Source organism: Anticarsia gemmatalis, chromosome 10 (assembly GCF_050436995.1).
Source record: "Anticarsia gemmatalis isolate Benzon Research Colony breed Stoneville strain chromosome 10, ilAntGemm2 primary, whole genome shotgun sequence".
Classification (NCBI taxonomy): domain Eukaryota; kingdom Metazoa; phylum Arthropoda; class Insecta; order Lepidoptera; family Erebidae; genus Anticarsia; species Anticarsia gemmatalis.
Window position 1 is genome coordinate 8277633 of NC_134754.1, and position 140914 is coordinate 8418546.

The 140914-nt window shown below is 32.5% G+C and overlaps 9 protein-coding genes across 9 annotated transcripts; 5 read left to right on the forward strand and 4 right to left on the reverse strand.

Moving 5' to 3' along the window:
* Positions 1–3727: 3727 nt before the first annotated feature.
* On the reverse strand, positions 3728–6755 carry LOC142975952 (uncharacterized). The gene is made up of 5 exons (XM_076119116.1): positions 6635–6755; positions 5532–5757; positions 4788–4972; positions 4315–4473; positions 3728–4025 (listed from the first exon to the last, which is right to left on the reverse strand). Exons 1-5 carry the CDS (start codon positions 6696–6698, stop codon positions 3850–3852), a joined length of 810 nt encoding a protein of 269 aa, XP_075975231.1. The 5' UTR covers positions 6699–6755; the 3' UTR covers positions 3728–3849.
* A 6891-nt stretch (positions 6756–13646) lies between these two features.
* On the forward strand, positions 13647–17472 carry LOC142976080 (uncharacterized). The gene is made up of 5 exons (XM_076119296.1): positions 13647–13803; positions 14189–14411; positions 14733–14899; positions 15836–15988; positions 17089–17472. Exons 1-5 carry the CDS (start codon positions 13749–13751, stop codon positions 17262–17264), a joined length of 774 nt encoding a protein of 257 aa, XP_075975411.1. The 5' UTR covers positions 13647–13748; the 3' UTR covers positions 17265–17472.
* Positions 17473–19402: 1930 nt separating this feature from the next.
* Positions 19403–21562, forward strand: LOC142975998 (uncharacterized). Its single transcript, XM_076119175.1, has 5 exons — positions 19403–19519; positions 19871–20096; positions 20531–20682; positions 20881–21042; positions 21338–21562. Exons 1-5 carry the CDS (start codon positions 19453–19455, stop codon positions 21508–21510), a joined length of 780 nt encoding a protein of 259 aa, XP_075975290.1. The 5' UTR covers positions 19403–19452; the 3' UTR covers positions 21511–21562.
* Positions 21563–22801: 1239 nt separating this feature from the next.
* Positions 22802–27331, reverse strand: LOC142975960 (uncharacterized). The gene is made up of 5 exons (XM_076119123.1): positions 27213–27331; positions 26678–26903; positions 24822–24973; positions 23384–23545; positions 22802–23040 (listed from the first exon to the last, which is right to left on the reverse strand). Exons 1-5 carry the CDS (start codon positions 27277–27279, stop codon positions 22862–22864), a joined length of 786 nt encoding a protein of 261 aa, XP_075975238.1. The 5' UTR covers positions 27280–27331; the 3' UTR covers positions 22802–22861.
* A 2537-nt stretch (positions 27332–29868) lies between these two features.
* On the reverse strand, positions 29869–32663 carry LOC142976217 (uncharacterized). Its single transcript, XM_076119497.1, has 5 exons — positions 32482–32663; positions 31980–32205; positions 31302–31453; positions 30741–30902; positions 29869–30054 (listed from the first exon to the last, which is right to left on the reverse strand). Exons 1-5 carry the CDS (start codon positions 32546–32548, stop codon positions 29876–29878), a joined length of 786 nt encoding a protein of 261 aa, XP_075975612.1. The 5' UTR covers positions 32549–32663; the 3' UTR covers positions 29869–29875.
* Positions 32664–39833: 7170 nt separating this feature from the next.
* LOC142976100 (circadian clock-controlled protein daywake-like) lies at positions 39834–58890 on the forward strand. The gene is made up of 5 exons (XM_076119329.1): positions 39834–40183; positions 49458–49677; positions 54450–54580; positions 56690–56845; positions 57260–58890. Exons 1-5 carry the CDS (start codon positions 40096–40098, stop codon positions 57424–57426), a joined length of 762 nt encoding a protein of 253 aa, XP_075975444.1. The 5' UTR covers positions 39834–40095; the 3' UTR covers positions 57427–58890.
* Positions 58891–64881: 5991 nt separating this feature from the next.
* LOC142976213 (circadian clock-controlled protein daywake-like) lies at positions 64882–75206 on the forward strand. The gene is made up of 5 exons (XM_076119490.1): positions 64882–65042; positions 68007–68226; positions 73168–73298; positions 74126–74281; positions 74976–75206. The coding sequence occupies exons 1-5, from the start codon at positions 64961–64963 to the stop codon at positions 75140–75142; spliced, it is 756 nt and encodes a 251-aa protein (XP_075975605.1). The 5' UTR covers positions 64882–64960; the 3' UTR covers positions 75143–75206.
* Positions 75207–94718: 19512 nt separating this feature from the next.
* Positions 94719–120312, forward strand: prom (prominin). The gene is made up of 18 exons (XM_076119059.1): positions 94719–95823; positions 97659–97714; positions 106118–106341; positions 109140–109327; positions 112204–112299; positions 113348–113550; positions 113810–113945; positions 114175–114345; positions 114692–114791; positions 115020–115101; positions 115701–115864; positions 116138–116359; positions 116669–116784; positions 117591–117781; positions 118712–118870; positions 119387–119526; positions 119647–119703; positions 120005–120312. Exons 1-18 carry the CDS (start codon positions 94827–94829, stop codon positions 120039–120041), a joined length of 3339 nt encoding a protein of 1112 aa, XP_075975174.1. The 5' UTR covers positions 94719–94826; the 3' UTR covers positions 120042–120312.
* Positions 97887–101597, reverse strand: LOC142975976 (circadian clock-controlled protein daywake-like). The gene is made up of 5 exons (XM_076119145.1): positions 101438–101597; positions 100185–100407; positions 99656–99780; positions 99141–99293; positions 97887–98118 (listed from the first exon to the last, which is right to left on the reverse strand). The coding sequence occupies exons 1-5, from the start codon at positions 101508–101510 to the stop codon at positions 97967–97969; spliced, it is 726 nt and encodes a 241-aa protein (XP_075975260.1). The 5' UTR covers positions 101511–101597; the 3' UTR covers positions 97887–97966.
* Positions 120313–140914: the final 20602 nt, after the last annotated feature.

A 140914-nucleotide genomic window follows, 5' to 3' on the forward strand; every position in this document is an offset into this window, starting at 1 on the left:
GAGACAAAATGGGTAAAAAAACTAAGACGTCGTGTTTATTTTTATCAAACACAGGGAAGTGCGCGACTGCTGAGCAAAATTCTTCAAATTAAAGCTATGAATTTCATTGCTGCCTAAAATACATTTTAACATAGCTGTAAAAATAACGTCCACCATCATATTTCACACTCGTAGGTTCTAAATACAACCTCCTTAATACCATATTTCATTACGAAAAGGTCGTAACAACAATACATTCGGAGAAAAAAATCTACATGCTAAAAGCTAAAGTGTCCACTTGACAAGGACATACATGAAAAGCGTCGCAAATGAAAAATGTACGCGACAATATATCACCGAGGGAAATGTAAATAAAATCACTCACATAAACATAACAAGATGCATCTTTGACATATGAATAGTATCCATATAAAATTCAACCTTATTTCTTTCCAGACAGAATTCTATTTGAATAGTAAATAAGTCTACCGACTACCTGCAAAGAAAACGTAACTTTAATGACATGAACATAAGGCTTAATTTCAAATTATGTTAGTGCAGTAATGTTCTATTTTTTCTGGTTAAATGTTAACAAAATAGTTTATGTTGGAAGTGACAGGGCTACATGCCACTTGAGCTTGTACATTCAGTACTAGATGAATGGTGTTTATATTAACTTCATAAAATATCGTTCACAGCTCGAAATTATTTAGTTATTTTATTATTTGTTCTACAGCTCGGAGAAAGGAGTTTTTATTACCTTTTATGCTGATGTGACGTCTAAGGAATATACTAGGTTGATTTAGGCAGGGCTTTAGTTCGGCTTTTTATATTGAATGAAATATTAAATTCATTAAAATGCTGAAATATTTTTCTAATTCTGAACACTTTTCAAGAGTTCGTTAGTTTTTATTTAGATTATTTTACACTCTTATAATAAGTAGTGACAGTGAGACATGTCTTAACTTTCTTAAAATATTTAAGTGTTAAGGTAGATATACCTTAATTGTTAAAATAAACAAGATGCGTAAGCAGATATAAAACTTTTCCGCTAATCTACAATACATATATTAGAGGTTCTTAATAACTATAAATTGGAAAAAAATATTGCCGAAAAATCTGTGTAGTGCAACTATTCTATGCATCATATTTTATACGCACTTCTACAAATAGTAGCTAGAATTCTTGTCTCATCAGTGAATTACACGTAATAATGTGTTTGTTCATAGCCGGCTAATTCTTTGAGTAAAATAATTACTTCCAGTCCTTGTTTTCAAGACCACTGATTCTATATTATTTGTGAAGCAATTTGTCGAGTTATCCACTTGTCATCTAAATGACTTTGTCATATACCTATGTGAATATTATGACTTAGAATATGCCTAGATGTTTTTTATAGATTTAAGTTATTTTGAGCGCGCTTGCTACGTTATGTAATATGTACCAGTTACCCATGAATACAAATGATCTATTCTTGATTGTTGCAAAACAAAAAATCATACTCAATTTAAACGATGTGTTAAGTGATGAATCCCGATTAGTTTTCGATTTTTCTTTGTGATTTTGTTTCTGTGGGCAAACCAAGGTCCACACATAAAGGTGAAACACAAAACCTCCTCTTTTTGAAATCGGTTAAAAAGAAAACAAATCACTGAACTTATATTTTTCAGAATCACTGAATTCCAATCAAACCGGAATTCAGTCAAATTTAAGCAATTATACTGTTTGTTTATCAATTGTAGCAGCCAATTGAATAATGGATTTGATGACAATTAATTACAGAGCAATAACGTTTACCTATACATTATACTGCACAATGAGTATATTATTATTACGTACAAGTTTGCCGATAAGTATTGCATGTCATTCTTTTTAATGTCATTATCAAGAACACTTAAAGAACCAGAGGTTTCATCATTGCATTCATTTCTTTTACAATGTTTAATCTCGTCATCATCAATGTGTAGTAATAACAAGATACCTATTCTATTCAATATGTGAATAGAATAGACTTTCGACTCATTTAATTAGCAAAGCTCGTTTTGTACCTAGAGTCGTAATTTTTAGAAGGAATAGTTTTGTAAGTCAGATCCTCAACACTGACTTGTATTTCTTTTATGTAATTGATAATTGTCTATTCTAATACACGAAAGGTTTTTACAAATTAGTTTTAATTTAGATAGTCTCAACGAGGGTCTTTATCACCTCTGAACATCGTTGAAACAAAATAGTATAAAAATGTTCTACATTTATTTTCCAGGTATCTAACATCATATTATTGATAGTAAACAACTTCAAACAACCAGTTTCCTTAGTAACATTTGAGTTTCGGGATAAATAAACTGGAATCAGAAATTCGAAGTAGGTAGTTTATAAACGTTTACTCAAATAATGCGGGGCCCTCAAACCGCTTCCCGCTGATAAAATTAATATTCCTTCATGCATCACGATTCAAACGCGTTGCGGTAAACGAAACTTCGTGTAGGTGATAATATTGCGAATTTGTATTGACACGTTACTTCATAGTGTAGTATATTACGTATTTCTTCAAGTGTTATAACTATTTATTATTACAGTTCATCCTTAATACTTATACGTCTATGTATAGAAACATAATAGATTATTCAACCAAGGTTCAGTTCTATGCTTTTCTACAGTGGACACTATCGGGCAAGCCTCGAGATTTTGACATTTAAAATATACTTAACAATCGGTCGTTACGGCATCTGCTCAGGGTGCTGGTCCAATTAATTATCGAGGAAGGCTTATTGCCTATATAACATAACGCTACGGCCGTTAGGAGCGGACTAGCAACGAAAAATGTTACAAAAACGGAGAAAAAATTCTCTCTTCGGTGACGCAAGCGAAGTTGCGCGGGTCTGCTAGTTTGCTAGTTTCAATAGCTAGCCCGTAGACGACAGTAATATATGGTGAAACTAAGTTTAAGAATCTAATTTAAATGTCATAGAATCAAATAATATCCATTCCTATGGTCTATTTTTTATGTACTCCCAGTCCCAAACTGTCGTATTGTAAGGCAAAGGTCTTTTCTCAAACTATTTACTTTTTTTGTTTCCTTTGTTTTGTCGGAAAAAGGACCAAATGCATTTATATCCAAAAGTTTCTAGAAGTATATTTTTTAGAGATAAGCATTAATTTTATTACATAACCGCTCAATTACGTACAAAGTGACCTTAAAAATCGCATAAATTGCACCGTTTTATTATTTTATTTGCTCTATTATGACGAATTTGAAATATGATGTCTTTGAATTAATTAAAACTATTTTTAAACTACGAATAATTTAATTAATGGCAGTATTTAATCATACCTTTAGAAAAACATGCTGATATACATCATGGTTCGTTAATTTAACGCAGAATTCTCGTTGCCATATTTTACTTTTATGTAAAATATGAACTTTTACAAGTTAAACTATTAATTTTAATCGTCTTGTAATTAAAAAATAATTACCAATACAGTGGCATGAGTTCGATTCTCACATAAAAACATTATGTTCGTATGATCCATCGTAAGTGCTTTCGATCCCTTGAGATCACAGTTCGGATGAACCTTGTGTTTGACTTTTGTATGTTTGTAAAACTAGCAACAAGAAAGTGAGCCCAATAAAAGAGTTGCTTTGTAAATTTCATACAAAGTAAAGTGTTTAAGTTGAAAAAGTTTTAAGTTATAAAGGTACTCTTGTCATTCTAGGTGTATATAATAAACAGTAATTAAAACAAAAAAATAGCGAACAATCTTTATTTAAATACATAAAACCAACATGCTTAATTAATTCACTTAAAAAGATATAACTCCACAATAAAAAAATATAGGTACTAATATCACAAATTTGTACTTATTACCCTTTCATTCTTTGACGTAGCTTGAGAGGTCGTCAAGAAGGAACTGTTTCGTAGGAACGTTGTCGAAGAAACGGCCAAAGTACAGCGCACATATTTCTACGGCTTTATCAGAGACATGGTTTCCAAACGATGACATAAGGAATCTCCAGTTTTGGTTTAGAACATCCAGTATTTGTTTAGCTGTAAAATTAGATATTAGGTCTCATTACGACTAGCAAGTTAAACATGGTAGACAATATAGCGTTTCATTAAAAATTGTGATTGTTATTACATTTCAACTCTTTAACATAGCTTAACGCCCTTCAACTGAATTGACAACAACTGGGATGGACTATACGGTCTTCAAGGCACGGACGCGTTTAGCTCTAAAAGCACTAATCATATGAAAGTAATATTCCGAAATATAAACAGTAATGGGAACGAAATTAATATAAAGAATGACTTGAAATGTGTTACTAAAAATACTCACTGAAGTCTTTTCCTCTAATCAAAATCTTGTCAGCGAAGAATTTAATGTCGCCTACGACATCAAAGGTGTACTTGGTCTTTTTAGGTCTAGTCTTAATGTAGGTCTCTCCATCACGCTTCACAATTTTGAAGTAAAATTCAAAACCAATTTTGAGTTTCTCTGAAAAAGAGCGAATCATATTGATGTTCAAAATAGCTGGAATTACTGACCATATCGAAATTACATAGTCATCTTTAAGTAATTCTTAGTATCACAAATAGTTTATTGTTTTTGGTATGTTGGGTTTGCTAGCTTTTTTGTCGACGATATAGTCAAATTTCATAAGATTTTGAGAATTATAATGGGAATAAAGATAATATTTTAAAATGTTCCTTCCTCTGGAAGATATTTTAGATGCCAAGATAATTTGGCGTTTTAATACCAAAGTAGTTTATAGAGAATCAGAATATTAGTATAGTTATTAATATGCTTACGGATTTCGACTTTTCCAAAACCATCTCCAGTTAAAGTAAGATCATCTTTATTTCCGTCGTCATTTACCCCAAATCCTTTGAGCAACTCCTGGACGAGAGGATTGTTTGAGAATGCTTTGTAATTTCCTTCCAATTTCACGTCACACATTATATCCAAATTGGTTCTTCGGGCTTGCAGGTTCGTTCTGCAAAATAAAATTCTGATGCAGCAGCTTCTGATGATGGTTATTTAACGACTGCCTAACGTTAATATAATAATATCGATGCGACAGAAAACTACACCACAACTGCAGCTTTTGTTAAAACTATACATTGTGTAAAAAAAAATATCTGTTGGCCTTTTTAAGGATACAAACAAGAAAGAGGAAAATGATGCAGCAGCGATCCACTCAAATTTGTTAATATTTCTTGAAAAGTAGCTCAATCATGAATTTCTATAGTCCAACAACTTAGTAGACCCCTGCGTGCAACGTTCGCGACTGGTGGAGTTAAACGAAATTTAGAACATCAGTGACCCGCAAACTTATGCAGCTGACGGATTGAGGAGCTGTTTGATACCGCAATTTTATTCTAGAAACGCATTATAATCTAGATAAATCAAGCAAGTTTGGGCTCTCTTCTCAGTTGTCTGACTATTTTTTTTAACCCATTACTGTCCCACTGCAGGGACTCCTCCCAAACGAGAGGAGGGGTTAAGCCTTGAGTCCTGACTTTGCAGTGTGAAAGTTTCTAAACTATACTTACTGAAATTTAGAAATTTCGCAGTCTTTGAGACCTGCGATCTGTCCCTCTTTGAGAGTAATGTCTATGAGATCAGCAATTTTAAGTGTAATGTCATTCAATGGCAAGGGATCCAATGGAGGCATACCGATCTCTTCAACTCCCTTTTCTGCGTTGTCAATGAAGAACTTTTGCATCCATTTTTTCGTACATTCTGAATCAGCTATTTGACATTGCTTTATATTGGGAACTGCAAAAAATAAGTTTTGTTTTATAATTTACTAGCTGACCCGCGCAACTTCGCTTGCGTCACCTAAGAGAATGGGTCAAAATTTTCCCCGTTTTTGTAACAATTTTCGTTGCTACTCCGCTCCTAATAGCCGTAGCGTGATGTTATATAGCCTATAGCCTTCCTCGATAAATGGGCTATCTAACACTGAAATAATTTTTCAAATCGGACCAGTAGTTCCTGAGATTAGCGCGTTCAAACAAACAAACAAACAAACAAACAAACAAATTAGTATAGATTCGTATTCGTCATTGAGAGTCTTATAAAGGTGAACTTTAATTGAAATTCTAACTTTAGTTTCGAGATAATATTTTATGAATAATGATTTATCTTAGAACATGTTGTCAATTAATATAATATTATGTATGTATACTTCTATGAGTAAAAATCCTATCTATTATTTAATAATATCTTATTATTGAATTTGGAATGTTAAGTCGTCTATTATTTTATTTTTCTTGATAACATTGTATGTTTTCCTTCCATGATGATGAATTGATTTTGATGTTTAAAAATACGCCGGAAATTTTTAAACTGCAAATAAAATAATTTGTTGTCGTTGTAAAGAACGGTTACTTATCACGTTTCACGCGAATACATAAAAAATATTTACTATTTATACTTTTTCGGCCTAGTTTTCTATGAATATTGAATGTTCTGCTTTCTCTTGTTTAACTTGTCAAAATATTTTTAATAATTCAAAATCAATCACAATGCTTTTTCTAAATATTAACTTAATTTATCAATACTTAAAACAATAAACCAGAGACTAACGTCGAAATTACTAATTTTTTGGAAATATATATTAAACATTTTACTTCACTATCAACAAACTCACCATAAGACGAATCACAAAACACAAAAACATAGAACACAAAAATTAACGAATATTTGGAAACCATCTTTGATTACAAGCCGTTCCTATTCAGAACAGAATTAGTTCACATATAACATCGTCGGAGCAAATCCTTTATATATGAAGACCACTAAAAAACTCTAGCACAAAAAAGAGAAAAATAACACAAGGTCGGGCAATAGTACATTATTACTATGCATCGAGGAGCTGGAATTATGTTGCATTTTTATAATTATCCTTAGGTAATGTCACGTAAGTAGGACAATGTAAGGGTAAGAACAGTCATTATTGAATGTATTCACACGTTTACAATAGATCAGTAAGTGATACAGACGATAATTACGTAGAATCTAATAATTATTGATATAATTGTGGTCTTACAGTGTAAGTAAAGCGGATGAGAATTGTATCATTTCTAGTCAGCAATTTCATCTTTGTGGACGTGAGAATCGGTTCTGTGTAACAAATAATCCAGGTAATCTACTTGTGTGTTAAAAATACGAATACTTTAAATGTGATTTTCGTAGTTCAGGAGCATCATTTGCGTATTGAATTTTGTCAATCAGATAGTTGCTTATTGTAAAACTAAGTAAATTGTCCCTACTTTAAATTACTATTGACCACTATGCATTAACAAATTAAGTCGAACTCATTTAAAAATCTGGTTATTGTTCATTTGTAATTTTACAGAGATTTCTTCGTGACAATTGTTTACCATTATATCAGGAAGTTTTAAAAATAAAACATTATATTATATCGTATTACGAAAGCTTTTAAAGTCTAGAAAGCAAAATTTTCACGGTAGGCTTCATGTTCAAGAAGACTATAACTCTTGTTATTTAGAAAACAAAAAGGCGCTTGTTATTTCATATTTTGTTGTAAAATATACGTTTGAACAAAAGGTGAATGTCCTAAGGATAGTTAAGGTTAGATAAATTTCAAAAACATGTTTTGGAAAAAGTACAACAAAGGTCGTTATTAGTCGAAAAAATAAACAGATTTGTCGTTAATGAGGCTTATTATGTGTTAACATAATAACAACAAAACAAAAACTGTGTCTTCATTTTCTTGTAGAGCATTCAACTTTTATTCTGACATTTAAAACTTGTACTTTATACGTTATATTATAATTTTCTTTGTTGGTTTTGTTTATTATGTACATTTGTCTAACATACAAACTAAACAAGTTTAGACCAACAACTTAGAAGAGACTTGTATGCGAGGTTTGAGTTTAACGGAGGTATACAAAATTTGGGGTCTAGAGAATCAATGACCCTTAGACCTTTGCATCTGACGGTATTCTCTTTGATACAGATACTTTAATTTGGATACACAAAGAATTTCTAAATAAGTCGCCAGCCAAAGGCCAGCCAAGGCTCTCCATTACTAGGTTGCCCGAGTATGGCAAATCGCCTCATCGCCATTGGTGCAACGACATAAATAGACTCTGCCTATGTTTGATTGGCTGTTCTATCTACTCAGTTTTCAAATAAGCCAGTATATTATTTTTTAATAACTAGAATTTTCTACGCTTTGACCAGGAAAGGTGTTCTTATTGACATTCTGTCATTGAGGAATTTTAATATCTCCTGACTTTGAAAATAATGAGTTACCTATTAAATTTGATTTTTTTTCTTATTGTGTCACTAGTTTTCCTTAAAAATATAGATTAAAATAGAGAACCAAGAATTACAAATATTTTTTTATTCCTAATGGTTTTGTGTAATCGGTAACGAGCATTTTGCTATGTATCGGACAAGTTAAGATCGATGATTTTTTACAGACCTTTTTGAACTAAAGTTTTGTGATTTTTTTAACACCTTTCCGGTGTATCATAGTTGGAAATATTTTTTTTAATGATATAGATAGCAAGCTTTTAATCATTAAAATTTATAAAGCTGTGGTCATGATCTTCAGTCACGACAATTTGACTACGTCGTTTCTGGGTGATTTGGTTTCCCTTGACCTATAAAAGGAAAAGACTGATCGGCACCTAAAAAGCAAATAGACCGAGAGACCGATAAATAACTGAAGTGTACATCCGGAGGTAAAGAATGCAGAGTTGGCGCAAATCCAGCAGTGGACTGCGAAATAGATTGACCACAGAATTGATTGATACGACAGTAGCTGTGTTCCATTCATGCACATCGGTTAGGTTTACCAAAAGTGGTAACAATTTCTCGACGTCGGACAGAAAAAATGGCAGTGCACTCGAACCTTTTCTTTATGAAGCTAAGAAATGTCAACACCTTCATCGTATCATTGACCTGTGTCCATTTATTGCAGACTAGCTGACCCGTGCGGCTCCGCTCGCGTGAATTTCGTACTGTTGCTTATTCGTTTGAGCAAGCGAATTGCGAAGCGCTCGATACACCTACACATAAAAATGCTAACAACTCTTTTGTCATCTAATGGTTATTTACGAAAGGAACCCGAAGGGCACACAATGTGACACAGGCTCAGGTAGGCCTGATTTCCTGTGGTTACCTTCTTTTCCGCTCTCGTCTGTAGCCGTACCAGTTTACAGTGTAAAATATAATACCTTATTATAGACTGACCATTGCTTACCCGTCTGGATTCAGAATATTATTATAGCTACAGACAGACCTATCTGCGCCGGAGCTCTTTACACGCGTAATAATGTATACTTGCGATGATACGTCCAAAACCGCGTAACCCGTAATTATTTTTTATATATCATCCGTTGTTTATTTTTTAAAACTTACCACATAGTCTGTTTCATAGCTATCCAATTTATTTCCAAAATGCAACCAATTAATTTGGTTATGTGTTTCGAACAACAACGCCATCTGTTAGTTGCGACGAACAACAACAACAAACGAAATTACTCGATTTGCCATCTAGGATATCTCGACCGCACCGGACCCACGTAAACCAGCATTTTTGTGTAATATATCATACAACATTTATGTTTTAAAATCTTATAAATGTATAGCATGTTTCAAAGGTATTTTTTTTACAATAAAGCCATTAAAATAAATTAATTAGAAAAAACATGCTTTGTTGCGGGTTATAACGCCATCTATTGGTTGGTGCGAACAACAGGTATCGATACGGCGGGCGCCGCGTTAACTTTATGCGAATGTTGTGAAATGGATTGTAAAGCCATCTATGGTCTCTATAGGGAAACGCAGGTTCAAACGATTTTTACGTATTTTTCTCAATTTTCTAAAAATCTTTGAAATTTTATGCTATAAAAAGTATCCTAGAAACTGCTCCACTACTTATTCTATGCATATACCGAATTTCAGTGCATTCTATTCGGTAGTTTTTACGTGATAGCGACACATACAGACGGAGGACAGACAGACAGACAGACAGAAAAGAAAATTATAAATTGCAGATTCGGTATCAGTATTCGTTACTAAACATCCCCCATTGGTTTTTTTTTTAATATATTCAATGTACAGAATTGACCTCTCTACAGATTTATTATAAGTATAGATGATTCAGGTGGCGTCAGACAGAGGAATATCTGTAACGAAGAAACATCTTCGTTCGTAGCTCAAAAGGCCTACCCGCGTGTGACAACCGCAAATAATAATAATACAATAGGTATAAGAAGTTAAAATTAAATATGTTTAAACATTTATTTCTGGTCTTCAATATTAATTGATGAAAATTTACATTTAAGCGTGTGAAATCCATTGTTAGTACTTTTGGTCCTTCTAAAAATAGCAGCAAAATAAGATCAGGATGTGTATTAACTGTATTATTATAATTCCAACCTTATACATAAGGGTATTCTCATGTAATTCAAGATCTTTTAGTGGCTTATATGTAACGTTGTTTACAATCCGTTATCAAGGTTGGCTGAGGAGAAATGTGTTCTTGCAGGAAAAGCAATATTCATAATCGAAAGACGTGTGCACAGGTGTCAGACAGAAGATAAATATTTAAACACAGTCAACATAGTAAAAGATCAAAACATACCTACCGCTATTAGCAAAACAGACCAATAATACTACAAGACCATCACCAAACATGAGGTAATGAGGTCAAAAAGACGGCGAAAATGCATTTGTTTTTATGTTTTATGGTGGTAACGATTAATACCTTAAATTACGGTTAGTTTTGTGTGCCTGCTGTTATATTGATTAATTGGATTTGGACCAATTTAATGCAAAATTAACTTATCAAATCCATATAGGACACAACAATCCAATAAGATAATAAAATGATTTCAAGCCATCTCCACGAACTCATTTTAATCTATACTAATATTATAAAGCTGAATAGTTTGTTTGTTTGAACGCGCAAATCTCAGAAACTACTAGTATTAAATAAGAAAGTTTCAAAATAATGGATAGAAGAAATAGTATGTATAGTATCGTGAAAAACTTTGACTGGCTTTAAAAGAACTCTTGAGTGGTGTGAAGCGACCGATATGTGTTTATACGGATAAAAGAAGGTGAACAGAAACCCTTTTACTTGGACAAACTTTGCTACAAATATTTTATCACGTGTCTTTGTGTTAAGGCTGTAAAAATTGTCTTAGCTTCCCCAATATTGCTCAAATTAAATTCGCCGATTTTCTACAAATACTACTACAATTGAAAATTTTTGGATAAAATTGTTGATTAGAGCTCGAACGGGAGAAATAATAATTCATTATATTGCATCAAAACCTAGATGAATATTTATATCATTTACGTCAGAATGTGTAGGACGTATCAATTTAATAAGACTTGTATTCTTAGATACCAATTACTTTTGTATGCATGATGTATAAGTGAGTCAGCTCAACAATCAGAGGACTTAACACTAACTGTTCGCGAATGTTAAGAGTAAATGCAATAGTAGCGCGTTTTGTGACATTCGGCACTTTCAAAGGATTGACATTTCAAATTATATTAAAAACAATTTTTGGAAAATCCGATACGGGCGTTTATCAGTTTTCATGCAAAACTTTTCGACAGCTAGTCGATTATTGAAAGTAGATAGATATATAGTAATAGGGAATGACGCTATGGAAAACATTTGCTTCTGTCTCATTTTCTTTTTGGCTACTTGTCCCTTATTGTGGTGGGCTCAACATTGACCCTATCTTTGACGAAATCATCCTTAAAATCTTATAACTCAAAACCTAGCCAGATTATTCTGCCCAGATAGTATGTGGTCTTTACTTTACTTCAAAGAAAAAAAAACATGCATCTAATATCTGTCATCTCGTGATAAATATAACTTCCCCACCTAGATAGTTATTTGTATACAGTTCTTCAGTCAAAAGTTTTAAAATAACTGAAGGTACCTATTTCAAGTTTAAGTATATATTCATAGTATAAGCTCAACTTTGCTGATTTAGTTTATTTTTGACAAGTTGTATTAATAATAGGCAACTTAGACGGTTAAAATTAACACCGGTGCAAAAGCTGCTTTTGCTATTTGACGAGCTTAGCGTTTTCTTCTCTAAATCACTGTGAAAATCAGAGTAGTTGATAAATTTGACAACGTCCTTTCCCGTCCGTCAAAAGGCCGGCTACGCGTAGCGTAACCGCTACGCGTAGCCGGCCTTTGAAATAAAATAAATAACATTAAATCTGTCATATTAAATTATGATAAGACTATTTTATTTAATAAAATGCATTAAATGGTTAGCCGTTTAATGCATTTTATGAAATAAAATAGTCTGTAAAATAAAATGGTCATATTTTAATGTGTGTCCTTAGGTACTCACAGATACTTTTTGTAAAAAAAAAATATATATTTTTTGTAATATTTGCACAAATGGTTCATTGTGTAAAAGCAATGCCATCAAAAACATTCTGTAAAAACCTCAAGTCTCGCCGTAAAAAGTTGTGAGATCTATATAATACCAAGTCGATTAATCCATTTAGTCTCTACTTAAAGGACCTTCTGTCTTAAGTTATTACGTATGTTATTATCATGCCAATTAAAAAAAAATACCTCTAAAACAAATAGACCGACCTGGCCATCGCATGATTTGATTATTAGTATGTATCACACTACACAGCACCACGAGAAGTTAATGCTCCTGAAATATTAATGGCGAAATTGTGTTTTCTTGCGATGACCAAGTCGATCTATTTGTTTTAATGGTATTTTTTTTTTAAATTGGCATGATAATAACATACGTAATAACTTAAGACAGAAGGTCCTTTAAGTAGAGACTAAATGGATTAATCGACTTGGTATTATATAGATCTCACAACTTTTTACGGCGAGACTTGAGGTTTTTACAGAATGTTTTTGATGGCATCTCACTTCTTTTTGTAGAGCGAATAGAGCAAACATAAGTCCAATTTGTATGGAAAGCCGTATTTTTTTCATAATTCAACATATTTTCCTATGGGAATGTTGTTCAGTTTCATGGGCTTAACACCCTTACCCACCCTATACCCCCTCCCGTTATGTCTCATATAGTAGATACATATTTACACCGACTTATTTTATTTTCTACAGAAATAATAATTTAATTCATTAACTGCAAATGTAACCTTGTAATTTTATACATTTATATAGGATTACAAAGTTATTGTTGCAGTTAGTGTATTTAGAAAACTTGACCGAAATTAGAAAATATTGGATTTTTCCCATGATTAAGACACTAAACCCTATTTGTATTCTAAATTTTAAGCTTCTAAGTCTGCTAGAAGTACCTTAGACTTTTGATGATCGGTGAGTCAGTGAGTCAGTGAATCAGTGAGTGACAAAATTCAAAATTTTAACAAGTTGTCATTCTTAAACTACTGGTTCAAATTGACTGAAATTTTAAATATACCGTGTTTATACAATGACTGATTAGTTTCTGAAAATCCAGGCTTCTTGTTTTATCCACTACGAAATTATAGGGGTGTCAAAAATAGCCCGAATTGCTTCGAGAAAAGGATGTTACGGCCGTGCCGCTTTTTTTTTGCTCGACTTGCGGGGGCACTTCCGTGCCCCCAGATTATATTTTTCTTTTATTTATATAGTATTGAAAATTATAAAGCGTTTCTCCTTGACAAACATTGCATATAGTATTGAAAATTATTGTATTGAAGTCATTTCAGTTTCAGATTACAGTTGATATACAACTAATGTTAAATTAAAACTAAATATTATAAATCCGAAAATGTTTAAAGTTCAGTTTGCATTTTTGTCCTGCGTTTTGGGTGTGATAACTACTCGTAAGTGATTTGTCAAAATTGAAGTGTTTTATAGGGTTAATCTCGTATTACTGGCACATTAATCTCGTATTAGTATTTGTGCATCTACTCAAATAGAGTCGTAGCAATGGGTATCGTAAATTTCATTAATCAAAATGTAACATCAAATTCCATTAAATAAATAATAATTTCTTTTCATTTTTTTGAGACTAGAGTTTAACAAAAATATTGTTTTGACATTAATATAAGAGTGTGTAAAAAAGCAAATGTACAATTAATTACAAACATTTGAAACATATAATTGTTTGTGAGTGCTTTAATAACATAAACGTATAGCAACTCTAACATCCGGGAAATCAAAATCAAGATCTTTATGCCTTTCACTAACATTCTTCTTATATCACAGTGGAACTACCCGAAAAATGCGACGTAAAGGATACAGAATGCAAGAAGCTGATGTACCAAAAGATCTTTATACAAGCAACAGATGGTGTTCCGGCTATGAACATACCAAATTACAATCCTATGCATTTAGGAAAGGCAGTTTTCACTCTACCTAATGCTGTAAAGTTTATTCTGGATGAGGGAATTGTAATTGGGCTTAAAAGTTGTACTTTTGACACAATGAGGTAAGTTTTTCCCAAATGAAATATCTTTCAAAATGATTGTTACCCTTTTTAAAACCATGCTAGTCAAACCAAGTGAACATTGCTACGAATATTCTCTTGTTTTCACTACTAACCAGTGCAAGGAACGCTCTGAGCGCCTACAAGAATAAGATTCCTGTAGCCACGATTTGCGTTAATAATACTCAAGCCCGATTTTGCTTCGCCAGATAATCTTATTTGACGAAGAATTTCAATATTACATAAATGTATTCGCAAAAAAACAATTTAAAATACAATAAGACTAGTAAAATGTTAAGAAATTAACACAAACAATTGTTTTAGTACTCATCTTACAGAACCGATGCACACTTTTTTGAATATGACATGCAATATGGTGGTCGACGGTTTATTTACTGTCATAGTTCCTAAACCTGCGCTGAAGTTATTTGCAGGCGTTGATGAAGGTCCAAATATAGTAGTTGGCCATTGCAATGGAAGGGTTGTTATAGGTAAGTTAATAAAATGTACACATATACACAAGACCGCACCTTATTTCTCTGTGAGTGAGTAATCACCAGGAGCGCCATTTTCTGCGACTCTTACATGTGTAACATGACCACTGGCTTTCTTTCTGAAATCTTACCAATATGAGGCGCCCGTAGCCAGTTGTACTCACCGGTCGGTAAACGATCTGTGGGTTAAGCAAACCTTGGCACGGTAATTCCATAGATGGGTGACCGCATAGCGGTAATTGGAACAGGGCGTCTCCATGCTTCGGAGGGCACGTAAAAAGTCAGTCCCGTTTGTTGTCAATTAAGATAACAGTCGTTAAGCCATGTCAAAGGCCTTCGGGCGGCATGAACAGCTGTGACTCTAGGTTGACCACTAACCATACGACAAGAAGAAAAGTCCCAATATGTAAGAATACAACAAAATAATATTAGACAATCATCACAAATCTGCTCAACTATTGAATTACCTCAGGCGCTTCTGTTACCACGTAATATTATTATGTTCCTACAAGTATAGTGCGTGCACTTGTGCATACAAAGGAAGGTTGGCTAAATAAACAATAATATTTACTTTAATACACACTTTTGTTTTTCAATTAAGTGACGTTTATTACATTGTCTATTACTGCCAGTTGTTTATTGCAGAATATTTTACGTCCTAATTTGCAATACTATAATAATAATTATATGTCAAGTTACGATAGATTGAAAAATTGCATAGTTTCATGAGACAAGCAGGCCAATGAGCTTTGATTTTCCTTACGTTTTAATCTCTATGTCGTATACTGCTGACAATAATAATATGTGATTGAAGCTGAATATGAGCTTAACCAAAGCTAAGGCTTAGTTTTGTCCAATAAGGACATCTTTAATCAATCGTTGAGAAACTTTTGTTGACTAATGGATTGATTATTCTAAACTCTTTTTTTCTAGATAAGCTGCGTGTTGGTATAATTTTCCCATTTCACTTTGTGCGGAGAAGAAATGAAATTTACTTGAACACTGCCAGTAATCTGAATATATTTTACGAGGCGGGCTCCGTGGTGTTCACTAGTGATAATCTCATTGTTGGTAATAAAGCAATAGGTAAGTTTGTTCTACATTTAATTATTTTCTTAAGTTTCTACTAGACAATAAAACAACGTGTAAATTATTACTATAGTAAACCACGCGCGCCGCATCGAATGTATTTGCAAGAATTTGGTTTACGTCATCTTTGCTATTATGTATATAAACTAAGATTGAAATATAAGAATCTTCCGATCGGAGGCTACTTTTTGTAATTAGTTATACGTATAATATTAGGTCGGGGAAAAAGTCTTTTCGCATTATAGTATGTATGAACTTGTAATAAAATCTTTTCTCTACACAAAAAAGCTCGATATTTGGGTACCTTACTAAAAAAAAACCTAATGAACCGTATACTCATTTGTGATTCTTGAAGCCAAAGAGATTTTATTACAAGTTCATATATACTATAATGCGAAAAGACTATTTCCCCGACCTAATATGTAGATAAGAACAGAAGTACAGAATGACGGTTCGCAATAATTACTGAAACGGTCACTACTTTTTAAGTAATTGTTTTTGGTTTGAATCTATTTACTAGACGACGCAACTTTTCCATCCAAGCTTTCGTTGGGATTATGCGAACACAATATAAAACACGTGATAGGTACTTTAAAGTAATTACATTATTACAATAAAAATGTTCATAAATAAAATATTTGTACGCATAATATTTGTCAAGAATTCTCAAAATTACTTCCGTATTCGATATTATTTGCGTGTTACGCATTTTATTATGTAATTAATTTTTAATACTGTTTTGCCTCACTTGTCCTTCGTTAAACTGTTTGTTAAAATAATAAGTATAATAACATTACTATTTACCTGAAAGTCTAGGAACTTTCGGTTATAATATAGCATGGCTGATGGCCAGATCGATCTATTTGTTTTAAACGTAAAATATTTTTAATATTGGCATGATAATAACTTAGGTAATAACTTAAGACAGATAATCCTTTAAGTAGAGACTTAATAGATTAATCGACTTGGTATTACATAGATCTCACAACTTTTTACGGCAGCGAGACTAAGCTGCGAGACTTGAGATTTTTTACAGGATATTTTTGATGGCATATTATTTTCGCGACCATTTTAAAAACTTATCTTATATGTTTCAGGTCAAAGGGTAGTGAAATACATAAACGACCATACATACAGTTGGGACCTCGTCTCTATAGTATCACACAAGATTCTAGAATTCTTCAAATCTTTTGCATCAAATTACTTGAGTAAAGTTCCGGCCAAGAAATTGTATACAACTGACTTATCGACTTACGCTACTAACGAATATTAGAACCGTATAGTATAACAACTTACCAGAGAGCTTTATATGCAAGGTTCGCCGATGGCTAAGGTATACAAAATTCAGACTTAAGTATATCAGTCCACCATAAGCGTATGGAGCTCCCTATTAAGTTGTCAGACTAGATGAAGTTGTTAACGGTGCAATAGTTGAAAAAATGTATAAAATTATACACGCAACTAATAAAAAAAATATCTAATTTTCTGGTTACTTTTATTGATTTTATTGACATAATTTCACTCACACAAAGACTTTCTATCGCGAGCACGGTAGTGGTTATTGAAATTAGTAAAAAGTCGGGTATTAAAACCTAACCCTCTTATTCATAAAAACACATGAGTTATGAAAGGCTTATAGAGTGTTTTGTTTCTTTCACTCCTTAGCGAAATGAAAAAGATTAAACATATTATAGTAGTTTCATAACTAAAATAGGTTTATAGAGTGTTTTTTGTGACTAACTATGTTAGTCCCATGTAATAGGTGGCGAACCTATTCTCCGGACACTTAAACAAATTTATAACTTGTTTTTTTAACACAATAGTGTCAAATAATCTAATGCAGATATATATTATATTTAAAGAGGTATTCTAAGTCGTTAACGTTTATATAAAAAAATAAATTTAACCCATTACTGTCCCACTGCTGGGCAAGGGTCTCCTCCCGTAATGAGGGAGGGGTTAGGCCTTGAGTCCACCACGCTGGCCAAGTGCGAGTTGGGGACTTTGCATGCCCTCAAATTTTAGGCATGCAAGGTTTCCTCACGATATTTTCCTTCACCGTTGGAGCATGTGACAATTATTTCTAATACACACATAACTTCGAAAAGTCATTGGTGTGTTGCCTTGGTTTCGAACCTGCGACCACTTGCGTGGGAGGTGTCAACTTATACCACTCGGCTATCACTGCTGCTGCTGCGTTAACGTTTACTTAAGATCAAATAAAAAATGCAATTGTTTTGAAACTCATTCAGTCATAAGTTGGTTCAACCAAAATAATTCATATAAAACAAGTTTCCAACACGGTTGCATTTTAACGACCTCTTTAATTAAGCATATTTTGTTACATAATACACATTTTCGATTCAAAAACGTCAGCTTTTAAGGATTAATTAACATTCATCTTGCAAAAATAATTTAATATATTTAAAGATGACTCCAAAATAAAGTGAATCTTCCAACAAACTCTTTAAATCTGAATCTAAATTTAAGGTGCTTGGCCTCAAAATTAATGTGTTTTGTTGTTTTTGTATGGCAAAAATACATACTCTTAGATTCATATAACAATATATCATAATCCCGCACAACCCTATAATTATATCTTATCTGGCAAACAGACATGTAAAAAGATTTGCCTTAACGCTTACTAGGTTTTATAAAGTTCGGTCTACTAGTGAAGTCCTGCACAGCGTAAAGAGTCAAATCGAGGTTGGTATCCTATATTCTTCTACAATTCTATAAAGAATGTAAATTGTACAACGATAAACGTAGCGTGTACTACACAGTATGATAATTTTGACATTTTGTATTAAGCGTGTTGTCATAGCCCATAGGACCGTTTGGTACTACTGCTATCGCCATCAGCTTATTCATCATCTCCAATCTTATAGTGTCAGATCTAATGCCCAATTTTGTCAGTCAGAGTTTTTAAAGGGAGTAAGGCTCTACTCCCAAGATTTAAGGACTTAAAAATAGTCAATAATTTTTACAATTCTTTGAACAATGTACAAATTAATAATTCTAAATTGAGTGTTAGGATAACAAAGACTATATAACATTACAAAAAAACCTCAATTAAAAAACATACCGCGGCATAATTAATTCAAATAATTTGACTTCCCGCAAAAACTACATTGTTTGAAGTAAATAAGATATTAATTATTATAGTTCCGCAAAGACTTAATTAAAACTACATACTCATAAATAGTGTGAAAACGAATTCCAGATAACATTTTCTATAGAAATGTTACTTAAAGCTGAAAATTTTCGATTATATTTTTCAAATCACCGTAAGTTGTACTTTCCCCTATGACGTAAACCAACTTTTTTTTAAATACTTATACGGAACCTCTTATCAGGATTATAAAGTACAAGTTTAATGAGATTTGCAATGGATATAAATTAAAGTAACTTCCCAGTGCTGCTGTCATTAGATCTGTAAGAAACGTAGAAAACGGAGCAAAATGTTTAAAACAAAGGTGATATTTTTTATAAGTGCCATATTCGCTTATTGCGAATCAGCTTCGATACGTAAGTACCAACCCAAACTTATCTATATCATACGCTTTTAAGCCGCTGAACCGATTATACGATGCTTAGTGTTAAGATAGATGAAAACCCGGGGTGCATTTGAAAGAAACAATTCTAAATTATTCTTAATATTCTATTCTTAAGAAACATATATTGGATTATCTAAAAAAAACACATACCAAGCGAAATAGGACAATTCATAAAATAACATAATTTATCCTTATATACTTTATATTGATGGTTTTTCAGTTGAAGACACGAGGTAGCCTGTCTTCCTGCCGTGTCTTCAACTAAAAATCAATCAATTAATTTGTAGTGTACTCAGTTAATAAAAAAATTGTTTTGTTACAGTTGAACATATTCATAAATGTAAAGTCACTGATGATGAATGTCTCAGAGATAATTATAGGAACATTCTGCAAGAAATAACAGACTCAGGTATTCCTGATCAAGGAATCCCTCGAGTTGACCCCTTTGATGTCAAAGATATGGAAATCACTGCTATGGAAATGCTGAAAATCAAAATGCCTAAAGGAACCGTCAAAGGTTATAAAACTTGCAAAAGCGAAAAATTCCAGTAAGTATAATTTGAAGTATCATACTACCTTAATTGGAAGCAGGCCTCATAGAATTAATCCAGAATAATAAGATTATATTACTCAAGAGCATTTTCTTATGGTAGCAAGCTTAAGATAGGCCAGTGTACGGCTGCGTTTTCACCGAAGATGTTTTTCTGTTTACAAACTGCCTTATTACCTCAAACGTGACGTCACTGCTTTAGCCTCTAGTAGAAATTCAGCTACTAGGCAACTTAAACGACTAACATATCATAGCTCTTAGAAATATGGAGCATTGTAGATGAAATCATATTTTTGGCCGGTTTAACGAATTCTGTTATTAAGTGGAATATTGGTAAAAAAAACAAAAATTTGCGGTAACTTTATCCGTCGGGTAGGTTATTCGACTGTTATCAATAGGCCACATTGCCCTCATTCTGTGTGTATGTTACAGCACGGACATGGAGACACTAACAACATCTATAGAACTACTATGTGATGAGATTGTTATCGAAGGTGACTACAAGCTTGAGACGACTCCCACTCTTGATGCTTTGTTAGGAGGTATCAAAATCACTGGAGAAGGACAGGGAAGCCTTAAAATTGGTAATTTTGTTTGAATGTTATTAAGAAATTGGATTCTTGAAAATACTAGAATGGAAGCATAATATCTTGAGACTTGTATTCTTCTTTATCCGATAGAATAAGAAGTATATTATCCAGAAGTATATTACATATAAGGTTTTCAATTTAAAAATAAGTTTAAAATCTGCGCAAATTAATTACCATACTTTTTATCCACAGAAAAACTACAATTGAACATGGAAAATAAATTTGAGTACAAGAAGCTTGAAGACTGCGAATATCATGCGGTAGTCCTTCCAGATCAATCTAGTTATGAATTTAAAATTTTGGGTAAAATGTCGGCGACAGGAAACAGCTTGTCAGTTGGAAGCGTGGACGTCAGTAAGTAGTCTCTCTTGCTTTCTTCTTATGTCCGATATTGAGTAAAAGTTTCAAACTGTTCAAAAGATAAGGTCCATATGATTTATACTGTCTGTCACTCTGTCTAAGGTGTGAGCTGATTACCAAACTCAGAGTGACTTTGACAATATTGATATAGATTTATTTCGTTCACCATAGAATAAGCTGTATCTCAGTAACCTCTAATTGCCCTAGAACCAAAAGTCGCAAAGTTGTCTTCTCTATTGTCTTCTCTATTCTCTAGAAAATCTTTTTTAATAATATTTTTTCTCAACAGGTGAAGTAGCATTCAAGATTTTCAATGAAAACTGGGAGTTCATCAGCAGACTTATGGGTAAAACAGTTTTGAACCAAGGTATTGGAGTGTTTATGCATTACGTCAACAAATTCTTCGCTTCGGTTCCGATGAACGCGCTTGTTATTGATGACCTCTCTGCTTATGCGTCTTAAATGTACCTATAAAATGTTTGAAGTAGTCTAAGAGTATTTTATAAGAACAATATAATAAAAATCATTACTCAAATACCTTTTTTATTGAACTCCAAAAGACATATTTGAGTGTTCCTGTGCATTTTCTAAATAAACGCTGTTAACCGAAACGAATTTAATAGAAGACATGTCTATTTAGCAATTAAAAGAGCGGTCAGGAGCTTTTTGTTACCTTTTCTCAACGACTTTAGTTTTCCAAATCAGCAGTAAATTCAATAAAGAACTAGGATTTTTACAATCAACAGTCACTATTTGACCTAAAATAATTAAATTAGTTTTTAAAACGTCAATGTTACCTTATCATATTTAAGTACATAAATGTGTGAAGCATTGTATCATTGAACTTGCCTCATGTAAGTTTTTGCACCCTTTTCGTTGTAATAAAACTGTAATTAGGTACAATCTTAAATTCTAAACCCGTTTTTTTACCCTTACACAACAATGTGTAGATTCGTTTTTCAATTTATTAGAGTTCGTAGGTATTTTATTTCGTATAGTTATTGTTAATGTTATTAATATAAACGATCAGGGAGGTTACCTTTAATTATAATTGACTGGAAATTCCTAACTATCCTTTATTAGCAAAACCGTTTAAATAGAATCTTCTGCAAAATTTATTAATTCCATAAACCATAAAATTACTAAACTCGAATGTGTACAAAAAAATTTTATTGACGATCCATAGAGGTTTTTTCCATCCACCTTTACGCCATATCGTTTACGAAAAGTGTTTCTATTGCCTTTAGGTACTCCTGGCCAGATACGTCTGTTCTTTTTTTTAAATATATTTGTATTAATTGTTTAATTATACTCTAGTGCTTAATCATCATCAGTAGAACCTTGTACATACACGCGACAGTGCACATCAACTGGTTTGATAAGAATCAAAGTCTATCGTTATAATTGTATTATGACAGTGACTGAACTTGCCGTACAAGGTCAATTATGTTATAGCGCTGGTTTAAAGTTGTTTATTATAAACACAACTAATATTTCTAGTTTTACGAGAAATTAAATACTTTTTTTCTCGTTTTTTTAAAGAAATTACAATTTGGTAGGTACCTACATCTATAAATTTCTAGTTTTTCCAGAAACAATTTCTATACATACTGATGTAACGTACTCGTATATTGATGAGAAAAAAATATTTGCGTTTTAAAGTTATTTGGATCATTTCTAATACCTAAGTGCGAAAATACTGCATACGAAATGTCGCTTGGCTCGAGAAGAAAAAAAAAGAATAACTAGTGCATAATATGAATAAAAACAGTTAAAAATATTTATTGATACAGTTCAGTAATTAATATTAATCTCAAGGTCTGGCAAATGGCGTCAAATCGTCAAGGATATAGAATTTTGCAGGTACGGCATCGAAGAAGTTGCCAGCGAACTTGAAGTAGAATTCCTTCATGGCTTTGTCAATGAAAGGTTGGCCGAAAGCTGACATCACAAAGCGGGAGTTCTCATTCAACATCGGGATCAGAGCATTACCTGTAAAAAGAAACATTATTATATAACAAAAAAGTAGAACTTTAACTTATTTTACCCTTGCAAGTCACAGGCCATGTCTGTCTCTCATACATACAAACAATATAGGCATACATACAAGGCTGTAAGGATTTTATCATTGATTCTTAGGCACTGGATAAAATTTGAATACCAAGTCATTGACGCCAGCGTAGATAGCAAATAGTCGCCGCAGATAAACGATCATCTGCTGCGACTTTTAAACAGATATTTTAACATCTCAATGGAGCCTGTAGATATGTTCAAATACTAAAACGATTTGGCGACTACAGAAGTAAAACTTAAGTTAATAGATATTTCTACTCACTTATTTCCTGATCACCCAGCATAATATTGTCAGCGAAGAAGCTCGTAACTCCTCCAATCTTGTACTGGTACTTAATCAAGTCGTAAAGACATGTCATGTAGATCTCTCCATCACTGCGTTTTTGTGCGAAGATGGGGAAGTCAAAAGTCAGGTGCAATTTTTCTAAAAAAATAAACGAATATTGATATAACGATTACATACACATAACAGAATTATGACTGTTTTCGAGTCGAGTAGGCAAAGACCAATTTTTTTATTGATTTTTATGTGACAAAGACTTCGCTAGCTCTACCCTCACTATCGACATTATGTCATCTGTAATGTTAGATACTATTGATTAACAAGTGTGTACTTTTCGAAGTTATGTGTGTATTATAAATAATTATCTCTTGCTCTAGCGATGAAGAAAACCTTCGTGAAGAAACCTTGCATGTCTAAAATTTGTTTAATACAATATTTATCGAGGGCATGCAAAGTCCCCAACACGCAATTGGCCAGCGTGGTGGACTCAAGGCCTAAGTCCTCCCTCGTTTGGGAGAAGACCCTTGCCTAACAGTGGGACAGTAATGGGTTGAAAAAAAAAGCTACTTGCAATTGGTTTTTAACTGACTTCAAAAAAGGAGGAGGTTCTCAATTCGACTGTATGTTTTCGTCTATAATATGCTATATACATTTTATTTATATCTTGGAACGCAATTTGAAATCATAGACCTCGGTAGGCGATGAGGGTCTTATTAATCTGAGGCAGTATTGAGGTCAATCATCAATTTTATATTATTGCGTACTTTAAAACGTATAAGTATCTATCAATTGCATTGTATTTGAAGGCTGTATGCAAATGATATTTTTTGGATGTTTACATATTACGGCTTTAATTCACACATGTATATTTATTGTGCGGTTAAAGTTGCAAATTGCGAGTTCAAGATTACTTCCTTAATTCATGTTTATATATAAATTAGTGATTACGAATAGCAGTTCCTTGCTAGTTTGCTAGTTTAAACTAATATTAGGTATATCAGGCTAGCCTTTTTTCCAATCTATGTTGGAGTCGGCTTCCGGTATCACCGGATGCAGCTGAAAATCAGTATTTAACATACAGCGACTGAAAAATTACCCACAATTTAACGTGCCTTCCGAAACATGGAGGAACTCGATACGTATGTATAAGATGGTCACCCATCCATAGAACAACCTCGGCAAACGTAGCTTAGCCTCACAGAAAGATACGCGCGGTTGTTGTTTAACTAATATTAGGTATTAAGTATTAAAGCTGTGTGTGACGATTTACTAGATTTTTACAAAAGGCTTGCGGCTTAAACTATAGTTAATTCTTATTTAGGTAAAATCTTCGACTTTAGGTCCAATCACACTTATAGATTAATAGCGCAATCACTGAACTTTGTTCACGACTTTCAAATAGGGTTTTCATATTTACCAATTTTCACTTTTCCATTTCCTTCACCACGGACTGTAGTTCCACCAAGAAGAGTTTGTACCAGAGGGCTGGCAGACTCCAGTTTATAGCGACCCTTGATTGTAATATCACATGTGTTTTCTTGATGACCACGCTCTTCCGTAAGATTAAAACTGGAAAAGAAATAAGATATTTTATCTATTTTGTTCATTAACATCTGTTATACGCAAAGGTGTAGGCAGAGGAGCATAAAATACAACCAAATAAATCAGAATCGGGTTGTTCATCTTTTATTTTAGATAGAAAAGCGTATCTTTAGCGTAAATATGTGTGTGAGACACTGTCAAAAGTGAGGATGTAGTTGAAATCTGTAGGGTGAGCTTTCGAATGAGTTAATATAAACGAATAAAAAATGCGATCGTACCAGTTTTTTATAGGTAGTTACTGTGTTTAGTAAGGATAGATACATAGTAAGCTACGCAAGTTAAGTTCAAAGATCAAGTAATTATAAATAAGTTACAAGCCTTTTACAAGGCCAGTTGGTTATCATTTTTATTGTTCAACCTTTTCAAATTACTGCCTACCATACTTTGTACTTGTATCAACACCACTTCATTGCGGTTGAATGAATCAGTTTATGTATAAATTACTTGAATTTAGTATATAATATCTCTGTGCGTACGTCTACTCTATTTGAAAATTGTATATTTTTTTGGTTAATTTGTGTTTTTGCACTTGCTCATACTATAAGGTCGTATTCATGTTTCAATCACTTTAACGCTTCGTACGGCTCGTTACGCTCGTAAAGTCAGGATGTAATATTAATTATAACAGAAATTATCATAATGTTCAAGTACAATTTAGCAAGAACTTGGTTCAGACACATTCATATCAGATTGTCTTCATGGTCACTACTCAAAACGGCGATTAGGTACACACCATTTGGTTGATATCAACGTCTTAGTCTAACACGATTTCCATAATAACTTTGTTCACAAGCTGAAAAAAGGTCATCGTGTTATGCCTCACTTGTTTTAGTAACCGTGTACTTTTAATGCATGTGCAGGAAGATGGATAATGCCGGCTTTTGACTATGGCATGTATAAGACAACTTGAGTTACATTAAGAACAAGCGGGTTGTAGAATATGTGTACAGTCTCGAACAAAATGTATTACAGGAGACAAAATATCCTTTAATAAACCATGCTGTGCAGTGGGTTGCAAACAACTGCCCATGATGATAATAATATTAAGATTGTCATGCTTAAGTTAATGCTACAATATGTCTGCGAAAAGTCAAGATTATCGTTGATTAAACCTAATAGCTTTTTACTTGACGGAATAAGAAAAAATATAGTTGTCCTAACTAATATTTTATCACGTACTGACAGTACTCAAATAAAGTAGTTATACATCAAATTGCAATTTTATAAGTCGAAACCTACTTAAATGTTGCTGAAACATGTATTTACGAAGGTTCAAACCACTATGTGTAACTTGAAAATGTTGACACAAGGTGGACCTCTACAAACGAAAGGACGCACAAGGACACTGTATAACACAACTTGAAAAAAGTGTATAATTTAATTGTATTATTACAATGTATTATTGTTTGTTTTGTTATCTAAAATTATTATATGCAGCATAAAAATCTAAGATACGTAGGTCACTTCTTAAAAAACATTTGTAATACAATGTGTTCTATGTTTATATTATTGTATACTCTAGGGTGATTTTTGACTATCAACAAATATTGTATAAGCACCGTTCAGCGGCCCTAGCGTATTTAACAAGAACTATTTTTTTTATCAAATTTTAAATCTTAAACTATAACAACTACTGTAGAGAATCGCGCACGCAACAGTCAAAATACGCACCTGAATTTTTCGAAGACGCAATCCTTAATGCCCTTAGCGACTCCCTCTATAAGGGTAATGTTGACGATGTTCAGAACGCTGACGGTCACATTCTTCAATCTGATGGGGTCCACTGGAGGAATGCGTAAGTCTGGAATACCAGTCTTGCCGATATCTCGAATAACACCTTCATATAAATCTCTTAAGCATACATCATCTTTGAGGTTGCATTTTGGTAGGTTGTCCACTGAAAAGTAAGATGTTTGGTACATTTTAATAATAGTTCTGTTTTAAAATTTTGGTAGTCCATTAGTAAATGTTTATAATTCAAATTCGTTAATACAATTTCTTTAATATCCAGAAACTTAAAAATAGTTTTATTTAAATCTTAAAATGTTATACAAATATAAGCTAAAACTTTTTTCAACATAAGAACTACTTCAAAAAAATATATTTCCGTCATTAAGACTTTGAATCCTGTTTATATTATAATTACTTGACGTTTGTGTTATAATTACTTAAACAGGAAGCGTGAAAAAAATTAAATAAGACTTACCAAATCCAGATTCACTTATACTAAAAAGGGCCACTGTTAAAATGACTACAGAAGTTTTCAAAAGCATTTTGTATCAGCCTCCTTTGTAATGAGTGATACTGAGATGAGGTACAATCAAGCACTGCAACGGTTATTTACAAACACCGTATTATATTCTTGTTCAAAATGTACAGTGAAGGACATAAATATTAGCACCGCATTCAAAAATGCATTGACATTACTTTTTTAAAGTGCGAAATTCTTTATGTATTTTTCTTTGGTTTCAATTCCGGAATTTGAATCAAAAATAGATTTAATGGACACACCAAACTTTACTAACTCTAACTCCACTTTTCCCTGAATGTATAAAACTTGACAAAAATATAAGATACAAATACGTAGCTTGGGAAACAAGTAAGATTTTTGGTCTTTACATTAATTGCGATCGACAGTGAAAAATTATCAGGATTTCATGTTCAGCGACTATATACCACACCACTGACTGCCAGTATGATCTATATGCATTCAGATTCAAATCACTCCTGATGCACGCTATTTATAAAACCGATTGCTTTTTATTTAATGTGTCATGTTATTACTATTGTCTATGGTAAATTGCCAACTACACTATAAAAGGGTTTTTCGTAAGTTGCTTAAAGGCTGTAATATTCATTTGTTCCATTTCCCCATGTGCAGGGCTGTTTGTTTAAGATTGGCTTGAGACTTCTTGTTTCTCTTCTTCGTACGATCACAATCTGTTTAATGTTTACACTCAAATATTAAACTGTTATACATTTTTTTGCAAGCAAGCACATAGGCTTGCTAACCTTGAAAATTCGTATCATTGAAATAAACGTTTTAAGATATTTTAGTGTTCGGTTTGATATTCTGTAACATGCGAGGACGAATTATGATGATAAAAAAATACCTGTTTATGCTATAATAGTTGTATAATCGTTTTAATGTTCGACAGGTAAGGTTGTAATAGTAATATTATATGTTAAGAGAGAAATAAGAGCCACGAAGAAAATTAATTTTTAATATTGAAGATATCTTAATTTACTGAAAGTTACCTACTTTTAATGTTAAAAAAATAGAAATATACTTATTAAAAGATAATTTTTAAATTTACTGAGAATCGTATAAATCGAAAAACTTGTATTAAGGCTCGACTGTGGGCCAAAAGTGGCAACGACAAATAAAATTAAATGAAATTATCGAAATGTTAAATTAATTATTATTATTTTAATGAGTTATGTGAAAGTTGTTGTATTAAAGATTCGTCGTCTATACTAATACGTTTGTAACGCAAGGTATCTTTTGGACCGTTAAAAGTAGACCTGTAAGAAATATGAAACTCTCCGCTTTGCACTTGCGGCTATAAGCGTATCATTTCCCATCATAAAGTAATGCAATTCTTCATTCATGATGATTATTATGATATTAAAATATAAAAAGAATTAAACGTGCCGTGCTCACGTGTTTACTATGTGTTTTTTATTAAACGTATCTCTAGATTATAATTGTACCAAAAAATAACTTACTAGATTTTTGTTAATTGCATGGACTTTTTTATGTATCACTAATTATATTTTTCAGATGTATGGATGTGAATGAGGCAAGGGAAGTTTGTAAGGATCGTTCCAAGTGGCGTCCTTTGCTCTCTACCTATCTCTATGATAGTAGCAGTAGTGGGTTAACTGAAAGAGCAATTCAAAAGACTATCTAAAACAAATTTCGTTGGTTCCAGTTTTGGTTCGCAAGGATCGCCTACTATCGTCTAAGTGAAGAATCGTGGAATTCTCGCAAGACATCTTAAAGAGCTTTTCTGATTAAGAAGAAAGATTCCGTTTGTGATTATTTAGATATCTAGACTAAAAAAGATTAAACATAAAGACATATCATTAAAAATTAAAGAAATTAGGACAGGCAGCTAGTATAACAACAAAATCATATAGCAACCACAGAAATCAGAACCCACTGAGTAAGAGCCTATTACATGAGCAAAAAATAGCAGCGCATCTTGAGCCTCAGATCTGTGTCCAAGAATAAAAATAATGATGGATTAGATTTTTTGTGCTCAAGTAAAAAAAAAACACAGAGGCTCGAAATAACGTTACCTATAAAAAAGCACAAGAACATGTTAAAGTTGCGTAATTAAGTTTCAATGTTAATGCTGCTGATATTTTTAGAAGTTAAAACAGTTGCTCATTTTAATTATTAAGTGTTATTTAAAACTCCAAGTCACGACGTTCAACGACTTTGAGAGAAGTTTAGTTTTAATTGATTAGCCGGCTATTATATTCTATGATACCTCTAACTTATTTATAGAGTAAAACTAAAATGTAATTTGTAAAAAGAGGCTTCTTTTACGTACCCATTACTGTCCCATTCCCGGTCCCATCGGCAAGGGTCTCCTCCCAAACGAGGAAGAGGTTAGGCCTTGAGTCCACTAAGCTGGCTAAGTGCGGATTGGGGACTTTTGCATTTTTTGGTTTCATCAAAATGTTTTTTTTTTCACTCTATCGCAGTATTAAGCCAATATTAAGACTAAGCTAAATTAAAAAGCAACGTTAATGTGACGCTAAATTGATTGCGGTATAAAACTATCAGGCGCGGATCTCACAGATGCTAAAAATACACAAAAGTGTTTTCAAAATTTCTTTAATGCTTCAACCGTATATTTAAGTTCTAGCATAAGGTGTCAAATCGTCGATAATATAATATCGTGCAGGCACAACATCAAAGAAGTAGCCGGCGTACTTGAAGTAGAATTCTTTCATGGCTTTATCGATGAAAGGCTGACCGAACTCCGACATGATGAATCCTGAATTGTTATTCAATGTATTGATAAAGCCTTTACCTGAAAAAAAAGAACTTAGAGACATAAATACTGTGCCGCGCTTATAATCAGAAGGTCAAATTTTCTTTCTTTTCAGTTTTCATTACTGTCGACAAAAGCTGCTAGCAAATTGTTGATTCTCGTTTATGATAGGTAGTTTGAGCACATATTATTAGTTGTCTAGAATCAGATATCCTTATTTGTTTTGTCAAAATTTTTCACGACATTAGTGTTTGATGATGACATTTTTGAGTAACCTTCTCACTCAGACTATAATTGTTGTGAATACAAAAATACGAGGCTTCTTTAATTAGTTGCCTTCTTCCTACTCATTAAGGGTGAGATCTATGTCCAACATTGATGTGGATTTAAATCATTGCAACTTTTATTTGTAAACTAACTGACACATAAGGGAGAATGGGTCAAAATTTTCCCAGTTTTTGTAACATTTTTTACTGGTACTCTGCTCCTATTAGTTGTAGCGTGATGATATATAGCCTATAGCATTCCTTAATAAATGGGTTATCTAATACTGAAAGATTTTTTCAAAATGATCAGTAGTTCCTGAGATTAGCGCGTTCAAACAAACAAACAAACTCCTTAGCTTTATATTATTAGTATAGATTTACTAACGTAAAATGAAGTGGCCATAATTTGAGGTCATGGGCCACAATTTGACCCATGCTAAGAGCTACTGTTGTACTTACTTATTTCCTGGTTGTCTATGTAGAGGTTGTCAGCAGAGAAAGAGGTAACTCCCTTTATTTTGTACGTGTATTTAACGTAGTCGTAAAGGATGGCCCAGTATATTTCTCCGTCGCTACGTTTTTGTGCGTAGAAAGGAAAATCTATCTTCAAATTCAGTTTTTCTGGAAAAAAAAAATATTATGATTTAAAAAACTTAATAACTTTTAACAAAATAACCATACCCAATAAGTTACCGTGAGTCAACCATTATCAAAAACTTATGATTTAAACAAACAAACTATTAAGATACGTTAAATGTATGCACCTAAGTAAATGCCAAATGCCAATAAATAGCTATGACGCATTACACTAATCTGTTCCTTTATGTGGTAAAAATGCATTAGCAAAGTTTTGGAAGTAATTTGAAAGAACTAAAGAATTTCAGTAAAAATCTAGTATAATAAATAGATCAATATCCATAATTATAATTGATATTTGCTTATAAGAATCAGATTTTTTTAAAATAATTACTCTATAAAGCATCAAATAATAATATAAACGAAGTTTTATCTGAAACCCACCAATTTTAAGTTTTCCATTTCCTTCGCCATGAATTGCTTTTCCGCCCAAAATGTTCTTTATGAGTGCGTTTTTCGTTTCAATTCTGTAACGACCCTTTATTGAAAGATCACAGGTTACTTCTTCATAACCCCGACCTTGTGTGATATTAATCCTGAAAAACATATACATAATTGTTTTTTTTAACCTATTACTGTCCTACTGCAGGACAAGGGTCTCCTCTCAAACGATAGGTTGGGGTATATAATATAATTATTCATATAATAATCATTTACTAAGCAAGTAGTAATATCATGTACTAGTAAGTATAGCAGACCTTTTGAGTCACAAACGAACTGTTGTTCGTGATACAAAAGGTCATTAAAGTATCGTCACGTAAAATTAGTGCACTTGCACTTATTCTACCGTCTTCATCCATCCATACTAAATCATACTAATATTACAAATGCGAAAGTAACTCTGTCTGTCTGTCTGTTACTCAATCACGCCTAAACAACTGAACCAATTTCCATGAAATTTGATAGGGAGATATTTTGATACCCGAGAAAGGACATAGGCTACTTTTTGCCCCGGGAAAATGACGCATTTCCATGGGAAAATTTAGGTGGCGGACGAAGTCGCGGGTAAAAGCTAGTCTGCAGTAAATATAGGCTTATGACGATTATTATTATAACACATACCTGATGTTATCGTAAATACAATCCTTGACGCCTTTAACAATTCCATCGAGGACAGTAATATTGACCGTGTCCATAAGGCTTATTGAAACATTCTTTATTCGAATGGGATCTACTGGAGGTATCTTCAATTCAGGAATTCCATCTTTCCCAATATCCCGAAGTAAACCTTCGTAAAAATATTTAAAACAAACCCCATCCTCCAATTTACATTTTGGTAGATTGTCAACTGAAAAAAATATTTTGCCTTTACACGAAACCACGATTGATAAAAAGGAAAAAGCCAATAAATGGCTAAGAGGTTATCGGTCATCGCAACCTATATAAATAAAATAGGGGAGAAAACAATAAAAAATCTTTATTGGTACTTTGTGGACAAAAACCTTTGCAAGGATTTTCCTCATCTTTTCCATAAAATTTTATACATAAACAAAGTGTGTACTTTAAATTTATTCGCGTGGGAACTATGAAAAAAATATTGTAAAAAACAAAGTTGGAAACTTACCAAATCCGGAGTCACAAAAAACGAAAAATGTCCCCATAAACATCACTACAGATTTTTTGAAAAACATTTTTATTGACCACTCGCATCAACTATATGGATACAAATACGAAGTATTAGGTAGCCTAATTACCAAAGTTCAAAGTAATAATATCAGAAATTCTTAATATTTTAAAGTGTCATAAGATGCAATAATGGGCATAAAAATGATGCAGCTTGAATTGAAAATAGTGTCAGATTCTTTCTTTAATTTAACGTGATAATTTTTTAAACCCGAACTCAAATCTATACTAATAAAGCTGAAGAGTTTGTTTGTTTGTTTGTTTGAACGCGCTAATCTCTGGAACTACTGGTCCGATTTGAAAAATTCAGTGTTAGTCAGTGTTGCTAGCTATATATCATCACGCTACGACCAATAGGAGCAGAGTAACAGTGAAAAATGTTACAAAAACGGGGAAAATTATGATTACCTTAAGTGACGCAAGCGAAGTTGCGCGGGTCAGCTAGTAACTAATATAATATAGTAGATACATGAGACATGTGAAGACTGCTGAAAAAGTCATAATGAATATTTTCATTAACGGAAGCTTTCGCACTTGTAAACTTGTTCCGATATGATGTAAAACCTATAATTTCATATAAGGATGTACTTCGATAAATTGAATGACAGACAACCTGTGATAAGGAACACGAGAAGATTTTATTTGCTCCCAAGTGTACCTATGAAAAGACTACCTTGAAATCAAGAAACGTGGAACAAGAATTCAAAATCCAACTGTACCAAATTATGCAGCTTTTTCAAATACTAATTTAAAATATATCTTATTATCTTATTTTAAAACATTATGTCCAACAACCAGCTTATTAAAGACTAGCTGACCCGCGCAACTTCGCTTGCGTCACTTAAGATAATCATAATTTTCCCCGTTTTTGTAACATTTTTCACTGTTACTCTGCTCCTATTGGTCGTAACGTGATGATATATAGCCTATAGCCTTCCTCGATAAATGGGCTATCTAACACTGAAATAATTTTTCAAATCGGACCAGTAGTTCCCGAGATTAGCGCGTTCAAACAAACAAACAAACAAACAAACAAACAAACTCTTCAGCTTTATAATATTAGTATAGATAATTTTATTGTCAGTTTCTTTAAACTTTTCAGACAAAAATTTTAAGAACCATTCTTGAGCATAAGTACCAGTGAGAAGAGCGCAAATTTTAGTTTCGTCAACATACCAAAGTTTTGGTTTTTAGGTACACAATTGCCACCTCTCCACTTTTTTACTATAGATCTAGTCTGCTAATACTTATTTTATGTATGTACTTTTTAAAGCTTGTGATAAACAAAGCAAATGAATTAATTGATATTCATACAATATGATAATATTTTACAAAAGAAAAATAACGCATATCTAAATAGACGTAGAACAAACCTGTTTTGTTTTGTCTGATAGGTATCAGTGACTTATACAAAACAGAAAAAAAATGCACAAAGTTTAGACAATAACTCATTATTTATTATAATATATCGTTATAATAAATAAAGAAACTCGACATATAGCATGACCTTATTAATTTCGTGAAGTAGGTACTACTTATACATTTCTACATTGAATAGAAAAGGTTGCCCTGTGTTTTTAATCGTTTCAAAATTCTAAATATCATTGACGTATGTTGTATTCTAAAAGAAATTCTTTCATTGAAGGTTTTTTTACATCTCCTTGTGTATGTTATTAATTAACGTCTTAACTTCTTTAGTATCACCTGCTTCTATTATAAGCGAAATAACATTTTTCTATCGAAAATAAATGAAACGGCCAAAATTATTGTATCCAACGTAAGTTTACAAATTAATATAGTATAGAAGAAAATACTAAACTACAAATGATTGCTTCTTAAACTTTTTAGGCATCTTGCGTCTCCGTGTAGCGTATGCAATTTATTATGAGTTAATAATAACGCCTGATTAACTTGGAATATGACGTATTATTTTTGCTAAACATAACTACAAGTTATTTACAAGGCACAAGTACTTTATTGTGAATCTTTTTGAGCAAAGCGGCCTAAGGTTCTGAGAGAATGTTCAAAATTACTACAGTAGGGTGCAAAAGAACGATTTAGCTAAACCTCGACTCAAAGAAAGTCATTTGAAACCCTAAAACGGATGAAGTTATGCCGTTATTACCGCTTTTATTTTTACGATGTCTGTAAATACATAATTTGCAAACATTACAAGATATTTGTTAGTTAGATTTACAATTGTATTATATTATTATGGCTTAATTTATAATTTTTTTTTATAGAACTGCACAGAAATAATCAAAGCACAAACAAACATTATATATGTATAATATACATTTTCTACAACGCTATCTCACATAAGGATATCGGAAAATGCTGATGATTTTTTCCGATTTGTCGCAGTCATTTTCTTGACTGCACAGCAGTACATCGCACAATATTAAAGACAAAATTAATGAGCAAAAATTCGGACTTCAATATAGCATTTTTTTTTGTAACAAAACTACAGATAAGCGCTTCCTTTGGTACTAACAGGTTGTATTAGCTACCAGTACCAGTTTCCTCTAAGCAGTTATACGCAATCGAGTGTCAGTTGTCGTGGTGAATGCTTGGCATGCGATGTATGTTGCGCCGTCAGTTAGAACCGATCGAGCTATCGTCGTGACGCAACTCAGGGTTGTTTAGGAATGTTTAGATTTCTTCACTGTCTCAGAGCAACTAATGTGCTACTGCTCTGCAAGTTAATGATGCGTGTGGAAGCGACGATTTTTTGTATTCCTTAACTAATAAGTTGTTCTGTGTTGCATCTAGTCTTTACTTATTGTAATGTTAAAATTTGGATTTTCAATTATCAATTTTCCCTACATTGGGTAATTTTTTTTACTGAAATGCCACAATTATCTTATTCTAATTGCAGGCATACTGTTGATATTTCAAGTCTTACTTCAGCGGACCGTAATTTTTCCTTTTAAACATAACCACTAGCTGTATTTGTACCGTTCCTGATTCTTCTGCAGTGTTTTCCCTTTAACAATTTGTATAAAAAGACGTACACAGTCGTCCTCCTCTCAGTTACAACTGCAATAGCTTCAATATTGCCTTCAAATCGACCACATTTTCAACCACATAATAACGATTAACCAAACTCATAAACTTCTTATGCTTGTGCCGTAGGTTATAATTACCTTTGAACAGACTGAATGATAATCACTACCTACCTAATAGGCCTAGCTCGTTGGCCTTTAGCAGGTCATTGACATTAGAACGGCGTAGTGATAGCAGAATTGATTGTTGCTGTTTTTGATGCTGTTATAAGGAAATTGAAACCAAGATTATACTTTTTATCATACATTACCAATCTTCTTGCTTCCTTTGTTTAGTAAAGGGTCCCTACATTTTGGTTTCGACAGCGCGGATGATACTATAGTTTGTGATGTTATGTTTGTTTGTGTTTATGTTGGGTCAAGGGCAGAATGCTCCTTCTTCGATTTTTTCCAATTTTTTTACTAGTAAAATATATATTATATTCATCATTTTCGGAAAAAGTCTAATTTTAAAAATAAATTTAATTTTCATGAGAAAAAGAATACCACAATAGCTGAAAAAGTTATAAATATACGATGCAAAATAAAATATATTTTAGTTAATATTACAACATTAGGCTTTTCATTTATGTCACTTAGCTATTAAGTAATTATGATGTATTACCTCAAATTACTTGTAATGTTATTATGAATTACACACTACACAGGTCCATGAGGTTGATGCCTCGCCACGACCACTATAATTAGGGTCATTGATAAATACTTCGATATATTACTAACTAGCTGACCCACGCAACTTCGCTTGCGTCACATTAGAGAGAATGGGTCAAAATTTTCCCCGTTTTTGAATCATTTTTCGTTGCTACTCCGCTCCTATTGGTCGTAGCGTGAAGAAATATAGCCTATAGCCTTCCTCGATAAATGGACTATCTAACATTGAAATTGAATTCGGACCAGTAGTTCCTGAGATTAGCGCGTTCAAACAAACAAACAAACTCTTCAGCTTTATAATATTAGTATAGATACAAAACAAAATGCAAAACATTACTGTATTCGTAAAAAGTCAAGTTGAATTTTTTTTCAAAAAGTCTTTATCTTCTTACATTTATGAATAAATTACATGTATAAATTAAGGTAAATAGTGTTTGAGCATATACCTAAATAAACTGCCTACTAATTTTCGGTTTATCTGTTCACTATAGAGGTTATAATATGTAAAAACTACTGAACGGGAGATTATGCGGTTTTGAGATTAGGGATATCATTAATGAAAAAATATGATTTTATGACAGTATTAATAAAATACTGCGGTTAAACTACAAGTTTAAGCTGACCAAAGTCTGTTGAGACAATTCAAAAAATGAATTTTTATATACATTCCTTTAAAATCTCCTCAACAATTACAAATACCTATATGCCTGAAATTTTCGAGTCATGAGGGCATCGTCCATTATTTGTGTCGAAAAATACTCTTATTTATAGTAAAATGACCTTAATAGCCTTTTCATTCGCAAAGGCTTTTATAAATATAGTTCATTTTTCAAAAGAGAAAATACGTTTTATTTACATTTTGTTCCGTTCTTTCCGTTATTATTAAAACAAGGAACTTCGGAAAGGTACCCTTTGAGCCATGAAACCATAAAAATGAACTATATTGGAATTATTGGACCAAAAGAACTGTTGACGGTCCATAAATTTTTATTTTAGATAGGTAGCTGTTTATTACGGAAAGAAAAGAAAATATATTTCTTCCTCCAAAAGGTAAACAGTTTTATGATTTGCGGTTATAGTTCCTGTGGCTTTGTATCGGTATTTAATTGTAACGAGGCAATATCAGGGCAACCCTGTAGCCTGTAACAAGCCTGTAGATGATTATTTAATATTATATTTCATCAATTAAGACAACTTATCAACAAAAATGTGTAAGTATTTTACTGTTCACACAAGGGTTACTTTAAACTTGGTAACATACAGTATAGCAGTTCTGAGTTCTTTTTCCTGAATCGAGAGAATTGATACAGATGTATGATGCAGAGTCAGCAGAGAGTATGAGTAGTAGTAGTACTATGATGACACGATTTTAGAACAGGCTGAAAAGACAAGATTTTCTGCAATTACTAATAAGTACTTATATATTCACACACAAGTTACTCATTTTATAAGAACTTAAGCTTATTGAATGATAACGATAATTATACGCGCACGGTAGCGTGTTTTTAAGTTTACGTGCTCATTGTATTAGTTTATTGCGTGACCTCTGTTAAACGATTAGCTTTTCTAATTTATTCTAATGTTCAATTGAGTTAAAGACTTCTGTGTACTTATCTCTTGTAGAACACGCAGGATTTTAAGTTGCATAGCCAATACCGTTGGACAGAGTATCAAACTAGATTTTCATACAATTCGAAATGTAATGTAAATATACGCCCTATAAAGACATACACACTACACAGATTATATTTGCGATGTCTTGAAAAAGATCAAGTATATAGTACAATCGTGTATGTCAAGATTTATGAATGTGAATGAGGCAAGGGAAGTTTGTAAGGAACATTCTTTGGTTTGTGCCTACCCCTATGGGAAAAAGGCGTGATTTTATGTATGTATGTAGTAAGGTAATCTAAGGTATCTTAGATTGATCCGAAGTTACATAAGCACTTTACCGAGACAGGATGTTAAATAAAAACAAATTTATGTAAGTCAGTAGGGCCTCCAGTTCAAAACTAATTGCGTTAAACAATTACCAAACCTTTACTTAAAATATAATGAACATTAACTATAAAGTTTCATAACTGCGGATGAATCATGAAAGGTACAAACGCTTACAACACAGTACACTGCTGCACCGACTTGGTTCCCAACAGTTACCTTGAAATGATTTGATTTAATGCATAAATGCAACGAACACGCACATTCTACTGAAATAGTGGGGTGTTACCTATTTACTTGTGGCCCTATTCTGGTTGTTATAAAATTAGTCATTTCACTTTGAAAAGTACGGCCAATTTCTATTTTTATTCATAATTGCTTCCTTTATTTTTGTTCATAATAGGTTTAGTCTTTCATACTTAGCAAACCAGGAGCAAAATAACAATTATTTTGTAGCTTTTATTTAAATCATGTAGTACATATCCGATACTGGAAAAAGTATAGCGTAATTTGATTACACCTTTTAAAAAGATTGCTGTAAAATGTAAACATTTATTCTTTAAAGTTATATTTAAAACTGGTTTATTGCAGAAATTAATATGTTACGTTATGTGAATTGCAGTAACGGTAACAGTAACACAAATATTGACAAAATTTTCGTCTGGCGGAGGATAATAATTATAATTATAATCAATTACAGTGGAGACAAAATTTCTGACAAAATACTAGTTTTAAAGGCTAGTAATTATAAAAACGACTGCTATGTAGACTCGTAGCTAAGTGCCACTTTGACGACTAAAGAGATACTTTAAGACTAAACATCATTAAAAGTAAATCGATATATTTGTTTAGCTAAAATGATGTTTTTGTTTTGAGTATCTAAATGTGAGAGAGAGGTTTTACATTGCAACGCTTGCACTTGCATCTAGCTCAATGACGCCAGACAGTTTCACAAAACTTTATGATAATCTTGTGTCAAAATAATTGCTTACTCCGATGGTCTACTTAAAACATCAAATTGAATTTAATGTCATCAATAAAATAAATGAGTTAATCTCGGAGACATGCTGCAATAACTAGTTGGGTTTAAGGTTGTATTGCATAATTGTTGTTGATAGGTCACCATGGTAACCCGTTTCGAGCAGCCTTACAACTTATGCAACGGTGCAGGTACATACTAGATGCTGTTTCACTCCTGCGTGGAAATTCTTTGATGAAATCATACTATAAAAGCGAGGTTGAGCCAGTATTGAGGTTGGACATGATACACTTACTAGAAAAAAGCAGATGAATGTTATATGAAGTGCCTAGATTAGAAGGATTTAATGGAAATGGTTTGTTAGGTTTCAAAATATTTAAAACACTGCCATAGGTGTATACTCTACAAAACCAAATATATGAATATTTTTGGCAGTTTAATTAATATTTTGCAATTTTAGTCTATTTTTATTCAATTTAAAAATCAATAACTGAAAATAATAAAATTAAACTACCAAAAAAATAAAATGTCAATATTTCATTAAAAATTGCAAAGAACACACACGACATTATTTACATAAACTTTAACCGGCGACCTTCGTACTTGAACCGACTTTTCGAAAACATTGCGACCGTCCAATCGCGGTGCAATATCCCAGAATACGATCGCAAGCGCACGCGGGCCAGCGCATTCGACGCGCGAACATTTTGTAGAACGGATTAGCGGGCAGCGTTGCGTGAAAATCAGGCTTCACATTGGCAAAGAGCTAGCCGAATTTATGCAACGAAAATAAGAAAGAACTTGTTTGTATTTACATAAGCCTACAGTAAATTGTACTAGGGTCACGCCAGTGTGTTCCTAGCCTGTATTGTCGCCGCATTGTTTACGTATACCAACGCGTTCGATCGAGTGTGTATCGAGGATGTGTGAAAGATATCATAGAAATGTTTTGTTTTTCACTTTACTGTCGGTGGCGTCTTTCGTCGGCGATTGCTCGGCGAAGTTTGCACGTGAGTTTTTTTTCAATGTTTATTGATATATTCCTTATTAAGGTTGTAACTAATCGATTTGAGTCGGTAATACCCCTTGTAGAAATATCAAATTTAATCAAGGAGTGTTAGAAAAAAAGTTACATACAATAAACTAAATACTATCACAGTGCGAGCCTATATTGCGACTCCTATTCATAGTGTACTATTACAAGTTTTCTTTATACTTGTAGGCTAAGCAGTAGTTAAATAGAGCGTATCACCGCTACTAATGTCACCGTACTCGATCCCCACACGGATCAGATATTAGCTTGACCCACAGATAGAGGTTCCGCGTATTACCAGATGTCTGGTCAGACGCGGAACAAAACTCAGGTCACATATTAATATTCTAATTTATGATTGATTTCCACACAAATGCAATATAATAAATATTCTATGCAAGTATTTATGCATCGATTGAAAGGTAGTTATAGTTCTCCTAATTCTATCGTTTATCTAACCGGTTATTCCTATCCTAAATAAAAAATCAATGGCAACAAAAATCTTCAACCATAAATTAACCAACTTTTCCTAATTTTTCATAAGAATGAAATGGAGAAAGAGGGAGAAGGAGAAGTATGTTTGGTAGAAGGAAAAAATACATGTAATAGTCAAAGATATCGCTACTAAAACTTAATATAGCACACATTTTAACAAACAGGTCAAATGAGATTACAGCATGTGAAATGCTTCGAAATGGCATGACATGGCACCAACTTTACACAGGACCTACGAATTACATTAATATTTTACTGGAAAACCTGAATAAAACTGAAGAAGATAAGATTTGAATAAAATTTAGGGTCGTCTAGTATCGATGAAAGATAGATTTTTTGTAGATATTGTTTTGAATGCACGAGACATCAAACCTAGATAACCTTCCGGTACAACTTCCTACATGCCCTTGCATGAAAGTGAAAACGGTTACAAGAATTAATTATCAACAACGATTATCTAATTACAAATACCACCGGATAACTACAGTTTTAAAAGGATTTTTTTAATGAAATCAAATGAATCGAAAAATTAATTAGATAAGATCGTTTAGGCAAGAATGTCGGGGTTTTCAAGATTTCTATTATCACATATTTACTTGCATTATTGGTAACTCCTCCTCGTAACTAGTGTAGCGAACGAATTTTAAATGTAAGTTAACACAAATTGAATATTTATTTCAATTTAGTTTTTCTCTGTCATATATAATTCAATATAGAACACTACACTTATCACAGTTACCATTGAATTGGTATATTTAAAAAAATATGTATATTAAGCAATGTCAGTATACAGCAGTTTAAAAAAATGGTAGCTCTAAGCCTTTAAAGTCGGCTACTATTTTTTAATAAAAAAAAACTTTAAAAAATATGTGTTAAAATATATAACGAAGTAATTAACCAAATTTTGTCAAAATTAGTAATAAGTTGTACTAAAATATAATCGAAAGAAAATGCTGACAAACATATTTCAACAAACGTCAATGTCACGTTAACCAATCCAAGGTTAGAGAAATCCCTACAGGATTGTACTAAATACTTCTAATTTAATGAAAATGTACTAAGATCTCTCATTTAAACCTTGAATGTTAGAAAGCCAACCGTTTAAACATTGAGTCACAGATATTTTATTACCAAGATCCTTGTACTAAATGAAATAGACATAAGCCATGTTTGTAAAATGTTATGTTTTATGCGTAATTGCAAAATAATACCTTCACGTTATGTGTTTAAGGGTATTTACTGACTGATGTTTCAAATTGAAGAAGTATGAAGTGATGAATGAAGTGTAATGAAGAACAATGATTGTTGTCTCTCAGAAAAACTGGTCAAGTTTAGTCAAACTAGTGAAATTCAATGTACGAATTAGTAACAGTTGCTTCATAATATCGGATGCTGCCTTACTGCTACACAATGCCTCGTTTTCCACTTTTTACTTATATATGTTACTGTAAAAGCCCGAACGGTGGTAAATCCTAAGATTTTCCGGTATAACCTAAGATTTACCAACTCGCAATGGTAAAAGTCCGAACAATTATTTTATTTCGAACTTTTATCTATATTCACTTGATGATATCGAGATGTCGCCGGAGCCCCGCTTCGCGGGGCTCCTCCTTCTGGGTGGTTAAAAAAAAATAACCACGAAGGCTAAGGTGGGAGCGAGCGAAGCGGAGCTCCCACCTTAGCCTTCGTGGTTATTTTTAGCCTTTTTAGCCTTCTAACCTAACCTACCCATGTCGCTATGCCCAAAACTCCTTCTTTATAACTATGTCACAGTATACAATTATACCGTGAAATAGTTATAAACATAGTTATGAGGGAGGATTTTTTTATATATCGTAACATAGTTTTTAAACTCTGGCTTGTTCGGACTTTTACCATTGAGAGTTGGTAAATCTTAGGTTTTACCGGAAAATCTTAGGATTTACCACAGTTCGGGCTTTTACAGTAACATACATATATATTTTGTATAATTGGGCACCAAAAGGCTCGTTTTACATTTTTTCAATACAACTTTGAAACTTTGTTTTCTTTTAATACAATATCTATTATTAAGATTCCACTGTCAGGCAAAGGCGATAAATATTGTTCTCTTCGTAATTCAATTTTGTCGTAATGTTTTTTGTGCATTGCCTTCCAAATTTACTCTCTCACGGTGCTACTAAACAAACATGTTCCTACATTTCCTTTGGTTATTGGATAATCGAAACCCGTCAATTATTATATCAGAGCTCACACCTAAGTTTGAATAATATTTGCTTAGGTTCAATGGCAAACGGAACTGATGTGGTTTCAGACGTAGCAATACTAAAATTATATACTGTGTTTATTTGCTGAGAAGGCAAGATTATGTGTATCTCATCTCTCCAGACTGCTTAAGTACCTTAATTCTAGGTATTTCTTTGTTATTAATTAGCGTATTTCCATATCCCACTACCGACTAAAGGCGTCTCCATCAAATTTTCAATTCCATTGCACCAAGTTATGTTATCATGCTAAGTCATACTTCACCATAAACTTTTAAGCCCCATAAAGATAAGACTGGGAGAATATGCTGTTGTTTTTGTATTTTTTTTAATCTATGTCTCGGTTTGAATTCGATACACACAATGCAAATTTAAAACATATTATAACAATTATTATAAATTGGTTTAAAAGTAGAGGAAGTCTTAAGATTAAAATTCATAAATAGAGTAGATACATAGGATACAGAAATTAAAGTCTATAATTACGCGTGTCAAATTACTAAGCTTTAAATACATTTCAAGTTTATAATTACATATCCAGCAAATTACTTTTCAAAAGGGCTGGGCTCTAAGGTCAACGAGAACTATTTACATAACTAAAATGCACTCAGTCACTATGGGTATAATATAAAACAAAGTCGCTTCTTGTCTATCCCAATTAATGCTTAGATCTCTAAAACTATGCAACGGAGAATGATTCAAGAGCAAGGTTTATGTGTAAAATTTTTGAATGTTTTATGTAAAATTATTTTGCAGACCGCTAGTAGAAAATACGCTTAAACCAACTTTATAGTCTTGGCAAAAAATAACGTACAATAAAAAGCATTTACAGACCATTGTCTTCTAGTCGCGGTCATTTATTTCGCTTGCCATGTGGTGTCCTACACAGATGCCTACTCCCAAAGGTTATCTATAACGTTTAACTAGTTAAATGAACCGTCCAGGAGACAGCCTTGATCACATTCAATCTTTTCACTCCAATAGCTGTACTAAGTGATCATCTGTAGTTCTTTAGGGTCAATTATTATGTAAAAGACAAAAAATCAGTACCATAAATATGAATTGAGTGATTTGTGGTCTAATATTATATTTTTATGGACATTTTTTTTTCAGTTTGATCTTGATTCAACCACAATTCCTGACATCAAATACTTCTCCTTTGGTATAGCCAGGTCAGCTAATGTCGCGCCAATTTCAGTTATTTGGTACAATGATTATGGTAGTAAAGCAAGGCAAGATTTATAGCGATATTTAGGTACTATGTATCCGATTAGAGTTTACTGTCAAAACGAATTGAAAATAATTCTATTGGTTAAAAATCATTTTCGCAGCAAAGCAGTAAATATGAAATCTATAGGCCTGAATTACAATAATGATAATAATACTTATTTCGGTCAGTTTAAAAATAATGTTTATCCTAAATCAATTTATCACATCGATCAAAACCGTAGTGCATTCGACGTGAATATATAATGTTGTAATTATACGTGGTTACTAGTGTAATCGTTATTGCGCAACTTGCTATCTTTGCACGCTATGTATGCACACGATCGTTTCTACTGTATACTAGCTTAGTCCATGGCACTCCTTGTGTAGAGTACTTAAAGAAGAATTAACACTGATATACCCGGGGAATTATCTATGTAGTAATTTGGAGTAAATTAATTCGGTTAATTAGCGAACAGAGAGAGCGTAACAAGTATTTTTTTGTATAATATCGGTACGGATGTACATATTTCTCCGGTTTGCTTAAGTATAATTTATTATTTTCCTTTTCATTGTAGACTAGTTTCGGCCTGCGACCTAACCCAATTTGGTACACTCTTCATGATCTCTTTCTTTTTTTGAAATTAACATTATTCTATGTTGAGATTTTTTTTCTACAAAGATATCAATCGATATAATACAAATCAATCATAGTGAGTAGTAGTTCTTTAGTTCTCAAGTTCCATTGAGTATTCCTTTCAAAATAAAACGAGCCATATCATTATATACAACCTTTTATTCCTATCCTATTAAAACACAATTTATTTTTTATATTACAAGGTAATTGTTGAGGCCAGAATGTCATAAGTTCATCAAATCTCTACTAAGTAGTTATTAACACACTTCAACAATGTTATAACAAGCTATCATTATACACAGAATAAATACGATGCGACAATAGAAGCCATACAAGCAGTTATTATAACCAGTGAGAACTGTAATTTTCACTGATAAAAATCTTATAAACAATGATAATGACATGCTTTTGAAATGACTCCCTTATATAATGTTTATTGTTGAAATTAATTGTAAATTCTAATCATTTAAAGTTACGTAAACGAAAAACATACATCAACACCAGCAGCAGCTATAAGTGCAAAAGGAAAATTCTATTACGGCATTTTTTCTCCAATAAAACTATACATACTAATTAATGTATGGACTACAGTCAAGCCTAAATTGACAGATTCTACAGTTCAGAGAAAACGCTTTCAAATTAAAAATCTACGGAATGTAAAAAAAACCTTTAACTTTAAAATCTTCGAAACAATAACAAATATATAATTAATGTATCGAAAAAATCATCGTTATAATGGAATCGAATTTAAGAAACAAACTCAACATCGCTGGCGCATTCACAGTTCCGTGACAACCACTAAACGAACCACGCCAAAATATTTATTTTCTCCGAGATGGTTTTATTACAAAACATCGACCGTGACCGTTATACACGAACGTTATACTTTACTAACATTACGTAAGATGTACACGATGACTTTAAACAAAAAACAATGTTATGTTATTTAATATTTAGGCCAAGTTTGCAGTTAACATGTCTATACCTTCGCAGCGTCGCTCGTAAAACGCCTGATGATCTTTACCGATAAGTAGGATTGCTAGTGATTATACCACGTGCCTCACGCTTTATGTCATCAAAAGCTAGGCATTAGTTAAGCGTTAATAACTTAACTCATTAACATATTTAGCGTTATTAGTAACTAAGTAAATGTGGTTGAGTGAAGCTTGTTCAGCAGCATTAATCAGCAAAGCTTTTTTGTAATATCTTTATGTGATTGTCTTTATCCCGCCCGCAATTCGAGAGGAGACTCTTACCCAGCGGTGATACAGTAATGGGTTTGAAAATAAAATTGTCTTTGTATGTCTATTTTAACTATTTCAAAATCTTCGTTTTAGTTTCATACTTTGAAGAAGGTAGTAGAGTTGACATAAACTGGGTTTCAAAAACTTTGACCTTTTAAATATAAATGGAGCATAAAGTCTTGTTTTATTTAGTTGCACATATCACTTAAATATTTTTTTCCACTCTGTTATTGATATGATTACATTGGACCCGAGCATAAAAGTTGAATGTCTCGTGCTTTACTATTTTTGTACCGCACCAAAATATTCCCTTTAAAAATATATTATAAGGAAACGAAAGCAAAAATTACTTAAATATGAATAAAAATAAATTATATTTTGGTACAATAGTCCTTGTTCTTTATGAGTTAAAAATAACATTACATATGAGGCTAATTTTAGCCGAAACATAACAAGTGTGCTTCGTAAATTTATTTTTATTTCACACGGAATTTTTAACACGAGTTCGTGTATTAATGTCAGTCACCAAGGTTTACCGAGAAATACCTACCTTTTGTTTGATGTGCTAACGAATCTTTTTAAACAGACATTTCTTAAAAGGAAAAAAAATGTCTTGGTACTTGATACTGCGAAAGCGTTTGCGAAACTGAGTTATTTTTACGAAAAACCCGACATAGACTTTTTACGTATTACCAGTGGTTTTAAACCTGTGGTCCGCAAGGTCATTTATGTAGTCCGCTGAGAGCCTTGGTTTATGTTACCACAAAGTTCTTAGAGGCTTGCGGTAGAAAACACACGAAAAATTGTTCTTCGCTTAGAAAATGTCAGTAACCTATATTCTAGGATAGCTGACCCCCGCAACTTCGCTTGCGTCACATTAGAGAGAATGGGTCAAATTTTTCTCCGTTTTTGTCACATTTTTCACTGGTACTCTGCTCCTATTGTTAGTAGCGTGTTGATATATAGCCTATAACCTTCCTCGATAAATGGACTATCTAACATTGAAAGAATTTTTCAAATCGGACCAGTAGTTCCTGAGATTAGCGCGTTCAAACAAACAAACAAACAAGCAAACAATCAAACAAACACTATCAAAAAAACAGTATAGATGATAGTTGGTGCAGCTCATTAATGGCTTTACAGTACTAGAAGTTTATGTTCTGGGTCTCCAGGTAATAGTTGCCAAATGAATGATTTACTATTACGTAGATCCAGCATAACTCTGTGAAATGTTAGTAAATTAAAAACGCTGTAATGAAACGTCACGTCAGTGTGATTTACAGCCAGCTATATCACCTTTGTTTTTTTTTGGATTAGGCACATACTAGTTGAAAAGTGGAATTTATGCCGGTTCTTATATTTATTTAGTAGACATAGTCCATTTGCGAGCATATGCGTTCTTAAGTTTATATATATTATAAACTTAAGTTTATTATTGCAATCTTTAGAGTTTTCTGATAGGACATTTTAACTTTTTTTATTTTTGTTATTAGTATATACTTAAATATTATGTAATACCTAAATGTTACATTTTCGGCATTACAAGGGGATAGATGGCTCATTGTCGTACATTCAGTTTCTGATTGTTTGAACAAGCATATACGGTTTGGGAATCGATCATGGATCTGGCCTACTTCCATGTTATGTTATATCAAAATGAAGCACAAATAACATAATTTCAATCAATCGTAAATAATACTCATTATTGTGTATCACCTCCTTAACAACTCGCGTGAATCAATCGAGAAATACCACTATACTATATATCATTGCTCAACATTCTACATCACACCAACTACCTACCGAAGTATACTAACCTATAATGTATTAGTATCCAATTTACTTTAAACTTTAAAACTGGTTTTAGTCATACATTCATGTCACTTTATACCTGTTTCAACCTAGGCCTAGTTGTGTTATAGCGTAATGCAATTTTATTTACGACGTGTTGGGTAGGTTTTTGTAAACGGTAATTGTTATTTTATGTAATTGATGGCAAATATTTGAGTACTAATCCGTAATGCGGTTGTATAAACATTTGCTTACACACATAAACGTATGTAGTTTTCATCTTAATAGTTAGTCACAGAAAACTAAATCCCAAACTTATGATTTGGTTACCGCATAAAAGGTTAGGTTTGTTTTCACAACTTCTGAATAATTGGCGGCTAGCTTATCTGGAGGAATAATAAAGCTGATGCGTTACGTGTATTTATTTGCGGTTACTGTATCTGTTGAATGGGTTTATGTAAGCCAAAACTTATTAGCACCGTGTTGTTTAGTTAATAAAATCACTACACAAAGATATACTCAGTCAATCGATAGATAGATAGTCAAATTTTAATGCCACTCAGTTTCCCCTATTGCTTTAACCTGTAGGAAACAATAAACGCGCAAAAACAAAATAATAGCTGCCTAAAAAGCTTTGTAAAAATTAAATAAACTACAATAGAGGATTAGAATAATCATTGCTTTATGATTACTATAGATCCGGCTAATTGTGTTTTACCCTTTGACCGCCACGGTCGGCTATACTCAACAAATCAGAAAGTGCTCACGACGCTTTTGTCGGCAAATGTCGATAAAAATATAGCATCGTGAGCACGTTCTGATTTGTTGAGTATAGCCGACCGTGGCGGACAAAGGGTTAACACTAACAACACGTTCGTTCGTCTGGGAATTAATAACCTCGTCATATTAAAATTCAGTGCGTGTTAACGACCCAATTAATATTTAGATCACAAATCTTACTACAATATCGTGTCATTTGTAAGGCCACGACATTGCAGAAGTAATTTGTTTCCTAAATTCGTTATTCATGTGTCCTTTGCATTTTCAAATCTGCGGCAAATTAAAATATTGAAGGTTTTGAAATGAACACTAGTAATAACAATATTAAGTTAGATGTAAAAGGATTAAAACCAGTAAATAAGATTGTGTTGAATATATTATAAAATAAAATGTTAACTGTTGTTTGTTGTGTGTGTTTCTTATTGCTGATTTCCTCTACAATATCAAGTCCCATAATGACTTGCGTCAAAAGAACTTTTACAATTAATAAATACAAATATTTGTTTCGTGTGCGTCAACTCCAGGCAGTTATAGTGGCGCAAAGCATCAGTTCAATGAAATAACTACGTAATCCTTACTAGCTATATATAAATCTACCAAGGGTTTTAACTTAATAAAATACATAGCATCACGCTTGTTATAACCAAAAATTAAAACAGATTCGTGTGAAATACATGTCTTTACTGATAAAAATGTTAGTTCGTAATCGGCGGCGAACCTGTTCCTATATACCGGGTACTATGCTAAGGTTAGGGCTATTTTTGAGAAATACTCTAACTTATATTAGACAAGCACCAATAGCACCAAAATATCCATTGAATCAAGTATTCAATAATGTATATTTTTTATCCGCAGCCGATTTCATCCATGCATGCAACAACACAGAACCAGCTTGCCTAATACAAGCGACGAAGGATGCTATACCAGAGTTCTCCAAAGGTCTGCCGGACCTGGGAGTGCCGTCATTAGACCCGTTCGTCATCGACGAACTGCCGATACAACTGCCGGGCATCAAGGTCACATTCTACGGAGGAAAAGCGACGGGGTTGAGGAAGTGCCAAGTGCTGAATGTCGAGTAAGTGATTGTTGATCATATTCAATATTATTAATTACCAAAAATGGATAGATAGTATTTAATATTACGTGTTGACGTATCATAGTTGTTTACAGCGGAAAACAAATCATTTTATCTGAATGCTTTCATCTTTAAGCAGTTACAAGTAGCTTAGTTAACAGTCTCAGTATTATAACCTTTAGCTGGAATTATAAGAAGTATGAACCATTTTCAAATATAAGTCGGTGTGGTCTGTACAATCTTTCTAAAGTACAATGATGGATCTAGCTGGTAAATCAGTAACATTACAGAGTTTTTAATTCACACTGTAACTTTTAATTTGCATTCCTATTTTTTCTTAAGCTGTACCTATCTCAAGTATCTAAGCTCACAGTTTTCTAGTCCTTCGTTCTAATTTATGATCATTAAAAATGAATGATGTCGGAATGTAAAACCACTTCATATAAGTATGTGTAAGTGGTATTCACCTTTAGACTTACAAAATGAAACAAGTATTTGATAATTACATAAATATCTGACCTCATAACTGCACTTAATTATTTTATGAAATGCTTATACTGCGTTCTGGTTTCGAAGGAATGCTCATTGAGGAACTTTGGGCCCTAAGGTAAATGTACATACAATGTAAAAAGTTTAGACGGCTTACGTGGCGCAGTGGTTAAGATGGTCGACACGACACAATTGTCGGATCGTGGGTTCGATTCCTACACGGAATAATTATATGTGCATTCCACAAATTGTTGTACTTTGCGTCCGTTGCCTGTATGTTTGTAAAAAGTTCCCGCGACACAAGAGCAATTTTTAAAAATAAGAAAATACCAAATAAAGATGCTGTTATTGTGCAATGGAAAGATTTATTTTTATAGATTTATCAAAAAAACATCTTTATATTCTGAAACTACTATCAATACCTCATTTCACAAAAATGTTTACATTTTGTGAAGAATAATGTCGGCTTAGTGACCTCAATTCAGTCCTGAACAAAGACACGTTTACTTCTGCTTAAAACGTTTTCAAAGCGCCTAAGATTGCTTTTGAATCAGAGTAATGACGCTTTAGACATCTCCATGACATGGGACGGTATTCAACTTCTGTTAGCTTCTTTAAAATTCATTATTTTAATGTTTTTTTTTATATATCTCTTTTTGTTACTGCTTGTGATTTTAAAAAAATTTAAAGTTTAGATTCTAAATTAAACAAAAGCCCCAGAATGAATAGTAAAATCGAAATAGATTTAAAAGAAAAATTAATGTTTACAGTTGGTACGTTTTATCTATAAAAAGTAAAACACTCGTCTTTAATTTTAAAGTTGAAAGGTACAACAGTATATGGCGCATATTTATTTCTCATACATTAACGTCTTATTCGCACTGGCTCTGGCACAGTTTCCGAGTATCTGCTGCACTGACCCATATTCCCGTCGGAAAATAAATAAAAATAATAGCATTTTTACAAAACTCATGTTTCCAAAGTGTCGACAGCCGAACGTCTACGGACATAAGTTTTAATTCCCGCGTTGTTCACCCGAACAACTTTAATCGGATTTAGCCAAGCATAGCAGCTTATAACGTCTCAAAGTTTGTCTCCATTGTAAACTTCGGACTTTATACTATGAGCTTCTTCGGGTTTGAACACCAACTATGAAAAGACAATAAGAATGAAAAGAAAACACGAAACAACGTAGTAAAGAATTAAAAGAATACAAGATCTGCCCGATAAACCAGTGACATATTAATGGGCTTGTAGAAATCATGAAACACATTACAAAACATGTAGTCATGAGGTACCTAGGTTAAAAACCGCTTACCTATTCAGAAAAATTTAAAATAGTTAACGAGCTATTTCTACATAAATTCAAAATTATAGTTACTTAAATCCGCCTAATACCCATGTTTATACAGTCACAGAATTATTGCACATAATAATATTTATTTTTATATTTTTTAATACATTAGGCCTTTGCAGAGTCTGTTAAATACTATAAAATTTGTCGATAAATTTTTCGATCATCCTTGAATTGTTAATATATTATCAAAACTAATTTCCCTTAGCTTCAAACATCGCAATGCAAAAGTACTTAACACGCGCTTACCTAACGCTTGAACGATTACAGGAGCCTTGCCACATCGCAATAATGCGGTTTTATTCTCACGTACAGTTGGCGAAACCCTTTGTACTGTACTCCAATGTTTACTAATATTATAAAGCTGAAGAGTTTGTTTGTTTGTTTGAACGCGCTTATCTCAGGAACTACGCGTCCGATTTGAAAAATTCTTTCAGTGTTAGATAGTCCATTTACCGATGAAGGCTATAGGCTATATAACATCACGCTACGGCCATTAAGAGCGGAGTAGCAACGAAAAATGATACAAAAATGGGGAAAATTATGATCCATTCTCTCTTATGTGACGCAAGCGAAGTTGCGCGGGTCAGCTAGTGTTTAGATAAATGAACTGTACAAGGATTTACCAAGGATAAGCTTGGAGTGTTAATACCGTGACAATAGATTCAATGTCGACGTATTGTGGGGTGAAACTTGGTTTGAATAAGTTGTTTAATGTTTATTCATGGGTTTGACTTACTGCTAAACTGTTTCTTGTATGTAGCTGTTAATGCTTGAAGTAACTATAGGATAATACTATGAGGTTTTTAATGCATGCTCGGGTTTTTAATGGTATTGTGTTGCAACTACCAGTTTCATAAATGAGTGAAAAAATATGCGGGAATATTTGATTTAGTCTAGTATATTTCGCTGTTTTGCGAATCAGTTAATGAAATAAAACGCGTCCAAAGTCTTTACGTAAATCCAGAAGGGATTGAATAGGTAAGTGTTATATTGTACAACTTCGAAATGAAATGATCTTCAAATCAAATTCCAAGATCAAAACTTTATAAGCCACAATCTTATTACAGGCTAGACAGATGGACGTACAGTTTAATATTACAATAGTTTGTTTGTCGATTCCTTAATCATACTTGATCCCTGTGGATCAAGTAAAAGCCGGTAAAAGGCTTCTGAGACTGTTCTCAGAAGCCTTTTACCGGCTATACTTTGATCTGATAAGGTATTTGTTTTGATATAATGTGGTTTTAATATGTTAGGCGCTTGCGATACCTTTTTGATGGAGATTGAACCCTTTTAGAAAAGCCTTATCTAAATATGGCTTTAGCTGTTATTGTTAAAATATTACAAACAACTAGTCCCGAAAATAAGGCCTGTGGAGTTTTGATTCAAAAACGTTTCATTTGGTTTTTCAAAACACTAATGGATAATATATGCTTAGAGTAATTTCGTTAAGTAAAAACTACTGTGTACATAAGGCGTTTAATTTGAGGTGTCTAAAATAATGCCTAATATCACTTTGATAGCTTGTCAAATCTTATTTCAATTTTACTTTCATTTACAATAAAATTTAGATTTAATTATTTTGTATTTGATTTTCCTTTCTTACCTCTCCGTTATTTTATGTGAGTATATAAAAGTCCCAGCGAAACAAAATTTATTCGTAGTTAGGCTGCACCTAGTCCTTTTATTCATCAATATCTCAAATTGTCGACAATCGTCTTTTTTAAATTTAATTAATAGATACAAGTTCATAAAGATAGAGACACACTCAACATTCACGTTAGATGAGAAAACATTTATCCTTACATTGGTATGTACTCGAACAAAGTATGGGCGTATTATATTGTCGTCGGGTAAAAGGGTATGACATATCTAAATTGTTTTTCCTATTGTTATATGGCTGCAGGGTTTGAGATGTAGATAAAAAAGACTTATAAAAGACAGTTTGTGGGTGATGAATTTGGAAGTACTTATTTTATTCGACTCTTTAAAATCACAACTTATTTACTTCACATTTTTGTTTGTTTACGTTATTTTATTTATGGCAAAAATAAAATGGACTGAAAGAATAAAAAGGAATTGTATAATTTTTAACGTCTAATTTTATTGCATACTTATTTATCGTCAATTGTTTAAACAATGATTGGGTGATGCCATAGGAAAACTAAGAAACTTTACTTCAATAAGCCTTTTACAGGTTTACTTATCCCAAAGCGAAATAACTACATATTAAAATTTATATCTGATGAAATCTGATCTAATCATACCACCCAGTAACATTTCCCATTAAGTGATTCAATGCCCTCATAAGCACAAACCCGGTCATTTTCTACACCATGAACATTCGTTACTTCTACGGTTGTTACTCTCGCCCGGGAGCCGTGTCGTTAACTACCGGCTTAAGACCCTTCATTTACTGAAACTATACGATAGTGGCGATAAAAGACAATTTTACTTTATTTTATAGCGCAATCGTTGGTATTGCTTTTGCAACGGGTGTTTGAGGTTCGATTTCTGTATGAAACAAATGTTTTTGTAACTAAACTAATTTGGGTCTGGTGACAGGTGTACCATTTGTCTGAATGTAGAGTGTTCCATTTTTCATTTTTTTTCTGTACCGTCTAAAAGACACACAACTTTCCGATATAATACAATTTTTTTTTCGGGAAATCCAGATATTGTTGCAGGCTAATCTTCAGTTGTCTTTATACGCGAGACACTTTCGTAACACAAGATTTATTGTTAATGTATGCTGAAATCAGTATTATGTTTTCCTGTTATGAATCAAAGCATTTCGATACATTTGATATAAATATAAATATAATATAGATCACAGCTATAAAGGTACTAATGAAAAGGATAACGTTAACATAGTTTCGTAACGCAACGGAAGCAAATATTAATAACTTGAATATTTTACTTTCAGAGCGTACTTAGAACAGAATGTGTTCATACTGGAAGTGCGTTGCAACATCACGATTAAGGGCAAGTACACCGCCGTCGGCCGGTTGTTGCTCTTCCCCATCAACGGTGAAGGAGACTCCAAGATCAAAATTGGTAGGTATTTTATTCTTCCCGCAGAATACGAAAATAGCAGAAAAATAATCGATAAACACCTAATTTTTAAATAATATTGCCTTTAATCTTTGGAATTGCAACAATTATTTAAAATTTTAACAAAATGAACGGCGTTTCCGTTTTAGAAGCATTACCAGTTGTTTTTTCTCTACTTCTCATTTCCTATAAAATTTTAATACGATCATGAAAAACGAATAAATTATCATTCTCGTTGGTTACATATAGCGTATTAAGTAGGAGCAACAAAAGGAAATATTGAATACGACGCAGGATATTAAAATCATAATTTTCTTGAAATGGAAAATCTTGAAAGATTTTCTTATAAAACTAGAAAAATGTTAAAACATGGTATAAAATGGAAAATTCATACAAGCACTAAAGAATATGAATGTCCTATCTGATGACGGCAATTCGCAATATGAAATTGGTCAACAGATACTGGCATTCAAACGCATTTAGTTTCATAACACAAATGCAATAACTATCCACATAAGTAAATATATCAGTTTCTTTTACAAATAAACTTTCCACTTGGTTATGAATTCTTTAGTATTAACTACAAACCGTATTACCTACATTACACAAGCACGTGTATCAGTGAAAACTCATTCGATTGACCAATATTTTGTGTAATACGTTGCGATAGGAACTACGATGCACGCAACGCCGAGTCCTTTTAACTACTCGAATATACGGTATTTGAGTGAAGACAATTCAACGATTACTATGAGAGCTCTTTGCGAGGATTCTTTGATCATAAACTCTTTGAACTCTGTTCGGGATGTGCCAAAAAGAGTGAAGGAAAGAATATTGTAATTTATGGCATTTTTTTCATATAATAGAGAGATGATTACGAATCACTTGCGACGACAATATTTACTCACTTTTATGGAAAATGTATTCTGAAACACCCGAAACAAAGATTGCATACCTAGGAGCGGTTGACGTTGTTCATGTTGCGAATTGTGAATAATACACACAGCAAAGGGATACTTAAAACCAAAATAACATGAAAAACAGATTTTCTATGTAAAATCATATCTCTCTCTCGTTATCTCCAAAACGAATTCCATCCAAAGATAAAATACAAATGAAAATAATGTACGATAATATTCTCTGAAGCTTATTGTTTTGATATTTATTCCATTACAACATTTAGTCATAATTATAGCGTTGAATTTGTAAAAGTCAACCACATCAAAGGGAATGAAAACCACGTTTTATGTATAGGTACCTGTTTAGACTAATTATTACGTCGACGTTTAAGGAAAATGTAAAACAAACGAAGCCCCTTTAAAGCTACTCAAAAATGAAACAGTAAAAATGTCTGTAGCTTTACAAATTCGTGGAATATTTTTCGAAAAAATAAAAAAAATGTTTCTAATGAAAAACCAGAAGAGCTTGATAGCTTGTTATAACAATGTTTAAATTAATATTATTTTTGATTTTAAGGAGCTATTTGTAAGCGCCTTATATTAGTAACTTAGCAATACGCATAGACGTATTAATTTAAAAAAAAATGAGAATAAGTGAAACTTGAAGGCGCTTTTTTTTCTCAGTACGATTGCTATGAAAATTTTAAAAGACGAAAGACGTTTACGCCTCAAAGTAAAAAAAACAATTTCAGGAATTACTTAGTTTGTGGCCACTTCTAAGTTTAAAGTGGTTTTTAGCTAAGAGATATGTGCTGCTTTTTACAGATCTGTTTGTCAATGATTCCCTTCCATAAATTACTTCCTAAAATTAGAACAAAAGACCAAATACTTAGTTACTGCATCCAGATGTTTGTCTACGACCTGTCGAAGTACACAAACTCTTCTCACAAAATATTTCTTTTTTCAATCTCTTATTTTGTCTTTATGTCTTCGATAAAATTTATTGATAAAACCCCCAGGCTTTCATCGTTATACGTTCGTCAAAAGAAACAATAACCGTTCAATCCAAACCGTAATATTTGGGTGAAAATTGAAAAATAATATAAATAATTAAACATTTTGGTGTTTTTGAATCTTATTATACTTTAATATTACCATCCACAGCAAAAATATAAATATAATATATTTGACGTTTTATCAACTGTCATTCCAGTAAACTCCGTGATCAAGCTAAACATAAAGACGAAATACTTCAAGGACGCTGAAGGTCGCGACCACTTCGGCATCAAGAGCTACAAATACACCTTCGACTATGGCGAGAGAATCCACTACACCATCACTAACTTGTTCAAGGGCAACCCTGAATTAAGTAAGCATAGCACTTCGATATAAATTTCTTAAAAAACATCGTTTGCTTTTTGTAGCTGTTCTTTTATTTCAAAGGTTACAGACTACACTATGGTGTATCCAAGGTTATCTTTCACTGCCCATAATTAACAGTTTTACATATAATTATATCTATTACAAAATGTCACTAATGACATGAACCATGGATGGCATGAATATTGACATTTAGCTTTTTTACTTAGCAATCCTTTATTCGTCATTTTAGAAGCAAATAATTTTCATTTTCCTTTTCATCTATTCTTGTAGCCAAAAACAAAATATAACTGAGAATTTCTGCCCACACAAATATAAGTTCTGACATGAATAAACGCAAACGTATCTTACCCATCTAACAGATCTTTTACTATTCTCATTGGTATTCCGAACATTTTTCCAGGTAACACGGTATTACAATTCCTGAATGAAAATTGGAGAGTGGTGACTGAAGAATTTGGGCAGCCAGTAGTGGACTACGCAATTAACGTCACTGTCAGTACCGCGAAGAAATTCTTCGATGCCGTGCCTTACGATGAGCTTTTACATGTGCCTATACCCAAGTATTAAATAGTGGTTCAAATATGAGCTACTCATGAAGTATACTTATGTATTTCTGTAAGAGTAGCTGCTCCAGAAGTCAGTTGTGTACTTCTGGGTACAATTTTCTGTAGTGACTACATTTTTTTTTCGATGGCCAAAATTTGAAGACTGATTCGTTGTGGTGCAAAGTGAGGAATCATTCGATTTTTCTAATAAAAAATGTACATTGAGAAATGGGTAGAGCAGTTTCAGTCAGCTCCGAATAAGTATTGATTATTGCCACAAATTACTGCTAATTTAAGCACAGTAACCCACCTCTATGGTATATACTGATATAAAATAAGCACAAAACTGGTTGTCTATGTAGTCACAGTCTCAAAATTTAAAAAAGTAGAAGTACTTCTTGTCTTCTCAAATTGGATCTGAATTTTGTCAATTCTTATTTAAAATTTTTATTTACGTTATACTTGTATGTAAGTTTACTTGTAAATATAATATTACCGAATAATTCTTCCTAATTTAAGAAATGTCCAAACTGAATAATATTGTATAATAAAATTTACTTAAGTAACTATGCTTTCTAATACTTAGATTTCAATTGATTATTCTAACTAAAGACTTAAAAATGGCAACAAAATCTACAAAGCTTTGAATCTTGCCAAATATTGTTAACACGAGGCTAAAATATAGGAACCAATTATAATTCGCGGAAACAAACGATGTAACGAATGAAGCTTTAAATTCAAATGTATACAAAAACGTTAACATTGTTCTGGAGTATTATTGTAATTAGGTAGTAAGAATCAGTAAGACGATCGACCTAATGTACGAACCACTTCACACAGTATACGATTTGTACTACGGTGCGATTCTCTATCACTATCAACAACCGGGTGACTATTACTGTCGAGGCATTTTGTATGAAAACCACCGCGCCCGCTGGAGGCGCTGATGAACAGCGCCCCTAGCGGGCGCGGCAGTAACTATTTTTGTAGTAAATTTAAAATGTAATATTCTCGATATTCAATTGTATAGATAAATTTGTATGGAAAAGCTGCTTTGGGTGTTAAAAGAACAAATGTTTTAAGTAGGTACTTCTAAAGTGTAAAACGTTCAATACTCGAGTACCAGCCCAGAAAATTGCTCTACTAATAAGTACTTTGCACATTACTTGAGAGCATATCAGACTTATCATATACCATTATCATACCTCCGTCGTTCAAGAGAAGATCCTTGCCCAGCAGTGGGACAAAAAATCAGTCATGGGTGAAAAAAAAAGCTTATTTAATCTACTCTAATGCCATCATTCGACATGAAAACCATACGAGAGGATCAAACGTGAATGCCGTGGTCTATACTATGTGAGGTCGTAATGTTAACGATCGTCTTAATAGCTGGCCGATTGACTAGAATTACCAGTTCGCCTTAAGCTAACTAACTGTATCGCTGTAATTATAGTTAAGCTAAATAAATGTATTGGTACAAGTAAAACTTGGTTTATTATTTTAAACTTTCTTTTCAAAAACTGATATAACTTTGCTGTAATTCTTGGTAAGATAATTTGAGAACTTTTAATAAAGATTAATGCGTAATTACTTAGAAGTAAAATAACTCTAATTTGACAAAGGTAGGTTTTACCTTCTGATTTTTAACCTATTTTTAGCAATTTATTTCGTGACGTCAAAGGTTCTGTACCGTCTTTCAACTATGTCTAGTAAAAATGTTTGTATATTTTTTTCGTAATTATGAATTTCCTGCCACCAATAAGGACATGGACTCCTAAACAAAGGAACTTCAGTTCTTAATTTAAATAAATTGCGTTGTTTCAAAGCCCAACCTGCGTAACTAAAAAGGTACTAAATTATTATTATACCGGAAACACAACTTGTTACAAAGGTTATAATATATTTCCAAAAAAAAAGACTATATTCGTAATATAGTAAAAAAAAAAACAAAACAACATCTTTGTCAGCGCATTTGTTTTACAGTGTTTTTAAAAAAAATTGTTTTAAAGGGTCACAGCTTCAATATTTGCAGTTATAATTCAGTATAATAGTAAATACAGTCCAAGATAACGAACATACATACAAACACTTACACAAACATGCATACAAAAAATAATTCAGCTCTACCGATTTTTCCAAACATATCACACAATATATTATTATGAACACTCAATAGCAATTGATGAAGACCTATCCTTGACATAAAGAAAACCTATAATAATTCTATATTATTACAAAATCAATGCCAAGCAATAAAATACAATGATATAATATTCTCAATCACACTCCCAACAATGTAAGCGATGCAGAATTTTCCAGATTACTATATAAAGCCCTGAGTAAACTATGGTCTTGCTTATAAAATATGTCATTAAAATGATTATATTATAATTACTGAGTACACACTAGTTGTTTTTGACAATTATCCATCAACAATTATGACCAACTGGTTTAGTAATTACATAATATTTGTGTTACTTTGTTTTAATTCTTTGTTTTTTTCCTCTATACTTTTTTATACTCATATTATTAATCAAGGCTAATACAAAAAATCTTAGCTGCCAGATTTTGTTCCACGTGGAACATAGTGTGCTAAAATTAACAGCCACAGCTAAACCGGAAACTTCTATCTTAATCGACTGTTTGATTGAAGATCATATTATTATGATTGAATAAAAAATATTTAGACAGACTATAAATAAGACCTGCACAAAAAGTATCTGATATTCTATTTTTATCTTTTTCGTGTCGTTTATAAAAAAGAGCCCCTTCAAAGCCAATATGGTAGACATACTATTTTAATTTTAGACGTCTATATAGTTCTGCACTGATTGTCGATGACGGCAGAAAATAATACGACCATGACTGCTGCCAAATACACGTTCTATTACATGGGACTAACATTGCAGATGGCACTACACTTCTGCTTTTACCATCAGGTATTAAAGACGTGATAGACGTAAAAAACAACTAAGTATCGTTTACAATCATGTAATACTAACATAAAGTTACTGAGATTCGCATGACGATAAAACACCGGTTGAACCGACCGCTAAATAATAAGCACAATGAATTTCAAGTTCATCTTCGACTAAACCAAAATGTCAGTATCAACAAAACATAAAAGACAAAAACAAAAATGATTAACATCTATAATAATAGCAGTAACATAATAATATAAGAATATTGAACCTTGTAACATATTGAACAAATAATTAAACCATACTTTTCATAGATGCGAAAATATTTTCCAATGAGGTAGCAACAAGGCAATCTTTTTCTCATTAGAGCTACTTGGTACCATACATGTTCGAATATTCTTCGATATAATAAGGGCTTCTATCAATAGAATGGAAGGTATTATTACACATGTTATTGCTAATGATGAAATAGTTGCAAAGGGTGTTCTTCAGTTGAGCAATATAATTATTGTTATTATTACGATACAATTAAAAAACTTGCACGCAATTTGTCTCTAAGCAGAATTCATTTTCAAAACGCAATTCTAAAACTACATCTGTTTTAAGTTTTTGAGCATGACGTACATTTAGTTTTTGTATTTAATAAGCTAATCATTACAATTAATCTGGACAAATCTCGAGATATAACAAAAAACTGTTACATCATAATGATGCTGAAAATTATCAAAATTTATTTTACCCACGGAAATGGATTCGCGGTCATAAAAAGATAAAAAAATAAATTTTCGGTTCACGGATCGAGAAGTCCAGACTGTATATTTTATTTTAAAATTCATTTTTATGAAGTAATTACAAATATAAGTATTATATGGCGAGGTAAAAATAGCATCTAAAAGATCGTCGACCTTGTGTTTGAATAAAATCGGATAACTTTTTATTACCATGGTAACATGATTTGAGACTCACAAAAACATTTTGAATTTATCCTCAAAATGGCCAGAAGATAATATCCAATTCCACTTTTATACTGGACTCAAAACAGTTTAGAGACGCAAGAGTTATGTAATAAATTTAATTTAAATTATTTTGACGTAGGAATGTTGAACAATATTTTCATTTATCTGGCTAGTAGCGACGCCAAATGTGTTTTCTTTCATATTCGTATAATATGTCAAAGTTTTATGAAAATTACTGTTACTCTGTAGATATTATTTACCGTGGGACTGACTCTTTTAACGTCTGTACAAACTCCTTAAATGGTCCCCATCCTCAGCCTTTTCCTACCAACCTAACAATAATAATACCTACTTAAACTAATAGATTTAAAATTCCTTATTAAATAAAGATTAAAAAAAAACCTTAGAGAAACATGGAGATTTCTTATTGAATGCTAAGAGCTGTTAGACTAGAACCAATCTTTATTTTAATCAACATAAAACAGCGCTAAGATTAAAGAGATATGCGCGTATCGGCGTAACTAAAGGTAACGGGGTTTAGATTAAATTAAAGGAATTTCAATAAACAACAATCTTCTGAATCGCGAATCAAAATGGTTGAATACTAAATCGTTGTTTCGTGCCTTTTAAGCTTGGCAGAAAATTCCAGAACATTTCAAGTTTATAGAAAAACTAAGAGTAATATGATTACGAAGCAACTTAGGAAATTAAGCTATAGTCATGAAAACTGCCAACTAATTACTAATTTAAAATGTTTTATAAAACATTTTAAACGTATTCGTTGTAACAACGTATTAATTAATATAAAATACGTGTTATTAACTTCTAAAAACACTATATAGAAACTAAAGTTTACAGGTTAACCTGACTTTTACTTTGTTTATTATGATTTTATTCATATATACATTATATACAATACTCGAAATAACAATATGATATATGAAACGAAACCTACAGGATTGATAAACATTTTATAACTAAAACAAGTTTTTGTTAATAACAGTAGAGACTTCGAGAAACTACTCGAACTGCATATAAAAGAATTAAAGAACAAGAAATCTTCCCAAATTGATCTTAATCACTTATAGAGGTATGTAAATTGACTAACATATAAATACATATGTAATAAATGTAATTTTACATGTCTGTTTTACTTTGACCGTGAGCATATTGCTTAATGTACTAATTAAGTTTTTTTTAGAACAGCAATACGAAACATATGGCAGATTTAATGACTAGCCACTTCCCGCGGCTTTGCATGCATAATAAACTTTTTGTTATAAAAAAATGGTTCAATTGAGAGGATTGTTACAAAGGAAAATTCGTTTTTTGCATAAGATGCTTTACAGTGTGATTAGTCGCTTCAAGACATTAAAATTAATTATGTATTATGATTTTAAAGATATATTTATGAATCATTATCTACTTGACAAAAACAATATTTATATTAAGCATGTTAACGATTTGTTTAGGCAGCCATTGCACCTTCACATGCATAATGATGTAAATTGTAACTAAACAATAGTTCTTGCACTGAAGATTATTTAGATGACAATTTTCACGTCCTATCGTCACAACTTAAACTAATATGTGATAAATTCTTCATACAAAATGTCATATGTGAAAGTTAATCAGTGCGTAAAGCTGAAAATTGTTAAATGCATCCTCTTATTTCGTGGTATTGTTACTAAGCAACAATTCACCATAACAATAGTGTTAATGCGACTTAAATCGAGAGGGGCTAAGGTCAACGCATAATGCCAGCCTATCGACCCACTTATGATAAGTGGAGCCGGTGGCAAGGGCTAGTTATCTCTCATTTCTAAACAACGTATTCCACACTGTCGAAATCCCTACAAGGTCAATATTTCCCAAATGATTTTGCCATCCTAAAATTATAATAATTGCATTTATTAGGACTTTATGTGTTTGTTTATTCATGTAAATCGGAAGTTTATGTTTTATTAAAATTTCTACTTAATTAACAGGTTTATTTTTAAGGCTAAATTCATTGAGAAATTGCAGAATTAAATTGATTTAGGCATCGTAAATGTTGCATGCTAAAGTTTGGGAATCAAGCAAAATGTCAGCGTAGCTTTCGGCCTCTTCTCGGCGCAACCAGTTTACATCCTTATTTTAGTAATAAAAAGTAAGCAAGAAACCCTAACGCTAACGATGTCTCAACGCCTACACATGTTATCTCAATCCCACTCAAAAGGCAAAAATAAATGTTACCGAAAGCTAACCGGAGTTTTATTTATATCTGTAGGATTTCAGGACCCCCAGATATGGCAGGTTTCTTGACCTTGCCTAGCGAGTAATACTTTTTTGTAATACCAATGCACGATGCTCTACCATTATTGTAATTAACAAATATTTGTTCCATATAAATTTTATCTCTATAACTTACAACAAAAAAATGCTGACACACCGCTCTCATTATTTGCATGCATTTTATTAACCCTACATCACCGGGGATATCTATACTAATATTATAAAGCTGAAGAGTTTGTTTGTTTGTTTGATTGTTTGTTTGTTTGTTTGTTTGAACGCGCTAATCTCAGGAACGACTGGTCCGATTTGAAAAATTATTTATGTAATAGATAGCCCATTTATCGAGGAAGGCTATAGGCCTATATATATCATCACGCTAAGACCAATAGGTGCAGAGTAGCAATAAAAAATGTTACAAAAACGGGGAAAATTTTGACCCATTCTCTCTTATGTGACGCAAGCGAAGTTGCGCGGGTCAGCTATAATCTATAAACTTGGTTCACTTGTAGTCAGGTGTTCCTTCCCTTGCTTGTCAATCATATTTCAAACTATCTAAGTCTAAAAATAGCCTAAATGGCCTTGCATATTATTTTGATACATAATTAGCATCAATCATCGTAATATGAGAATTATTTACATTTGCCTGGCCTACTAAAATATATTAATATGAGATTAAGATTCACCAATTGAATGTTAATTAAAAATGTATTAAATTAATTTGGGAATAAATTTTAAAATACATTTTGAATTTATCATTTTTCCCTTTTAATTTTCAATTCGAATGATTGATTTCTAAATTAAAATGTAATTTGATATATATCCCCTTATTACGGATTTAAATAACGGGGAAAATCCTACATTCATTGTACAACTTATTAGAATGATTTAACTTAATATAAAATTAAAAGAAATAATTTACATCCGCAAAAAAATATTAGAAACACTCAGAACGTATCGACAATTAAAATAGTAATAGAAACAAAGAACAAGGTATTTCAGCTGAACCTTACAAGTGCATAATATCATAGCAATCATCGCAATTTATCACAAACAAAAATTGTACAACTGAATCACAAACCGTGAATCAATTACCATTTTTCAGGCAATATTAAAGTAAATCGCCATCTTCATTGCCATATCTTACATTACAGCCTATTAATACTTCGCAAAAACTAAGGCCTAGCAACTAATATTTTTTTGTATGACATAAAACATGCATCAATCAAATCAGTATGAAGTTGTTGCGATAATTCGATGTGTTTGGTCCCGAGACCGGTCGTCCGCTTACAATGCCGGTTGAAGGCCTTTATAATCTTTCCGTTTAGTCGATATATAGCAGTTATACACAGCGACGCCAATCCAGTTGTTGAAGCACCTTTAATTGTTAAACATAGTTCCCCCAAAAATGAATTTGCAAGTGGCAGTCTCTAGTGTATTGATAAGTTTCATATTATTTTTCTGTACTAATGGATCTGCGAAATTGGCACGTAAGTATAAAAAAATATTAGATTTTTATATTTGTATTTAAACAACATAAGCAACTGTCATGAAACGATATTAATAAAATCCCCTTTTTTAGTTGTAGCAGATTAAATGAAATTCATTATTTGCGTCTTTGGCTTTTCGCTGTTACATTTTGCTTCAAATCTATTGTGATAAAATACTATTTCCGACATACACCGATGCTTTTAAATCATAAAAAGGTTACCCTAATCATTTCTTGAAATATAGCAAAAAAAATCACTAAATGTCGTTCAATACTGCATCAAAATCTGACTGAAATCTGAAAGAAAAAGAAAATTATAATTCATCAGTCGTTTTTCGTGACGAGAATGACAATGCGGCGATGAATTACCGGCTGAACCACGCCGGCCGGCTAAATGTGAAATGTTATTTAAAACCACAGATTGAAATATTATCATGAGTTCTGTCTGTAAGGTGTCAAATAATAAGTACCTTATTTTACATCTCTAATTTAATACTGATTTGTGTTTATAAGAAAGCTAATTCAAATCAGTCCTTATCTATTGTGAGATTCACCTCTATCTTGGCAGCAAAGGTGCGCTCATTGATCTTAGTATATAAAATTACTGTATATTTTTAAGCATTGAAAGATATAAACTATTAAAGATTTATACTTTATACATTTATACCATTTATTACCTCAAACTTTATCTCCTATAATCTTACTACAACTTAATTTACTTGACGAAAGTTTGCCGTATTTTCTATAAAGTTCCGTCATCGGTGACATGATATAATTCCGTCAATATTTCAGTAAACATTAAGTACTCCCGATATGACTTAAATCTTTTTCTTTAATTTTTAGTAAATTATTATGTTGAATCTGGTTTTGTAAATGGGAATAAGGTCGTATTCGATTGATCTAAATATAAGTTGTAGCAAGGTTAATATACGCTGATAAGCATAATCATACCGGCAAAAAAAGAAAGCTTGAACTTATTTAAACAATACAAAGTAAGCATTCCTTGAAGAAAAATCATACCATTTATCATGAAAACAATTACCAACCCGTCGGTTTTTTATTTTTTGGAATTATTGTTATAATACCACATACTGACAACACTTTTCAAAAGTAGATCTGGCTTAAAAACGAATACATGTAAGAAAAAATTAAAGCAGCAAGGAGGAACGCACTTATTCATTATCCAACTTTACATTCAATAATTATTATTAAGCCTGCATTTATCTATGTCACAAGCCTTTAATAGATGTTCCCAATGAACTTCTTCATATAAAAATTTCAAATTACTTGAAATAAAAATAAACGAACAAATCCAATGAACCTTGACTTTGATAATAAATAAAGTCCGTCAACAAGTTCAAGTTATGAAACAACACTCCAAAGTGTCAATAAAATAACGACACGAAAATATTTTGTTTTGATCTAAGTTTTTTTACTTTGTTGTTATTATATAACGTTGGAAACGTGATCGAATGGGAAACTAATCGTTGGTCTTTGAATTTTATAGAATTTTTGAACAACTACAACGTTTTTTTGAAATGATTTTAATGGACATTTTTGATTGACGATCGAAATGCATGGGTACAACAACATTTGCATACAATTTTATCAATGTTCCTTTACTATAACTTGTAGAATAGAATAAAACATTTTTATAATGCTAGTAAACATTAATTATATGTAACCTAATTATTACTTCAAATTACACGTAATATTACTAATTGCTACTAGTTTATGGCTTTTAATAACCAACTAAGGAATTGCAAACTTTGTAGTTATTTATCTAGATTTGCTCCCACATAAGTTTAAATAATTTCGAGTAAATTGGCATTTATGCGACCACGATTCTCAAAGGATACAAGGTTGGTTTCGTAAGTGCATGTAGCTCTCCTTCGATATTTAGGCTATAATATGCGTACAATTCCATTTAAGAATTTTAATACATATTTGTTTATTCATATTCATTTAAAATGCAGACACTCGTAAAAAACCTGCCTAGATCTTTTGACAACCGGATTTATAAAGACAAATGTGTGCAGTAAATTATCTTACAAGTGCAAAAATATGAAAATTATTAAATAGAAATAAGTATATTTTGGGTATAGATTTTTCATATATTTGTTGAAACTCCATCTTTGGGATGGATTGTTTCAATGGCTCATACAGTCAGATACAGATTATTATAGAATATTTCTCAATAAATGGATTATCTAACACTGAAAGACTTCATCAAATCGGACCAGTAGTTCCTGAGATTAGCGTGTTCAAACAAACAAACAAACTCTTTAGCTTTATAATACTAGTATAGATAACAAATATTACAATATGAGTTCGGCTTGAAAGTGTGTTTATGTAGAGTCAGCCAGCTCATTATTAAAATTTCTGTTAAGTCATTGATGACATTGACCCCAAAATACTAATGTATTTAAAAAATAAGTAAACAATTATAGAACAAAACATAAATTCACGTATAAAATAAAGAATTAATTGTTGAACTAAAGCCAGAGGCTACGAACAATGATCTCCTTGAAACAGTTGAACAACGTGCTTAGAAATGCAAAAATATTGCAACATTCTTATACTGAATGTCCTTTCTTTTAGGCTCTATCTAATTGTAAAACAAGTATTTTCATATATTAATATTAAAATACCGAAAAATATTATTTGTTATGAAATATTATGAAATTTTTTCTTGATATTCGTATTTAAAACTTTCAAGAAATCAAAAATACAATTTATTTTATAAAACAACTTGACATTAAATAGTTACTTCACCCGTAAATATCTTTTGAAATAATTCATGTTAAAACCTCTAAAACAATATACTCATCAAAATCCGTTTTACAGCTTAGGCGTGATTATACTGATTATGTATCAAATATCGAAACTCTCGCATTTGTGATATAAGCAAAGATTAACTCGCATTACAACAAAAACGATTGAAGATTTTTCTTTCTAATTACAGCGGACTACATCGTCCCTTGCAACGACACATCCAAAGAATGTCTCATAAGGTCCACACAACTCGCTATCCCGGAGTTCGTCAAAGGCATCCCTGAACTCGGAGTACCGGTCCTCGATCCTTTCGTCATCAAAGAACTGTCCATACCACTGAGCGGTTTAACATTCACGTTCTATGAAGGAAAAGTGGCCGGCTTCAGGAAATGCATCGTCGATGACGTCATGTAAGTACTCCTAATTACTATTACATTGTTGCTAGTTCAGAATCGCTATTTTAAAGGTCGTTTCTTTCTTATCTTGACATCTAAGATGTTGACATCGAGATTATCTGAGCTACATTTATGTGTAAAAGTACCGCGGATTGTAGCAGGCAAATAAAACATAGTACTATCTTTGTATGTAGTTTCGTCCGATTGGAAGATTGAGAGATTATAAATTATATTTAATATTGCTCTCAAGAAATTATTAAAATCTAGGTTCTGTTATTTCAAAATAAATACTTTAACCGCTTACGATTAATTCATGTTCGATGAAAATTGCAATTTGAATGGTTTACAAACATTAAAATTACTTTTAATAAGAACGAAATTGAATCCAAACCCTTGTAATCACTGCAGCTGTATTAACCTTAAAGTAATAAACCTACCAACATTAATGTCTAACAAGTTAAGTAAACAAGTTAAAAAAACTGAGATTACGTCGACAGTTATGTTACAATGTTAACAAGTCAGTGTTTTAAGGTTAAAGTCAAGGCTATCTCGTGTTTACATTATTAATTAGAAGAATAAGGTATCCACGTTTTAAATTAACATTACCTACCTTTTTTATTCAAGGAAATCATTTAAACCTGTTAAGATCCTTTTGACACGTTTTTTGCTGTTTTTAAGTGACTTCGTTATTGTAGTTGGTTTACCTTTTATTTGAAGAAAAAACTAAAACAAATTGCGATGTGATTATCTCAAAGTTAACGATGCCATCAGCAACAAAGGTAATATACATAATAAATGTAAAAAAATCAGGTCAAAATATTTAAAACTAATCGTCACAATACGACGTATCGTCGAGCAATACATTTCTTTAAACATAACCCTTTGGGATGGTAAATAAGACCACCTATCTTGGGTATTAGTACTTTTCACTAGTTACTCAACGTTTTTGTAAATAAATAAATAAATTTAACCTACTATTAATGTTCTTCTGCTGGGCAAGGGTCTCCTGCCGTAATGAAGGAGGGGTTAGGCCTTGAATCGACCACGCTGCCTATGTGCGGGTTGGGGAACTTTTATATCACATCCAAAATACCTATTTCATATTAAATTTTAAACACCAACTCGTGTTAAAATGTTATAAATATCCCACAACATTTTACTGCTTTATTTAGCCCGTATCATAAATACTATTATTACTCATACAAAGTACTAAAGTAATTAAAATGTAATTACAATTACATCAAGATATTTGTAAAAGAAAAGTTCTCATAGCCATTATCATCTCGTTATGTGATCTAATAAAAACAATTAAGTGATCCATCAATCACGTGAGAATATTAATATTATTGAATTTGTAAGGTAATATTATGGGATTCACGTCTAACTAGTGTCTTGAGTAAAATGTTATTATAATGTTGAGACGCTCTGAATGTTGTATAATGTAATAGAAATTGTAGTTTTGTATACAATTTGCAGTACAGTTAGAGTTATCTATTTTGAAAGTCCTTGATCAATCCTGATTGAGGCATGACTACATTTTAAAGCGATTCATGCTATCTCTGTACTCCAAATTTTATGGAGACAATTTTTTAGCTTATAGGAATAAGCGAAACATTTAAACCCAAACTATAAAATCTTTTGCGATAATCTTTTTCATCATCATAAACTATGTTATTATACATAACAGTTTTTGGACAAATATGCTTAATCGTTTAGACATATTAAGATTATTTCGTAATACGTCATGTGTATTCTTTGGAAGTCAATAATAGAATTGATCCTATTAGAAACAATTAAAGATGACCTTAATCCACTTCAAGTTATTCCTCACAAAAACTACTATATGCGTAATCCGTGAGAATTGATATCGTGACGGAAAAACTTGATACCTACCTAACATTGTTTACTTTGTTTCCGGGAACATTAGAAATACTAAACTACTTCAATATTCTTGATAATTTCTATCCTGTTCAATAAAGGGAAAAATAAAGGGAAACCTAAATTGATCATTTTTAAAATGTGTTTTCACCAAGTGATAGAAAGCGGTCTCACCAGTTGATTGTGATTTTTATCATTTTATGGCTTACATCACACCTGATTAAGAATCATCAATCAAATCATTGTAAAAAAAAACCCCCTGACAAAATTTAATCTCAACACGAGTAAAAAATATGTATGCTTTTATTTTCATTAGTAAAAAAACTAAATAACTTAAAACAAAAAATGCAAGGCAACAAAGTTAAACTACCAAAGTGCAAAAAAATAAACCAATAAGTGTAACAAAAACTCTACAGTAACTCTTTTTGGTTAAAACACGTTATAACGGTATAATTTCAAGGTCGTAGATTATATAATGACCAGTTACAACCCGAGGTCAAGAGCCGTGCATAATATCAATCACTTTACGTGCATCGTTTCGTAATTATTGCACTTTCGTCACGTAGAATAGCATTATAGCCGAGCGATTTTTTGAGTGGGCTAATAATTTAAACATGTGTAGTTTTGGGTGTGGATTAGACAAAAATTTATACTATCAATTTATCACAACGGTAATCAATATAATAGTATAAATACATGGAATAACTTTTGCTTCTGTTGTTACAAAAGGAATATATATCCTGAAATTGTTTTTGATCTGACCAATTTGTAGAGAACTCTGCAATCTGCAATCAATCAAGTATCTGCTAACTCTGTGTGCGTTTATTGTTATAACAATAAATCCACAGAACAATATTTTGTCATCAAACTCTGCCTATGAATACGATATCCGTATTATCAAAGATACTGTAACTCATTAGTCAACAAAATGTGTATTGCAGTACAACAAATCAATTTTTATTTGTTTGTCCGGCATTTGTGAGGAAAATGCCGAAGGGCGGTTGTGTTCAAAATTTATTGATGTTTTTCGTGTATATTTGCCGTATTCAGGAAGTCGAATAATAAGAATTATGAATACATTGTATCTCTTTGTATGATACAATGGAGATCACCGCAGTTAACAGCCGTCAGTAAAAAATGCACACGATTTAATTTGCACAAAAAGCTTGTTTGGTAATAATTGGTATATCTTTCGTACTATACTGAAATTGTGTAGTCTGACACGGAACTTAACGCATCAGTTTTAACCATATAACAAAAAAGAGTATTTCCACTAGTGTAACCTACATTGGATGTCCAGAATTTTATTTTGTCTACTTAATGTCATTTTTCAAGAGATCTAGTGTCGCTTAATGTACGACTAATTACTTTAACTTGGAAAGAATCCCAATTCTTATTTAAATGAGGCGACAATGGTGTCAATAACTGGCATGGAGCCAGTAATCGATTTTGAAACCCTAATGGTTCTATCAGATTAAAAACTATGCGTTAAGATGGTACTTAGAATTTAACAAAATTTTGTAAGATGAACTCATATTCTAAAACATTTCTAACCACCTTAAATCTTAGTTGAAGAATAAAATCAGTAATTTTAAATCAAAAATTGGGCAGTTTGCGAGTCAAGGCAATCTGTGCTCGTTAAAAAAAAATCCTCAAAAAGAGCTGCAAATAGTTGGTGTGGAATAATGCAAAATTTATAATACTCGTAGTAACATCACAAAACAAGGTTTGTTGGAATGATATAGATCTCAATCATTGATCTAGACCGTTCTAGTTTTAATTTTTATGTAATTATTATTAAAGAAATGCGACTCTCTCAATCTCTAATCAAAGTCTTTGCCAGTATATTTTCAAAAATTACCATACTCACCCAGAAAAACTGGTAATCCGAATTTTTAATAAGACTGGCCCGTGTACCATAAGGATAACTTTGGACATTATACGAAGAAAACAACTTAAAAACGATAACACGAAAGCCAAAACAAATTAAAAGATCGTTCAAAAACACATAAAAAATTAAAGCTACACTCTTTGTTCCTGCCCCGTCGACCGTAATCGTTTTTTTGGCCTCTTGCAATTTTATGCACTGTTTCATAAATTATTTATGACATGGTACCACAATTTTTTATATACAATTAATTTAATCACTTAACTTTTTGGTAAAAATGTGTTTGTCCTTTTATTACTTCTCACGCTTTTAGTTTAGTTCAACATGGAATAGTAAAATATGAAAATAATCATCACTTCTCGTGATTTATAAAGAATTTGATTAAAAAAAGTTCAAAGGGTCAAGGACACATGAAGTATCTTTAACTAAAAATCTAGTTTATTCATAACGACATAGAAAATGTAATAACAAGATGAATTCAGTTACAGAGTTAGAAATATGTGCAACAGAACTCACAAAACAATTCAAATATACCAAAAGATTCGCGTTTTCATCAAACATAAACGAGCGGCCATCGGTCTTAATACCTGTAGCATTAACTTTTATTTTTAAAAGTTCATCTCCTAAAGTCGTAATTACGAGTAAAGAATTCAAACTTTGCAAACAAACTTCAATTATTAGGTCGAAAGTTTGTTTGAATAATTTACGCGGTCCCGGGACCGAAGTGGCGCCTAACATCATCATTATTTTTATATTACGCACTTCTGTAAGACGAGTTTAACTTGCTCAGAAATAGACAAGACTTTTCTTTGTTTGGGAAACTTAGTCGGGAATAAAAATGTACAGCAATTGATGTTGTTAATAAAAAAACCTGCGTATTTAATGCCAATGATCATCATGATCACCTTGTCAATCTTTTCCATAATGCATCACCCAAAAAGGCATACACTGTAAAAAGGCTGAATAATTTTAAAGAAGATATCCTCCAAAAACGTTGAAACAGTCTTTCTTTAAACCTGGATGATTAACGTCTTGTAAATATGCTTATAAATACGATCAAAACTAAATTTAATTTACAACTTATTGATAATGCAAGTCAACACTTACGACGCTGAACCAATTCAAACTTGTGCCAATGCAATATCATCTTTTGAATCACATTTTTACTCAAACTTTTCTTCTTTTTTCAGCTCGGTCCTAGAGAAGCGCAAGTTCATCCTAGCGTTCCACTGTAACCTGACAATCAAAGGTACTTACGATGCTAAAGGCAGAATCCTCCTGTTCCCCATCGACGGAGCCGGCGACGCCAAAATAAAGCTAAGTAAGTAACATTGCCATTAATAATTCAACAGTTTACAATGTCTTCAGTTACTCCCTTTATCTTGATTTTAAGTTTCACAGCTTTGCATTTACGGTACGCATTTCATTACTCTGAAAGAGATTTGAGGTTTAAAATGTTTTAGACATGATAAAGACATCCCTTTCAACAAATATTTAAGCGGATTTAAACCTAATTCTGGTAATTTTGTTAAGATCCCTTGACGAGTCATTAAAATTCATATGCATTTTATGAAGGGAGAAGACTCTAGAATTAAAAACATAGGTAACAAAACTTTTGTATAAATAATCGTGATACAATAAAAAGTGATGTTTTTATTATGGTTCCGGTACTGCTCTTGATAATGACTTAACTAATTAGATGCCATCATACATTTTAATGTCACATTATATCATGTGGTTTCGTAATGTCTGTCATGTATAAAAAAACATATAAAAACTCAGTTTGTTTGTTCAATAACATTTGGTAAAAAAATAAGGAACTCATAAATATTTTACTCATAAAATAAGGGCTATGTTAAATATGCAAGTTTTGGAACAGCATGAGGTAATTTAAAGATCAAAGATTATTGTAAAAATATGTATTTTTTTTAAATCTCATAACGTTCCTTGAAAAACATATCAAGTTAGAAAGAGTAGGCGTTTTATTGTGTAGTTGAAAACTTAAAATATATTTTTTATTTTATTGCCTTTCCATCATAACAAAGCCTAAGGTATACTTGTTTTGACAAACAAGTCTTTACAATCTTACAACCCAAAACTTTATTTTACCCTCAAAATAATGTACTAAAATACAACTTTTTGTTACAGCCAATCTCAGAATGAAGGTCGACATAAACACGAAATACATAAAAGACAAAGAAGGCGTCAATCATTTTGCGATAAAAAATTACAAGTACACTTTTGACTACGGAGACCGTGTCTCCTTTGAGCTTCAGAATCTCTTCAAGGAGAGCAAGCAACTTAGTAAGTATTGTTTATTTTCGTTAAATATTCCCAAATCGTAATTTTATTCTTAACTACTAGATGTAGGTATTCCTGTTTTGTTTTAAAATATGGAAGTGGTCGAATTATGCACAAAACCAAACATCATTTTATTTTGACTCAGCGAATGATGTACTTGAGTGCATCGAAAAACCTGGAGTTCGTAACATTATACACCAATACGTTATTTCGTCTCCAAAAAATCGACTCAGTTACCGATCGTCGACGCTAAAAGTCGCCTAGTCTGCGGTTTCCCTATGATCTAAGAAACTATGATTCATACATACTGCAATCAATACATAATTAGTACCTTAATTTTCTTTCTAATCGTGTGTTCAGCACAAGCAGTATTAACGTTTAATTGTCATTCCTTATATCCGCAAGGAAATCCTCTTCCGATCAAGGTGGTTGCGTATCCGTTGATGCGACAACGTGTAATAAAAAACAACGACCTACTTGTACCTACACTGATTAAATAGATAAAAAAATAGTTGATTTTACTCGAATCGCTATTACAGTTTTCAAAAACTTTCATCACGCACTAAAAATAGAGAATTAGGCGTAGACATTTTTATTTGTTTGTAATTAGTTACTTAGTTTTTTGGAATAAAAATAAAATAAAGAGCTATCGATTAAAAAAATCTTTACTTAAACAAAACTCTTTTTAAATTTTCAGGTGACGCCGTACTGCAATTCCTAAACGAAAATTGGAAAACAGTAGCAGAAGAATTCGGAAAACCAATCGTAGATTACGCAGTAGACTTAGCTTTAAGAACTATTGAGGTGTTCTTCCTCGCAGTACCGTACGAAGAACTGATCAATGTGCCTATACCGAAGTTTTAATTTTAAGCCTCTAAAAGTATTATCTATTTTGTAAGACAATTAGAATAAAATTACTTTTAAGGTTCTACTTTGTTTTATTGGATTCATCTCACTTACTGATAGTACGCTACCAAATTACGTTACAACTATAGCAATGCTACTGTGTTACGCGAAACTAAACTTTAGTTCCTTGAAATAAGTGTCAAGTTATCTGTATTGGTAGTTTTGATAATATCCTAATCATTTGTCTTAGTTAGACGTGGGAGATAGTCCCGCCTTTCCCGGGTTTTCGTCATCGTGACAAGATCTTTTACTATTACTTTAGGCGTTAGACTTTTAAGTTGAGTTTTTTTACGAACATTAATGTGTGAAAAGAACTAATAGTAGTTCAGCGGACAAAACGTATTTTGACCACATACGAAATGCTAATGGATGCTGATCATGTGAAAGACACCTGACAAGAAATCCTTTTAAAAGTCACGGGGTAATTAGAAATTGCGAGCTTATTAATTGTAAATACTCAAAGCTATCAATCTAATAGAAATTGCCGAATAAAATATATGGCAAAATAAAAGTAAACTTTACCTTCAACAAGATACCGTTCATATTAAATATATTACGTTCCAAATAGTTAATTTCGCATTAACAACAAACTTGCGTAATTACGCTCAAGACTTCATAAGTCAAGGATACAAAAACAGACAGACTATATTTAGATATAGAAGAAATATGATTAATTATATAGAAGTCCAAGATACATATATTATGTATATTTCGAATTTAATTTTTAGATTTTATTATAGATATCGTTTCGTATTACCACTTCTATAATATTTAATTTTTATTTCTTTCAAACCAAATGGGAGTAAAAAAGTCACTAGCGGTGTAAGTTTAAGAATTTCAATAAATGCAATTTTTATAATCGAAAAATAGTCCTACCATCGCTATATTTTATTAAATTTAAACGTGGCTTCGTAAAAGCTGTATAAATAAAACAGATAAAAAAGCTATCGATGCTTCGTATACTTTTTCATAAATCCGTGAAGTTTCAAACTACCGTAAAAATAAATTTTATAACACAACTTAGTTAATTTTCCTCTGCTCATATTTCAACGTGTAACCCACGGGCAGTCTGCGGATGGTTTTTTGCCTTTATTATCGTTATAAAAAGCACATTATGTTAATATTTTAATTAATGTTATGCTAATATTGTTAGTTTTATCGACAGCGTAACGCTTGTCCGCCGTAATTAGTTTATCCAACGTTGCCTTTGAAAGATGGCTTGTTAATACGATGAAAAAATGTCTTAGTGACTTATAAATCATATTTTGGAACATCGTGTTATTATTCAGGCTCATTATAGCTCTATATTCTAGAAGGCTGATGATTGAAGGTCGGAAAATTCATGTTACTTAGGTACGTACTTTTTGTTTCATGATGCGAGATAATATACGTAGTTAGCAAATCTATTTTTAATATTATCTGCAATTTGATTACTTCCAAATTTCCGGTAAGTATAAAGAGAAGACTATATTGTTCTATCCGTCAATCAAATATTTGGCTAATTTCAGTGTTTTTATCTGATCAAAGATAGTCTGAGATAAAGTATAAAGTTAGCATAATTAAGTACCTACATGTCACGCAATATGCTCGAACAACAAAATCAGTAAGTAATCGTCTATTTTTCGAAAAAGACTAAGTACAACACAGACGCAACAGTCGCAAGTCAGAACTCTTAATTAAATGCTGGACCAACCGAAGAGATAACTAAGTGCAGTGAATTCTATTTTCAGTAACAATGGTGAAGCACCGAGACGCGGAACAAGTCACAACTAGTCCACAAGTTAACAAGTTGTTGTGGCAAGTACACTGGGCGGATTGTCCCGGCTGACCGAACATTATTTTATTGTTCTTCTAACTTTGCTTTTACTGGATTTGAGGATTATTCGATTTGGACCACGCCGACGGTGAGGCAGATTGGTTTAAGCAGTTGGAGAAATGGTCAGTGGGAATGTAGTTATGGTTTCTCTGTATTCGCTTGGAGTAACTTACTAGAGTTAGTGATTTAGCATGCCCGTAGTTTTCATCACGAACAAATATTCAGTTTTAATATTTACGTCTAATATAAAAGTTATTTAGAGCATACATTTCTGGCTTCAAATAGGTAGGATAAATTCAAAGATAAGTGTAACTACCTGTACATAGTGTTAATAACAGTAGCTATATTATTTAATCTAAATCTATAGATGAAATGTTACGGGTAATTTGGTAAGGTACCAACTAATCGAATCTACATAATAGGTCTGTGCTAAAATTAATCACCGTAATTTACATACGGATATTGTATGTTCATGCCTATACGAGCTTAGTTTGCCTATTTCCGTATATAGCCTTAAACTTAATAATATAATTAGGAAGTTGATTTTTGCAAATAAATTAATTAGAATTATTATCTTCTTTATCCACATAACCAACTATCTGGGGGCACGGAAGTGCCCCCGCAAGTCGAGCAAAAAAAAGCGGCACGGCCGTACCATCCTTTTCTCGAAGCAATTCGGGCTATTTTCGACCCCCCTATAATGTCGTTGTGGATAAAACAAGAAGCCTGAATTTTCAGCTACTAATTATTCATTGTATAAACACGGTATATTTAAAATTTCAGTCAATTTGAACCAGTAGTTTAAAAATGACAACTTGTTAAAATTTCGAATTTTGTCACTCACTGATTCACTGACTCACTGACTCACCGATCATCAAAAGTATAAGGTACTTCTAGCAGACTTAGAAGCTTAAAATTTAGAATACAAATAGGGTTAAGTGTCTTAATCATGGGAAAAATTCAATATTTTCTAATTTCGGTCCAGTTTTCTAAATACACTAACTGCAACATTAACTTTGTAATCCCATATAAATGTATAAGATTACAAGATTACATTTGCAGTTAAGAATCATTATTACTGTAGAAAATAATAAATAATAGGTGTAGATAGGTACATACTATATGAGGCATAACGGGAGGGGATATAAGGTGGGTAAAGGTGCTTAGCCCATGAAACTGAAAAACATTCCCATAGGAAAATATGTTGAATTATAAGAAAAAACGTCTTTCCATACAAATTGGACTTATGTTCGTTCTACAAAAAGAAGTGAGATGCCACAAAAAACATTCTGTAAAACCTCAAGTCTCGCAGCTCAGTAAAAAGTGGTGAGATCTATATAATACCAAGTCGATTAATCTATTTCGTCTCTACTTAAAGGACCTTCTGTCTTAAGTTATTACATAAGTTATTATCATGCCAATATTAAAAATATTTTACGTTTAAACAAAAAGATCGACTTGGTCATCGCATGAAAACACAAATTCGCCATTAAAATTTCAGGAGCATTAACTTCTCGTCGTGCTGTGTAGTGTAATACATACAAATCATGCGATGGCCAGGTCGGTCTATTTGTTTTAAACGTAAAATATTTTTAATATTGGCATGATAATAACTTATGTAATAACTTAAGACAGAAGGTCCTTTAAGTAGAGACGAAATAGATTAATCGACTTGGTATTATATAGATCTCACCACTTTTTACTGAGCTGCGAGACTTGAGGTTTTACAGAATGTTTTTTGTGGCATAACGTTTATTACGTCACGTATCTCAGTTGACAACTAGTATTAGTTAAATTGATGGTCACTATTTAGTACATTGCTGCTTTGACGTTACTTAATAATCACTATAATCCAAGAGGGAGAAAACAATGTACAGCATACCAGACCCCATTCAGATATTTGTAGTATCACATAAGTATTTTACTCTGTTTGAATCAATCCCACAACCTCCAGGGCTGTGACTGGCATTACACCATATTCGCTGTTATATAACTTCTATCCATCATCCAAATAAAGGCATTCCATCCTACTACATTAAAATATACGAAAGCGGTAATCAGCTAACTTCTCCGCTATTCGCTGCACATTCAAATTCAATCAAACGGTGCAGTCAATCACAGCTGATTTATAACAAATTGATGGCTATTCTAACAATCGTACGCCACGGTCAGAATCACGGGTAATTCGGTAATTTATTACGCTGGAATGTTTTTATTGCTTTCAGCCAGGATTTTCCGTTGGGATTTTAGAAATTATTTATCCCCGGTTTCTGAGGTACATTTAGCGGTAGTTTATCTATTGAATAGCGTTAAAACTCATATAAAAAACACCATTGAATAGATAAACTACCACTAAATGTTCTCAGAAACCGGGGGTTAGAGGTACGAATAGGATTAGGATCTAAGTTTCACGTAATTATCGGAACTTTTTAAGAAAATTTTAGTGTTACTCAAACATATATTATTATGTACAGAAATAGGACGAAATCTTATAAAAATAGTAAATCTCAATATGCGGCGAAAATACAGTATTTTCAAAAACTATTCTTACTATCAATAACATCTTAAAAATACGTCATAAATAAATGATTTATTAAATTCGAAACGAAGTAATAAGTAACTACTGTGTACTAATTAAAATGCACAAAACGCAGTACAACCAAACATAAACATTCAATTGAAATTAATAGAATTGTACATTTCCTCATAATATTGACTTCAACCAAATTGAATTTCCACAACTGTGGGCCAAATGTACTGAACTGATTCGTTGGAAGCTCGTTAAATGTCACATTGTAGTGGCAAGTTTTGTTAACTAATATTACATCTATTTGGTTAAAACTTTCTCTGCTCGCGCACGTACGGGAACGTTAATGTCTTAATCGAATTGTAGTCTACTACTAAATAGAAAGGGATTTCGGGCGTAAAGACCTTTTTGGTGGTGAATTTATAAGAAATAATTGTGAAAATGCTTGTTGAAGTAAATGAAAGTTGATAAAAGTATAGTTTTAAAACACCGTTGAGAGCAAAGTAAAAGTTAAATTGCTCCTCTAGCAGATTTTGCCAAAAAAAATGATATATTTATTATTGTTTGATGGTGACGTAAAAATTAAACAATACCGTTCTTCACTGGCGAGATTCTCTCCTACCATCAACTATTGGCCACCGGCTGGCTAAGAAAAAATTGTAATAAAATCTGTTCAGCGCAATCTGAGAAGCGGGTGCCTTAGGAACTATTTTTGCAGTACATTTCACTAGATTACTCTCTAAATCTCTACACGATAGTACCGACTGGCAATAATCGCGCTAATGAGAGGCTATTTTACACATTTTAACTAATTTCATTCATCAATACCACATTGCAAGCGTATACTATTGTTTTATTTATAAACATCTAAATATGTAAATTAGTGTATATTTACAGATATTGAGAAACTCTCCTATCCTTGACACGAGATTTCGCGGTTGTGTCAGCATTACGATTTCATTGAAGAAAATTATAAGTACTAGTCTACTGTCGAGCTGTCTAGTGTACTCAAACAGTTAATAATATAAAATCAATCCATGATTCTATTACACCTAAGAGCAGTTTTATTACTCGAGTTTGTTTTAGTCAAAAAATATATCATTATTAGAACCCGGATAACCCGATAATCAAGCAGTCAATTTTCAACTGAGAATTGAAAATCTTTAATATATAATATAATCTATTGAATAAATGAATATGCACAGCTATCTCCATATGATCACATTTGCTTATCTGTAGGCATTTTATACATAAATTCATCAAAGACATAATGAAACTAAATAATCATTGTGATAGATGAATAAAATGTTAAACATTTTGCATTAAAAAAGGAACTAATTCCATAAAATTATTTAATTATAATATTAATGAGGCAGATTATGCCTACTGTTTTCAAGGTTGCTATCTAGAAATCTAGATCCGGTTTATGACCTTAACATACTATCAGCTTACATCATCGAAATATTCAGTAAACATTTTTTCCAAATATGGTTCTTTCGTTACAAATATGGCCGTATTCAAATCATGTTTGACAACGAGTTCATCAAGTAACGACACAGTTATTAATCTATAAATTAATGGGTACCATAAAATAAATTTCACAAACTACTGTCCCAAGTTGGGCAACGGTTTCCTCCCGAGATATTGGAAAAGAAGCTAGGTTTCGAATCTACCAAGCTTAACAGAAAGAACTAAAAAAACCAACCAATCTAACTCAGGTACGCTTTGTAGCATCAAAACTCTAATGGTATGACTAATGCGTAATGATAATAATAATATTTTAGACTTATGAAACCAAATCAGCAGCTACTAAATCTAGTTTTCTGCAAATAAAAAAAGTTATTAGTTTTATAACTCCTTTGAATCCGAATGAACATAAATTAGTTTTATAATACCATCTGTTATTATTCCCAGATTAAAATAGATTTCTGCAAAAATAATGACTTTAAATATTTTAATCGCTTACGTTAAATCATAGCATTTTAGTGTTAATTACGTTATTAAAATTGAGGCCAAAAATATTAATGCCTGACGTTTTATTCTAAATTTTTTTGTCTATAAAATATTATGCCATATCTTATAATTCAAGTATTAATCTATGATTATATGAACTGCAGGTAATAAGTCATATTTTATGTTGATGACTTTTTTGCCAACGAACAAGAGCACGTGTAACAAAATTAAATACTTATCTTGAGACAGGTCCCATGCAAAAAAATATGTCGTTATTTTTAGTCGATCGTATTTTTTTTTATTTCATCTGTAAATCTATTTTTTTACCAACCAAAATAAAAACAGATTACAGTTATAAAACAACGCTTAATAATAAAAATGCCCATAATGCTTTTTGTAAGAACACTTTTTCCGGAATTTTATACACGACTAACATCGGATTAATATTCTAACCGCATCTTTTACTTTTGTAATGATTCATCGACAAAATGTATTCTGCATCAGAATAATTAAACCAAAATACAGTAATTGGCGAATGTTCCACGCACTCAGACAGTTTTAAATTCCAACTACAACTTCATTTCACACAGGAATTCAATTTGTGCAAACCTCAGCGGAAAATGTAGTAGTTTTCATTTACATTTCCGACACAATACATTAATTTTATGAACTTAATAATTAAATGAGTTTATTTAATGGTTTACAACAGTTTGTACAAGTGTTATCATTGAGTAAGTGTGTCGTCATCAATGTTCAAGTAAAACTTAGAGACTGTGTGAATAGCGGAAAAATTAAAAAGCAAACTAAAGTTGCAGTATTCCCGTATAACCTATAAGTTAAAATAGTTATGCTATAAGCCTCCCGATTCTTTTAAATGAAAAGCTAGTTATTCACTTATAAAACTTGATTGTTACCTAGAAGCTAAATGATACTCTCTTTTATATTCAAAACTATAATAAGGGTCTCTGACGTCCACTATCGAAAAAAAACATTAAAGTAAGTTTTTAAGAAATAACTTGAAATCAGGTCTAGTGAAATTGTCGTAGCTATAAGCTTAATATTCGTAAACTGGTCTGGTACCAAGCCAATGATTTGTTGTCTATGAAATAACATCTAAAATGCACGAAGACTTGTTAGGTATAATAAAACCGCTACAAAGTAATAAAATACAAATTGAGGAAAAAACTTAGGTATTTATTTAGTATGCAAGCAAGATTTAGACCAAGTTATTACCTAGGAGGCACTAGGTCTAGGCTATGTAATAATATGTAATTGCAAGTGAGCTATAAAAAGGCAATACCTATACTGAACCGGTGTAGCAATTTTGTATTATAAGCTTTAATCTTTGTCTAGAATAATTAATAATAACCTGGGCGCTTGATTATACTGTGAGTAGCCTTTTGCAACCATAAAACACAAAAGTAATTAAAGCTAATTAAAGTGATTTACAAATAAGCAATTTTACCTTAGCTGATTTTGACGCATTTTTTGTATAATCGCGTGGTTCTTATTATTATAAATATTCATAATATTCTCTTAAAGAAAACCATTTTTGAATGACTGGATTGGAAATCATTTACCGAATGCATTCGTTACTGTACTGTGTACTGTTACTGTGTTACTGTAATAGTCGGTAGGTATATGTACGCTAAAATATTATGAAGCATCCGGATAGCATTACGTTCCTTTAATAATAATTGATAAGTTCAAAATAAACTAGGCCTTTCATAGTAATAAACTCAAAAGATTACGTAAATATGCGGTAAGAAGGAAACATGGTGATTGCATTTCTATTACAAGGCTTAATGACTGAACAATTAGGTAGGTTAATCAAATATTACCTCGCATATCGGACAAGAGTGTTATTGAACACTGGTTATTATCTGAAAGGGATTTCGTATTTCTTTGAGCATTGAAATCTTTGGGTTAATGACCTCTTCTATCTATCCAATCAGCCACTTCCCCCTAACTGTTGAGTATAGGCCTCCCTCTCATTACGCTACCTTCGGTCCTTTGCCAGTCTCATTCATTTCAGCTCTATGAGTTTTATGATGTGATTCGACTACTGAGGGGTTATGTACTTAATTGTTATGTATAATATCATTTTGAATTTATCTTCAGCATATAGTTAAACTACGTAGTTCCCCAAACCAAGAATGATACGTGATTTATATACCCATAACTATGGATGGGTGGACATCGTGTTGAAACTGTGCACTGTGTCCTCGTTCGGGAGGAGACACTTTCCCAGCAGTAGGAAAGAAACGGGTTGAAAAAATAGATAGATTTGCGAGCAGCGAGCAAAGTTAAAATAATTACATTTTCAAGCCTTAATATAGTTGAAAAACTACCAAGCGCTAGAACGAAAACTTGCAAATTAATCTTATTAAGAAAGCCTTACTTAATAAACGTATGTATGCAAGAAAAAAGTTTTGTTTTATTTCAATAGCATATGCACGTGTGTTATTATCTGTCTATCAATCACTATTCGAATTACGACACTCTAATGTGAATTCAAATTAGCTTAAATCTGATTTAATAGAATATGACATGTTCAGTGTTGACCTTACAATCAAGTTGGTGGTTTATTTTTCTTTATAGTTTTGCAACACTCGGCGGAACTAGACACATTCATTTTACAAAGTTTGGAACATGCATATTATACTTAATTGCAATTAAATTAAGGAAATAATTCGAACATAGACGACAACATTGCAACGACGATCATTACAGATAAATAGTAGGTATTTGCGCCAAATACAAATTATAAAAAAATACAATCATAATAAGTGCAAAGTTCTATCGCCAACCGCTGAATTGATTTACATGCATTTACACCAACAGGTAGAGTGATTTTAGAAATAAACATTCATATTCATATTTTTTTTTAATTTTATGCAAAACAACTTTGAAATCAGCGTAAAGTCAGGGCGGACCGCGTTGAATAATAATATTAAATTTTACTGCCTAAATTATCAAAAAAAATTACATTTTAAAATGAAATTCAACCATACCAATTTGAGAGATATTATAAGAAAGTATTACCTATAGAGGTTTGAGGGAAAATTCTCTGACCGAAGAAAACACTGAAGTCAGCGGAAACAAATGAAGCAAACCTGTCGGAATTAACTCTAAAGAACAAAGTTGTAACTCACGGGCTGAATACTCACTAGCTGGTGAATTTATGCTCTACGTCATGATCTTTTTATTTGGCCAAGCATTTACATCTGTGAAGGCAATCTTTAGTTCAGTTCCTTATGTAGACTTAAATCTAATGCTTTAATAGATTTATTAGAGATAGAGTTAAAAAACAAATACTCGTTCATCACTGTGAATGAAAGAAGTAGGATAGGTTACAATATAGATAATACTGCCAAAATGTGAAACTATCAAAGGTATTATACGGATGGTCCAATTTATTCGACTTTTTGTTATTTTACATAAAAGATATTTATAGTACCGAGAGTACGATATCATAAAAATATTTTATTTGGACCACACCTATTCATATCAAAATGGTTTCAACTCGTATATTAAAAGCAATCAAGTAAAATGTACTGTAGTACATAACAGCATTGTTTGAAACACGCGAGCAAATACAGTGCCTATTGTAATCTTACTATGTATCTGAGTACCCTATCAAAAGGTTATTGCCCCCGAAACTGTGTGAATTCTAATTAAATCTGGTCTCTGTACTGTGTTACTATTTGACTCACTAATTAGGTTCCGCACTGGAAGCTAAGTCGACCCTTGTCAATATCCTTTTGTTAGTAATAGGAAAATCTCATTGTGTGAACTCAATGGGCGGAAAAACCCTTTGAAATGAATGAACAGATGTTTTATCAATAGTCCTGAGTCCTAACGTGTTATAATAATAAATTTAAGTCTGAATTATACATCACCAAGTTTTAGGAGTGAGAGAAGGGGTTAAGCTTTTGCGTGCACTTTACCTTATATCTTTTAATCTGACTTGCAGTATTTTCTTATGTGTTTCTTCATTATATTGGAGACAAGTAACAACTATTTATGTTATAGATACTTAACACGTATCTTAAAAATCTCACTGGGCCCAAATTTTCTTAGGTATGAATCCTTAACCACTCGGTTAAAAGGCAAATACATACGAAATAATGTGATCGACAAAGTTAAACTCACAAAATCGATATTGTATCATATTTCTTACTGAATCTTTAACGGTACATTTGTACTAGCGTGGTTCCCATCAAATCTCTTCAGACAATCTGTGTGAAAACCTCATCCGACTAGAAATCCTAAGTGTTCTTGAAACTGAAATACCGAGGTCTATATCCCGATACCGTCGGTAACGAAATGTATCTACAAACGTAGATATGTATACCACATTGTATACATTTTGCAGTTCTGCGAATAGTAGAGTATTCACATATGTTTTCGAACTATAATGCTGCCGTCGTAAATGTAAGCACAGTAACTTAAGTTACTGTGTTTATAGTTTGTTTAGTTCTTTGGAATCAGGAGACCGCGGGCTATTTGAGAAAGTTTTCGGTTTGTTTGTACGATGGATAGTTACCGAAATACATTAAATAAAAACACAGTATTTTTACAAAAAAAACATTTTTTTTAATAAAAAATACAGTATCTGTGTTATTTTAAATTAAATAACAGTATCTCACTACTAACTGTGTTTTTTTAACGTGAATAGATTAAAATTTATTTTTTTTGCTTGATTATAACACGGCTTCTTCAGTTACTGTGATTGCGTATAAAATATTGTTCAAAGATAAACAACAAATACTTGAATAAATCACAGTATCTCATTTACTGTATTACTGATTTTATACGTATTTCTAAGAAACATAGTTATAACACAGTATGTACATACTTACTGTGTCGTAATTCCCCTAATGTTAATATCTTTACAAAGTTACAACACAGTAATAGGTAAAACTTGGTTACAACACAGTAACCGTTGAGTTACCGTGTTGTAACGTAAAAAAGAAAAAAATATTATATTATTACCCTAGCTTAAAACACATTATCTAATTTTATTATTTATACAATAATAATATTATACTAGATATATATATACAGAATCAAAGATTTAACTATATACTAACATTAAAAGTTGCATGAAATAATATACAATAATTAGTATCTTCATGAGAGCAAAAATTAACCATTAAACTTCAACCGCGTTTTTCTCGAAACGCATATTTTGAAGTTACTGTGTTTAGATTTACGACGGCAGAATGTGTATCTTGAAATAATATACGGATTCAGTTACATTTAATTTTATTAATTCGTTAAGTGAGTATGTATACAGCTTGAGGAAGATATAATATCCAATCCTAATTGATTAATTATATTATGATGCCAATTTTGGGTCAAAAGTCAATGACAAAACTATAAAAAGTATTGAAAGGCCCTAAGAGGTGCTACTATATTATACCATCAATTGCTAGCCATAAAATACCATCTCGATTGTTTCACAGATCGTATTTTAAAAGGTTTCTTGTATCAAAGTTTCTTATTTTATCCAGAACGCTATTGTATGTAAAAATAAACTTTTAATTTACCGGTCGTACATTAACTTTTAAGGGAAAAAAAATATAATATTCGCCCAAGAGATTTGATTGCCTCCCAATTTCTTTACAAGACCAGGAAAGATGTTTCGACTTATACAAGCACTTGACCCAAATTCGAATAGATTGATGGATGGAATCAGCCGATGCAATCTTCAAAATTAAACGCAGACTCGATTTCAATTCACTGAAGGAAATTGAACATAAATTTTCGGTCATCTTGGCCAAGTGTAAGGGAGTAACTATTCGCTTTGAAATCCCATCGAAACTTCCCGGATAAGATGAGATAAGATTGGGTAGGAAACTGCATTTAACCGAGACACCGACACTGTAGGTGTGAGGGATAATCCAGTTACTCAGGGTGTGATTGGATCATTTCCAACCTTGTGTTTTAAGCAACAGATCGACTTCTAATGTGGCTGTATATTGTAGGTAAAGTAATTGTTAAGATACAATAATTGATCTAGTTATTTACTAGACATTTATTTAACCAATTTTATTTGTTCAGAAAGTCGTTGATCTAATTCAATAGCCATTCATTAGAAAAAGGTATTTATTATATTTTCGCCGTGCCGCTATTTGTGCTCGTTTTTTGAATATATTTTCGTCTACAATATTACCAAAATTGTTCAACAATTCCTACCTAAAAACGCAAAGACGTCATATCTCCCAGCCATCGAGAGTGAAACAGAAGCGCCGAACGTTCAAGTGCCGCCAAGAGTCAGAGTAGGGTTACCAAACAACAATAAAGGGATTATTGAGACTAAGTACCGAAAGGGTCGTGAAATGTTGTTTTGTAATTGATCTTTGTTACAATTTAGGTTCCCTGAATTATTATTGGTAGCCACTTGAAATCTATAATTAGTTAAATGTGGCTACTTAAATTTTGGAAAAGTTTTTTGTAGCGTGATAACGAATTTTTAACACTATCGTGTCGATCTCGTTATTGAGTGTTGCATTAGTTTTTCACGTTTTTAAGTCAGTAACTTCTTAATGATTTGTTAGTACTTAAAAGAGTTTAAATGCTTTCAAGAAAAAATCTTTTTTCGCCGCAATTATTTATGATTATGTATTTTTAATATGTCATCGTTATATTTGTACGGCGAAAATCTGGGGTCCAAGTATAGGACTGAGAAAAACGTTCAAAGTAATATTTCTATTTTATATATTCATATATTGTGTTTATAGACCCTACTACTGAGAAAGGATTTTGAAAACCGGAAGACGAATTTCTGAACCATCACGTTACTCGTAGACTGAAACCATTGGATAAAGAAATGTATAGGCAAATTATAATGTTGTTATAAGAGAAATAATATACGTAGAATCATAAAAGGAGAACGTAATTACAAAAAACCTACTCAAAAGAAAACTCGAAGCAAACGTAATGTAAAGACAGACCGCATCACGTTGAAGCGTGACCTCAATACTGTTTGTGAATATAGTCACCCTATCTAAGACGCATTTCTAGCGACCGCTAAGGCGACGACTTCTCTAAGGGTAGACGATAATTATTATTGTTAAAGTGGCGGAAAAGGGTTCCCTTTCCGGCTCGAGATCAAAAGGGTACGTACGTTCCTAATTAAATGCCAAAAGACGGTCTCGTATCCGAACAATATGTCTTGGAGGCAATTTCAAATTGTATTATTGCTGTCAGAGCATCTTTGTAATTTGATGGGGTTATTTTGGTATTTTCTGCGGATGAATATAATTTTCATATAAATACAAAATACATTTATTACGAGGAAAAAGTAACTGAATCGTTTCCTTACTCCGTTTTCAATTTAAGTTCCAGTCGTTGCCAAAGAGTTAGGAGGTTTTAAAAAGGTATCCAATTTTCACAGTGCTTTATTGAGAAGTAACTATAAATCGAAGACGCTGCTACTGGAATCTAAAGATTGTCCTAAATTTATATATCAGTATTCGTACGAACATTATTGTATTTCATATTGAATTGTTTTAGCTTTACATGTAACGTAAACATGCTCAAACAAAACTTACAGGCGTTAGACATTGCACGATGTAAACAAATGTGTTCAGTCGAAGCATGATATATGATTTTCACGAAACATATCCAAATAGAATGAACAGGCTGCAATATTATTTCTTAACACATGTTATATACTTACTTACTTACTTACTCCGTTGGGTCACCGACCCAAAATGTGTCTTGGTCTTAGAAATAAATAAATAATAACACATATAGGTACATTTTACTTAAAATGTTATACACATTCAAGAATATTTCACTATCTAAAATCTAAACGAGTCACATACATGAGTAAAAGTGTGATAAAAACACGATGCTGCAAGATGCTGGCCACCTCGGAGATGGGAGGCGCGCTCCAGTTGACGCGGTAATTAATAGAAATATGATGCACCAGGGACGGATTCTAATGTTCATGGAACTTTAAAGTGTTCGATATTTTTGTAGAAGTGCCTGTTGTTTAGTGGTTGGATGTTGTAAGAAGGCTGATTGTTGTAAATTGTGCTGTAGGAGTGTGTTTCAATGAAGTCTTAGAAACAGTGATGTGATGATCTCATCTTGTTCCCCCATATTTTATGAAATACAAAGTGTATATGCTGGTTCTCCTAGGTTTCACAAAAGGCGTAACCGGTTATGACATAATAAGTCCGCGAATGGTTTTCTTTTGAAATATAGAACTGATCCCTACACAAATACGTCTTTATTAAGATACAAAAACGTACCTGAGTGTCAAAGGGCTGTTAAATATGAAACAAATGTTCACAATAATCTGCTCTCTAAGCGTATTTTTTAATACATCCGCCAGCATGCACTTACCATGTTTTTCAGTCAACTCCTGTCAAAACACAACCTGCTAAACAAAAATACGTCCCACATAAGTAGATACTCTGTGCGTGTCACCATGGTGTGACGATTCCACTCCAGACTACTACATACCTACTTAAAGGATGAATACATGAATGCAAGTACAGTCGTGTACAGCGATGTTTCAGCGTGGCAAGTGTTCAGTAGTTTATTAGCGCCCCTGACACTCCACTGCGTCTCGAGTGCCAATTTCATACAGTACCGTGTGCTTACAATATCGTCTGATCACCAAATTGAAGTGATACTTTTGCTTCTTTCGTTATCTTTGTCTAGTTTGTTGTTATGAGAATTTGGGGAAAAAATATACGATGGTTTGTATTTTGCTGGAGTCTTATGTTGACCGCTCGGTGCGCCAAAGGCGTTTTCTCATTGCAAAAGTAAAGACTTGCCTGATTAAGTTTCCTCTACATTATGTTTTACCTCTCCTTCTGCGATCACATCAAATTGAATAGAAAATCAGTAATTTTTTTTAACATAATTAGAATTTGAGGTTACAGGCCGCCGGACTACAGTGGAGAGCAGCAGTGGGACGACGCAGGTTTATTATAAATAGTTATACCAAATTAAAATTCTAGGTAAATGTCTGACATTTTCCTACAATTATGTGCCTGTTTTAAAAACACAGTAAATAAGGCAACCCAGTTACCTACTTTATAAAATGTATTTTAGCATGTTTTTGCAAAGACCTGTTTTAAATAATTAAGTATAGGGCGAACGAGTAGTAGTTGATATATTGTTGATATAGCACATAAAAGAAAAAAAAGCTTAAAGTTCAAACATGTAAAATGTCAGTAATAGACTTTATTTATAACAGATTATATTTATTAAATGTCAGCACATCTATTTTTAAACTACGAAGTATAAAAATAATTACTTAAATACCAGTTTAATTCCAAGACCTGTCTTACAAGGATTTGTTCCAGATTGCGGTAATTTTCAGTATTCATTTGAGCTATTTCTATTGACCAGTTTTTTTTTGGAGCTTGGTACCGACTTCAGACATATTAGTTAATATCACCAATCAATAAAAGTTTGCATGAGATGTGTTTGAAATTAAATCTCTTTTAAGATATTAAGCGTTGTTTTTTTAAAAATTAAAGTTCGTTATTATGGTGTCATACACATTCAGCATACAGTCCACTGAAACATTAATTATCAGTTTTTAAAAATTAATACATGCGTTTGACAGTTAATTTGTAGATAGACATATTGAGTTTGTACGTATAATTTTTTATGAGTTATTTGATATGTAATGGAAACGATTAATTAAAAATAAATATTAAACGCCAACTTTTCAAATTAATAATTTTGAAGTGGATAAATTGTTTTAAATTGACCGGCCTCGAGATTTTTTTTTTTGGTTTTGGTGTAGACACCACCCATAAGAACTTCCATTTTTCTATTTGTCTAACTTTGAATTACAAATAAAAAAATCAAAAAGCTGGCCTTTGATTCATAATGTGACAGAATATTATCTGCAAATTCGACCCTGGTGATACATGAACATGACACGCCACCGAGACCCGCTGACCCGTTTCCCTTCAACCACCTGCGACCAGTCAATTTACCTTTAAAAAAAATCTCGGGCAAACCTCCACCCGAAAGAAAAGCAGTCTGTTGACTCAACACACATACGTACAGTAACGGGCGCGCGGCCCCATTTCTTCGGCCACGGGAAAAGTCACTTTACCCTTTTCACACCTTTGCTTTTAAAGCGTATATTGCTGTGAACTTTCAAGTGGCACTTCTGGCGTTTCGCAAGGTGATTTTTAGAGGAATGCTTAGGAATGGTTGAGACCTGAAGCGCGATGTTTACGGTATTCAAATTGCTGTCACATGCTGTGCGCGCGGTTAAAGGTCCGATCGCACTCGACCCGCGGTATATTCTCTTTGTAGGGAACAAATGGATTTGCTGGATGGGTATTGTGAGCCTTTTGTATTACTTTGTTTCTTTGTAACAAAATGCAACATTTGTATGATTTGAATCGCGCACCTGCTATGCGAGGTTCAATGAAAAATATTTTATTCATGAACCGGTAGTGAAGGATGTATTGTTGACATTCTTTGAGCCCGACGTCAGATATGTTGGCATTTTTACTTGTAATAGTGTATTGTACTGTTACTTTTATTTCCGGTGCCTACGTTTAAATGTCGCAATTCTTATGTCGGATCCTTTTGTGTGGCATTTTCATTAAATCGCCGGATGCAAAATTTGGGAATATACCAACTTTATTCTGTAGCGGTTGTGGGCTACAGATGTAAATCTGTATCAAGCATTTAAGTCGGTGTATGTGTCAATTCGTTTTACACCTAAGATTAAGTTTATTGTTACGACTTGCTCTGCGTTGCCTTAGAAACTTGGGGCAGTGTAAGCAAACGAAACTGTTTAAATTTTACTAACATTTCCATATATTATCACTAGGACAATTCCTTCAATGGTTGAAAATCCATAAGGCAAATCTGTTTCGTTAAGTGTCAAACACTTGCAAACTCGTACATAATGCACGATTGCATCTCAAATATACGTCGGGTCCGCGCCCAAGTCGCAATGAATAATTCAACCCAGTCTCGGTATTCAAATGCCCTATGTATGGATGCAAAGGAAATCCGATCGGTAACTACTTGGAAATTTGTTTTTACTTCAAAAGATTTGAGTGTTGGACTGAAAAGTTCTAAGGCGCATATTCTTTAAAAAAAGCATTGCATATGTGTCTAACCCGACATTTATATTTAAGCCACGCATGCATACGTAGATGCGAAAACACGTTCGATAAATTCCTTAAAAGCGGTATTATTTAAATTTAGACAGATTGAAACCATGCCTGCCTCAATTATTATTCCATCGTCTCAAAAGTCTTCGGTTAAAAACTGAACCCATAAAAACTTCATTCCCCAAACTAAACTCGCGCTACTTCCGTAACAACGCGAAAATCGGCGAAGAATTTTCTTTCAAGAAACTTTGAACGAATTTTTAGGGGACTTATGAAACGTCAGATTTCAAATTAAAGTAGGTACGCGGTAATAAGGCCATGCACTGTTCACTGTTAACAACGACGTAGGTTAGGTGTCGTTGCATGCATTTTTATGAGATTTTTAGACATGAGAACCTCTTCGAAAACTGAACATTTCCACTAGTTTCGTTGGTAAAAACGCGAGGTTTTTACACTACTGTATTATGCATATTGCAAGCAGGTAGGGAATATAGTAAGGGAAAAAAAACTTTGCATTTTATGTTAGCACGCATATTATTTTATTTCATTCTCAGTATCCTAAAAAGTGATTATGCTCTTTACGCATATTTAAGTTCGTTAATCCGAAGAAAATTAACGAATTATCCGAACTTTAAATATCATTTGAAGGTGACCAACACTTTTTAAACTTATGATAAATTACTTTGAAAGATATCTTGTAAATAAAAACAACCATTAACTTTGGTATTCAAAAAACATTTTTCAAATTACATTACTTGAAAAAAGTTTATCTAATTTACAAAATAAAAACATGGCTTGTCCCTAATTTGGGATAATCCGTAACTTTCATTGGGTTTACCTTAATCCACTGTAGTTTTAAGTTTTCTTAAGTCAAGCTTACTTTTTATCCGTCGATTTTGTTAAACCCATATTTAGACTAACCGACAGCCGTCCTTGAGTGGTAAAATATAGATAATTATGTATGACGATAAGTCGCTTATGTCAAGGTGAACATTCCATGGTTCATTAACTCAATATACAATATACTCGTAGACTAATTAAATGGATATTGGATAAGTCTTCTTTTGCACGGAAAATTGCGAATAAGCAAAAATAAAGCCGTGCGATTATACTTATTAATAGAACATCTTAGTTCGTCCTTCGTCCTTAAAACACTGTTCTATCTCATTTACAGGACAGTGTACTACGTCTAATCTTACTACCTTCCTACCCTAAAGTAATGTAGAAATACTTATTTTCAATATTAAGGCCGGATTTCAATACTACTGGATATCTATCAGTCGACTTTTCAGATAGAATTTTGACAGTTAAAAGCACACATATGCTGTCTCTTTATCTTGTGGATAGGTTATCTGACACTTATCCATACTGCCAAGATGGACGTTTTCTAGCTTTTGTTGCTACATTAAGTGAAACATTGTTCATTTCAACAAGCGGTTGAGTTATCAAATACCTGTAGAGAGTATCAACAACTTTGAAAGATGAATGGTGTAGAGTCCCTATGTATATTATGTATGTAGACTAAAAGAACAAATACTTATTGCAAATATTGTGTGTAACGGTATAAACACAATCGTATTGTTAAGTTTGATTTGTTACGTGTGTTTTCACCCCCGCAGACACGACTCCGAGTAAATTCAATAGAGGCCACGGTGCACAGAGTAGTTTGTATTCAGATAAAACATGTAACTTTGAAACGTTAAGTTTTGCATTAGAATAAACATTGAGCAATGATGGTTAGGAGAAAGAGAATTTAATGATAGTGATTATAGTTAAACCACGGACAATTATTATTAATGTCTTGTCTAATAGGTAAAAAGAAATAGATGAACTTATTCATAAAATGAAGGATTCTTCATCATCTATACTTTATTTTACAGGAATTTATTTATTAATTAAATTATTTAATGCTATTTGTAGGAAACATAAAAAAATACGTTATGTGTAGATTTTTTTATAGTGCTGTCTTTTCTTTATTAAAATTTAATAATGCTGGTATTTTTATATGGAAATAACTGTCAACTTGAAGCTACTCTTCGCATAATCCAGTAAAGGTACAGTAGGAGTGTCGTGATACGATTGTGCAACGTCGCTGGGCAGACTACTAAGTGCTACAAATCCCCGTCCAATGTCCCGCACCCCACGACTCAGTCAACCGCCGATACTTACGATACGCAGTCGTGGATACACTCAATACTAAATAAATAAAAATATGACTTCGTTATGGCAACGTTTGCAGTAATTCTCGCAGTGCTCGTAAATCAAGTCAGCCCACAAACGAGCTTAACCACTGTAAGCGAGGGAAGCGAAGTAAACAGTTTACCAGAAGGACTAGGACTTACCAACATTCTTCCGTCGCAAATCCAACAAATTCAAACGACGTCGGAAACGGCGCCCGCGGCCTCCGCCGGATACAATCTAAATGTCGATGGCGGCACCACATCGACCTCCTTAGTTGTACCAGAACTGAATTTCCAAGCAATCTTCAAGATTTACTCGTTGGAAAACAAGAAATCCAATAATGAAAACCACGCTCGCAAAGGAAACGGCGAATTAATTTTAAATGAAAATGGCGAGAAAAATAACGAAGAGGAGATCGAAGACGATGGAAAAAACGAAGTTGTTATAAAAGCTGAACCTTTAGTATGGGATAACTGTTTAGAAACAAATTACAAAGATAGCCCGATGAACATTGTAAAAGTTCAAGATATGCAAAACGACAACCATGACCGTTTTCAAGGAAGCAAAGAAATTGGTTTGTGGAGGAAAAGAGACGCTGGGAATTTGAATTTGAATACAACTGCTGGCAAGGCTTGGTTGGAAAAATACAATAATTTGTTGAATGCGAAATCGGAAGAAAGACGTCAACAGAAACCTGAATTTACAGGTGTAAAGAAACCGACTGAACAGACAAGTACAATATCTACTGTGATACCAATCACTACGAGTACTGTTCATATAATACCAATAACGAGGGATGTTTTTAAGGAGCCAGTGAATGTGTTTAATACTACACAACCTCCGGTAACTGAGACTGATATAGTTGCAAGTTACACAGAGGACTGGTTTGAGGAAAAGGACAGAAGTAAAATAAGATTCGGTGGTTTGCCTCAAAAGGAGACGTATTTGCTACCGGCGCTTAGACTCGAGGAAGGATTTCACCCTTTTGGGTTTATGTCAGAGTTTTTTTATCTGATATATCCGTTTGATTTTCCAGTTGGTAAGCAATTTCTTTATTAAAATATGATACACGATAAATTTAATCATAAGTACCCACATACAGAAAGTACACAGTATTTTCCTTACCAACACTCACTTTTCTGTAAAAATACGTAAAAGTACCTTATAAAATTAAATCAATATTCGACTCGATAGTCGAATATTGATTTAATTTTATAAGGTACTTTACTATGAACTAAAGAAAAATCGCAATCTAAAGTCAGACGATTAATGAAACTACTAGGGAACTAGTGAAAGACCTAAATTAACATATTTTAGGGAAGCTTCAACAAAAACAATCAACTACTTATCGCTGAGTATCTAAACTAAACTCCAGCTCAGCTTATTTAGACTAAACTCTATTATTTTATAATTTAACTTGTTACAGCCATAGTTTTCTAACAAAACTAGTTCTGCAAATAAAACTATGTAGGTATATTAATAGAGATAAGCTTTATACGTACTAAAGCCCACAGTGTAAGGAAGGGTAGTATGGCTGTTTCATAATTCCGACGACTCATAATATATGCATGTTGTGCTTTTAAGTCATTGCCTTAGTCGGTTTAAAACTTGCAGGTAGGCTTTTCAATAAATAAAGTGGATGTCAACATCAAACTTTTTATGCTAACTGACACAAAAGTACTTAGATCGCTTAATTGCGCCTAAATTGGCTTATTTATTCTTATGAATTATTATGCAAACTTCAATAATGTTTATTGGTGGGTTATTATTTCTATCTAAATTATTTGAGACCAATTACAAACAGATAGTGCAATTAATTGGTAGTCTCGCGTAGTTTTATCACCGCAAATATGTTACTCTAATGTAACCTAGACTACAATGTGTCACTCGAATGTTATATAGAGCATCAGATACCGCATTAAAATGAAAATGGCGAGAAAAATAACGAAAAGGCGATCGAAGACTGAAACACTGATGAACATTGGATCAAATTTTTTGCTCGCGTAGTTTTAGGCCGGGACTCCACCAAAGCGGAGACGAGACGAGCGGAGAGGAGATGTTTTTTAAACAACCAATAGAATTGAGTTATTGACACGTCTCCTCTCCGCTCAGCTTCAGTGGAGATCGCTGTGCGAAGATGTGTAATATTTGTATGTCGCGATGGCAGCGGAGATGTGAGCTGTGCGCGGACGACGCGCAGTGGAGACGAGAGATCACACATCTCCGCTTTGGTGGAGTCCCGCGAGCTGAAAAACATCTCTTCTCGCACAGCACACAGCACACCGCACACATCTCTGCTTTGGTGGAGTCCCGGCCTTATCATAGCAAATATTACATTAGAGTAAGGACAATAATGTGTCACTCGAATGTTCCATAGAGCATCAGTTACCTCACCGTACAGCACACACCTATGGCAGTTACCTTACGGTTACAATATCAAAAGGCTTCGCATGCCACTCGTTTACAATGAGGCCACGCAGATGATCTCGTTACGTTACTGCTAATCGTATCAACGAAGGATACGAGTATTCGCTCCGGTATTTTGTTTTAGGGTTTATTTTACTTTTGTAAAACGACCAACAAAAAGTTATAAAGCTAGGAGTGAGTTTTAGTATTAAGTGCGTTATAATATATTTTTAGCGATAAAAACCTTGTGTAATATTTTAAACGCTTAAATGATGGGTATCCCATTTCTAGATAACGCTTAATAAAATATACTAACGATTTTTTTTTCTATAAAAAACATTGTCTGATAAAACTCGAAATCTAATAACTAAAAAATATGAATAATAAAAAAAGTATTAGCATTTCACATTCCGTACATTGTTAAGCTTTGCTTTGGTAAATAATTCATACACGTTATTTATTTTTCAGGTCTCATCAAAGACATAGTATGGGGAGAATTTACCTTCCCGTATTCGTTTTTACAGGTAAATAGCTTGATACATTTTTATTAGTATTATTTGTGTAACCAGCTTCTAAGTGGCTTAAGACATATTCACGTAATATTGATTAGGCATACAATAAGCTATTAGCCAAAGGGTTGCAGTGGCCTTTCAATAAACAATTTATAGGCAGAGTGAAAATACAAACAAAACCACATCATTTGGTAATAAATTTAATATCACAAACAAACACTCATACGACAACGTAATAATACAAATTAAATACGACTATACAATTTATAAGATAAACAGTTCGTCCTTAGGAACTTGTTCAAAGAATTTCTTAACAATATTGTATACGATATCAATCAGCTTATCAACTATCGGTCTGCCGAACTCATCAGCTACCTGCTTCCAGTTTTGGTTCAAGAATAGTAGTACAGCTTCACCTGTAAAAGAAGAAAATAAATAAACCCTAGTGCAAGAAAACATGACAGACTAATTTCTGTCATCATTAAACTACTTGATTATCATCGTATGTATATATAAAAATATTATTATGAACTATATAAATATCATTCTTTAGGTACTTAGTTTAGTTTTTTTAGTATTCGGCATTTCGAAATAAGGGTTTTATAATTATTTACTCAGTCATTAATTTATCCTTTGGGAAGCATATGAATAAAACAAAAACAGTTATTGTGAGATCTTTAACATAAGCCACTCACAACACATTATGTTGAACCATTACATAAAATAAATATTAACGATCATTACTATCTTACAATTTATCGTTGAAAATGTATTTTAAAGTTTTTTCAAGGAGCGTGAATTTTGTTGTCTGAACTTCCAAACAACACATTAGCGATGCTCATGCGCTATTAAATTAAAATTTAGTGAAGGTTTCACATTCGAGATGGGAACTTTATTACATCATTTTAAACCAAAAATGTCAATAATGGCTATTGCCTTGACCAAACTTCACGTTGTATGTTACTATGAAATAAAACTTACAATATGAACTATAATAAACTGGTCAGTTTTAGATCGAAGTAACCTTTAACCTCGTTTCTCAAACATAGCTAATACAATTTTTTTATAGTTGCACAATTGGCCGTCAAGTCTATCAGTATTAAAAAATCCTCGAAAGATGTCTTAGCCTCAACTCTGGGACGGACATCGACTCTTCGGCGATTTAAAAATCAATCAAAAGAATAATTAAAGGTTAATAAAACGTTACTCCACATAGGGCAAAACTCTTGCCTACCACTACTTACTAAAATCAATACTTTAACTAGCCGACTCCTCGACTCACCACAAAGCAATCTAAAAGTAGTCACAAACACACGTCCAAAGGTCTTTTAAAATAACTACCACGGTTCATTAGGTACAGCCTGGTTACAGACAGACAACGAAGTCTTTATCCTACGGAACTTTATAATAGTAAAAAACAAAAGAATGTTACACTTACTTAATTCAGGGCTTCCCTTGAACAAGTTGGTCAGTCCGAATGTAACTTTGTCTCCATATGTGAAAGTGGTGTCAAAGTCTTTCACTTCATAGTACACAACGCCATCACGAACCTTGTCCTCGAATCTGATTTTCGCCTGAAGAGACGCATTCTCTGTGAAAGTGAAAAATAATTAGAATATTAGGGAAGTTGACCCGGTTAACTGAATATATTATTAAACTATTACTCATAAAAGGTTTATCCAAATTAAAAAAAATCAAATTAATATTCGTACAGACTGAAACATTATATTTGGAACACATTTGATCGCTACGAATATAGAGTATAGTCGTAACGTCACTTTATACTAAAAAGTGTTTTTGCCAATTCATAAGGAATAGCCGATTTGGTAAGTAGGAAAATAAATTGATTGAATTAAGATTCAGCATACCGCGGAAGCCCGCAATGTTGAAGTTAAGTGACACTTACATAATATTATTACTCTTTATTAGTTCTTATTGATTTTAAGTACTTACTAATTTTAATTTTGGCATCACCATCACCGTTGATAGTCACGATCAATATGTTTCCTTTCGCTTTGTATGTTCCTTTGATAGTTATGTCGCAACGAACTTTTAAATCAGCTTGATCATTTGCAAACCTATAATTTAAAAAAAAATATAACATACACGAACAGAATATAAAATACGAGTTTGTATTTTACAATTAATTTACTTTACGATGAAGAGATAAAAAGACAAAAAACATAATTAGAATTAAAATAATTTGATTTAACAATAAACTCAATTTAAATTTAAAAAACCCAACGTGGTTTTCAAATTACTAGGCCTACATGAATAAGAAAAAAGTTTGTTGATCGCACAATTTACACACAAATATAATAGACGTCGTCATTTGTCAAATAGGCATTAGTACAAACAGTGTTTACACAATAATCGTCCAAATATTTATCATCAAATCCAGTATCTCGACTTCTAAGTAATTTGCCAATTGATAAATATTTATTGATACGCGTAAACATAGTAAAAGAAATATTCTACTCACGAAACATCTTCTATAGTACATTTTCTTAGTCCTGTGAACGACCCGTTATTAAGTTCGACTTTAAAACCTCCTGGGAGGGTGAGGTCTATGCGTCCTTGTCTCAAAGGATCAATGGGGTCTACTCCCAGTTCAGGAATGCCTTTGGAGAACAGCGGTAATGTTTCTTGCACTGTCTTCTTTAGGCAGTCTGATTTAAGTCCTACGCATGCTTTGATGTAGGACGCTGAAAACCAATATGAAATAAGAACATATATTTCAAATAAACCGGCAAAAGTGCGAGTCGGACTCCCGCACGAAGAGTTCCGTACCAAAAAAATACGAAAAGAAAACGTTATTGTAGGGGGTTTAATATTTATATTGTTGTATATATTGTTGTTATAGCGGCAACGGAAATACATCATTTGTAAAAATTTCAGCTTTCTAGCTATCACGGTTTATGTGACACAGTCTAGAGACAGATAGACAGCCAGCGTTTACATTTTGGGTACAGAGCCCTAAAACAACTATTATAAATATTCACATTCTGTTAATTAATGGTTAATTTGATCAAAAAAGTTTGAAATCTTGTTAAACTTGTTCTGAGTAGAAATTCAAAAACCACAAAAATCTGGTATAGTTATGCCACCTAGCAACAGTTGATCAGCCAATAAAAACAAACTTTAATTTATGTAACGCTAAAGTTATGAAAGCAAATACATTAAATTGATGAATTTATGCTTTATGATGACAAGAACTTGTTCGGTATAATTTTTGATAATAAGCTCACACCTAGTCATGTGACCTTATTATTAAAAATAAATTTACTAATCTAAGAATATTTTTACACATTATTAAATTTATGATATTATTATATTCAAACAGTAAGAGATTATATTATTATTATACTTTCGTTTGAAAAGAAACAGAAACTTATAAATTTAAACAATTTATTTTTATTTAGCTTAAAATTCTTAACCGATCACTACAATTATTGAAAAATATAAAGCTTTAGCTGTACAGATACGACAAACAGAAATCATTCTTCAGTATATAGTTATTATTTTTTAATGAAAACCTGAAAAAGGTATCGAATTCCGAAAAATGCGAGAATACGTAACGCCCATGCTCATTCTCATCTTTCAATGCTAAGCTATAGGCGACATTCGTTTCCACAAATTAAAATAAATAATAACTACTTATTTTGTACTTTTATAATAAAAGATGTTACTTTCCTAATTTGAATTTATACTATAAATATAAAAATAATTACTTACGTGCTTTCCCCGCAAAGCTTCCGACGACGCAACTTAAAACTAAACAAGAAATTAAAATCTTAATATTACACATAGTTAAGCCGACGTGACCCAGTCGTATGCTACTAATGATCTCTTGATATGTACTGACCAATTCGGAAGGTCCCCTAGAGTTTAAGGCTTCAATTGTTATTATACCGCGGAAAGAGCCATGAACTTGCCGAACCGGTCCGATGAACGTATAATTTAGCGATAAGTGTCAACAGAAGGAATATAGGGTTCAATTTGAGGATTTGAGTATATAAAACTTATTTAAAGAAAGTAAGTAGCTGCCTATAAACCTAGAAAATGTTTGTGAATAAAAAGAGTTAGTTTTTAGTAAGTATTTTAAAATGTTTCAAATATAAATTAAGACAATCATCACAAACGCATTTTCACGATGAGAACTTGCTCTTCGTACCAATAAAAACAAATTGGAAAGGTTTTGCTGCAATTCACGTTTGTACATAATATATTATAGTAGCGACGGAACCTCAGTGAAAATTATTTTTAAAGAAATAGTAAATGATTTATTTTTATTTACACTGTCACTGATGTGTCAAGTTTAAAAGCCTTATTAACAACCTCACATCGCTATAAACAAATAAAGTCTGGATTTACTGATTTTATTTTAATCAAATGTTAAAATAAAAGAAACTGTCAAGCTAAAAACGCAAAATTTAATTTATAGCATTATCAGCCAGTAATTGTCCTTTGGTTCACATCTAGTAATATAATATTTCTAAATGCCAAATAAAATTATAAAAGCACTAGCTGACCCGCGCAACTTCGTTTGCGTGTATCCCGCTACTTCGACAAATACAGTCAACGCACCAACACATATTGGATACTAATTTTCAATTCACAATAACTTCTCTTTCCCTTAACCGCGTTTAAAATATTAAAATGTTTTTTGGTTTCTGTGACTTCTTTGATCGCCCCTCCTATCAGTTTTTGGAAAAAATATTTAAGTAATGTACAGATTTTTTTTTGTCTTATATGTATAGATCAAAGTCGTAGTACCTACTTTTTAATATTATTTATTTTTTATGTACCGTTTTTTTATATTTTTTGTTTTTTTTTTATGTACTTACCTACTTTTGTTATATACATCTAACTATTATTTTCTTGTTTACTTTTTAAATTATTTACTTTCTACATTTTATTACTTTTACTTATTTTTTATTTACATTTATTTTTAGAAGATTAACTTTGTCTACATTTTTTGAAATATAATATAAGGTATACATACATTTTCATTTTAACGATGAGAAAGGTTTCCCATATATTTAAAATTAAAGACTATCTACAATTAAAAACTACCTGTAGGTAGATATACATGTTATTTTTTTTTATTTTCCTTATATTTTTTTTTTTTCTTTACCTTTTTTATGTATTAGATTGTACTTTATTTATGTACCCGTACCGTGCCGCAATACTAATATCGTGATATCTCCTAAACTATATGTCTAAATAACACACTGTAAACTGCAAAAATAATCTAAATTAAATGCTCGTGATGATGAACTTACTTATTTTGATAAGGATATATGCATTATTGGTTATATCACCAGTTAAACATCACCCAACGAATTAAATGTTTTTTTAATACAGAAAAGTAGTTTTTGTGACTTAAATAAAAAAGCTGGATATATGTCATCGCGGACTTTTTTGTAGAACTAATAAAGACCAATGTTTTTGCTATACATTGTTCTTACTTGTATCCAACGGTATAAGCGGCGCACGCACAAATGCAATCTTCAATTAGATTATTTTTCTGACTTCTTGGACATAAATCGCTATAACTCAGCTAATATAGTTTCAATGTATTTTAATTATATATAAAAACCTGTCGGAGAAAATACTCTTTCTATTAGTGAAAACCGCATCAAAATCCGTTGCGTAGTTTTAAAGTTTTATGCATACGAAGGGACTACAGACAAAATGGGCGACTTTGTTTTATACTATGTAGTGATTTTCACACACCTTACGTCATGTGTCGAATGTGTCAACAAAAAGACATTGACATTTTAAAAGGATCGTTTCCTGTAACACGATAGCCTTTGGACGCTCAGTGGCGAAGAAAGGCGATAATGCGTCGCCTAACAATACCGCTTTTCACTATGTTTACACACTATCCTGAAATGTGTGTTTTAAAATGACGTGAATAATGTTTGATTTCCTTAAGTTTTTTTTTTAAGACGACCTCAATGTCTTTAATCTTATAATGGCACCTGTTATCGACAATCGAATTGTTTTGTCATATTAATAAATAATTATTTACATGTATTTCTAAAAGTTTAACTGTTCGGAACAATTCTTCTTTCTGTATTAATGATAAATCCAATCGTATAGCCAATAATAATATGCTCTGTTTTGACCAGTGTAATATATTTTTAAAGACTCTTAAAAGGAAAAGTATCTTAAGAGAGTTTCTGTAACCTGTAGAGGATTTTCCTTATCCTATTAAAAATACACTGCGTACGAAACCCAATAAAACGAGGTCTTATAGGTCTTTAATACCTTGATTTCCCCATACTAATAATTATGCTCCTATAAAGGTACAAATTGCAATAAATAACTTTGTTACAAAGCATTACTGTACGCAACTTAGTAGCAATAATTATTACACAACATTCCATTCCACACTATAATTTTGCGCCCAGAAATCGATAGACAATTCTTGTTCGATGTAGGAACACTAGTTATAGCCTTGTTGTCTTCGATTGATCATTAGCTTCAGAAGAATCTATACTAGCAGTTTCAAGTTTTCCTTACATTTTATTTCAATCCACATACAGAATCCTTAGTAGATTCTTTGATTGAACTTCGTACAAGATGAATGGGGAATGTTTTCGCTACGTTTTCAAAAGGTGAAAGTTCGTTGAGGCTTTCGCTAGTATTTCATGTAAAGAACTACGCCAAAGAACTGATTGAAAAGAGGTTCTGATTACTTTTGATACAGTAGCATCATTTATTCGTAGTAGTTTGGTTAGTTATTCTACAACAGTTGATACCATTTTTGTTTTTTTTATCATCATAAAGCTCATTATGGAGAACAATTTTGACTTAAGGATTTGTCAGATAATTTATGGAATTTTTTTTAAGGAAATCCTTTCAAAATGACGGAATTTTGAAGTAGAGCGGTGATTTTATCATAATTACATAACAGTCAAAATAATGTTGCTTAAAATTATTATTTTTTCATTATTTTATTTTCTATGTTTTTGGCTGAATTCGGCTAAAAGCCAAAATCAACGCTAAGAAAAAAAATAGATATAATGTGACGATGGAAAAATTTGATCCAAAGTAAACAATTTTATAAAAGTTTTTATTATAATAACAGTTTTAGTAGTGTTTTTCTTCTGAGCGTAATGTCGGGGCCATTAGACAATGATTACAGCTGAGATTCCCTCCACTCATTTAGGCGAAAGCACATTTTTCTTGCTGACAGGATACATTGGTCATTCTTAATTACGTAGCATTTTTACGTAGATTGTCATTATAGCTTTTTTGTGTATTGATATTATATTTTCCTATTCGATAGTGTTCCTAAAGACTTCTTTTTTATCTAGTTTTCGATTTTATGGAACAAGCAAGTATTATTTTCACAAGGACATTTTAACACATTTCCTTTAAAAAATACGTGTTTATAATATTATTATAATGCATCTATAGCTTACCTATTTTTAGATACCAACACGGATAGCATCAACAATATAACATAAATAATGTCAGCTATTATGTCATTAATTATTTTAATCTGATTATTATATACTTGTCAAACTTTTATACCGGTTTTATACACGTGTAGATAAAAAACCTAAACCTCTTTTGAATTCAGACCACGATATATTTAGCTTAATCTAATCTATGGAATCTTCCATTGGAAGCGAATTAAGGAACACCGAAAACTATTAATTCAAACATATTTTAAATCTAAAATAAAGTTAAAAAGTATGTACATTTGTACAGATATTAAAATTTTAACAATGTTTAATTAAATTTTAAAAAAATATATATTACTATTTGATGACCTCGACGATCACGAGTTTTATTAAGGCAGTTAATAAAATAATAAAATGTCTAATTATAAGCAAATTCAAAACTTTAGATTTAACAAATTATATCCCAGAAGAAAAGGTGTTTCACAGTCATTCTTCCTTACACTTCTATAAGTAATAACTAATTATTATTTTTCGGTCTCAATTTTTTCTTTAATCAGTATTACGACTGCACAAATTGCTCCTAAGCACAATAATATCATATCATTATGTCTCTACTTAACAATATTTCGAGATTTAGTCATCAGGTGTGTTTTTTAAACTTCTTTTCATTGGATCGGATGGATGTTCAAATGTCATCATGTAGGTATAACATTGACATTTGAGCACAAGTTCAACAGGAAATGCACGATGCCGCTGCGCTTTTTTATTACTAGCCGAGCACCAATTATACACTTCCTCATCTAGGTTCTGTAGTTTAAGTATCAACATGTGTATAAAACCTTTTTAAATGTTACTATACACTCAAATATAGTGATATACCACGAATTTTTTGTAACAAGCTTATTTTATGATCTGAAAATAAATTGCCTACTTATTTAACCAACCCAATTTCATCAAGAGAAATTTTCTAACACAGCACTTAATTTTGTTTCAGTCAATAAAAGTGGAATCAACGTTCTTGGCATTTATCATCGCGTTCGCCTGCATTGCCCTCGTGATACCTGCCTACCTCCTCATTTTGGGAATACTGTCCTTATTTTCAAGGTCCAGGACCGATGATGAAATGGAAACTGGAGCCTTATTCCCTGAAGCAGAAAATTCAGATTGCAGTGACAGAGCGCTGGTCGTTGTTACCTTGTTCGTCATTCTCATCTGCTGGTTAGTAAGATATTAATCTTGTATTTTCTTAGAGAACTCTCAAAGGCTTTGGTACTTTTCTTTAGTATATAAGATATCTAAGTTGAGCGGAACAGATTTTTTATCAAACGTTTCCTTTTTGATGGAAAATGTATTAAGTTTCAAAGCTGAGTTCGGGATATTGAAGATATATTAAGGACAAAAAATATGATGTTATTGAATATACGTAATTATAAGCACAAAAAAATGATGTTACATTTTTTATTGTACTTGGATCTTAAAATAGAAACATGTTGAACCAACGGTCGTGCAGCAAAAAATAAATAAAAACAAAGATTTTGATTAATGTTAAATACACACAATTTATTTTTAGATACCTACCTAAACACAGTTCAAAATATAAGGCGTCAATTTTTTAAACGATTCCTTTACATTTACTACAAATAGTTCAGAAACAGATTGAAAGCGTTTGTATAGCGTACTTGTTTACACTCGAACCTAAAGTCTTCTACCTAATTAATCTTGAAACATACCTGGAATTAATACCAACAGAAAACTTGGTAGCTTGCAATGCGTAAGTTCGCCAAAGTTAAATTAAACGCGAGACTGTATCAGAGAAATAAGCCTCTTCGATCAAACGTATACAGGTGAATCTTTTAATTAATGTAAATTCTGTGGCAAAGTTGCTGAATTGAGCGAATCTTGAGCGAAATGCGAGAGATAACTTGAGTTTTGTTATGTCGATACTGAATGTATTTTTGTGAAACACGCAAATTGTGTTTTAAGCACTTTGTTTGGAAATGTTATGTTAATATTTTGTTCTTTATAAGTAATTTTATTTTGTTCTTTATTAATAAATTTAAATAAAATAAACTTTACCCATTGATGTCCCACTGCTGGGCAAGGGTCTCCTACCGTATTGAGGGAGAGGTTAGGCCTTGAGTCCATCACGCTGGCGTAAATGTATTTACAAATTTTAGGCATACAAGTTTTCCTCACGATGCTTTCCTTCATCGTTATAACAAGTGATAAGTTGTTCTTTTTTAGTTATAGACTGTTTATATATCCCTTCCAAACGTTAACTAACATTCCCTTTTATGTGTAGCTGCACAACATCATCAAATTAAATAACGACAAATAAAATCCACTGATATTTATTTCATACTTTCTTCACTGCAGCGTTCATTAAAACAGTTCTACCTAACGAGAACAGCACAAAAACGACAAAAAACAAACGACTCAAGATTCCGTTTTAAATTGATAGTCCACTTTCCGATAATTATTTTCAATTAAGAATTGAAAACTTCATCATAGTATCTGGTACAGAAATAGTTGCAATTTAGAATTTGATAGCTGTGAATTGCAGATGTAAACCTCAAAATCTTACTAATATATATTGGATGGATGCTTATTAAAGCAAACAGCTGTAACCTCCATCATATCAAGACTACTATTTTTGATATCTGGTACTCAAAACTTTATAAGTTCGACTAATATATATGACTTTTTATTCCGGTAAATATTTTCACGAGAACAAAATCACAGTTAGGTACTATTAACGTTAAGTTTTGAAAAGGCGATTAGATACTTCTATTTGATTGAACGATTACACCGTAATGAAACAAACTTAAGAGTGTTTCAAATTGGGTTGTATGAAGCTTGCACATGGCCCAATGATGTCTTGCTTCAGAGAATAATTGTGCAAAGAATGATTGATTACAAAATAATAAAGTACCGCTGCGATTTTGAATAAGATAACATTTCATATGCCACATAGTTACGAAAGGTATAATATTATGTTAATGCTGATTGACATGGGCGTACATACAATATGACATTGGGCTTTCTGTTATGGTACACTGTAATTGGCACTTGTGTAGTATTTGCGCCGTCTTATTTTAAAATTTAATACAATATCAGCGCTATAACAAAATTCAAAGATTACTCCTATGCTTTTATGTACTTACTTTGTGGGGATCAAATCTTTCACTTAACCAACTGACGTATTGATTTTACATTGCCATCATTATTAAGTTCCAATGATAACGCTGTTTTATGATATTGATCGAGGATTAATTTAAAAAATCTGATTCTGATCTGATAAAGAAATCTGATTGATTTATACCTAAAAAAAATTAAGTACTAATTTTATTGGGTCTTCGTAAGCTTGTTTTTGAGTTTCGTTAGTCATGCTTCTATCGCCAGCGACGCTTTGCATATATCCTTGGCCTTAATAGTGACCATCAAAAGTAAACGTCAATCAAAGAATAATATAATTAATTCTAAAACAAACAATTATCGTAGATAGAAACACATTACATAACAAAATCAGGTTGTTGAGGAAGTTGTTTGGACATCGACCATGAATAATAAATCATCTGAATATAATTTATAATTCGGCATTCTCGATCAATTTTTTTACATGTCTTTTTATAATTTGTAGTTGTACTATAATTATATCCTTCTAGGCTGTAAGTTTTCCATAAGGAAGCGTAGGTAAATACATATTTTCAAGTTCAACTCACGATAGTAAACAGAAGTATATTGAAATTCTTTTCTTTTCCGAGGTCTACCCTGGTGTCTATCTTTCTCAAATTATACTTGTGAAAGTTTTTGAAATGAATGTAAGAACTCTTTATTATAATACTCTTTTACGCAAAATCAACTTTATGAAAACTTATCTTTACTTTATTGAAAACTGGTAGGTACACAAGTAGTATGTAAACTCAATTTATGAATAGAATACAATTTTTACCCTGGTAGATCTCTCCACGCGAACGTACTTAATGAATATTTTCTTTTTTGGTTTGATTTTTCAGTGCTCTCATATCAGGCATGGCAGTAAGCAACGAACAAGCACGAGAAGCAGCTTCAAATGGACGTAACGTTGTAAGCTGTGCATGCGCCGACGTCGCATCTTGGCTGTCTGCTGCCGCTCGAGAATTGCACCATAGTTTAGTACCACCAGTCGATTTAGTTCTACACGCTTATAAACAAGATTTAAAGAGTAAGTTGTACTTAACATTATAAGTATTTTAAATCTGAAAGCTTGAATGGATGTTTGTTACGCCATCACACCAAAACTACCGAACATATTATTTTAATGAAATTTAGTAGATATGTTACTGTAAAAGCCCGAACTGTGGTAAATCCTAAGATTTTCCGGTAAAACCTAAGATTTACCAACTCTCAATGGTAAAAGTCCGAACAAGCCAGAGTTTAAAAACTATGTTACGATGTATAAAAAAATCCTCCTTCATAACTATGTTTATAACTATTTCACGGTATAATTATATACCGTGACATAGTTATAAAGAAGGAGTTTTGGGTAAAGCGACATGGGTAGGTTAGGTTAGAAGCTCCCACCTTAGCCTTCGTGGTTATTTTTTTTCAACCACCCAGAAGGAGGAGCCCCGCGAAGCGGGGCTCCGGCGACATCTCGACATCATCAAGTGAATATAGGTAAAAGTTCGAAATAAAAGAATTATTCGGACTTTTACCATTGCGAGTTGGTAAATCTTAGGTTATACCGGAAAATCTTAGGATTTACCACCGTTCGGGCTTTTACAGTAACAGATACACGGATAGTTCATACATTAACTTCGACATCGTATATTATATTTTCTACCCCGGGAAGTCAGTTTACGCGAATGGGAACAGAAGCTAGTTTATTATAATTATGCTTTGGTCTAAACATAATCATTGTCGGCCAAAGTACAAGAAATACAAGTCTCCCAGAGTTACTTTTTTTGGCGAATACTTACGTCAATGTAAAATTATTATTTACGTATTGAAGTTGCTTATAAAAAGCTTTTTATTATTCATAACATATTTTTTAATAATTATAGCCATGGATAGATGTGAAAATGTTACGATTTTATTGGAGATTAAAGGTCTTGGTAATAAATAAGTACTATGTATGTATACTTATGACTCACCTTAAATATAAAATTTCTCATAGAATTATTATTTAATCTCCCATAGCCGGATTCACCTCTTCTGGATAAGTATCAGATATCAGTTGGAATTTTGACAGTTGTTTTCATACATTCGCTATCACTTTATCTAGCGCATATTTAATGTGACACTTATTCATTAATTGTTAAACGTCAGTAGTGTCAGTTTCACAGCTTTTAACCCGTTTCAAATAATATTAAATAATAATAATAATTTGTAAGTGGTGTTTTCTGGTCTCCGCTCTCTCCGCCTACCCCTATGCTGCCGTCGTAAATGTAAACACAGTAACTTAAGTTACTGTGTTTATAGTTTGTTTAGTTCTTTGAAATCAGGAGACCGCGGGCTATTTGAGAAAGTTTTCGGTTTGTTTGTACGATGGATAGTTACCGAAATACATTAAATAAAAACACAGTATTTTTACAAAAAAAACATTTTTTTTAATAAAAAATACAGTATCTGTGTTATTTTAAATTAAATAACAGTATCTCACTACTAACTGTGTTTTTTTAACGTGAATAGATTTTAATTTTTCTATTTTTGCTTGATTATAACACGGCTTCTTCAGTTACTGTGATTGCGTATAAAATATTGTTCAAAGATAAACAACAAATACTTGAATAAATCACAGTATCTCATTTACTGTATTACTGATTTTATACGTATTTCTAAGAAACATAGTTATAACACAGTATGTACATACTTACTGTGTCGTAATTCCCCTAATGTTAATATCTTTACAAAGTTACAACACAGTAATAGGTAAAACTTGGTTACAACACAGTAACCGTTGAGTTACCGTGTTGTAACTTAAAAAAGAAAAAAATATTATATTATTACCCTAGCTTAAAACACATTATCTAATTTTATTATTTATACAATAATAATATACTAGATATATATATACAGAATCAAAGATTTAACTATATACTAACATTAAAAGTTGCATGAAATAATATACAATAATTAGTATCTTCATGAGAGCAAAAATTAACCATTAAACTTCAACCGCGTTTTTCTCAAAACGCATATTTTGAAGTTACTGTGTTTAGATTTACGACGGCAGTATGGGAAAAAGGCGTGATTTTAAGTATGTATGTAATTTTTAAGTGGTGAAGCCAAGGCCTGGCTTTAGTCTAGTGTTATTTAGCTTGGTTAAACATTTTTCTCGCTTTCATCAAGTTTTCAGTACATTCTGTCTGCAGAGTTTAGTTTTCTTTTTGTTCAGCCAAAGATTGCAATGTTATGCAGATTACAATGTTAGCATAAGAGATTCGCAAGCTCTGTTCTAAAATTTACTGCAATTTGCTGAAATTTCGTTTTATTTCGTTGTTACTTTGTATGAACTATAAATATTCATCTTGTTTTAGATCTTATGATTTCTCTAGCTTTAACCCGCGGCTCCACTAGATGTATTTTGTTTTTTTTTTTGTATAATCCCTGTGCCCCTATTTATATCTCAATTACTAGCCCAATTATATCCTTATTGAATCCGTAAAAGAAGGGCAAATAAACTTACTTTCACATTAATACTATAGTCCGACAACTAAGTACTTAGACAACTTTGGATCGATTTATTGAGATTATAATTAATCATTCTACGTAGTTTATCAATAAAGTTACTGTATCAGTTCGCTGTCTGTATAGGACTGCGGTGGCACTAATTGTAACTCTCAATTATATACTTTTCTATACCTTCACTCGCCGCGAACGGCGTGAACCTGTATACAACGCTCTATACGAGTACTAAGCTGTCGTGCTATATTAGTGTAGACAGCATTCTAAAAGCGAATAAGCCGAAGCTAAACACAGCATACACCAAAAAGCGTCATTAACAAGCGTCGTGATCCAAAGAACATAATTAATGACAGTAGAATTAATGAGCAAATAATACAGTTGTTGATTTATTACTGTTTCATTCATTTGCAGACGTGGAGGCGTTGTTGGGTGAGCCTATTCAACAGGCGATATCTTCTGAGAGTGGAATTGATTTAGTATTTGATTCCTTGGCTGATATCATTGCAGGTATTCACAGCTTTTTGAAACTAAATTTCATGATTAATGTATAATGACGGCAAAAAAAACCACGGCGAGTTCAACCTGCGCCGAAAAATCAGGCATATATTAAATAATATAGGCATAGACAGGTAAAATGCGTGATCGCGTTAATTCCGGTATCTATAATAGATACATTAAACAGGCAACGCGAAAGTTTAATAGTTTTGATTTCATTATATTTTAGTAGGTAATATCTTTATTGTTTTTTGATACATTCGTTTACCCTACGAGTAAATTGTATGTATTATAGTACTCAAATTGATAAAGACTTCATCTCAGAATTGTATATTTAATTTTGTCTAATAAAGATGCGCTAAGATTTGAAAAATCTCTAACTACTATGAGATTTTTTTGGCATCACAAAGCTTTCAAAAATTCTACAAAAAAAGTATTAGGTTTCGTAAATATTAAAAAAAAACATTGATAAAAGATTGTTCAATAAAAGAACAATAAAAATTATTCATGTTTTAAATCACGTTTCGTAATCAAACAATAGCATAATATTAACTTTGAAGTCTGGCAGTCAGTAATTTCACCAACGTAAATATTTAAAAAAAAAACTAGACAAGATCTTACTTCGAAATTAGATTAGTATTCTGATTTGAAACTTCAAAAGGGTCAAAAGGTCTATGATTAGAGCTTTAAGGTCACCACCTCGAGATCAATAAGGATTACTGAATCTTTTATAAAGGACTTGATAATTTGAAAATATGTCAAGACTATCTGAATATTCATTAAATTAGACAAGAATTAGAATTAGCATTTCTTTTTCAACGGTATAGACAAAAATGTAAGAAAAAATGTTAATTCTAAATGAAAAGAAATAGTTAGCTAACAATATTTTTTTTTGGCAAAATAGGGATGGGATAGTGTAGATAGCAAATGTAGGGCTTGTCAAAACGTAATAGTATGTTATGCCGTGTTGAGTCGTTAAAAGCTAAGTTTTATGATTTTGGGAAATACTGTATGTAATACCAATTATTATTTGTGTTGTAACTTGTTTTAAATATTTTAGAAAGTGAAGACTTATCGTCTAAAATATCTTCACTGAGGGATGTAAGCGTAAGAGCCGGAGCGTTAGCATCTGCAGCGTCTGACAGAATCAGGGATTTGGCTCGACAGCTCGAAAACTTGAAGAAACATTGCACCTTGAAGGATACGCCACTTTGTGATACCATTAATACTCATTCGTTGGAGCTCAAGATGAAGTTTGATTTGGTAAATATGACTTTTAATAATTATTTATAATAGTTACAATTATGTGTTCTTTTCCTAATAAATAGGCCCATGGGTTTTGTAGTAGTAGCAGTAGCTGCTTTATTTGACCTTAAGTATGATAAATTGATATAAATGTTTTGATTATGATCAGTTTATTTAAATAGATGTGTAATTTTATATTCTTACAAAACTATGACCTACAGTTTCTAAAAAAAACACTGTTCTATTGTTAATACATAATATTTTTTTCTAAATCCAGATTCTCCACGAGCAACAGCTACTAGAGCTACGTAGTTTAGGAGTAGAAAACTTAACTCGCGCTATATCAACAGCGCGACAGGAATTTAGAACATTGCCGTCAGCTATAATGGCACAAACAGCACATGTTAGAGAAGGTATTGATTTGAAATGATACTATTCTGGGTTGTTATAAACCCTAAGTGCCTGGCACAATGAAATGGGCCGCGAAGGGTCGATTCCCACGGAGAAAAGATTTCAGATTATTTATGTAATATGGTTCCTTTTTTTGTATGTTCTTAAATTTTCACGTGACACACGACTAGTTCTTAAAGGGGATGTTGATTGAAAATACAAACATTTACTCATTTTTATACATTTTTGCAGATATTCTCCAAGACGTAGAAATCCGCAAGCAGGCGGTGCACAACTCGGCAAAGATCTTAAGCGATATAGTCCGCCATCTTACATCTGGGCTGCACACGGTCGCCAGACAATTGGAGTCGGGGCTCGAGAGAGTACAGAGATATGAGTTTGGACGGTGGACACTTATGTTAGGTAAAGTTTGTACACCGTGTAACTACTTGAATCCATGAGGAATAAAGAAAACCTACATAAAGTATTGTTCTTGAATTCAAGCCTCTTCCATTTAACTACATGTTTGTGCGTAAATTGAACATGAAAAGTGCCATTTGATTGGTCTAACATTCTTATTTTTTTTTTATCTGGGATGTAGTTACATGTCGATAAACATAATCACAATACTATGATATACGCATGAATGACCATGGCCGATGGTCGTATTACTCGCATACAATTATGTGCATGATTTAATTACTGATAGTTATATTTCCTAATCCTAATTTCAATTTTGTAAGTATTTTAATATACTAACATTTTCCAGCATGCATTGTTACTTTCGGCTTTGTTATGGTGCTTATACTAATGGCTATGCTTTGTGGCTGTGGTCACGCCAAAGATCATGGAAGAAGAACACTAAAAGTGTAAGTATTTAGCTTAAAGCAAAACTATATAATTATGCATTAGAATGTAAATAAGCTTTGAATACTAATACACGATAATATTATTTGTCATTGTTGTCATTTATTATTTAAGTTATTTAAATTTATTCCAGTAAAAAATAATCTAATTATGAGTATAGTATAGTTATAGTATAGTTTTATATTACGCCCCTTTAACTCATACTTGAATACCACTACATTGTTTTACAGATCAGCGGTATGGCTGTGTTTCACATCCCTTATACTTTGGGGAATAGTGTCGGCCGTGTTCCTAATATCAGGCCACGCGGAGGTAAGAATTGTTTGAAACAGTAACAAAACCACACTCTTATAAATCAAAGGAGAAAAGAAAAAGTCGTTTTAAAAACGCCTTTGTACTTCGACTTGTAAAATTGCTTTCGTGTGTATTACTAAACATGTGTTTGAAGGCGCTTTAAGAACGAACAAGTTGTGCGTCCACACACTCGGTGGAACAAAGTTTGAGCCTGAACGCCGAGTTTATCTGGATTGTTATTTGTTACTTGTTCTAAGTCCTTTAAAACTTAGGTTTATAGTCTTAGTGGACAGTAGGTCCTACTTGATAAAGTCGCTCGATGCAGGTACGGTACTTATTTTGTGAGTTTTGTCTACCAATGTAGACGATTGGTATAAAACAGCTGCTAAAGAATCGGTATGGACTGGAAATAGTAAATGGATGATGACTTATAGGAACTTTTGGTAGAGTCCTTGCCTTTTGTGTATATTATTAAAGATAAAATTAGAAAGAAAGATAAAGAGATATAAGATAAAGATAACTCTATTTTTTCTATTTAAACTTTAAATTAAAGTTTAAACTTTAAATTAAAGTTTAAATAGAAAAAAATTATAATGATTTTTTTTTTTGTTTACCAGGTTTACGTATGCCATGCTCTGTGGGATTCACCCCAATATGATACACTTACGGCATTACTGGATCGACCATCACCACTGTTGGGCAACAACGAAGGTGTCTTCGATGCAATGTTCCGGGAACTAGATAACGTTACTATTGATGTTTCAGTCAAAGATGTTTTGAGGTAAACGAATAACTGTACATTTTTTTATGGATATTGTTGAGAACATAGTCCCTATTTTGATGGTTACGGGAATTGAAAATATAAAAAGAAACGACTTAATGACTAAACTCGATAATATTAACTAGTTGGTTAACTAACTTTTGTAAAAGTTTCTGCCGTAGATTAATGATTGGTTTTGATTAATGATTGGTAGCATCGTGATATAATTCTTCAATACAATTATAATTTGTATTTTTCTTATTTTTAATCGTCAATTCATTTATTTATATCCAGGGAATGTGAAAAAGACCGACCAGCGTACAACGTGTTCCAACTAGACAGAATACTAGACGTCAATAAAGAAACCTCATACTTTGAATGGGAAGAACTTCAAGCAGATTTCGGTAGACTCGCCTCATCGATAGATGTAGGGCTATTGAAGACAATTACTGTGAATTTTAGCAAACTACTAAACGAGATGTTAATTGTTTCTGATGTGAATATAGCTAAGTACAGGTAAGAATTATTATTTTAACAGACGTCAAAGAACTTAGGAGAGAATCTCGGTGCATGCATGATATTGTGTCTTGTATAAAGTATAATTAATAATTTAGTTTATGTTCAAAATACATAAGACGAGGCAAATAAGCAACGTCTTGCAACATAAGTCAACCGTGAAAGCATTCTTAATTATAATTTTATACCTCCGCCACCTTGCATTCGGGGCTGTCTACTGAGTTGTTATGAAGTAAAACTATACTTCAAGTCAAAATTTTAAATTAAAAGATCGTTGGGTATGTTTGAGACTGTCTCATAATTTTTCAGAATGGATTACAATGTGCCTGTGGTTGGTAAAGATCTACCATCTCTTGTAGATCAATTAGAAAATATAGCAGCTCAAGTAACTGATTTGACTACAGCCGGAAGATTGGAGACTTTAGGTATGCACAACACTTAGGGTCCCCATCACAGCTTATGAATAAGTGTCAGATAATCTATCTGCTGCATAAAGCAATGGCAAATGTATGATAATAACTGTTGAAATTCCATTTGATAGGATTATACTTATTCGGTAGTGAAACCGGGCTTAAAGCATTACATACATAGATTAAAAAAAAGTAGCTTTTTAAAAACAAAATCTTACAAATACTGTCGTACCAGATTCCTAATATTAGAATCCTTAGCTCACCTGACCACACTAGATAAACAGACAACTGTATAAAATTCTTAATTAGTTGAGAGAAAATGAGAGAAAACATTGTGAGATCGGATGAAAGTTCCGAGTTTACTGAGGGATCCCTCTGTTAAATTACTCTTGCTTGTTGACGGAAAACTAACTGAACACTATTACTTCACCAACTTGATTTGTTGAGAATCTAGTTAAATGCTGTTACGTTTTTTTTCCTCACAAGCTATAAAATTGAGTCATCGAATAATTTCTAATTGCAGTCATTATTTGTGTACCTCTTGATGTAAACTCTATCTCTAGGTGCAAACTTTGTATTTGTATCATAAAAATATTACTTAAGACAGGTTTATGTTTTGTAAAGAATATCGAACATTAAAAAATACACCTTCAGCATTTTATACTTTAAATGCTTATTTATATTCTAACTGATTCAAACCTTTAATACACTGTAATTCACTCTATTAAGTATTTGCAATAGTGAATACCTTACACCAAAGTATAAGCGCTAAAAACATTCAGCTTCACAAAGATTTTTCACTTCGATATCTAACTTTTCAGCCACAAGAACTCAGAGATTATATCTCACAAACATCAGACCTCTGGAGCAGTTGCGAGCAGACGTAGTATTTAAACTAACAGAGCTGGAACTTCAACTATTACCATTTAGAAGAAAACTTAACATTTCGCTGAGCCACATTCATACCGCGCAGTTTTATATCGACAACCAGGGCGATGTTATTGCTCAAAAGGTAAGAAAATTATTTCTTTTATCAAAGTAAATGTATGAACTTTTATGAATTAAATCGGCTGTTATGCGACTATTGAAAAGAGATTTCTTGTTGGGTCCGATGTAAAAATCAGTCAATTACCTATATTTTTCAGTCTGGAAATTATCTTTGGATAATTTAGCGCATTTTTTTATGAAGTGATTTATGTTGTAAGTAGACAATCTAAAGTGAAGAGTCTACTTATATAATCATACTTAGCTTAATGTAACATTACAAGCTTTCGCGGACCAGACATTAAGAGACGAGATATAACAGTCTATCTAGTTTGTAATATTTAACTAAAGCTAATAAAAATCTTATACAACCAAAACATAAACGATATCATGCGTGCTGCGCTCAACATGAAACGAAAATAAAACGAAACCTGAACCACGAACCTGACTATGTAGCTTGTAAACACTGTTGCATTGCGGTTGACAACTTGTTACATCAAAAGAACGCCAAAGAATAAATAAAACCACGTTCAAAAGTTAGGCGGTAAATCGTTCCTGTATAGTCCTTTGAAATTTTACGACATAAAAACTTACATCTTATTTATTTGTCCGGAAAAACTTTTCAATTTATGCTTCTTTATTTTACATTTGGGAGTAAACCACCGTGAAAAGTGCGCTTCGGTTCACTAGTATAAACAAACACTTACATTTTCTTCTGTTCAAAATATGTAACTTAGCTTTGATGTAACAAAACAACTAATTTCCTAAGTGTTTACGTTTTTTTAAAATGATATAAAAAATATCAGACGTTGTTATATGCGCATTTGAAATGGAACTAGTCGAGGTACTGTTTCTTTTTTTATTATACAAGCGAGCTACCACAACTTTTTAGCAACCGATGTCTATGAATAATTGGTTTAAAAGACATTTATTTTTTATATTTTCTGTTTAATTTCAGAAAATGTCAATGTATATATCTCGACTGATCTCGCACGCGGCTGGGTGGAGGACTCATGTCCTCATCTCAACAGGAAAGCACGCTGCACGATGTCGCCCGTTATATTCCGTCTACGCAGCCGCGAGGTCCTTGTTGTGCTCCAAATATGTCGCGTCTTTGGTATGGTGCCTCTTAAAAGTTCATATATTGTGTTCCATTTCTCCCCTCTGTTGTTATAGCTTAATTCTGACCGAATATATTACATACCAATCTTTTATCAAAGGTACATTTATGTCTTATCAAAGTACAACTGAAAGAAACCAAGAACAATTTACTTTAACACTTATTCTGTACCTAAAAGCAACTTAGACATACCAAATATTGTCTAAGATTGTGTCAGTCTCTTGAGTGAAACGCCTGTCAATTTCTCATTACAAAGTTTTGTTGGCAAGCAAATGTGATGTTGCTATATCATTCTTGAAGGGAAAATTTTCTATACTTCACTATGTAAGTAGATCTGTAATTCTGTACACAAAATACTAGATAGAAAGAAGAGCGAAGATGAGTTTTGAAGCAAATGGACTTCGTAAACATATGATATAAACTCCAGTTTACCTAAAAATAATCACAACAATATTTTAGTAGTTAAAAAGTCGTAAGTTTCAAATAGTTTTCATATTTTCCTAATATTTCTAGCACGGTTGGTGGGTGTGTGGATTTTTCCTCGGCGTGTCATGGTGCACCGCTCTCACCCCACTCTGTGTCAAACTTTGGCGCGCATACGGAAGGAAAATTAGAGCGCGCGAAGCTATGACACTTGCTAACTTGGGCTCCGGGTGAGTTGTGTACTTGTGTTACGTTGCTCAAGCCTATTCATACTGCGCTCTATGTGAATTGATACTTACTAAGGTAGTTTATGTACAAAGATTGGGTCCTTACTGTCTGAACTATTGCAGGCAACAAGAAACTCCTACGACTGCACTGTGTGATGGTAGCAACTGGAATACACCTGGGTTAGTTTAATAATACTAATATCATGAGTATTAGGCTGTTGAAAGTTTAATATCGTCTTATAATTTTTTTGTGTTAATTATGTATTACCCAGGTTCAGAACAATCATGGCCCATAATAATGTATGTCAAAGACGCTAAGTACGACTCATTGAAACCTAAATCGAATTTAGAGTATCAAAAATCGTAAATTTCAGAGGAACCATGGCTAAAAGTGCTAGAAACTATTAGTTTTAAAAGATGGCTTTTAATTTAGACGAAATATTTCTCAACTTGGGCTAAAACTTTTGCTAATATTCCGCAGACCGCCGGCGCCGCCTCCTAGAAGTGACAGCTGGTGAAACAGTTGTAGCCAACGTTTGGAACTACTTAAGGATTCATCTGAAAAGCACAAAATGCTTATTTCTTTAAACTTGTATGAGGTGATCGAGAATTAAGCAAAGGAGTATTCAAATATGTAATTTGTGTAGATAAGAATTGCTAGGGACAGAATGAGTTTGAAAAATTTGAGAGTAAAATAATTGCAGGTAGTTAGATATTTTTTGTTGTTGTAAGACTTTAATTAAGTGTTATTTTTATTCTAGTTAGTTAATAAAATTATGATTTAACAGTTATTTTGTATTGCATTAATTCTTCTCCTAAATTCACTGTATTAAAACGTGTTTTTTTACCCATTACCGTCCCACTTCAGGGCAAGGGTCTCCTCCCAAAAGAGGGGGAGGGGTTAGGCCTTGAGTCTAAATGATCAAATAGACTTGAATAATGTTTTGCAATGTTTAAATCCTCAAAAATACATTACTCACAAAACGGTTCGAAAAATTCTACATAGTTTTCTTACGGCTAAAGTTGTATGCGTGACACTGATCCAGGTACGTCCGGCTAGTATATGGTACGACACAACAAATGCCACGAGTATTCTATTTCATATAAAAGTTTACGAGCAGAATTAAATAAAAGCTGGATAAAAGATAGTAGGCCACAGGAACAATTTACCTACTTCTAAAATTATAATTATTCTTTATTTCCTTTTTATCTTTTACAATTCACAGTTCTGGTTTTGTAATAATCGGTTATCCATACCAACACATAAGAGTATACATACTACTGCCATTAACGTACTGCGGTCTTTTACGTCTTTTTAACTTAGCCATCAAACCATTTTGATAAGATTTAGCGTAGAGTTAATTGAAGTCCCGGCATCGAAAATGGACATATATTATGTTTTCAAAAACACTATCCCAAAGTGATGAATACAAAATAAACAACGATTGCACACAAAACATTGTTTGGCAACAATTTGAATCGTTTTTCATTCTTCTATTCAGATTTGTAGCTTTGCACAAAACATTGTACACATATTTTACAACTAAACAATACGCTCGGAACAAACATCATAAAAAACTATCGTACATAATGGCCTGCAATGTTTTTGTTGTAACTATAAGCTTGTTTTATTATAGGAGTTATGTTTTAAAACGCTACCTGCAACCTACGAAATCTGACTTTCATCAACAGTATCGCTTATTCCTCATTTCTTACTACAATAATTAATAACTTCGTTTGCTTCTTATCACAATTCTATCCGCAATAAAATGTCCGTCGAAGTATGGTACAAGAATAGAAAGCACGCTTATGTGATACTGCCTACACCGTGTCAATAGAGAGAGGAAAATTATAAAAATGATAAACAATCATAAACACCAATTCTATCAATTAAGCTACATCGTACTAACGATTCGACGATTCGTAAATTAACGATTTTCAAATCAAGCAAACGAAAATTAGAAGCAAAGTAAATATAGTAACAACATTCTAATCCTTCAAACTGAATTTCACGCTATTATATTCTACTCTTACATATTAACCAATCAAATTATTGGCATAAAGTCAATCATGTATGTATAAGTGAATGTTTCGGCACAAGCTAATGAAGTGCGACCTATAACGCCTCATTTCCATAAAGTTTATAGCGCACATTAAATTCACGTCAATATTCCGACGTAATTAAAATTCCCAGCTCTATTAGCGATAGTAGAGCAATTAAACATCTAGAAAAAGGTGAATTGGTGCTAATGTGAATATAATCTTGGTTACCTTTAAAACTTGTTACATATTTATTTTCTGTTTTATGCTTTCAGATAGTAAAATCCACTTCTTGTATTGAGAAATGCAGCTAGTCTTGCTTATTATAGTGTCATAAAATTGTGGATCAATAGAAATGTAATCACTTATTTAGAGGCTAATTTTCCCTGGGTTACTTTTACGACTGATTTCGTAGTAAAGTATTGATTAACGGAGCAGGAATACTTTATTGATATTTTCGATTGGTTCACCTATTACACAATAAGTCGTGAAAGTGGCCCTTACAGTTGACAAACTTTAATAGTACCTATCATTAAATAAATGATTTTATAAATTACAAACTAACTAACAAATGCCTTAAGATTGCATTAGTTCAAAGCAACACAATACATTTCAAAATCATCATTAAGATACCTGAAAAGTTGTAATCATTATCACATTACTCGGATTTCAAACTCTTGTTAGGCTTCATATGATTAATAGTAATTATACCTTCATGTACGAAAGGTCAAATGTTATCAATCTATAACTATTGGGCGTATTCTGTTATAATATTAATGATAGCAAACATACATACATCATACGTTATCGATTTAACGTTGTCAAAGCCTCTTGAACATTCTAAGTAGAAACTTTTAACAAAGATCGACGTTAGCAAATTCTGAAAACAAAAAGTCTTAAGTGAGATTGTGTTGTTTGATGTTTGTACCTTTTCGTAAACTTTTATTAACACCTAGCTTACTTTGTTTGAACAATTGATTTTTTGTTCTAAGTAGAGATTTTCTACATACATTGCAGAAAAGATAAAGTAGCTAATGTGAAAACTTCGTCCACTTAAGGTTTTGCTGAATAATATCAGCTGTTTTTGGATCATGAATGATGAACACAAAAATATATCTGAAACCATTCTGAGACTGACATATTCGCAACACTCTTGCTACTTTGCTCAATCAATAAAGTAGAATATAAAATGTATGCAGAAATCATGTATTGCAACTTTCATTAGAAACAAGCAATCTCTTAACATCTGTTTACAAAAACATTGTATATTTATAGCTATATTTGAGCATTGCAAGTCTGTACGTTGCTACCCGGATCATGTATACAATTAAAATAAATCCAAAAGCAACATGGCCAAAAACAAATATTGGACGGAAACAGGAACTCGAACACATCGTAAAGGCTTATAAGTACATTTACCAATTACAGTATATGGCTTCATTACAGTAATGTTATTGAGAATATCGCAAGGTTGAGTGGACTTCCGAAAATATGTTTAAATATATCAATTGTATGAAGAATCAATGCTTGAATGTTATTTATTACCCGCGACTTATAAGGTGCTTAACTAATTGTACATTCTATAGGAAGCTTATAAATACCGTTCATTGGATTGTAAATATTACAAATCTTTATTAGTATGTAAGAATTTAATGATTGAATTGATAAATGGTAGGTGATCGCAAGATAATTTTGGTTCTACTCTTAGTTCATAGTAGCTATTGAAAATATTTATACTATTATGGAAAAACCCAAGTTTGTATGTAGTCTGTGTAATACACTGTGTAATAAGAACGTACACAAAACAAAGATCCATTTGATAACTTGGTAACGCTTTTTTTCCGGGAATAGAACAGATAATCCAGTAAAGTAAATATAAAGAATATTTTATTTCAAATTGAGTTCCTCAATGAGTAGGTTGAGAAAATATCGCGTGAACGTTTCCATGAAACTCTTATAAATCCTTTAGAAGCTGTTTGAACAACCTTTAAGGAACACCCACAGTAAGAGATGTGGTCATATTACGTAAGAAAATTACCTCACGATTACCTTTGAAGAGGTAGAGTTTAGTATTACGCCTGTTTTCCAGGAAAAGGAAACAGAGATGTTCATATAAAATATATTATGTTTATAATAGTGTTAACGACAAGAATGACAGATTGGAAGCCAGAAGGACACCGAAATCGAAGCCGACCATGCTGCAGATCGTAGAGGGAGATTGACAAGACCGGCGATAATGAGGAAAGAAAAAGGCATTCTCCTGTCTGCAGTGTTTAGAAGTATGACTAATTTTATAATTATACGCATACCATTTTAAGGAATTAATTACCAGAGAATGAAATCTATGATCGTGAATTCAATGGACAGGGTGGAGAAAATCTCTTCATTTATTAAAAGAAATAACAGAGTATACTAATTTGTAAAAAAAAACCTTTATTATTTATTGGCCTTCCGCCATTTTTTTACACACGACTTGAACCACTTCCGGTGTTTGTTTACGCGCAATAGACTAGATTGATTACAGGCGAAAGATATAAATAATCACGAATACACATCGGCTTCCGATGAATCGAAAACCTCTTTAAAACGAGCGATACGATTCTTACGTGTCAGGTGGTAATTTAAACGCTAATCCTTAAGGTATTGATGTTAGCTTATAATTGCGTAAAGATACTTTTTTGTCACAAAAGTTTTAGTCTGAGCATTAAGTGACAAAGCGTGCGTAAAGAATGATCATTTAATTAAAAAAAAAAGGTTGGGTTAAATTAAAAAACGTCTATACCAAAGTAAGTAAGTAATTTAACAACAAAAATAAAATATTCGTTGAGCATAAAATCGGAACAATATCGTACAATATGAGAAGCTACGAAGGGTGCGGTTGTTTTTATTCGTAAATCATTTGGGTTGGAACATTTTCGCGTTTCGCTCAATGAACTGTGCAATCACCTGTGTAATACATAGCTTTGTTTTTATTTCATTTATGACGGGATAGAAATACAGAGAGCTTTTTTAGACAATAGATTGAATGTAAACATAGGAACATGATTTAGGATTTTTTTCTAAAACCTTGTTTAAAATAAGTGAACAATAACCGTCTGACTCAGAACATTTATTAACGTTTTCAACGCGTGTATAATAGTATTTTTTTTTTTCTACGTATCATAAAAATGGACCAAAACTAATTTATGATCCTGCTTACTTTGTACTCAAAATATTTACTGATGAAACTACGTCTATAAAATTAAAATTATGTCATATCGTAAACAAGGAGAAATCCTGGAAATTTTGATTACTATCATAAATTAGACAGTAGCAATTTAGGTTTAGAGCTTTCATAAAACAAATACAATTTAGTCGAATGATTCTGTTCAACTTTGTGTTTGGGAGGACTCTGTGGACCGACTGTGTACGAACAACTCAAGACAAATAGCACATTCGTTAATTAATTATACCTCGTGGTACGATGAATACCTAGTATATTAAGATGGCACTGCATTGGTTTTGTTTGAGTTTACCACTTGCGCATTGGACATTTAATAACTTTGATTATTAATAATTAATCAATGTCCCGTGATGTAATGTATAACGGTTTTGATAGGTAACAAATCAAATACATACGACATAGCATAAAAGCACGCTTTTTTCCATAGGGGTAGGCAGATACAAAAGAACGCCACTTGGTGCGATCTTTCAAACTTCGAAGTCAAATATTATATTATCTACAAACAATCAGCAATTTAAGTATTATTATTAGTTCTGTAGTTTCTGTTTAAACAGTTGTGTACCCGTTTTCATGGCAATAGGACCAAAAAATGGTATATGTCGCTTAAACAAGAATTTGTGATCATTGGTATTTAGCAATTTAAGATACTATCAAAAGCCTTGCTACATTTATTATTTGTGCGTTTTGATTCATGTGACATAACGATTAGGAAGTCCTTGTCTTAAATCATTGAGTTATGGTGATTGATTTAATTAAACTTTATCAATTTATTCATTGCATGGTTTGATTAATTATGAGTAATCAGTCAAAGATTAGTCATATTATATTACTAGCTGACCCGCGCAACTTCGCTTGCGTCACATAGGAGAGAATGGGTCAAAATTTTCCCCGTTTCTGTAACATTTTTTATTGCTACTCTGCTCCTATTCGTCGTAGCGTGATGATATTTAGCCTATAGCCTTCCTCGATAAGTGGACTATCTAACACTGAAAGAATTTTTCAAATCGGACCCGTAGTTCCTGAGATTAGCGCGTTCAAACAAACAAACAAACAAACTCTTCATCTTTATAATATTAGTATAGATCTGCTCCTATTAGTCGTAGCGTGATGATATATAGCCTATAGCCTTCCTCGATAAGTGGACTATCTAACACTGAAAGAATTTTTCAAATCGGACCCGTAGTTCCTGAGATTAGCGCGTTCAAACAAACAAACAAACAAACAAACTCTTCATCTTTATAATATTAGTATAGATTAGTATAGATTACTGTAGTATACTCATACTTGATTACCTTCAAAATCTTGTAAAAGAGTGAACTTATTCAACAGATATGTAACTTTTTAGATGGCCGTTTAATGATTGTATGACATTTTAAACTGGTAACACGTTTACTGCTAGTCACCGTTTAAGATCTAGATGATATTTTAAGATCATATAGATGTTTATCTTGATAATGTACTTCTAATTCATTGATGCAAAGCGAGTAGATGTTTTTTTCGACACTGGGTACCTATAGTAAAAAAATATTGGCCACTCCTATACGTATAATATTCTACGAGGAGCTTGTGGCTAAAGTAGTTGTTAGTTTGGCAGTGCAGATCGACCTTCCAGGTAAAGCTACGCTTGCCAAGGTCAGTCATCGGATGGGTGACCATATTAAAATACAAAGTTCCTCCGCGATTCGGAAGGCACGTTAAATTGCGAGTCCCGGCTGTAATTTAATTTTCCAGGGGTTTGATAGTCGTTAACAGCAGTCAAAAGCTTGAAATTCTGACAACTAGTCTTAACGAGGGTTAATCCAGGTAACTGACTTGTGGAGGTCCAGATATTTGGCTTAGCTTTTTGTAACACACGCATTTCATTGCACCGAAGAAAACAGCTAACTTAAGAATTGCATCGTTCATTCAGACAGTCTAAACTTACTAACTACAAAATAATGACGATAATAGCCCCACTATTAGGCAAACAGAAGCCAATCAACTAAAACCAGAACACTTAAGGATTAAATTCAACATGCAAATATGTACAATTAGGTACATTTCGTAAGAGACAAGCCGTTCGGATGTAATGATCCATCGGGCCACTGTCGACCGATTAACATTTCGTTTGGCCTTAAGAGTTGCGACAGTCGGTAGGATAGAGATCACATCTGGACTTATTGTTGAAGAGATTATAGATGGCATTCGATTGGAGATAGAATACGTTTTGAAATATGCTTTGCAAGGGCATGAGGAAAAAATCACGAGAAATTGTTTGAGTATGTGACACGTTTATAGAAACACAATAAAGGCACTTAAGACCAATCGGCCTGCTATTTCAACACCACTATAAAAAGGCTCATTCCTAATAGTTCACCAAGGGACCATGAAAGTAGTTAGTTTTACAAAATATAGAAACATTTCTGTTGACAAAACTGGGCAAAGCCTAAAATATCAGTGCCTAATTCTGATGTTAAATTGTGTGGTAAAATAGTAACTGACAAGTTTAATATGCAGCACGTATACGTATTATAAGCTTTATTAAACCTTCAATTAATATTGTAAAAGCTTATTGTTGCAACTTGTAATCTTTAATGGCAGGTAGTCATAAAACCATGACCCTCACATTAGACTGTCAGTCAACATGTCATTTGTACAGTCAAGCTTGTAACCCGTCATGCTATAAAAGGCGAAATTATATAAAGGCTTGTTAATGACTAAATAACAATTAAGCCGTCCACATATCTCATGGTCGGTTTAACACATGTTAATTAAATCGCTGATCGCTAATTGTGACTAATCATTTGCCATGACTTCACTTAAGGTTTTTAAATACTAATTATATAATTGTGATATTTGTATCAATGAATATTTATTGATTTATGAAATCATTACCTTTGGGCTATGTATTTGCATGTTAAATTATACTCTACTTGCTTTAAATAGCAATACAACCTTTAATTTTAGATACAACTACAAACTGTATTTCTATATGCTAATTCGCCTATGTAAATCTTCGTTAAAATTTACAAGGAAAAGATTTTGAACACTGATTAAATCGGAAAACAGAAAAGCAGAAAAATATTTGGTATTTTTTTTTGCAAAAATATCTGAAATGTATTAATTTGCATATCAATAGAAATCAAAATTATTAGTTGTCACTTGTATACAAATAAATAGACACGCATTACGAAAGCAATGAATAAGTTTGAATGTTAATCGCACTAAGTATATTCATACAACTAGTTTACATAATAAGATCATACATGTAGGATGTCCAGACAAGTATCTTTAAATATATTGACCCACTTTACTAAATGTCACAAGAGTAATTTTGAAAAATGTTTGTTTGATTGTAGGCGGTCGTCTCTAGAACTACTGAATCGATTCTAGACCTAATTTCTTCACAAAAGGATATACAAGTATTTAATTTTGTATTAGAATGGGCCTTTCCTAAACATACTGCAAAATATGACGCTCTAAAAAGTAATATGTCGACATTTGCATTCCAAGAAAAAGTCGGTGAAATACAGGAAACGTTTCTTCTAACAATTTTATAGATATCTTGAAATGTGAACATTATAGTATCGTTAACTCAATAATGTTCAAGCCGCAGTTTTCCGAGAAATTGACATAGATGTTTCCATAGCATGACAAATTCTTCATATGAGCCGAGAGATGTCCACTACTGATCTTACTTTCTTGAGGCCTTTCAATCCAAATTGAAAATGAAGGACAAAGTAGCAAAGCTGCGATTGACAAAAAGCTATCAAAGACTGAGTGAAAATATAGACCCGCCAACGCAAAATACTAAGCTGTACACTTAACAACTACACTCCGACAGCCTAATAATATCCAAGGATAAAATAATACCCATTGTATTTGGGTACAACAACAGCCAAATTACCACTCAACGCCTACGTACGATCGTTATCAAGTCCTGATCTGTATTTAGACACGAAATATGAGCCGTTTCGTGCCTAAAATGTCACGTAAAAATGTTTAAAGTGTTACAAAGTTGTGATGACAATCTGTGTATGCAATAATTTTGTTTTACTATTGTAATTGTACCGTGATGGCGTCATAAAGACAGTCTGCTTATTTATGCAGTTTTACTGCGTTTTAAATGTTCTATCTTTATCGATGGGTCCAATGTGTAAGGGCAAAACTAACAATAAAATTTGGCTATTTTAACTTTTTTATGGTAAATGCTTCTAAGTAATCGATCGAATTAATAATGTTTAGTCAAAGACAGATGCAAGTCAAACACTATTGTTTTTATGTAATATATTGTATCCACTAGGCTTACTTCTTTAGGTTCGCCGTAAAGTAGGGGTTACGCGGATTCATATCGGTATTAAAATCAACTGGCTTTATTGCATGCATTATGCTGGGGCTACATTAGCGGGCTATGGCGAATATTCGTGTTAACGCGATGAATGTGGCCGGGTTCATCGTGTCATCGCGTAGTATTCGGGCGAAGACGATGTAGTATCGAGGAGCTGTCGGTAAACTGGCGCGAATCAAAGGGATTTGTCGCGCCAATATTCGCTTAGGTGGCTACATCTACGTCAATTCAGTGTCGTCGTAATTTACCGCTCACGTCTCCGCACAACAAACTGAACAGCACAAGGCACGATGCATCGCGTCAACTCGACACGAATCTTCGCCCGCCTTAATGTAGACAAGAACATCGCCCATACCCGAACACGATGTTTTTGTCGCGCCAACACCACACGAATCTTCGCTCGCTAATGTAGCCCCAGCATTAAAATTACAAGTTTGACTTTAGAACTATAAAGAGCAATAAAGAAATCTGTACGATAAAATTGTAACTAAAATGGACAGGTCATATTTACAGAATGCCGTAAGCGCCTTAATTTTATCTCGACAATATGTCACTTTATAATTTCATTGCTGCGAAACAAAAAAGTTCAAGCTTTCGCAATAGGCCGGCCATCTTGCCTTGGCACAGTATTTTTACAATAGTTAATTAGAGAACGCACCTCGTTGTTCTTATGCACGTATGTGCTATACTAATATTAATGAGAGTATTGTATGCATGCATTCGTAAGTCTATTGGTCTTTAGAAGCTAATTTCATTTATATATTTGCAAAGAAATGTAAAACGTTACAGATAATTCCAAATCGAGTAGAATCGGGTTGAAAAGGTACATAGATAACATTTAAAAAAATCAATGAGAATAAAAAACAATTAGCATAAAAAACAAACACTGTCATAAAACGTGGCAATGCTGAGATCATTTGGGGAACGTTCCCGGCCAGCGATGTGGAGGAGTACTACGACGCATAGCCCACTCTCCCATTCTCTTTTTCTTTTAAATTTCCTTTTTTTATAGTTTAGCTAAATTCATATATTTTTACCAACTGTAAATATTTTGTAGAAATATAAACGAATAAATGTTTCACTTAACTTAAGACGTGCTACATACATCGCAACTCCCGTTTACCTATTTCGTCATCCACTATAACAGAGACATATCGGTGCCATGTATTTGTAACAATTTCCTGCTAAAGCTAACCGCGTAATTTCGAAAACGACAACATTATTGACATTTCAAGTAAACTCACTAACACTGTATTGTACAACACAATTTTCTCTGACTACCTTATTACTGCCCTAAGGACAGGTAGGGCGTAAGCAACATTTCCCCATACTATTATTAGAACATTTACGTAAAATCTTGCAGTATAATCACTGTATTTTGTTGGAATTCTTGCTTATTATTCAACAACTAGCTGACCCGCGCAACTTCGCTTGCGTCACATAAGAGAGAATGGGTCATAATTTTCCCCGTTTTTGTAACATTTTTACTGGTACTCTGCTCCTACTGGTCGTAGCGTGATGATATATAGCCTATAACCTTCCTCGATAAATGGGCTATCTAACACTGAAATAATTTTTCAAATCGGACCAGTAGTTTCTGAGATTAGCGCGTTCAAACAAACAAATAAACAAACAAACTCTTCAGCTTTATAATATTAGTATAGATTAGTATAGATTTAGAAGTTAAGTGAAATAATGCAGCGAATATGAGGATGGATACGAATTTTTAAAACTAGTCCATTTAAGAAATCTAGCGCTCTAGTTGTGGTTTGAGAAGGTTTTTTTTTAAACTGTCTCGGTGACACTGTCGTACTGTATTAGAATAATGTTAAAAGTTCGATTTTTGGGTCTTATTAAACACATTTTAACGCGTTTCTGCCAAGATAGTGTTTAAAATTACTTAACTAAAGTCTTACACAGATCCGTAATATTTGTATGATGTAGTCATAAACCTCTTTAAAAAGAATAAGATCAATGACCGGAGCAAAACAAAAAAATATAAACAATAATAAAGATGATTCAAAAACCTTGAACTAATGCCTTATTGACTCGTTCGAGAGCTTTACGCTGACGGCCAGACTCGTCTGCCGTAACGTTACATTCATTGTGTAAAGTAGTTTTGTTGGGGATGTGGCACCTACTTAAATTAGCTATTATAAATTATGCCTGATTATAGTCGATCATGTTCATCATCGATATTGACGTCATAATTGTCAAACAGTTGACTTCAAGTATGAGAAGCCTTAGTTCGAAGATTAGACCCTTAGAAACATTTCATGTACCTACGTGTTGAATTGATCTATTGTTTCTTCCATTCTAGATTCTTTCGATAGTTAGCTTGCTAAGGCTTGCACCACAAATACACAACACAGTTAACAAATTTATAAAAATCTTTTCCTCCTTTTAAATGTACTTATTCAAATTCAAAATATCTTTTATTTCGTAAACTTTTTACAAAGTGTTTGTAATAGTCAACACTTAATATGTCTAACACTTCATCTCTTGCCAAATAATTATTATAATCGTAAGTCATTTATCTCTCCGAAACTCTACAAAGTATAAACTAAATGCCACATCCACCGATATAAACATGAATGTCTACTACTATTATTTTAATGTAAACTGAATGAAGACGAGTAGGTTGCACGGAGCAAACAAGGCCACGTCTAGTAACGTGACTACATAATCAACTCAAACGCATCTCGGTGCATTCGTTACGTCATCAATGAGAGGTTGATGAACTTTGTTGTAGGTTAAAGGAAATATTGTTATGAATGGATAGAGATGCAGTATACTTTATGAGATGTAGTTTGTTTCTTTGATAGTTCTTGCTAACTAAACAGATTGAATAATTGTTTTTTTTTTTTTGAAGACATGTTCTGTGTCATGAAAGCCGTATCTATTTTTAGAATAAGAAATAATAAATGTTCTATTTTCCAATTCGACTACGGCAGCCAGTTTAATTGAAACCAGCCGAAATACAGAGAATAGGAAAAAAAGAATTAGGAGAAAGAACGCTCTTCCGTAAGTCATGTAGTACTAACCTCATTTGTATTTCGAGATTGAATAAAAATAAAATGTGTAAGTAGGTACATGATACAGTACTTGAAATACTTATACATTGTAGCTAAGAATTTTAGTTATAAAAGCAACCATTGCTACCCACGATTATTCGTTACTTAAAATTCATTAATCGATACTAACAAGTGGGTCTATGGTACATAAATTTCACTACACATATTGCCCAAGATCGGGTGACCTTTCACCGCAAAAGTAACTAGTCTAGAATCTAGATTCGCTGCTAGATAAACGCGTGGCCGTTTATATATTGCGAAATTTATATCGATGTTAGAGCAAGTACGCGGTAAGAAAACTATTTGTAGCTTATTATTAGTTGAAGGATTTTTAAGGGTTTTTGAGGTACATTTAGCGGTAGTTTATCTATCGTTAAATTTACTCAGAAACCGGGGATTAGTCACAGATAGATGAGTAATTAAATAAAGAAAAACGTATTTATAACTTACCCATTTCTGGTCACGGAGCTTCTGGCCGAAATTGAAGAGCAGGAAAGTTTCGAGTTTTCTTCTTTCCTTCAAGAGTTGATGAATATATCTCTGAGACATGTTGAGTTTTTTACTTACGGTTTATTTATTTTTTAATACATAGGGTCAATTTGGAATTCGCATGTTTTTACATCTGCTACAGAGATATAAAACCAACTAAAAGGTTGTTTTGTGAGGTTGAATTGAAATCGATGAAAAAGAAAGATACTTATTGCAAAAAATAAATAATTGTGTTAAAAAATAAAGTCAAACCTAAGCTAACTAATAGATTAAAGTCTATAAACAGAAAAGGATAGCTTGATGCCGTTAATATTAATACCTACATTCCTCTATTTACAAGCACTGGTACAACTTTTCCTTCATAAAATGCTACTAAGACACAAAAAAGCTATATCGATATCTGTTGAGTATTAATAGATAAACAGTTTTACTTTATGAAGCTATATAAATGCCTTTACACGTATTTGGTATTTGACTATTTAAAGATCTGAGTTATTTATTTTCATATTAGCTGTAGGTTTTAAATTAAGTTCTTATGCCATAAATACTTTTAAGGTTAGGATCATGAATAATATTATAGACATAAGATATAAACGTTTATTATTCACTTTGATTTGTGCCCTCTGATTTTTACAGCGTCTTAAATAATAATAAATAAACGTTTTATTTAATACCTTAATTAAAAAGCGGTCTTTTTATTTCAAACGATTAATATACTTAAACAATGTTTAGAATACGCAACCCAATTTCATACGTTGCAGCTGCACATATCCAACACGAATTAGTAATAGTGCCTCCCAGATATCACGCTCTAATCACAGTCTCATATCTCACTGTGCGATTTGAACCAGATAGATAATTAACACTCCGATAGAAAGATCTAGAAACTCTATACCTCATATAGAGGTGTCTTATAAGTACTATAAACCTATACAAGAGGAATTGGTTCGTTTAAAAAGGAACAAATCTTTTATGATGGTTTGTAACAGAAGCATAATTAATATAGGAATAAATCATTGCTTTTTTTTCAATCATTATCACTTTCGTCGACAGCCTTCAGGAGTTGAATTATATTATTCAATCTTCACATATGATTCTATAGTAATGTTAAATAGATTTTTGCTTTTACAGACACCTAATTCTGTAGTAATGATAAATAGATCTTTGCTTGCTTGGTATTCAAATTTTCTTGAATTACTATTGAATCGAGATGAGCATTAGGTATAAAATACCTCTTAAATTCCCCTTCAAAGGATTGTTGACATTAAACTCAATTCCATCCATAAAATGTGTTGTAATAAGGCGGTCTACATTTCGTAACGTGTGATAACTGTACTGCCCGGTCATAGGTAATGATTTATGTACGAATGTGATCTAGTACCTTTCCAATGGTGTGAGTGGCGTTAACTGCGCTCTATATTGATATTCGTGATTTTATACATCGATAAAATTGGATTGTGTAACGGTTTAGGTGCTCTGCCCTCTTTGAAATGTATTACATTGTAGTGAAAGATACAAAGAGAGTTTATGACAGTAGTTTTATATAAAAATCTTAGAGCAACAATTTTTGGTGGCCTCAAAAAGGGACAATAACCAGGACCTACCTCAAATCAATGATTAGCCATACATAATACCGACAATCATTTGGAAATTGAGCTCGTGACTACTCCTCGTCTGCTTCTCTAATTGAACCACTCTCGCAATAAAGGGACAAGTGTTAACCTGTGCTAATACAATGTCTTAAAAAGTATATAAACAAGTCCGGTTCTCCGCTGTTAATTCTATTACAAAAACACTTTACACTGCAACAAAGCAAGGCTTATTCTAAGTTGATTCACAGCCCGTAGCAACAGCTTAGGATTTAAGTTCAACGCCTTTTTTGCCGAGATTACTAACTCTAGATAAACAAGATCCGGAACACGGATTCCAACGTTTTCTTTAGCTTTTATACGTAATATTTAAAGACATACTCACGAACTAATTCAACACCAAATAGATTAAAATAAATAAGGTGTAAACGGACATGAAGATAAATGAAACTCTACGCTTATTCCATCTAAAAGGGTAACAGATTACCCAAAATAGGTCGCAAGATATTTGCGGCCTTTTCTGACGCTTCGTAATTAGAACAAGAGATTACCATTGCTTTATGTTAAAAGCAAAATAAAGATGCCATGTTTGGGTACGAAATTGGATCAAAATCGTTCTTTGAGAATTTTATGTTGGTACAAAATGTGTGATGCAATTAAGCATTTCATAGCTTCTTGATTACGGTTATATTCTTTTATATATAAGTATGCCTTGCCATATTTAGTTGGGCACGCGATATGACAGTTTAGGACATGTTTGAAATGTGCTATTAGGCAAACTCGGGCAAGTACGTACTATATGTACCCTAGAGCTTTAAGCAAGACAATTGATTAATTCAATTCTAAATAATTAATACATTGTCAGTGAATACAATAATCAAAATAATATACAATTGTAGTAAGATAAATTATAAGTACCTAATACGTAAACAACAATATATAAATACAGTTAATATTAAGTAATTTGTAGATAAAGCGCGAACTAATTACTCATAATGAATTTACAAGCCACGAATAAAAATACCATAATCAAGATTCATGTAATACACATGAGTTTGTTTATCATTACATATACCATATATGGTAACAAACTACTTTTTGAATGACTCAGGCAATTTAATGTTCACAATTCGCGCGGAAAGCCTAAAGAGGGCACTGCGCAATGACTTAGACCAAAAACGGATCTTGTTTTTATCATTTTTCTCGTTTTGTAAGTGTTAAAAGTCCTTCTTTTGTAATTTTAGAAAGGTTTTAACATGAAGACAGACGTGCAATTATTTCAGTTCTATCATGCGAGTTTGATTACTGTACTGACTACTTGTAATTAATGATCTCCTTCCGTTCACTTATAAGGCTCTGCATAATTAGGTATAATCGCATCGAATCAATATAACATATTGAATGTAACTTGATGTTAGATGGTAACGAATTGAAATATAGTTAATTAGTTTCCGCCTTGCGAGATTGCTTGACGCATGTAAATATGGATATGAATTTATCGTTTAGTCACATACGATTTTAAAACTACTAACTTGTGGTCATAACGTCGCGTCGTTTATCTATATTTTGCATATTTACTCTTATATTACTTTTCGTTGTTAAGTTCTATCACCACGTAAGTCGTTTCTTGGCATTTTTTTTATTTTGATGTCATTGACTAGAAAATCAAAAGACGAATTTTTAATCTGTCTCTCCTGAAAAGTTGCTAAGAATAACCTACGTGGTGATAGAACTTAAACGACGATGGATAAAGTATGATTCGTGAGAAAATGATGACCTCAGAATAGTGCTAAAGTGTTAAACTATAAAACTGGTAGTCGAACATTCGATTGACATGATTAATTTGGCCTAAACTGCAATACCAAGTCTTACCATATTTATGATAAGGTGTGGTATTACATTACACTTCGAGCATCATAAATCAGTTAGCCTATGTAGTTTTTATATCAAAAAATAATCCAATTAAGACATTAAATTGTTTGTCTGTTAGTCCTACTATATAACTTTAACACAATAAAAATTGAAACAATGCTGGAAATAGGGTAAAATATGCTGTAATTTTTTAATAAAAAGAGTACCAATTTTCCACATAATGAAACTTAAAAAATATTCTTCTATTATATGTTTCTAGTTATATATTATATAAATACTTTTAGGTATTTCAGGGCTGCCTGAAAATAATTACGTATTACAATTCAGTTGTTCGTAAGCTATTTCTCACAGTCGCGAATGTTTCAAAAGTAATCGTCGAGTGAATCACGGGGCTAATTGCCGTAATTTTTCTTGCTAATTGTATAGAGATTTTGTAAGAATGACGAATAGCGATGAAACTAGTACTTGTGTGCTAAAAGGACAACTGTCTTGGTATGATTTATTTATAATATAACGTTTTCGTAAGATTTCTGCACTACTCGTGAGTTAAGACATTTATGTAATATTCTTTATAACTAACAATATCTTACTATATGTAGTTCATTCGTATAGTTACATACAAATTTTATTGAGCAGATTGTATGATAAGTAACATAATCCCCTGACATACACGAACAATGGAATTCTTAGTAACTGTATTTTTAAACACGCTAACAATATAAAAGCGTTAAAAATAACTCGCACTGAAATAACAATCGAAACTTGGTATAAAAGCATCCCATTACGTGAATAGTTGAACAAAAACACAGGTACAATTGTCCGTACAACAATACTCGTTGAATCAACGACCTACGTTTCTTTATACCTTTTATTCACATACGACATTTCCTTGACCCGTTACGTAGAAGTTCAACCAATAACAACAATAAATGCCCATTTCAAGCCTCTTATTACCTACAAAGCTCTTTCGGAAAATCAGTTTGCAACCTGTATTTTTATTTGACTCAAAAATATTCCACTTCCTCAATCTTTTCCATTATGAGAATGAATAATCTTCAATTTTGTACGTACCTGCCAGCGCCTACCGAATGTATGAATGTACGGTGCTCGCTTTCAATGCAAATTATCCAGTTTACCTTATCTTGATCAGTTTCGTTTTATCTCCAAGAATTTATTATTTTCGGGGTTGTTTCTGACAAAAATAAAAATAGTTCAACCGCTCATGTTCCGGTCATTAAAATTTTATATTTAAAGCTTAAAGACCAATATAATATCTTTAAAACAAAAATCCTAAGAGAAGAGAATAATAGAATAGGAAGAACATTAATTATTTAACTCCGAAGAAGCAAATACCGCAAGATCTCAGCCTTCAACACAAACTAATAAAAGAAAACGTCTGTCTAAAATCAGAAATGCTGAAATATGAATTGTTGAAAATCTTGAGATTTGCGTTTACTCTATTGGCAAAGTTTTAACGAACGAGCCTTGATATTGTTGAATTTTCAATTTCTTTGCCATTTAGAGCAAACTTGATAACGAATAAGACCGTTTAATTTGGTTGTTCCTAAATGATGATTGAATATTAATTGCTTGAATGAAAAGACTATTGTAGACCTAAATGATTGTTCTATCTTATAAAAAAGACTAGACAAGATAAGCTTATGCCCACTTTTTAATGTAGCAAAGACCTCTAACCGCGAACTACTGAGATGCGGAGACTTCTGATGAAAAGATAAAATGATTATATCATCAATACTATTACTTTTCACCTATTTCGTACATAAAACTTTTTACATTGCATAGGTATTGCTTTAATTCACAAAACAAATCAACACACGACTTAGTAAACCTATTATGTAATTTATATGCAACTACAAGACCTATAGAATCGGTAGTAACATAACACGGGGTGTGGCAAGCGAAACGTTGTTTTGATCATAATCAAGGTCTGACAAACACATCAACGACAAACTACCGACACAGGCATCGCCCACCAAGATCATTTTTTTTTCTCAAATATAGACCAAGGCAACTCTCGACAGAAGTCCATAGTGACGGCTCAGATGAACCAAGTACATTCACTTACAGAACTGTTTACGCGTGATATTTAGTATTGAATAAATTAGTGTTAAATGTCAGATGTTGATTTGTTTTGATTGATTATTTATTCATTACTTTGGTGTTTTGTTGCAGTCGTTTTGCATATATTATATGCCTAACTACTTGTTTTATATAGTCTATGAAGTAATTATTATAAATTGTAAATATAACATTACCTAAGAAACGAAATGCACCTTATTTAAAACCTATTAAAAACTTTATAACACTTAATTGAAAACTAGAATAAGGCCACATATTCATTAACTCAGCACGGCGAGAGATCATATAATATTGCAAAATTAAATCATAAAACAATTTTACATACTTCGTTCACGATAGTACCATCACGTTCCATTTGACGTAACAAATGATGTGTGTGAGTGATTTTGTAACGCATACAATCACTTCATACAAACTGCTACTAAAACATTGCCACTTTAATCGATTGTCATCAAACGATCTTGAACTTCAAAAGAACGTAAGTGATTTATCTTCTATGTAGTAGACCTCCGAATTTTATTCAAGGTTTTTGTACACTATTATGTACCCGTGACTGCGCTCACGTGTTTAATAGTTTGAATGTGTTTTATGGCAACTAATTTCCGATGGATGGCTAAGCTAAATTCTGTTTAATTTGGTGTAAGTCTTTAGGCGACGCTTAGATATAGGATTTGAAGCGGTAGTCCAAGTGATAGACTACCGCTAATAGTCTTTGGAACACAAATTTTCAGGTAGGTATAATGATGAAGAATCAAGCCGAGCAATTTTGGGAACTATGCTTTAAAGTTTCAAAGGAAATGTTGGTATTTGCATATTACAACTATAATATGGAAAAACTTAGCCTGTATCTTTTCATAGTATTTGACCACGGAGAGCCTAAAAGCTCAGACAAAAACACTTACGTTTAACACCCACCATTAATATAACAATTAAACTTTTACACCAAACATTTTGCAGCAGTTATACAGTCTACAGTAGAAATTCTAGAATCTTCTGGATTCCAGTGTTTATTTAAAGGCTCATAAATTCAGTCAGTGCCCCCACATTTAGTACATTAGTGTCTAACTACAGTACCCGATGTCGCCCAACAATGCTTTAAATAGCCAACCCTTTTTGCGCTTTCTTAATTGTAGTATGTTCAGCAAGCGACATTTTTTGTTCTGTAAGAATCTCGTAGAAGGTAGACTAATAAACGTTTTAAAAAATGTTTTGGGCAGAAGTACGTAATCACAAAGCGCTTACCGAATCATGCTCTTTTAAATGGGAACTTCAATTTAAAAGTGGCATGTGAGATATGTACCTATATACCTCTAGTGGCAATTGGTAGTAGTATTAAAGCGAACTTCTTTGAGTTCTGGGCAGTACAAAACAGTCTTCTTGTTTTAACAAAATAAGGAAACCGTTTAATCGGCTGAATCGATAAATATAATTATCCTCAAAAAAATGTTCCCCATCATCTCTAAAAGAATAAATGTGACATACAGTTTATCTTGACAGTCACTAAAAGAAACTCCTCTATACAACGAAAAGACACGAACGAGAAAAAACTTTGTTAGAAGAAAAAGTTCATCAAGCTTAGCGTATTCGAAGTAATTTGTTCTTAGAGATCAGTTCATTTATTATTTGGTTACACTTCACGCGCTCAGCTCGTGGGAAGTTTCATTCATCGATCGGTACAGTACTATCTAAGGTGAAGTTGGGATACGGATCAGGTGGCCATGTTTGAGCTGCCTCGTCCCGTTTTTTATGGATTGAAGAGTAAGTAAAAAGATGATATGGATACAGCCTTAACCGTTAAATTATGTTATGATTAACATTATTGTTTAAGTACCGCTTTTTTCTATGACTTTGTAGATGTTAATATTTGTATTATTGTCTATTCGTGTAATAAATTGATGATAACTTAGTTTCCTATTAACTAAGAGCTTAAAGTTACTTGGTGTTAATATTACATAAAACACACAACATTTTGCTACTCACAATTTTATTATCGGGCCTCATTCTTTTTATTATTACAAACACCTTGTTTCACTCAACATTTGTGACGAATTAGCTAATTACTTAACAATTTTAACATAATAACCTCGTTATTACAATAAAACCGGTCAAGTACAAGTTTAATCGCGAATACCTACGTACTTGCACCTTGAGAGTTTTGACCTCTGTTACATAAATACAGACCCGGTTGTGACTTGGTTTTTCAACGGATGCTTGTACGCCCCTCATTGTAATTGATGGTTTTATTTCATCATTTTGTGGGAGTCTGTATGTCTGTTTATTCTTTTATTTAATAATAATTTGGGAGACAAACTTCCTATAAATATGTATATGACGAAATAGGTTTCTAGTAATAAATCTGTAACTTAAGCCTAAAATGTCGGTCCCGGTTGTTATCAATTAAGATATCAGTGGTTAAGCCACGTCAAAATCCTTCGCGCGGGTTGAACAACTTTGACACTAGGTTGACCACTAACCATACGATGACATAGAGAGAGCCTAAAAAGTTTATACAGATGTTTACAAGAACATAGTTAAAATGAGTTATAGGCTCAGCCTGATGTACCGTATTTAGAACATGCCTAACTACTAGAAAAAAATACTCTAATAAAAGTGAACATACTAAAGATATGTTGCTTTATTTCATAGTCAAATATTGAAGCTCATCGACGCTTCTATA

What these genes read in the sequence shown, in the direction of transcription:
- LOC142975952 (XM_076119116.1), bottom strand. Translation starts at nt 6,698, where the DNA reads ATGGTTTCCAAATATTCGTTAATTTTTGTGTTCTATGTTTTTGTGTTT. An exon ending in TGCGAAATTTCTAAATTTCA is followed by an intron (nt 4,973 to 5,531) that starts GTAAGTATAGTT and finishes TTTATTTTGCAG; the next exon opens with AACGAACCTGCAAGCCCGAA. An exon ending in TTTTGGAAAAGTCGAAATCC is followed by an intron (nt 4,474 to 4,787) that starts GTAAGCATATTA and finishes GCTCTTTTTCAG; the next exon opens with AGAAACTCAAAATTGGTTTT.
- LOC142976080 (XM_076119296.1), top strand. Translation starts at nt 13,749, where the DNA reads ATGTTTAAAGTTCAGTTTGCATTTTTGTCCTGCGTTTTGGGTGTGATA. An exon ending in TGTACTTTTGACACAATGAG is followed by an intron (nt 14,412 to 14,732) that starts GTAAGTTTTTCC and finishes CAATTGTTTTAG; the next exon opens with TACTCATCTTACAGAACCGA. An exon ending in CAATGGAAGGGTTGTTATAG is followed by an intron (nt 14,900 to 15,835) that starts GTAAGTTAATAA and finishes CTTTTTTTCTAG; the next exon opens with ATAAGCTGCGTGTTGGTATA.
- LOC142975998 (XM_076119175.1), top strand. Translation starts at nt 19,453, where the DNA reads ATGTTTAAAACAAAGGTGATATTTTTTATAAGTGCCATATTCGCTTAT. An exon ending in TGCAAAAGCGAAAAATTCCA is followed by an intron (nt 20,097 to 20,530) that starts GTAAGTATAATT and finishes TGTATGTTACAG; the next exon opens with CACGGACATGGAGACACTAA. An exon ending in ACAGGGAAGCCTTAAAATTG is followed by an intron (nt 20,683 to 20,880) that starts GTAATTTTGTTT and finishes TTTTATCCACAG; the next exon opens with AAAAACTACAATTGAACATG.
- LOC142975960 (XM_076119123.1), bottom strand. Translation starts at nt 27,279, where the DNA reads ATGCTTTTGAAAACTTCTGTAGTCATTTTAACAGTGGCCCTTTTTAGT. An exon ending in TATAAGTGAATCTGGATTTG is followed by an intron (nt 26,904 to 27,212) that starts GTAAGTCTTATT and finishes CTTACTTTTCAG; the next exon opens with TGGACAACCTACCAAAATGC. An exon ending in AAATGGAAAAGTGAAAATTG is followed by an intron (nt 23,546 to 24,821) that starts GTAAATATGAAA and finishes TTATTTTTTTAG; the next exon opens with AAAAATTGCACCTGACTTTT.
- LOC142976217 (XM_076119497.1), bottom strand. Translation starts at nt 32,548, where the DNA reads ATGTTTTTCAAAAAATCTGTAGTGATGTTTATGGGGACATTTTTCGTT. An exon ending in AAATGGAAAACTTAAAATTG is followed by an intron (nt 30,903 to 31,301) that starts GTGGGTTTCAGA and finishes TTTTTTTTCCAG; the next exon opens with AAAAACTGAATTTGAAGATA. An exon ending in CATAGACAACCAGGAAATAA is followed by an intron (nt 30,055 to 30,740) that starts GTAAGTACAACA and finishes CTTTTTTTTCAG; the next exon opens with GTAAAGGCTTTATCAATACA.
- LOC142976100 (XM_076119329.1), top strand. Translation starts at nt 40,096, where the DNA reads ATGTGTGAAAGATATCATAGAAATGTTTTGTTTTTCACTTTACTGTCG. An exon ending in AGACTCCAAGATCAAAATTG is followed by an intron (nt 54,581 to 56,689) that starts GTAGGTATTTTA and finishes CTGTCATTCCAG; the next exon opens with TAAACTCCGTGATCAAGCTA. An exon ending in CAAGGGCAACCCTGAATTAA is followed by an intron (nt 56,846 to 57,259) that starts GTAAGCATAGCA and finishes ACATTTTTCCAG; the next exon opens with GTAACACGGTATTACAATTC.
- LOC142976213 (XM_076119490.1), top strand. Translation starts at nt 64,961, where the DNA reads ATGAATTTGCAAGTGGCAGTCTCTAGTGTATTGATAAGTTTCATATTA. An exon ending in TGGATCTGCGAAATTGGCAC is followed by an intron (nt 65,043 to 68,006) that starts GTAAGTATAAAA and finishes TTCTAATTACAG; the next exon opens with CGGACTACATCGTCCCTTGC. An exon ending in CAAGGAGAGCAAGCAACTTA is followed by an intron (nt 74,282 to 74,975) that starts GTAAGTATTGTT and finishes TTAAATTTTCAG; the next exon opens with GTGACGCCGTACTGCAATTC.
- prom (XM_076119059.1), top strand. Translation starts at nt 94,827, where the DNA reads ATGGCAACGTTTGCAGTAATTCTCGCAGTGCTCGTAAATCAAGTCAGC. An exon ending in TCAGTCAAAGATGTTTTGAG is followed by an intron (nt 115,865 to 116,137) that starts GTAAACGAATAA and finishes ATTTATATCCAG; the next exon opens with GGAATGTGAAAAAGACCGAC. An exon ending in AGCAACTGGAATACACCTGG is followed by an intron (nt 119,704 to 120,004) that starts GTTAGTTTAATA and finishes AATATTCCGCAG; the next exon opens with ACCGCCGGCGCCGCCTCCTA.
- LOC142975976 (XM_076119145.1), bottom strand. Translation starts at nt 101,510, where the DNA reads ATGTGTAATATTAAGATTTTAATTTCTTGTTTAGTTTTAAGTTGCGTC. An exon ending in AAGCTTTGCGGGGAAAGCAC is followed by an intron (nt 100,408 to 101,437) that starts GTAAGTAATTAT and finishes ATTGGTTTTCAG; the next exon opens with CGTCCTACATCAAAGCATGC. An exon ending in CAAGGGAAGCCCTGAATTAA is followed by an intron (nt 98,119 to 99,140) that starts GTAAGTGTAACA and finishes CTTCTTTTACAG; the next exon opens with GTGAAGCTGTACTACTATTC.